The 127,028-nt window shown below is 63.6% G+C and overlaps 21 protein-coding genes across 49 annotated transcripts in view; 12 read left to right on the top strand and 9 right to left on the bottom strand.

Moving 5' to 3' along the window:
* Positions 1-4,290, bottom strand: part of DPP7 (dipeptidyl peptidase 7) — an 11,613-nt gene extending 7,323 nt beyond the window's left edge. For both annotated transcript variants that reach the window (XM_030838223.3, XM_060300110.2), the window contains exon 1: positions 3,645-4,290. The gene's annotated coding sequence lies outside the window, so the exon portion shown is untranslated. The remainder of the gene's footprint in view (positions 1-3,644) is intronic.
* A 10,747-nt stretch (positions 4,291-15,037) lies between these two features.
* On the top strand, positions 15,038-38,165 carry GRIN1 (glutamate ionotropic receptor NMDA type subunit 1). 11 transcript variants are annotated; one of them, XM_030838200.2, is made up of 21 exons: positions 15,038-15,430; positions 17,559-17,693; positions 20,199-20,375; positions 22,448-22,510; positions 23,275-23,375; positions 26,330-26,451; positions 26,522-26,696; positions 27,743-27,887; positions 27,985-28,068; positions 30,720-30,861; positions 30,950-31,077; positions 31,320-31,484; positions 31,560-31,678; positions 31,813-31,925; positions 32,009-32,157; positions 32,264-32,421; positions 32,881-33,042; positions 33,203-33,312; positions 33,417-33,562; positions 34,773-34,883; positions 36,918-38,165. In XM_030838200.2, exons 1-21 carry the CDS (start codon positions 15,173-15,175, stop codon positions 37,032-37,034), a joined length of 2,880 nt encoding a protein of 959 aa, XP_030694060.1. In that variant the 5' UTR covers positions 15,038-15,172; the 3' UTR covers positions 37,035-38,165. The 11 variants fall into 11 exon arrangements, 8 of the variants coding, with proteins under 8 accessions (XP_030694060.1, XP_030694061.1, XP_030694065.1 ...); XM_030838201.2 differs by having other exon boundaries at positions 37,285-38,164; XR_009564206.1 differs by having other exon boundaries at positions 33,417-34,883; positions 36,918-36,956.
* Positions 38,166-38,262: 97 nt separating this feature from the next.
* LRRC26 (leucine rich repeat containing 26) lies at positions 38,263-39,725 on the bottom strand. Its single transcript, XM_030838217.2, has 2 exons — positions 38,644-39,725; positions 38,263-38,564 (listed from the first exon to the last, which is right to left on the bottom strand). The coding sequence occupies exons 1-2, from the start codon at positions 39,716-39,718 to the stop codon at positions 38,263-38,265; spliced, it is 1,377 nt and encodes a 458-aa protein (XP_030694077.2). The 5' UTR covers positions 39,719-39,725.
* Positions 39,726-40,092: 367 nt separating this feature from the next.
* On the bottom strand, positions 40,093-44,015 carry TMEM210 (transmembrane protein 210). Its single transcript, XM_030838219.2, has 4 exons — positions 41,196-44,015; positions 40,897-41,032; positions 40,650-40,679; positions 40,093-40,478 (listed from the first exon to the last, which is right to left on the bottom strand). Exons 1-4 carry the CDS (start codon positions 41,281-41,283, stop codon positions 40,292-40,294), a joined length of 441 nt encoding a protein of 146 aa, XP_030694079.1. The 5' UTR covers positions 41,284-44,015; the 3' UTR covers positions 40,093-40,291.
* A 137-nt stretch (positions 44,016-44,152) lies between these two features.
* ANAPC2 (anaphase promoting complex subunit 2) lies at positions 44,153-57,482 on the bottom strand. 2 transcript variants are annotated; one of them, XM_060300109.1, is made up of 13 exons: positions 54,422-57,482; positions 53,509-54,146; positions 52,423-52,555; positions 51,254-51,428; positions 50,990-51,109; positions 50,540-50,657; positions 49,703-49,884; positions 49,209-49,350; positions 48,791-48,866; positions 48,504-48,707; positions 44,899-45,028; positions 44,516-44,751; positions 44,153-44,423 (listed from the first exon to the last, which is right to left on the bottom strand). In XM_060300109.1, the coding sequence occupies exons 1-13, from the start codon at positions 54,530-54,532 to the stop codon at positions 44,211-44,213; spliced, it is 2,478 nt and encodes an 825-aa protein (XP_060156092.1). In that variant the 5' UTR covers positions 54,533-57,482; the 3' UTR covers positions 44,153-44,210. The 2 variants fall into 2 exon arrangements, with proteins under 2 accessions (XP_060156092.1, XP_030694070.1); XM_030838210.2 differs by having other exon boundaries at positions 53,509-54,131.
* SSNA1 (SS nuclear autoantigen 1) lies at positions 54,622-56,313 on the top strand. The gene is made up of 3 exons (XM_030838222.2): positions 54,622-54,752; positions 55,229-55,428; positions 55,768-56,313. Exons 1-3 carry the CDS (start codon positions 54,701-54,703, stop codon positions 55,873-55,875), a joined length of 360 nt encoding a protein of 119 aa, XP_030694082.1. The 5' UTR covers positions 54,622-54,700; the 3' UTR covers positions 55,876-56,313.
* A 143-nt stretch (positions 57,483-57,625) lies between the features above and the next one.
* On the bottom strand, positions 57,626-65,962 carry TPRN (taperin). The gene is made up of 4 exons (XM_030838211.2): positions 64,110-65,962; positions 58,380-58,641; positions 58,177-58,283; positions 57,626-58,058 (listed from the first exon to the last, which is right to left on the bottom strand). Exons 1-4 carry the CDS (start codon positions 65,931-65,933, stop codon positions 57,996-57,998), a joined length of 2,256 nt encoding a protein of 751 aa, XP_030694071.1. The 5' UTR covers positions 65,934-65,962; the 3' UTR covers positions 57,626-57,995.
* Positions 65,963-66,687: 725 nt separating this feature from the next.
* NDOR1 (NADPH dependent diflavin oxidoreductase 1) lies at positions 66,688-78,002 on the top strand. 7 transcript variants are annotated; one of them, XM_030838213.3, is made up of 14 exons: positions 66,693-70,075; positions 70,462-70,490; positions 74,073-74,170; positions 75,211-75,309; positions 75,390-75,491; positions 75,583-75,792; positions 76,006-76,127; positions 76,245-76,465; positions 76,543-76,650; positions 76,819-76,933; positions 77,059-77,205; positions 77,291-77,409; positions 77,477-77,571; positions 77,656-78,002. In XM_030838213.3, the coding sequence occupies exons 1-14, from the start codon at positions 69,601-69,603 to the stop codon at positions 77,798-77,800; spliced, it is 2,085 nt and encodes a 694-aa protein (XP_030694073.2). In that variant the 5' UTR covers positions 66,693-69,600; the 3' UTR covers positions 77,801-78,002. The 7 variants fall into 7 exon arrangements, 5 of the variants coding, with proteins under 5 accessions (XP_069901754.1, XP_060156091.2, XP_030694073.2 ...); XM_030838215.2 differs by having other exon boundaries at positions 69,941-70,075; positions 70,413-70,490; XM_070045653.1 differs by having other exon boundaries at positions 66,692-70,075; positions 76,006-76,465.
* TMEM203 (transmembrane protein 203) lies at positions 68,164-69,798 on the bottom strand. Its single transcript, XM_030838220.3, has one exon. The coding sequence runs from the start codon at positions 69,565-69,567 to the stop codon at positions 69,157-69,159; it is 411 nt and encodes a 136-aa protein (XP_030694080.1). The 5' UTR covers positions 69,568-69,798; the 3' UTR covers positions 68,164-69,156.
* A 537-nt stretch (positions 78,003-78,539) lies between the features above and the next one.
* LOC138842719 (ring finger protein-like) lies at positions 78,540-80,291 on the top strand (the record flags this gene model as incomplete). Its single annotated transcript, XM_070045654.1, has 1 exon — positions 78,540-80,291. A coding segment is annotated over one exon (945 nt), but the record flags the coding sequence as incomplete, so codon positions are not given.
* A 913-nt stretch (positions 80,292-81,204) lies between these two features.
* RNF208 (ring finger protein 208) lies at positions 81,205-83,103 on the bottom strand. The gene is made up of 2 exons (XM_030838199.2): positions 82,947-83,103; positions 81,205-82,703 (listed from the first exon to the last, which is right to left on the bottom strand). The coding sequence occupies exon 2, from the start codon at positions 82,151-82,153 to the stop codon at positions 81,356-81,358; it is 798 nt and encodes a 265-aa protein (XP_030694059.1). The 5' UTR covers positions 82,154-82,703; positions 82,947-83,103; the 3' UTR covers positions 81,205-81,355.
* Positions 82,295-86,738, top strand: CYSRT1 (cysteine rich tail 1). 2 transcript variants are annotated; one of them, XM_060300105.1, is made up of 3 exons: positions 82,295-82,709; positions 84,004-84,068; positions 86,381-86,738. In XM_060300105.1, exon 3 carries the CDS (start codon positions 86,389-86,391, stop codon positions 86,728-86,730), a length of 342 nt encoding a protein of 113 aa, XP_060156088.1. In that variant the 5' UTR covers positions 82,295-82,709; positions 84,004-84,068; positions 86,381-86,388; the 3' UTR covers positions 86,731-86,738. The 2 variants fall into 2 exon arrangements, with proteins under 2 accessions (XP_060156088.1, XP_060156087.1); XM_060300104.1 differs by lacking the exon at positions 84,004-84,068 and having other exon boundaries at positions 82,591-82,709.
* Positions 82,598-85,451, bottom strand: LOC138842724 (proline-rich proteoglycan 2-like). The gene is made up of 3 exons (XM_070045682.1): positions 85,435-85,451; positions 82,828-83,463; positions 82,598-82,703 (listed from the first exon to the last, which is right to left on the bottom strand). The coding sequence occupies exons 1-3, from the start codon at positions 85,449-85,451 to the stop codon at positions 82,598-82,600; spliced, it is 759 nt and encodes a 252-aa protein (XP_069901783.1).
* Positions 86,739-88,196: 1,458 nt separating the features above from the next.
* Positions 88,197-89,646, top strand: RNF224 (ring finger protein 224). Its single transcript, XM_060300106.1, has 2 exons — positions 88,197-88,486; positions 89,172-89,646. Exons 1-2 carry the CDS (start codon positions 88,200-88,202, stop codon positions 89,641-89,643), a joined length of 759 nt encoding a protein of 252 aa, XP_060156089.1. The 5' UTR covers positions 88,197-88,199; the 3' UTR covers positions 89,644-89,646.
* Positions 89,645-90,769, top strand: LOC132597464 (uncharacterized; the record flags this gene model as incomplete). Its single annotated transcript, XM_060300486.1, has 1 exon — positions 89,645-90,769. A coding segment is annotated over one exon (1,125 nt), but the record flags the coding sequence as incomplete, so codon positions are not given.
* SLC34A3 (solute carrier family 34 member 3) lies at positions 90,565-96,718 on the top strand. 10 transcript variants are annotated; one of them, XM_030838192.2, is made up of 12 exons: positions 91,998-92,114; positions 92,391-92,480; positions 92,869-92,997; positions 93,078-93,221; positions 93,298-93,409; positions 93,481-93,676; positions 93,878-93,967; positions 94,064-94,151; positions 94,313-94,480; positions 94,553-94,669; positions 94,743-94,867; positions 96,145-96,718. In XM_030838192.2, the coding sequence occupies exons 1-12, from the start codon at positions 92,030-92,032 to the stop codon at positions 96,607-96,609; spliced, it is 1,809 nt and encodes a 602-aa protein (XP_030694052.2). In that variant the 5' UTR covers positions 91,998-92,029; the 3' UTR covers positions 96,610-96,718. The 10 variants fall into 10 exon arrangements, with proteins under 10 accessions (XP_060156079.1, XP_060156077.1, XP_060156078.1 ...); XM_060300101.1 differs by having other exon boundaries at positions 94,313-94,867; XM_060300100.1 differs by having other exon boundaries at positions 93,078-93,676.
* A 4,117-nt stretch (positions 96,719-100,835) lies between these two features.
* TUBB4B (tubulin beta 4B class IVb) lies at positions 100,836-103,301 on the top strand. The gene is made up of 4 exons (XM_030838187.2): positions 100,836-100,982; positions 101,262-101,370; positions 101,448-101,558; positions 102,088-103,301. Exons 1-4 carry the CDS (start codon positions 100,926-100,928, stop codon positions 103,146-103,148), a joined length of 1,338 nt encoding a protein of 445 aa, XP_030694047.1. The 5' UTR covers positions 100,836-100,925; the 3' UTR covers positions 103,149-103,301.
* CIMIP2A (ciliary microtubule inner protein 2A) lies at positions 102,095-106,797 on the bottom strand. The gene is made up of 7 exons (XM_030838188.3): positions 106,742-106,797; positions 105,132-105,346; positions 104,784-105,046; positions 104,561-104,687; positions 104,214-104,308; positions 103,804-103,921; positions 102,095-103,382 (listed from the first exon to the last, which is right to left on the bottom strand). The coding sequence occupies exons 1-7, from the start codon at positions 106,795-106,797 to the stop codon at positions 103,294-103,296; spliced, it is 963 nt and encodes a 320-aa protein (XP_030694048.1). The 3' UTR covers positions 102,095-103,293.
* A 2,043-nt stretch (positions 106,798-108,840) lies between these two features.
* STPG3 (sperm-tail PG-rich repeat containing 3) lies at positions 108,841-110,081 on the top strand. Its single transcript, XM_060300473.1, has 6 exons — positions 108,841-108,947; positions 109,168-109,363; positions 109,458-109,538; positions 109,616-109,858; positions 109,906-109,930; positions 109,987-110,081. The coding sequence occupies exons 1-6, from the start codon at positions 108,841-108,843 to the stop codon at positions 110,079-110,081; spliced, it is 747 nt and encodes a 248-aa protein (XP_060156456.1).
* A 2,620-nt stretch (positions 110,082-112,701) lies between these two features.
* NELFB (negative elongation factor complex member B) lies at positions 112,702-122,382 on the top strand. Its single transcript, XM_030838185.3, has 13 exons — positions 112,702-113,107; positions 113,454-113,617; positions 113,800-113,899; positions 114,250-114,480; positions 116,402-116,587; positions 117,316-117,428; positions 118,015-118,117; positions 118,284-118,379; positions 118,542-118,684; positions 118,758-118,864; positions 121,006-121,147; positions 121,256-121,364; positions 121,530-122,382. The coding sequence occupies exons 1-13, from the start codon at positions 113,006-113,008 to the stop codon at positions 121,674-121,676; spliced, it is 1,743 nt and encodes a 580-aa protein (XP_030694045.1). The 5' UTR covers positions 112,702-113,005; the 3' UTR covers positions 121,677-122,382.
* A 1,232-nt stretch (positions 122,383-123,614) lies between these two features.
* On the top strand, positions 123,615-126,557 carry TOR4A (torsin family 4 member A). Its single transcript, XM_030838186.2, has 2 exons — positions 123,615-124,292; positions 125,023-126,557. Exon 2 carries the CDS (start codon positions 125,060-125,062, stop codon positions 126,302-126,304), a length of 1,245 nt encoding a protein of 414 aa, XP_030694046.2. The 5' UTR covers positions 123,615-124,292; positions 125,023-125,059; the 3' UTR covers positions 126,305-126,557.
* Positions 126,558-127,028: the final 471 nt, after the last annotated feature.

Below are 127,028 nucleotides of genomic sequence, written 5' to 3'. Positions count from 1 at the left end.
ACTGAACCACCAGGGAAAGTCCCTAAATGCACTGGCTTTAACGCATCATCATTATTTCTAAAACGAGTTCATTTTTCCAAACAGAAACCATTCACTCATTAAACAACAACTCCCAATTCCCCCTCCCCCAGCCTGGGGTGACCTCTATTGTCCGGTCTCTATGAATTTGCCTATTCTAGATACCTCATGTAAGTGGAATCATACAGAATTTATCTTTTTGTGTCTGGCTTATTTCACTGAGCATAACGTCTTCAAGGCTTATCTATGTCACAGCTTGTGTCAGGATTTCCTTCCTTTTTTTTTTTTCCCTTCCTTTTTAAAGGTAAATAATATTTCATTGTATGGATGGACCACATTATGCACATCCATTCATCCATCAGTGGACACCTGGGTTGTTTCCAACTCTTGGCTATTGTTTAAAATGCTGCTGTGAACCTGGGTATACAAATATCTCTTCAAGACCTTGCTTTCAATTTTTGGGGGGGTATACCCAGAAGTGGGATTGCAGGATCATATGGTAACTTTATGTTTCATTTTTTGAGGAACCTCCATATGTTTTCCACAGCATCTGCATCATTTTACATTTCAACCAGCAGTGCACAAAGGTTCCAATTTCTCCACATCCTTGCCAACACTTGTTTTCTGTTTAATAGTAGCATCCCATGAGTGTAAGTGGTCTGTCATTCAGATTTTGATTTCCATTTTCATGATTAGTGACGTTGAGTATCTTTTCATGTACTTATTGCACATTTATAAATCTTCTTTGGAGAAATGTCTTGAATGGGCAAGGGGTGTCCCCAAGCAGGTCCCAGTGCTCTCAGCTCTGACCCACGCGGCACCTGCAGTTACGCCCACGTTCGTGTGTGTGTTTGTGTGTGTGTGTGTGTTAAATTATACATAACATATAAGGTACCCTTTTGACATTATAAAAGGTGTTTTCATTCTTCATTTTGTTGAGTTTTAGTTTTTTGTTAATTTGGGTTTTTGAGGTTTTGTTGTTTGTTGAGTTTCAAGAGTTTTTGTTTTTGTTGTTGAGTTTTAGAAGTTTTAAAAAGTATATTCTGGCTATTAAACCCTTATCAGATTTGTAGTTTGAAAATATTTTCTCCCATTCTGTGGGCTGCCTTTGTACTCTTGATAGTGTCCTTTGCTGCACAAACATTTTTACTTCGATGACGTCCAACATGTGTCTGTTGTTGCTTGTGCTTTTGGAGTTTTATCTAAGAATCCGTTGTCAAACCCAAGGTTATGAAGATTAACCTGTATGTTTTTTTCTAGGGGTTTTGTGGTTTTAGCTCTTATATTTAGGTCATTGATTCACTTTGAGTTAACTTTTTGCATATGGTGTGACGTAGGGGTCCAACTTCATGTGGAAATCTAATTTTCTCAGAATCATTTGCTGAAGACAAATTATTTCCCGCATTAAATAGACTTACTGCCCTTGCAGAAATCAATTGGCCATAGATATATGAGTTTATTTCTAGAGCCTTACTTGTGTTCCATTGGTCTATGTCTATGCTTATGACAACACCACACCGTTTTGAACACTGTGCGTTTGTAGGAAGTTTTGAAATTGGGGAATGTGCGTCATCTAACGTTGTTCTTTTCCAAGATTATTTTGGCTATTCAGGGCCCCCCTTGCAATTCCATATGAATTTGAGGATTGACATAAAATTTCTGCAAAAAAAAAAAAGAAAAAAAACTGCTGGAATTTTGATAGGGATTGCATTGAACCTGTACATCACTTTGGGTAGTACTGACATCTTAGAATTAAGTCTTCCTGGGACTTTTCTGGTGGTCCAGTGGTTAGGACTCGGTGCTTTCACTGCTGGGGCCGTAGTTCAATCCCTGGTCAGGGAACTAAGTATAAGCCGCGTGGTGCAGCCAGAAAAAAAAAAAAAAATCTTTCTACCCGTGAACAAAGGACATCTTTCCAATTATTTAGGTTTTCTTTAATTTATGTCAACAATGTTTTATGGTTTTCAGTGTACAATTAAATCACCCCCTTGGTTAAATTTATTTCTAATTATTTTATTCTTTTAGATGCTATTTTAAATGGAATTGCTTTCTTAATTTCCTTTTGAATTGTTCATTGCAGGTGCGTAGAAACATAACTGACTTTGTTTGTTGATCTAGTACCCTGCAACTTTCCTGCATTTATTATCTCTAGTAGCTTTCCTGTGGATTTTTTTGTGTATATCTTCTAGATATCTTCTTTGCTTACCAGGGAGACTGCACTTAACATCCTAAATTTATAACAGCGTACTTGAGGTGGACAACTTCACTCAATCACATAAACTATGCTTCTAAGCAGTTCCATCTGCTTTATGTTGTCACTGCAAACTACATGTTTGTACACGGTGTGCACAATTACATGAATTTGTAATTGTTTATGCATTTGTTTTCCAAATCATGTAGTAAATAAAAAGTGGAGTCATAACCCAAAATACAGTAATACTGGTTCTTATACTTGCCCATGGTTTTGCCTTTACCACAGATCTTTATTTCTCCCTATGGCTTTGAGGTACTAACGTCCTTTCATTTAAATCTGAAGGGCTACCTTGAGCATTTCCCGTAGGCCAGGTCTGGTGGTGATGAACTCCCTCAGCTATTGTTTATCTGTGAATGCCTTAAATTCTCCCACATTTTTGAAGGTCAGTTTTGCTGGATATAGAATTCTTGGTTGACAATTTTTCCATCACTTTATTTTTTAAATTATTTATTTATTTTTGGCCGTGTTGGGTCTTTGTTGCTGTGCGTGGGCTTTCTCTAGTTGCGGCGAGTGGGAGCTACTCTTCGTTGCGGTCTGCAGGCTTCTCTTGTTGTGGAGCACGGGCTCTAGGCGCACAGGTTTCAGTAGTTGTGGCTCGCAGGCTCTACAGCACAGACTCAGTAGTTGGGGTGCATGGGCTTAGTTGCTCTGCGGCATGTGGGATCTTCCTGGACCAGGGCTTGAACCCATGTCCCCTGCAGTGGCAGGCAGATTCTTAACCACTGAGCCACCAGGGAAACCCCCAGCAGGCACATTTATTGAAGTGAGGTCAAGTTCAATGTTCACAACTTAAGTTCGGGAGCAGAGATGTGAAAGAAACTTAAGAACCAGAAGGGACCTCTTGCAGGGTCTGTCTGGGGAAAACGCATAAGAGTTTTGTTTTTCCTTAATTTTTATGAGACCATGAGAGAAATTACAGAATGAAGGTAAGGAAGATCATATTAATTGTTTTGTTTTGTTTTTTCCTCCTTTGGTCTCCTATCAGTGGCTGGACAAAAACCTCCTGATTCTAGGCAGAAGTAAGACAAAAGCAGCATTTGGGACACAGACACCCGAATCAGAGGAAGAAGTCCTTATAAAGTTTTAAATGGTGACGGGGCAGTTTATCAAAGGAAATGGGTTTGAGAAGAAACCTTCTGAATGTCTTAGCTCAAGAGGGCAGCTTGAGGAAGGACAGACGATTGAAGACATGAGAAAGCAGACAAAGCACTAGGGAGCAGATGTCAGCGGCCAGGAAAAAAAATTCCACCTAATTAAAATACAAATCTAATCAGATAACCAAAACCCCACTGACGGAGTTATTCCCAGAAACACACACACACACTCAATGCTGAGGGTGTCAATGAAATACCAGAGTTCAGCGTGAACTTACTTCCCATTCAAGGACAGGTGGCTCCTCGGACAGACAGAGGCACAGGGGCCTCAGATGGGCCCACCGTTACCGAGCCCAGGGTCCCAGTCCAGGGTCCTTGTGCCAAAGCCCACCACAGACAACTGTGGTTAGCAAGGTGGGGTCATTACTCCAGGCACCGCGGGGACTTGGGGGCGGGGGGTCTCGGGAGGAGGATGCCGGGAAGAAACCGTTCGGGGAGCGGAGCTCTGGTCGGGGGTCGGGGAGGGCTTGCTCTAGACCAGACGCCGGCGGAGGGGGGCGGCGAGCCTGACTGGGGTCCTGCGCTCAGCGGGAGTGGGAGCGCCCCGCCTCGTCTCTCCTCACGGTCTCAGATGCCCGTGTCCGAGGCTGGGTCCCGGGCGTCCCGTCCCGGGGAGGCTGTCGCGGCCCGGCTGTCCCACGCCAAGACTCGGGCCCGGCGCCGCCGGACGCTCACCCGCCAGCACCAGCAGTGCCGCCAGCAGCCGCCGTCCGGGCTCCGGCCCGGGCTCAGAGTCAGCGCCCAGGCGCCCCCGGCGGGGCGGGCCGCGGACCCATGAAAGCGAGCGGGCGCTGGCGGCGTCAGGAAGCCGGGCTCCCGGAGATGCAGAGCGCTCGGCGGGCCTGACGCCCCCACGCGTCTTTCGCGCGGCAGTCAACGACCAGCCTTCGCGGCGCAGCGCGCGTGCGCAGAAACGGGACGGGCAGCGGTTGGCGGCGGCGCCATTCTGCGCATGCGCCGACCGCTTCCTAGCTGGGCGGTGGCCAAGGCAACAGGAGGAGCTGGCTTCCGGCCGAGCAGGTCTCGCCGGAATCCGCGGCTTTGCGTCCTGTTGCGCCCCGGTGCGGCTCCCCCAAGGCCTGTGAGCAAGCAGTGGGGATCGGCCAGGCCTTCTCAGTTGGCTCTAACCCTGAGCAGGTGTCCCACCGCTCCGCCACGTCGGCGGGGAGCTCCTGTGCCCCGAACCCCAGGTCTCGACCCAGGGGCCTGCCCGGGGGCCTGGAGGGGCTGGGGCCTGGGGGGCCCGCCGTAGGGTCAGCGGCAGGCGGGCTCTTGGGGTCTTCATCCATTGGACCTGTGAAAAGTAATAAAGGGAACCCTCACTAAACTGCAGCCAGGAGGCCAGAAGGGGGAGCTCTCACACCCTACCGCGCAGCCTCAATTGCAGACCCAACAGGAAGGTTACTACTTACTACCCAGCAGGAGGAAGGAGGATTTTGCTCCCAGCAACAGCCCAGCCAATGAGACACCATCACAGTGCAGCCAATGAAAAGCCACCACACTTCCAACTCCCAGTTTCTTCCAATGGATTCTTTGATTAGAACAGCCCCTCGCAACTCCCACTTCTCCTCTATAAAAGAGTCTCCTCTGCTTTGTTCTCTGCACTGCTTTGTTCTCTGCCCTTCATCTTAGATTGCTTGTTCTGTTTTCCAATTCTTTACTGTTCCTGAATAAACCCATGTCGCTGCTAAAATAATTGGCTGTTATCTTGCTTCAGGTCAACAGTCAATTATGAACTACAGCAGAAGAATCATAACAGGGGAGAATCGTCTATCACAGGCCCCAACAGGAAAAGATGTACATTGCATCTTGTACAAGAAATCAACTACCTCAGCAACTTAGCCAATGAGAAACCATCCTCACCCTGAACTCTCACTTTTTTCCAAAGGGCTTTCATAAAAAACAAACAAACCAAAAAACAACAACAGCAACAAAAAGCAAAACCCACACAAACCGCTCAACTTCCTCATTTTTCTCTGTAAAATAACCATTCCTCTCCTTTGTTTGTTGGACTTACCTATGGCTTTTGCTGTAGCTTGCTTGTCCCAAATCGCAATTCCTCTGATGTTCCCAAATAAATCCACTTTTGCTCATTCTTAAGGTCAACAGACTCGATAGTCTTCAGGATGTACTAGAGATCACTGCACTGGGACTTCCCTGGGGGTCCAGTGGTTAAGACTCCTCACTCCCAACGCAAGGGACTGGGTTCAATCTCTGGTCAGGGAACTAGATCCTCCATGCATGCTGCAACTAACAGCCTGCATGCCACAACTAAAAGATCCTGCAAGCTGCTAAGAGGATCCCACGTGCAGCAACTAAGAGCTGGCGCAGCCAAATAAATAAATAAGAAGAAAAGACTTAAAAAAAATAAAGATCACTGCACTTTGCTGCGAGCATGTTTCCCCTCAATAAGCAGGGCAAAGCAGTTCTGTGCTGCCCAGGATTGCTCAGCTCACGGCCCTACCCAGTGTTCTCTGCTGGTGAACCTCAAACTTGGCCCCTCTCTAGGGCTTTCCAGGCCCCAACTGCCCACTCCCTCCGTGGGGAGCCCACTGCTTCCTGCCTTCTCAGCTCTGACATTTTTGGGCCTCAGGAGGGCTCCCCAGCATGTGCACCTACTACTCAGCAGCTAGGCTTGTCTGAACCCGTTCCAGAAAGATCTTCCTCTCTCCTGCCCCTTCCCTTCTAGGGGTCGTCCCTGGGGTCTCCTCAGGTCTTCTCCCACACACAGCTTTGCTGGCAGTTCCAGCGATGTCCTCACGCACCCCTCCCTGCAGTGAGTTACCAGGGAAACGCTGGCATCTGGAGGATGCATGTGCAGGAGGGCGAGTCACAGGCTGTCAAACCTGAGGGTGCAGGAGCCCCCGCCCCCCCGACACCTGGTTCAAAGGGCATGTTCTGGGCCCGTCCCCAGGGTGCCAGCCCCACTAGGTCACCTCGGGCTCCCCTGAGACCCTGGGAAAGAGCTAGACGGAGCATGGGGCAGATCCCTGGGTGGTCCAGAGCGGGGTCAGCACAGCCTGTGGGCTTTTGTCCCCTCAGGGCCCAGCCGGCTGCAGCCCCTGGATGGACGCAGCCCTGGGAACAGTCGGTGTTGCTCCCACACGTGTTGGTCAGAAACTGCAGTCAGCAGGCCAGGCGGCATCATAGCACCTCGTGTTTATTGGGAATCCCCACATTCTGTGGAAAATCGAGGGTCTGCCGTCTTTCAACTCAATTGCTTCACTAGCGGCCGTCTGGGTTAGAGATGGTGGGGGCGTGTGGCCCTCAAGGGAGCAGGAGGGAGGCCCTTGTGGCGAAGGAACCCACCGACCGTGCTGCCCCCGAGTGCTAGGTGGGCACAGGGGAGCCTCACCTGTGAGAAAGGGCTCAGCACAAGCAGGGTCTCCTGGTCACGGTGTCCTAGCATCACGGAAGATGCAAACATTGCAGGAAACCCAATGCAGGGTACCCCGGACCCCTCTGTGCTACGTGTGAAACTTCACGTGGAAATAGAAAGCGTTTTCAAAAGCGAGCTGCTTCAACAGTTTACCCCACTAACTGTACTTGTGTAGGAAAAAGGTTGCCGGGTGCCCCGGTGCGGCAGTCAGGAGCCCTTGGGCCGCGGCGGGAGCCTCAACCTCGGCCTCCCCCTTGGCGACCCTCCGCTGCCCCAGGCCCTCTGCTCGCCTGTGGAGCAGCGGGGAGAAGGAAACTAAGGCACAAGGTTCGATTCTGAGGCTTGAAAAACGTGGCAGCGCCTGGGTGGATGCAAAGTCGTCCTGTGGGCCTTGGGCGTGGCCCTGACCCCGCCGGCACGCCCAGGTCGGGAGGCGTGGACGCAGCCACCGTCCACTCCAAGTCGCTAGAGGGATCACCGCCTCTGAACCCACCGCCGGACAGCATCCTTCCCGGGGGAAAGCACTGCTGCGCGTGGACTGTGGAGCGGCGAGGGGGCGGGCGGCGTCGGCTGGGCAGGCTGCGTTTTATGATGCGCTCCACGTCAGCAGGAAGAGGCCGGTGCCGCCTGCTGCTCTCCAGATGGGACATCGGGCACTGGCACCCAGAGCAGCCACGCCAGGGGCAAGAGACCAGAGCCAGCTGGTTTCTCCCTGCCTCGGCCAGGCTGCCGGGGTGCAGCAAGGGGGCCACGGCCCCAGAGAGCAGGGGCGGAGTGTGAGCCCCGGGATCCGTCAGCAGCTGCCGGCAGGCTGGGCGGGGACGGCGCTCCCCTCCTGGTGAAACTCCAGACTCATCAGCCACCACGGGAGCCCCCGGCACCGGCATCAGTCCCACTGGCTCCTGGGGGCCGAGGCCTCGGGCGGAACTCGAGAGAACTCAGTGCCAGGCGTGCAGGCCAAGTTTCCGGATAGCCATCCCGACCTGCTGTCGGTCTCAGCCGGGCGGGGAAGGGGGCTGGACCGCGGCCCCTAGGTTCAGCTGCCAGGGAGGGAGGGGCAGCCGCTTCCAACTTGTCGCCCTGTGAGGGGAGGACACTGTCCTCATCTCTGCAGAGAAGCGCGGGGCGGTTGCTGCTTCTCACCGGGCGGCTTCGCCTGGGGCCGGGGAGCCACCATGCCGTCCTGCCCCGTCCTGTCCCGTCAGGCCTCAGCTCAGGCCGGAGCGGCTATACTCCCTCGGGCCCCATCAGCCTCCTCTGAGCCCCACTGCGCAAGGTCCTGAGTCCCTCTGCCTGCGGCCTGGACCCCACAGCAGAAGCAAAGCCAGAGAGGCCGAGTGGGCCCACAGCGGGCCTGCAGTCACTTGGGCCCAGGGGAGCGGGTGGCGGGACAGTTCCCACCCTCTGTGGTCCATGTTCTCAGTCAGAAACTCAGAGCAGCCTGCTTTCCTCCTTGGAGCCCAGGCCGGGGCTGCTTCCTCAGCCTTGGGGACCCCGGGGCCGGCAGGTCTAGGAGGGAGTCAGGCCTGCAGTGTCCTGGCCGTGTCCACGTCCAGGATGAGCGGGGACCTGAACCCTTGCCGTCTGGTGGCAGCCACACCAGTGTCCATGGAGTAGTGTGACCTGGTGGACAGTCATTGTTACTATGCTGCTTGCCACAGTGACAGTCCTGGGACAGTGTGAGGGCGTCCGGAAGGCTTCCCAAATGGTTAGCCTTCCCCACTCCACCCTAGCCTGGCCTGGGACCTTGGGTTTCCGGTCTGCAGCCAGAGTCCAGGATGCTCGCCCAGCCTGGGCCATCCCAGCACCAGACAGGCCAGGCCTGGGCAGACACTGGGGGTCTTGCTCACAAGGGACAGTCTTTTTCTTTTTTTAAAGCCAGGACTAGGTTTTGTTTTTTTGTTGTTTTTTAAATAAATTTGTTTATTTATTTATTTTCTGTGTTGGGTCGTCGTTGCTGTGCGCAGGCTTTCTCTAGGTGCAGTGAGCGAGGGCTACTCTTCACTGCGGTGTGCAGGCTTCTCATTGCGGTGGCTTCTCTTGTTGTAGAGCACGGGCTCTAGGTGCGCGGGCTCATTAGCTGTGGCTCGCGGCCTCAGTAGTTGTGGCGCATGGGCTTAGTTGCTCTGCGGCATGTGGGATCTCCCCGGACCAGAGATCAAACCCGCGTCCCCTGTGTTGACAGGCGGATTCTTAGCCACTGCGCCACCAGGACAGTCCCAAGACTGCAGTTGTCTTAATAATTGATCTATGAATTCATTGCAATCTCTATCAAATCTTAGCAGAAATTGACAAGTTGATCCTAAAATGTATATGTAATTACAAAGGACCCAGAAGAGCCAAAACAATACTGAAAAAGGACGAAGTTGGAGGAGTCACCCTAGTTGATTTCAAAACTGAATGCAAAGCTACAGTAACCAGGACAGTGTGGTCCTGGCATAACAACAGACATACAGATCAATGGAACAGAATCCAGATTCTATAAACAAACCCTTACGCTTCTGGTCAACTGATGTTCTACAAAAGTAGCAAGAAAATTCAATGGGAAAGGAAAGCTCTTTTTCAACAAATGGTGCTGGGTCAATTGGATACCTAGATACAAACGAATGAATTTACACCTTGCCTCATACCATATAAAAAATTAACTCAAAATGGATCACAGACCTAAATGCAAGAACCAAAACTACAAAACTCTTGAAGAAAACATAAAATAAAATCTTTGCGGCTTTGGGTCAGGCAAAGATGTTTTAGATATACCAGAGCACGATCAACAACAAAAAATCTGATAATTGGACTTCATCAAAATTTAAAACTCTTGCACTTTAAAGACAACATTAAGAAAATGAAAAAACATGTCACAGACTTGGAGAAAATATTTACAAAACATATATCTGATAATATGGTTACAGATTTGAATAGACATTTCTCCAAAGAAAGTATACAAAAGGCCAATAAGCACATGAAAGGATGTTAAACCTAATCAGTCGTTCAGGGAAATGCTCATTAAAACCACAATGAGAGGGGCTTCTCTGGTGGCTCAGTGGTTAAGTATCCGCAGGGGACACAGTTTCCAGCCCTGGTCCGGGAAGATCCCACATACCGCGAAGCAACTAAGCCTGTGCGCCGCAACTACTGAGCCTGCGCTCTAGAGCCCACGAGTCACAACTACCGAAGCCTACACACCTAGAACCTGTGCTTGGCAACAAGAGAAGCCACAGCAATGAGAAGCCCGCGCACCACAACGAAGAGTAGCCCCCGCTCGCCACAACTAGAGAAAGCCCGCGCGCAGCAACGAAGACCCAACACAGCCAAACATATATAAAATAATTAATTAATTTAAAAAAACCACAATGAGAAACATTTACATTTATTAAAACACTACATCCAAAACAGAAAAATACACAATTTCCTCTAGTGCTCATAGAATATTCACCAAGAAAAACCATATTATGGACCATAAAATAAGTCTCAGTGTATTTAAGATCATACCACATATGTTCTCTGGCCATATTGAAGTTAAAGTAAAAATCGATAGCAGAAATACATGCAGAAAATCTCCAAATATTTGAAAATTAAACAACAGGCTTCTAAATAACCCATAAATCAGAGAAGAAATTACAGGAAAATTAGAAAAAATATGTAACTGAACAAAAACAAAAACAAAAACACAACGTATCAAAATTTGCAGGATTAAAAGCTTAGTGGGAACTTTATAAGAAAATAAAAGTTTTGATTCCTTGACTCCTCCTGGACCCCACCTTTCCATTCTCAGTGGTAGTACTGCCATTCTCTCAGTTGCTCTGGGGTTATTCGTGACCCCTCACTTTCTCGTCCCACGTCTTGTCACCTCTACACCTCCTGCCTGGCACACGAATTATCCCAGTAACCTCCTGGCTGGTCACACCGCTCCTCCCTTGTTACCCACATAGCAGTTGGGTGGTCCTTTCTAAAAGGTCAATTGAACAGTGTCACTCTCCTGGTCTCATCCCTCCAATCTGATTAGAATAAAGCTGGGGCCCTCTACACAGCCAGCCCCATCCCACAGGACCTGGCCCACGGCCCCTCTGGCCTCCTTCCTGTCTCCCCCTCCCTCTGCTCCATGCCCTTGCACCCCCCTCCCTGGAACACCCTTTCCTCAGATATGTGCAGGGCTTGCTCTCTCATTTCATTCAGAAAAAAAGCAACCTGAATTGATTACTTAGTCATCTATTGATTCCCACAGCCGTAGACATTCATTGTCTCTCACAGCTTGACGGGGTGGCTTAGGCTTGGGTCTCTCATGAGGTGACAGTCAGGACATCAGCCAGGACTGTCATCCCTTGAAGGCTCGAAGGGGGCCGGAGGGCCCCTGGAGTCTCCAAGGTGGTTCACTCCCATAGCTGGCAAGTTGATGCTGGCCACCGGCAGGGGGCCATTGACAGAGAGTTCCTGTCCACACTGGCCTCCCCCAGAGCAGGTGACCCAGGAAGGACAGTGCCAGAGGGAAGCCGTTCCTTCTAGACCTCACCTCAGAAGTCACACTGCCACTTCCGCCACGTTCCACCCAGTAGGAGAGTCATTCGGTCCATCCACATTCGAGGAGAGAGGAACTGGGCTCCCCTTTGAAGGGATGCGCGTCAAAGAGCGTGCAGACAGGTTGAAGTTACCACACGGCCCCATCGAGCTCTATCCCTGTATTCTGCTTTCCTTTCCCTTGGGGTACATAGCGCGGCATGAAACGGTCTAAGGTGCTTATCTGTCTTCCACATGTTCAGTCGGCGATCTACCTTTTCCACTGCTGTACCCCAATAATTTAGAGGAGTGCCTGCCACACAGTGGGAGCTCAGTAAATGTCTATGAGTGAATTAAATGTCAAAGTCCAGCCTTGCATATGGTGGGATCTGTGGGGAGTTTGTGATGTTGGGAAGATGGGCTTCCAGGAAAGGTGGGATTTGGAAAGTCAGAGACTGTGGGGACAGGGAGAGGAGGGATCGTGTGGAGAGGCAGGTGGTAGAACCATGTGGATGAAGGTGTGCGAGTGCAAATCAACCTGAGGGCAAGCAAGACGGCACCACAGCTGTCTGCAGCTGTGGTCTGTGAGGGTCCTTGGGCTCCCCCAGATCAAGGATAGAGTCCTGGTGGCCAGGCCTGCTGACAGCCAGCCCCATCTCCCCAGTCCTGGTCTGGAGGTGGGCCCTTGCAGTGGGTGGACACGAGGCCAAGGCCCATCCTCTGCCCACTTGGCCGGCCACAGGCAAGATGTCTGCACAGAGAGCTTGCATAATGGCTCCTCCCTGCCTGTCAGCTTCCTCCTGAGAGAAATGTGTCCACAGGTGGCTCAGTTCTCAGAGATTCACCTCCAGAGAAGATGCAGAGATGGGTTCTTGTCACAGTTTCTGATCTAGCCAAAATCTTAGGGAAAAACCCTGAGTGGTCTGCTTGGGTCACGTGACTACCTCTCGGCCAATAGACCAAGGCCAAGGAGGGACTGTATCTATGATTGACAGCCCTTGCTAGAGCCCGTGGGTTGGAGTCGGGGAGGAGGTGAAGCCGTTCACTCCACATGGGGCTGCAGTTCCCAGAGGAAGGAACGGGTTGGGAAGAACGAGTGAGCACTGAAGCAGCCCCCTCCCCATGGGGCAGACAGGGCCTCGCTCCCACCGAGGCCAGACGCAGCAGCCCAGGTCTCCTTGGTCCTCACCACAGAGTGTGATACACCAGGATTCAGAGGGGTCCAAGTCCCGGTGATATCTTTGTGTGTGTGTGTGTGTCTCACAGGTACGTTTATTCATGCATGCATTTATTCACTGCTGCAAGTCAACACGATGTCCCACGTTCCCACAACACAGCCAGACGGACGTCCCATCTGGTTAATGAAGACCATGAGAAGGTGCAGGACTGGAAGCTTTCAAGGCTTTACCTCTTTGATCGGCACGCCTGATTTTATAAACGATGAAGCCCGTCACCCCCGTTCCTACCCAAATCTCCTGGTATTCAAGGCTTAGGGCTCCACGGGGATCCAAACGTTCTTAATAAGGTTTCAAGAATCTCAGTGCAGGACCAGAGCCTCAGGCAGCCGCGACCCACAGCAAGACAAAGCAAGGTCGAGGCCTTCTGCAACCGCACCCCCCTTGCTGGAGGCGTGGAGGAAGCCTACAAGGTGAAAGGGAGTGCAGAGCCCAGGAGAGATTCAAGCACGGGAGGGGCTGAGGCCTGGGACACGCAAGGGCCTCAGGACAGAAGCTTGAGCACCTCCAGCCTGGGGGAGGCGGTGGTGTGCTGGTGAACTGGCTTCTAAAGGGAGAAACGAGGCCTGATTCGCAGGGCTTCGCAATTTCCGCGGCCTAAGTACCCCGACCGAGACCGAGTTCAAGCTCCCAGCTGTGGAACAGCCAGCCCTCAGGTTTCTGGCTATTTCGAAGTTCTTTTTCCAGGACCAGTAGGAGCTTCTCCAGCACCCCCGACTGGGGGATTGGGGTGGGTGGAAGGGGCCTGAACCTCTGGCGGCAGCCCCCTGCTGAATCCCTCCCTCCCCGCAATGTGCTGGAGCTGTCTGGGCCACACCAGAGCCAGCAGCTGGCGGCTGCCCGTTCCCAGGCACGCAGGCAGCCTCCAAGCTCTGAGCTACCAGAGGCCGCAGACCCTGTGGAGATAGGGCCCACTCTGGGCCCCTGAGCACACCCCACATGCTCTCCTGAGACTCCACAGGAGGAGTTGTGTCCCCAGGGCTGGTGTTGCTTCCACTACAGACCTCAATCCCACAACAGAGAGAATTGTGGGGCTGCAGCCGGAGGCAGGGAGACTCGCCTCCAAGCAATGATTTTCTTGCATCAGGAGAGAAGGGGACAAGAAAGGGAGCAGGCCAAGCACTGCAGTCCCTGCCTCAGAGCCAGGGAGTCCCGCGGGGTCTGCTTTGGGTTGGGTGTGGGGAGGTAAGCCTAGTGGTGAGAGCTGCAGGGGGTGTGACCCTGTTGGGAGGGACATGGCTCCTCCCCTCTCCACTGCTTCGGACATCACTTAGGTGTGGAGGCGACCCTGCTTTGTCCCCATTGGGGGCTTTTGCTGTTGGGTCTGCAGAATCCTCAGTTGCTATTGGAAACGGTGATGTCACTGGCAGCAGGCGGAGCTTCAGCCATCCTTTGAATTAGGGAGAAGGAAGCACACTGGGTGGGGGGAACGGTGAGGACAAAGAATTGGGATCACAAGCACCAGAGGACAGGGAGCTTCTGGAAAGGGGCAGGAGGGGGTGCTGGGAGTGAGTTAGGAGAGGGGCTGCCAAGGGGAGGAGCGTGGAAAGGGGGGATATGTATGGGATGTCTATCCCCGCATCAGCAAGTGCTTCCTGATGTCTAACCTTAGTCCCATCTGCTGCAGAGACGACTCCCTCTGGCCGTGGTCTCTCCACAGTTGGTTTGGTTCAGACCCTCAGACTCTCCTGGAAGATCCAGCTCAACAAGGGGCGGCCACTGTCACCCCTTCTATTCTTTTTAACCCTCTGGGGGGAGTCCAAGTCACATGGCCAGGCAGATGAGGTCTCTCCCCCATTTTTGAGCCTTCTGGAGAAGAGGTCGCCGCCGTCCCTCTCCCAGAGGCACGGTTTAGGGCCTCTCCACACGCCTTGGTTTCCAGCCAGCAGAGTCAGGCCCCAAAGTATCACTGACTGTGGGTGAGGACTCGTGCACGCGCGTGTGCGCACACACACAAACTGGCACGACACATTCAGTCATGTTAAAGGACACGCAAGGCTGCACGCAGTGACGCGAACCCCTCCAACCTCTCCAAACTCGGCTCCTTGCAGGTTCGAGACAGCCCAGGTCACTGTCTCAGCGAACCCTGCACACACGCACGCACACACGCCCGCACACACGCGCACACAGGCGTCCCCCGCTCGCGCGCGCTCTGAAAAATGCTGGCACGAACGCAGGCGCACACTCTGGCGCGGGAGGCGCCCCCGCTCCGGCTCCGTGTTGGGAAGCGGGGGCGGCGGGCGGGGTAGGAGACGTTGGTCCCGCTCGGCGCTCCGCAGTCGCCGCAGCCGCCGCAGCGTCGGGACCGGGACAAGCGAAGCCCGCAGAGGAGCTGCCGCCGCCGGGTCCTTTCGGCGCGGGGCACCCGGAGCGGCGCCGAGACCCGCTTCAGCACCGCGGACAGCGCCAGCCGCCTGGAACAGAGCGCCCGGAACCCACGCGCACCCGGGTCCGCCCGGCCGGCCGAAGGCTCGGTGCCACCTGCTCGGTGCAGACGTCCCAGGACTAAGGCTCCCGGGGAAGACGTGGCGCCCTCAGCCCGCGGGATCGGGCGCGCGCAGGACGGCCGGGGCGTCCCTCTGGGGATGCGCCGAGGGCCCCGCGTTCGCGCTGCCCAGAGCCAGGGCGCCGCCCGGAGCCCATGAGCACCATGCGCCTGCTGACACTCGCCCTGCTTTTCTCCTGCTCCTTCGCCCGTGCCGCCTGCGACCCCAAGATCGTCAACATCGGCGCGGTACTGAGCACGCGGAAGCACGAGCAGATGTTCCGCGAGGCTGTGAACCAGGCCAACAAGCGGCACGGCTCCTGGAAGATCCAGCTCAACGCCACCTCTGTCACCCACAAGCCCAACGCCATCCAGATGGCCTTGTCGGTGTGCGAAGACCTCATCTCCAGCCAGGTGCCAGCACCCCCGGGGCTCACGCTGTGCCAGCTCCTGCCCCTCCCCCACCGCCTCGCCACCATCCTCCCTCCTTCACCCGCCATCCCTCCCCCGTCCCAGTTTCATTCCATCCTTTCCTAGCCCCCTCCCTCCCCTTGAGAGAGGACCCAGGGGGCTGGTCTCACTAGCAGCTAAACACCAGTGTTGGCCGGTTCCCCATCTTAGCCCCAGATCAGTCACCGGCCAGCGGGGCTTGTCCTCACAGGGTTTCCAGGTGTCGAGGTCCAGACTGGTGTGTGCAGACATGTGGCCGTTTGCTTGGTCACTGTGTGTCAGGGTCGGGGCGGGCATTCCGGGCCTGCCTGAGAGGTGCCTGTCCCAGCCACAGGCAGGACTGCAGGGCTTTAAACTGGATGGGGTCTGGGGCCATCTTTGTTCCTGCTTGGAGATCTCCTTCCCTTCCTCCTCCCCTTCCCCCATCCACAGGTCTGCCTGAGATGGGAAATGGCCCAGGTGTTGAAGCCGGGTGTTCTCCAGGGTGGGAACGGGGAGAGGTATCAGGGCAGAGCGTGGCAGCCACTGGCAGCCAGCGCTGCGGGGGAGGACACGACTCAAGGATTTTGCCTGTCAGAGCTGTCCGCCCCCGGGCTGCGCTGCCTGCTGAATCCCAATGAGGCCTCGGGATCACTGCAATGCAGCCTTTTATGTAACAGGCGGGACCGACACCGGTCCAAGCGCTGCTTACACACTCCCCGGACAGGCACGCCACATCCATGGACACACACGCTCACATGCGCACACACATTCATCCACGTTTGTGCACAGAGCTGCACAGACTTAAACTAGCACCGCTTCGTGCACATCAGAATTGCACACGCTTATTCACACACAGACCGACCCCCCATGCATATCCATGAGCACACACATTCCTGCGCCACACATGCAAACACGCGTGCTCACACAAGCTCAATCATACATGCACATACACATATGTTGGGGCATGCGGTATCCACACACATACCCAGCACACACTTGTGAGCACCTGCGTGGTCACACGCATGCACACACGCTCAGGCCAACACTGGCCAGGCCCCTCTGGGTGCAGACTGTGCGGGGCAAAGGAGGGAGAACAAGTGTGGCCCTTTCTGGGAATCCCTCCTCCAACTTAGCTTTGCTGTCTGTGGGCACTGTTCTCCCAGGGAATAGCCAGTGCTAGGAGCAAAGGTGACAGCAGCAGCTGTCACTCACTGTCACACACTGTGAGCCAGGTGCCGGCTCGGCAGCCATCGCCCCCCACGTGGGCCAGCGCACCCCCCGCCCCGTTTGCAGAAGCAGGTGGTCCTGTAGCTCAGAGATGGGAAGGCAGAACTGGGACTGACAGGTCCTTCTAATGTGAGGGCAGCACGGAACTGCCAAGCCATCTGCCCCATCTCCCTGCCTCGGGGGCTGAGCCACTGGTCCAGGCAGGAAGGCCAGGTTTCCTTGAGGATGTGGTCAGTGCCCAAGTCAGCACTGGGTCTTGTTCAAACCGAGCGGGTCTCAGCCTGCCCCTGGAAGACATCAGCAGGGGGGCCCGGGCCTCTAGGCGGCTCCTTGCCCAGCTTCTCCCGCTAATAGTCTGCGATGTTCGACGCACCTTCCGGAGCTGCCCTCCATCTCTGGAGTGCTGGCCTCCGTCCACCTCTGACCCAGGATGAGGGTCAGCGTGGGGCTTGGTGTGGTTCTCCCAGCCCACGCTGGGGCGGCAGGTGCGGCCCCAGGACATGCCAAGGACTGGCCTTCGTCCTCCCTCTCAGGGTCTCACCACACAGCTCAGGGCAGCCCCCCAGGGTGAGGGGCGAGAGGGGAGGCCCTGGACAGGGGTGGGGGAGGGGCCTGTCAGCTCCCTGTGTGTCTTCTTGGTCCCAGGAGTCTTGTCTGCCTCTGCCTCACCCCCATGATTCACTTCCACGCAGAAGGTGGGACTGGGGTCTGGTCCCCCTGCTGGGTGGCCTGCACTCCTGGGGCTGTGTGAGCACAGGTGGTGTCCCCCCGCCACCACCCACCCCCCGCTTCTGTGTTCAGCCTCTGCTGTTGCTGGACAGCCAGCTCCAGGGCAGCGTCCCCCGCTCCCCACTAGAGCTGACCCTGTCCCCTGTGTCCACAGGTCTACGCCATCCTAGTTAGCCACCCACCTACCCCCAACGACCACTTCACTCCCACCCCCGTCTCCTACACAGCTGGCTTCTACCGCATCCCCGTCCTGGGGCTGACCACCCGCATGTCCATCTACTCAGACAAGGTGAGCCTGACCGCTGCACGGGGACCCAGCTCTGCTCCCGTGTTCAGACCCGGCGGCTCGCTCCTGCAGCCCGGAGCCGCCAGCAGCTGCTGGGGGGGGGGGGCAGGTGCTTTGCCAGGATGGGGGGCACAGGCAGAGGGGCTCAAACCATGGGCTCTGGGCTCCAGGTGCAACAGGGTGATACACTGAGGCACGCTCACAACTCACACCGGTCCACACTCACGGTCTCACAGAGACACGCAAACTCACCCACACACAGGCACGCCAGTACACACTCACAGCACACAAACTCACAGTCACACAGACTCACAGATACTAACAAATCCATACACTCACGCCTACACACACACAGCCACACACATTCACAGGGACACTCACGTGCTCTTACGCACACACTGACGTTCACACGCATACTCACACCATCACCCACTCAAACATTCATGCTCATGTGCACACTCCCATAACTAACGTGTTCACTCCCCCACACTCACGCTCCATCATACACTCAGACAGGCCCACACTCACACGCTGACACACATGCCCACGCACACTCGGGCACACGGCCCACTGACAGGTGACAGGCGCCAATAGCAAGCCCTGGGAAGCAGCAGAGGCCGTCGTGGGCCAGAAGAAGGGACAGACAGGGCAGCTTCCTGGACAGCGGGACGGGGCACTTTGGAGGAAGGGGCGCCAGGAGGAGGAAAAGCCTAGAAGTGGCTGGGACACCAGGTGGCAGTGAGGGTGTAGTTACCGGCACCTCCCGCTAGAGGGCACAGCTGGAAGAGGATTCCAGGTGAACAGAGGAGGCAGCTCGTGGCTGGGGGCGCTGGCCTGGGGGTTTCGGGCCTCGGGGCTGTATCGTGGCCCATGGGCTGGGGGTCTGGCTGGAGTCGCCCAGTCGTGGAGCAGCAGCTGGGAGAGTCTAGAGGTCACCAAGTCGGTTTGGCAGGAAACTCACCCCCATAGCAGCCGGCACCTTGCACTAGTTTGCCCAGCCCTCCCGCAGTGTCTGCCCACGGCTCTGGGAGGACTGGTCAGCTGGGGAGGCAAACTGGCCACTGAGAGGCGGGGGGGGCAGCCTCCTCTACAGCTCCCTCCAGGCCTGGTGTCACCTGCAGACAGGCCCGGAGGGGCTGCTCGGCAGGGACTCCAGCTTGGTGTCTTAGCTGAGGGGCCAGAGGGCTGGCCTGCTGGGGGCTTCCCCGCTCTCCCCATCTTCTCCAAACCCATCCTGCCGGGAGCCCAGGGTCCTGGATAACGCTGCCTAAGGCACGTAGGTCATCTCAGCCGGGCCCAGGGTGTCTGGGGAGGTCAGGGAGGGGTCCTCCTGGAGGTGATAGGAAAGCGAGGCCAGAGTGAGGGGTCCTCTGGGACGGCCCACAAGGGAGGAGGCCAGCGGAGGCCAGGACGACCACCCGTTCCTGAGGCTCTGGAAACCCCAGCACACAGCAGAGGCACCCAAGCTGCTCAGAGGCACTTAACCCTCAACTGTGAGAAGTGGAGGCTCCCCCTAGGCCTGCCAGCCTCCTTCAGCTCTCTGGGCACCAGGCCCCTCACATGCAAATGGGAGAACAACGGCTCTACAGAGGAGAGCAGGCGGTGGGGCACAGGAGAGGCTGGGGTGGGGGGCGCCCTCTCCCAGAACAGGACACAAGCCCACCACATGCCCCCGCCCCAGATCCAGACTGAGGCCCAGCATGAGGGCAAACCTGCGACCAAATCTTAGAGCTCCACCTTGACCCCACTCCTGGTACAACCCACAGACCATCTGTGCCCAACACGTGGACCAGAAGGGCCTGGGTCAGAGCCAGTCCAGGGCCCCAACCACAGCCCCCTAGCAGACATGTCACCTGCTGGATGACACACAGAGGCAAAAGGGCATTCTTGCACCCTGATTCCAAGGCACAAAGAGGGCGCAGGTGGAAGAAGGATCTGGAGGGCTCAGAGGGCCCCAGGATCAGTGTGGGTCCCCAGGAACACTGCTCCCTGGGCAGACTCAAAGGCCCTGTGCTGAGGCGGGAGGGTCCTGCTCCGTCCCCTCCCTGGCAGCCAGTGCACTCAGAGAAGCAAGGCGGGGTCAGCAGGCAGCAACCCCTGGGCTCGGTGAAGGGGTGAAGTATTTCGCCCCAAGAGTGAAGACTTGCTCTAAATACCAGTTACGTGACTTTGGGAAGGACGGGGGGATCTTTGAGATGCTGCACGCCAGCAAGAGGTTTCTGACCTGAAGTAGCTCAGCAGCGGGCGGCCGCAGGGGAGGAGGGGCGGCCCCAGGAGCGATTCCACAGACCGCCCCTCTACCCGTCTCAGTCAGGGTGCTGCTGGGCAAACTGAGCCTCCGGTTCTCGGATTAGAGGATGTGGGGTGGGGAGAGAAGCCAGCGGTGGGAAGGGAGGAGTGAGGGAAGCAGGGTCCCCGGGGTCTGGAAGCAGCGAGGGGGGGCGTCTGGCCCGCGCGCGCACGCGTGCGCGCCTGGCCCGCGTCCTCAGCCGCCCCCGTGTCCCGCAGAGCATCCACCTTAGCTTCCTGCGCACCGTGCCGCCCTACTCCCACCAGTCGAGCGTCTGGTTCGAGATGATGCGCGTCTACAGCTGGAACCACATCATCCTCCTGGTCAGCGACGACCACGAGGGCCGGGCGGCGCAGAAGCGCCTGGAGACCCTGCTGGAGGAGCGCGAGTCCAAGGTGAGGCCCGGGCGGGGTGTCCCGAGCAGGAGTCGGAGCCGGCGAGCCGCCGCTGTGTCTGTGGCCCGTGTGAACACCCTTCTCTTTCCATCGTGCATGGTCAGCACCACTGCGTCTGGCGAGCGCCCGCCCCAGCCTGTCCTCGGCTCATTTCACTCGCTTTTGCCATTAGTCGAAATCTCCTTCGTGTCAGTCCCTGCGGGGCGAGGGCAGGACCACCTGGAGCTCCGCAAACACCCCGCCCCGCCCCGCTCCCCTCCCCCGTCCCCTCCCCACCTCCCCGCAGCGCGCTTCCCAGCCCACACAGGCCCTAGGCTCAAAATTCCCTAGGGGCGCCGTCTCTGCCCCCCACACCGCTCCCTCCCAGCGGCCTCCCCTCGGGAGCCCCCTCAGTGTGGTGGCACCGCTCACCGTGCCCCCTCCACAAAGGACCCGGTTCCTTCTCTGCTGTGACCCGTGCCCTGTCCTCGCGCCGGCCTCACCCCCGCCGCAGCCCCTCACCTCACAGCTGCCCATCACCCTCCCCAAAGCCCCACCCACGGACATCTGCCACCCCCAAGCCCGGCCTGGGCCCTGCCCCACTTCGTCCCCCCCCCCCCCGCTCTCCCCACGGAACCCCGCGCCCTTCCTCTCCTCACCTCCCCACCGTGGGGACTGGGGCTCTGGACTCCTGGGAATCCGGTAGACACCTGGCTCCACCTGCCCGTTCTACCCCAGCCCGGCGCCCACGTGTGGGCTGTGGAGAGACCGGAGTGGCGTTTCTGGGGGTCCAGGCGACCCCCACCCCACCCATCCCCACTGCCAGACTGAGGAGAAGCTGGTGCTCACCAGAGGAGGCCCGGGGTCCCGCCTTCACCCAGCCTGGAGCCCTGGGCGCTCAGCACCTGGGCCAAGGCCCCCCGGGGTTGGGTGGAGGCCAAGCTGGGCAGAGAGGGAGGGACGCCCAGGCTGGGGAGGGCCCCGGGAGGCAAGACCAAGGGCGGCGGGGAGCATGTGCTGTCTGCGAAGTCAGAGTTGGCTTCAGTAAGCTGAGTGCCAACCCGGGTCCCCCAGGGTGCCGTAGGCCCCGAAGGGAAGAGAGGGCACCAGCTGGGGGTGAACCAGAGGGCAGACCCAGAGGGTCCTGGGGTCCTGCTGGGGGGGACTGGCTGAGTCTGGGAGGGAGGGCTGGTTACCAGGACTGCAGGCCCCACCCCCCTGAGACAGCACCCAGCACCAGGCAAGCAGGTCAGCTCCTGGCGTGCCCACCTGTGGCTGCACACAGGCCCAGTGCGCACTCACGCACCCCCCGCACGCCCAGCCACACGTGTTCCCTCTCACAGGCACACGCGGCCTTTCCCGAGACAATCCACTCACACTCTACTACGCCTGCCACAGGCTCGCAGGCGCCCTCCACACCTCCACGGCCCGGGGGCTCGCACACGCACATGCGCACACACGTATGCTCAGACGGCACTGGCCCTCACTCCCACCCACCACAGACTAACGTAGGCTGATGCTGCCACGCAGACGCCCACAGATGCACACGTGCTCACGAACTCCTGTCACAGCTGCTCTCCAGCGCACACGTGGGCTGACAGGCGCGCCCATCACACACCAGTCAGTGAGGGCAGAGCAGCTGGACCTCTAAGAGAGGCAGAAGGGGGTGCTGGGAGGGGTGGGGAATAGGGGCCGGGGCTGGGGGAGGGGACATCACCCATTCAGGACTGACGGGGCTGGGGTGGGCGCTGCTGGCATCACATAGCAGGTGCCTGGCGCGGGGCGGGCGGATGGGACCCCAAAGGGAGGCGTTTGGCTTGGGCGCAGACAGGGCCTCCCTTTCTCCTGAACGTGAGCGTTTCCAAGAGCGCAGCTCCGTGGCAGGGAGCCTCGGTGGCCCCCACGCCCCCTCATTCCCCAGCACCTCCCTGGCCCCCAGCCCCACCCCGGGCCTAGGTGTTTGCGAGCTCCAGGTACGTGCCCCTCTGCAGACGTGCCGAGGAGGTGGTGTGATTGCTTTAGCGCCGTCATTTTCAACCGTTTATAATCTTCTTCTGTGTCTGCATATTTTCTCTGTGCACATTATTCATCAGAGTAAAAAAAGGAACTATGAAAACCTCGACCAACTGTCCTATGACAACAAGCGCGGACCCAAGGTATATATGCATGGACGTGCACGCCACCCACCGACTAGGGAGCCCCGGCCTCCGGCGCCTCGGCCGCTAGGGCTACCGTGGGCCCAGCCGCGCCGCAGGCCCGAGCAATGAGGAGAGAGCGAGGTCGAGAGCAGGCAGCGTAGGCAGGAGAGGGCAGGTGCTGGCCGCCCAGGGCCCCGCAGCCCGCCGGCCGGGCCAAGGGGCAGGCACGGCTGCAGGAGGAGCTGCTCTCTGGGAAGTGCATGCGAATCTCCAGGCACCCCAGGGTTTCCTCGTGGAGCCCAGGAGGGAGCCCGCCTGTCCGCCTGACCTGCCTGCGGTCCGGGCTGCTCCTGCGGGGCCTGTGGACCAGGCCCCAGACGACCTCCCGTGGTTTTGGAAAAGGCGGCCTAGTCTCCGCTCCCGATTGCATTCCAAAACTCTTTTCTGTTTCCGTCCGCTGCACGCCTCTTTCTGAGTCTCGGTCCACTTCAGCTTGCATGCTCAGTGCAAAAGTGAGGCCAGGAGTGACAGGTGGAGAGAGACGCGCAGAGCAGAGAGCGAGGACAGGAGAGCCAGCAGGCTGAAGAAAGGACGAGCGAGGCCAGCCCGGCCGGCCGGCCGAGGAGCCTGGAAGGCAGGTGGCAGTGCAGGTGGCCGGCGCAGGCCGAGGCGGCCCTAGCGGAGCTGCCTCGGGGTTCCTAGCGGCTGCGGCTCGACTCTGGCCCCTGAGGCGCTGCATCCCCCGCCCCGGCCACCTGCTAATGCACCCGCTCACACCGCAGGCTGAGAAGGTGCTGCAGTTCGACCCGGGGACCAAGAACGTGACGGCCCTGCTGATGGAGGCGCGGGAGCTGGAGGCTCGGGTCATCGTCCTCTCCGCCAGGTGCGGCCAGGCTGGACTCAGGCTTTGGCGTCCTTGCCAAGGACGGTCCCCTTGCACGTGTACCCTGGGCCTCGGGGATGGGGGTGGGATAAGACTCTGCCCTTAGGAAGGCAAACGCGGCCCAGGTGATAGACGGGGGGACACGGGGCTCTGGGAGCTGGGTCAGGGAGGGGGCCTGGGGCAGTGACGTGGGGTCTGCATGTGAGCCTGCGGTGGGAGGCCCACAGCAGGGACAGGGCTGAAGGGGTGGGGCAGTCGGACTAGGCAGCGAGAGAGGGGAACCGCGTAGGGGGAACCCAAAGCCAGGCTCTGCCGGACGGGCCTGGTCCCCACCGTAACCTCGCGGCTGAGCCCCCAGTAAAAATCTCCCTTTTTGCAAATGGCTGTGTCCTCCTGGGGAGGGAAAGGCAAGGCCACCAGGAATAGGAAAAGGAAGAGCCCTGCCTCATGGGACATACGTGGGAGAGCCTGGGGAGACCCGGCCCACTGTCTGCCTGTCCCAGCTCTGCAGGCTCCAGCAGAGTGGGGAAAGACAGCAGGGGTCACCCTGCAGGCGGCTAGCGGGAGTCAGCAGTGCCCTGAGTAGCAGGGCAGGTGTCCGTTTGCACATTCAGGCCACAAACCTCTGGCACAGAGCCAGGTGCACCCCGTCCTCGGGCAGAGGGCAGGATGGGACCAGCAGGGGCTCCTTGAGCTGGAAGGCAGTTAGCGGGCACTAACGCCCACCGCCCTCCGCTCACACACACCAGCACAGGCACTCACACGCATACACACGAACACGCATCACCCGCATACCGTCTACACGTGCACGTGCCGTACACACACATGTGCACACAACATGCTTCCACGCCCTCCTGTACACATGCATGTGCCGTATACACGCCGCACACACGTGCACACAGGACATACCTATGCGCACACGGGCACGCTGCTACATGTAACACACGCAGGCATATTCTCACCTAGATACATGTGCAGACACACCACACACGTACACGCTCCGCACCGACACACACAGGGCACGGTGCTCTCGTGCATAGGTGCATACGCCACAGACACACCACGTGCTACGTACATGCGCGAACCCCACACATGTGGCGATACTTGCTGTTCACAAAGGCACAGCACTTGGCAACCACATGCCCACCTCTTGAATCCACGCAAGGCCTGTGTATTGTCAGGCGGGAAGAGACCCCACCCCTCACAGCCAGGGCTCCTCGGACAAGAGAGGCCAGAGTCCCACCACAGAGGGGGACCCGCCTGCCCAGCGCGCCCAGCTCCCAGAGCCTGGGGAAGCCGGTGGTCCCCTGGGCAGGGCAGACGCAGGTCTTCTTCGCCCTGGCGCCCCAGCCTGACACATTCTGGCTCCCCTCACGAGGGCTGTTGAGAGCGTTTTGCGGAGAGACCCCATTAAGCCAATCTTAACTTTTGACCAGTTTTCTACAGAGTGCTTCAGAGTTTCTAATTGATTTCCCAAACTTTTGTTTTTTAAATAATCCTCCTGAAGTTATCGTTACTGGGATCAGTTATCTCCATAAAACAGTTTGGCGGGTCGATCAGGCTTTTGTCTGCTTTACTGAAGATATCAGTTTACACGGACACAAGCACAGGGGTGTGCTCACCCCACCAAGTCCAACGCCACAGGCCTGGATGGTGTCCAGCAGACAGGCCTCTCCGCCAGGCTTTGTGGGCGCCGCTGACAGGGGCACACCGTGCCCTGACATGCACGAATGGGTGCTGCCAGCGACTTGGGCTGGATGTTGCCTGGAGCGCCCCTCTTTTGTGTTGCTTTCAGCCAACAGTAGCGTTCTCATTTAGAGCAAACACTGAAGATCTGCATTTCTTCCTTGAGAAAATTGGGGGCAGACCCCTTAGGGAACCTAGGGCCATCTTAGCTTCCAGGCTCAGCCATTGGGAAAATAACCCAACACTCGGACAATCTCCCCAGCCTCTTTGTACCCCGATGCCCATGCATTGGAGAAGCAAAGTGCCTGTTGTGGTCCAGGCCCATCTGGGACCAAATTCGGCCCAATAGGGGACAGAAGGTGGGAGCTCCACCAGGCCCAGGGTCCTTGCCCTGACCAGAGAGAGCCCAGCCTTAGGAGACCAGGTCCACAGAGGCTCACTTGTAAGGACACGCCAAAAACTCAGGACCACGTGTGCCTGCAAGGCGAGGCCTGTGCTGTGTCCTGCCAGTGGCCCCAGCCCTGGATGGCAGAGAGAACACAGCTGCCTGGGCAGACTCCAAAAGGGAGAGCAGGTACCCTCATCTCTCTCCGGTGGCTTCCGCTGTGATGCTCAGGGCAGCTCCCTGGCTCTCGGTCCCAGAAGCATCTGACCAACCAGAAAGCCCCCAGCCCCTCAGTTCACAAGTTGAGGCATGCAGCACCAGAGGGGTATGGCTTGTCCAGGAAGCTGCAGGAGCACGGGCTCAGGGGTGGACAGTCCAGGCACAGACCCGACTCTGTCACTTACCACTTGTGTGGCCTGGGTGCCACAGTTTCCCCTCCTGACACAGGGGTAGTACTTCTGCCCGTCTCACAGGGAGGTTGTGAGAATTAAATAAGATGGTCCATGAAAAGCATTCAGAATACTGCCTGATACCTGGTGAGCGAGTTATCAACCAGTAAGGAGCCATCGCCATCCCATGTCACCCAAACCCTGCCCACCGAGGGCAGCGGGCCAGCAAGAGATGTCTGGGAAGCTCAGGGGGTCTGGGCCCACCCGCTCGCTTCTGTGGGGGTCTCCTGGCCCAGGTGCGGTGTAGGCTTGGGGTGGCGGCCGCACCCCATCTCTGCAGTGTCTCCAGACCTCCCTTGTGGGGGGCAGGGTTGGGGAAGAGGCCACGTGGGTAGGCCACGCTGCGGAGGAGACCCTGGGAATGTGGAGCGGCCGCCCCCGGCCCCGGGTGGGAAGGGCTGGAATCCCGGCCCCTCACCCGCTCTGCCCCACAGCGAGGACGACGCTGCCACCGTGTACCGCGCAGCCGCGATGCTGAACATGACCGGCTCGGGGTACGTGTGGCTGGTGGGGGAGCGCGAGATCTCGGGGAACGCCCTGCGCTACGCCCCGGACGGTGAGTGCTGGGCTCCAGGGTCCCGGTGGGCAGGGGTCCCCCACGGGCTCTAAGCCAACGCTTGCCCCAGGCATCATCGGGCTGCAGCTCATCAACGGCAAGAACGAGTCGGCCCATATCAGCGATGCCGTGGGGGTGGTGGCCCAGGCCGTGCACGAGCTTCTCGAGAAGGAGAACATCACCGATCCGCCGCGGGGCTGCGTGGGCAACACCAACATCTGGAAGACCGGGCCGCTCTTCAAGAGGTGGGCGGGGCCGCTCGTCTGAGGTGGGCGGGGCCGCTCGTCTGAGGTGGGCGGGCTGATCTCCTAAAGTGGGCGGGCCACCGTTCCGGCGCTGGGAACAGTCGCTCCTCCCAGGGCGGTCCAGCCCAGCCTGCTGTATCCTATAGATACCGCCACCTTCCCCAGTTTTCTCCTCTATCCCCCCTCGCGCTCCACCCTCACCTCCATCTCCACCACGATAATCACCTGCCCCATTTCCAACACTCGGATGTCACTGAAATCACAGCTGCTTCCGTTTCTCCTGCCCCCACCTTTTCGCACTGCTGCCCACCCTGAGGCCCCACCCCACTCCCCAGGGCGGCTAACAGCCCTGGGGAGGAGGGTCTTGCTTCCGGCCGGGACTGGGAGAGCCCACGGGCCCAGGAGGTCAGACAAGGAATCCAGGTATGGCATCCAAGCCTGTACAGAGCCAGGGTTGGCCAGAGACCCAAGCGGATGGCCACAGCAGGGCAGGAGTTAACTCAGAGAACCCTGGACACCACGGCACTAGTGTGGGGAGGCCCAGCCCAACACCAACACCAAGTAGCACGTGCAGACCCATGGTCCATGGGGCCCACGACAGGAGCACACGCACAACTGCAGATACAGGCAGCATATGTGCACACGTGCACATGCGTGTGTGCACAGACAGGCTGAGAGGCACATCACACATTGCCACAAGTACATGCACAGGGCTGCACCCCACGCAAGGATCCTGTGTGCACACATATATGGCCCCCCCCACACACACACACACAGGCGTGCACACTCAGGACGACGAGACCCCAGCCCTTCCTCCCCACTGGCTGGTGAGCAGCCCGCTGCTCCTGCCTGGGCTTCCGCCTCCTCATCTGTGAAGCTAGGACAGCTGCCATGAGAATCGAATATCCCAACCCACAGAAAGCCCTCAAAACAGGGTCTAGAGGCCGGGAGTTGCCCGGCTGCCATAGCTGCGCTGTGCACCTGACTCACAGTGGGCGGGGCTCACTGCATCCCTGATCATTCTAACCCACACTGCCCCCCTCCAGAGTGCTCATGTCTTCCAAGTACGCAGACGGCGTGACCGGCCGCGTGGAATTCAACGAGGATGGGGACCGGAAGTTTGCCAACTACAGCATCATGAACCTGCAGAACCGCAAGCTGGTACAAGTGGGCATCTACAACGGCACCCATGTAGGTGGGGGTCATGAGGGGGTGGGGGCTGGGGCCTTAGGGTCCTGGGGCCAAGACCCCTGCGTGGCCACCCTCCATCTCATACTCCCACCCCCAGGTTATTCCCAACGACAGGAAAATCATCTGGCCAGGCGGAGAGACAGAGAAGCCCCGAGGTTACCAGATGTCCACCAGGCTGAAGGTGGGGGACCCGCCACCCTGCCCTAGCCTCCACACCCAGTATACTCCATCCCGCCCCTCGGGTGCAGAGGAGGGGACAGTGAGGTCAACGAAAGTGACTAAAGGAAGTGGGGGCGGGGCCAGCGCCCGCTGCCATTGCACACACCTGGCACTGCAGAGGCAGCAGGGAGAGCGGGTGGAGGGAGGAGAGGAAGCCGCCGGCCCCCCGTTTCATGGGCTCTGACCCAACTCCACTTAAATCTGGGGAAGTCACATGGGCCAGGACTCCCCTGGGGATGAGCCGATCGGGGACAGGGGAGCAGATGGGCGTACTTCAGCTTCAGTGCTCTCTGCCCTGAGTCCTGGAGATGATGCCCCCATGCTCTTCATCACACCTCCAAGTGGTCCTAGCCAACCCCCCACGTTTAGCCTTCCTGGCCTCCTGCCGTGACTCGGTCTCACTGCCCTCTGAGCCCGGTCTCCCTACAGCATTCCCTATGGCTGGCCATCCCCTCCATGATTCCCTGGGCCTCTGGGAGCTCCCTTCCCCGGTTGGCCTCATCCCTCACAGCTTCTCTTCCTCGGCCTGACTCTTCCATGCTCCTCTGGACTCATCCCAGGGTGCCCTCCCCAGCGTCCCTCCCACACTGACCCACACCAGCACCGGGCTGGTACCTGAACTCACAAAAGGCAAGGACCCTCAAGCACTGTGCTTCTCCCAGTGTCCCCGCCCCCAGATCCTCAAATGTCTCTCAGCCTTGTCTGCTTTCTGAGCTAGCTCCCCCTTGGCCTCTCACCTGGAGCCCTTTGCCAGCACCTGCCCACAGGTCACCACCCCTCTCAAGGGGCAGAGTGGACTTTCCCAAAGCCAACGCTCAGGAAAGACACCTGGTATTGAAAACTCCGAGTGTAAAACAGACGACAGTCAGCCCGATGGTCCCACGCAGGCTTCGAGAGCCAGATGGCTTTTTACAACTTTTTTTTGTCTCACTGATTTTTTTTTTTTTTTCGGTACGCGGGCCTCTCACTGCTGTGGCCTCTCCCGTTGCGGAGCACGGGCTCCGGACGCGCAGGCTCAGCGGCCATGGCTCACGGGCCCAGCCGCTCCGCGGCATGTGGGATCTTCCCGGACCGGGGCACGAACCTGCGTCCCCTGCATCGGCAGGCGGACTCCCAACCACTGCGCCACCAGGGAAGCCCTGTCTCACTGATTTTTTTGACACTAAATTGTTTACTTTTTAATTAATTTATATTGGAGGATAGTTGATTTACAATGTTGTGTTAGTTTCTTCTGTACGGCACAGTGAATCGGTTATACATACACATATATCCACTCTTTTTTAGATTCTATTCCCATATACAGGTCACTACAGGTTATTGAGTAGAGTTCCCTGTGCTGTACAGTAGGTTCTTATTAGTTATCTATTTTATATAGAGTAGTGTGTATCTGTCAATCCCAGTCTCCCGATTTATCCTCCCATCTCACTGAATTTTTAAAAAATATTTATTTATTTATTTGGCTGCACTGGGTCTTAGTTGCGGCACGAGGGATCTTCACTGCAGCATGTGGGATCTTCTAGTTGCAGCATGCGGAATCTTTAGTTGCAGCATGTGGGATTTTTTTTTTTTTAGTTGCAGCATGCAGGATCTTCGTTGTGGTGTGCGGGATCTTTAGTTGTGGCATGCGAACTCTTAGTTGCAGCATGTGGGATCTAGTTCCCTGACCAGGGATCGAACCCGGGCCCCCTGCATTGGGAGTGTGGACTCTTAGCCACTGGACCACCAGGGAAGTCCCCTCACTGATTTTTTAAAAGCACGAGCATGTTACTCGCACAATAGAAAATGATGAGGAAAGTTTTAAGGACAAATAAGCTCCTTCAGGGGCTCCCCATCTCCTGCCCTGCAGGCTGAGGCCGGGGGCTACCCGCCCTGGAGGAGAAGGGGCCTCTCACACCGACCCCACGTCCCCTGGGACCCCTCCTCACATGCGTGCTCGGTTCAGCCCCCTTTGCCTGTATCTGTCCTCCGCACCCCCAGGCTTCAGGCCCCTGAAGGACAGGGAGGAGAGAGCTCTCCAGCGTGAGCCCCAAGGAGCCCCTGGATTGAAGAGGCCTCGGCAGAGAGGGCGGCATCAGCGGGGAAGAGGAAGGGAGGAAGGATAGATGATCAGACAAAGACCCGCTGCAGGGGAGGCTGAGGTCAGGAGAGGCCGGAGCACCAGACCAGGGCAATCCCTGCGGGTCCCCGGACCTGTGCAGGCTCTGAGTGCACATGCCTCTGTCCTCATGGCAGGGGTGGGGGCAGGGGGCAGGCTCTGGGCTGGGACAGGTGGTTTCTCAGCCCTGAGACGTCAGAGAAGGGGCCCAGGGCCGACTTTAGTGATGTGCAAGCCAAGACCCAAAGGAAAGTGGCCAAGAGCAGGCGCAGTGTTTCAGGAGGCCGGGCGCCTTCTGAATGCTGAGGTGGCCTGGGCACGACGGGGGAGTCTGGGGCCCCTCCTGCAGGCAGCAGGCCGACCAACTTCCTGAAGCTCCAGAGGAGGCAGTGTGGGGCATTTGCAGGGGGCGGGGCGGGGGGGGGGCGGTCCAGGGGAGTCTGCATGCTGAGAAGAGGACAGCACCCCAGGGCAGCCCAGGGCTGGTGGTCCAGGCTGGGTGTCCCCCTCCCCTCCAGATCGTGACGATCCACCAGGAGCCCTTCGTGTATGTCAAGCCCACGCTGAGCGACGGCACGTGCAAGGAGGAGTTCACCGTGAACGGGGATCCGGTGAAGAAGGTGATCTGCACCGGGCCCAACGACACGTCGCCGGGCAGCCGTGAGTGCGGGGCTGGGGCGTGGGCCGCGGAGCGGGCGGGACGGCGCACCTGCGAGCCCCTCACTTAGCGCCCCTCCCCTCCGCCCAGCACGCCACACCGTGCCTCAGTGCTGCTACGGCTTCTGCATCGACCTACTCATCAAACTGGCGCGGACCATGAACTTCACTTATGAGGTGCACCTAGTGGCGGACGGCAAGTTCGGCACGCAGGAGCGGGTACGCGTGGGTCTCTGGAAGCCGGCGCGGGACCCAGTCCAGGTGGACCCTGTCTGGCTAGGGTCAGGGTCTCGGGTGGGCGGGGTCTGCAGGCTGGGTGGAGCCTGGGTGGGCGGGGCCTTCGAGCCAGGCGGGGTCTGGAGTGGGAGATCCCGAGATGGGTCAGGGAGGGAGACTGTCCGGTCCGGGGAGCAAGGCCCGCCCGCGATGGCCGTGTCACCACCGGCTGTGTCTCCCCACAGGTGAACAACAGCAATAAGAAGGAGTGGAACGGGATGATGGGCGAGCTGCTCAGCGGGCAGGCAGACATGATCGTGGCGCCGCTGACCATCAACAACGAGCGCGCACAGTACATCGAGTTCTCCAAGCCCTTCAAGTACCAGGGCCTGACCATTCTGGTCAAGAAGGTGGGCAGGGGCCCAGCAGGGCGGGGTGGGGTCCTGGGAGGGCCTTGGCGGCGCTGACGGCCCGGCCTCCCACAGGAGATCCCCCGGAGCACGCTGGACTCGTTCATGCAGCCCTTCCAGAGTACGCTCTGGCTGCTGGTGGGGCTGTCAGTGCATGTGGTGGCCGTGATGCTGTACCTGCTGGACCGCTTCAGGTGAGCGCGGCCCGGGGGCCGGACTCCTCCCCCTGCGGGGCGGGCGGGGCGGGCGCGGCAGGACGGGGCGGGCGAGGGGGCGGGGCAGGGCTGCCTCTCCCGCCCTCTCCCGCCCGCCCTCTGCGCCCCCGCAGCCCCTTTGGCCGGTTCAAAGTGAACAGCGAGGAGGAGGAGGAGGATGCACTGACCCTGTCCTCGGCCATGTGGTTCTCCTGGGGCGTCCTGCTCAACTCGGGCATCGGGGAAGGTGAGGCCACGCCCGGCCCGGGCTGCACGCTGCTCCGCAACCCTCACGCCCCACGCCGGGAGCTGACCGTCCTCTGCCCGCAGGCGCCCCCAGAAGCTTCTCGGCGCGCATCCTGGGCATGGTGTGGGCCGGCTTCGCCATGATCATCGTGGCCTCCTACACTGCCAACCTGGCGGCCTTCCTGGTGCTGGACCGGCCCGAGGAGCGCATCACCGGCATCAACGATCCCCGGGTGAGGCCTGGCCCGGCGGGGGGAGCGGGGCGTGAGGTCAGCGGCTGCCTGGGGTGGGGCCGGAGAGCAGCCGCGAGCCGGGCCCTCCGACCCTCTGACCCTGCAGCTGAGGAATCCTTCGGACAAGTTCATCTACGCGACGGTGAAGCAGAGCTCCGTGGACATCTACTTCCGGCGGCAGGTGGAGCTGAGCACCATGTACCGGCACATGGAGAAGCACAACTACGAGAGCGCGGCCGAGGCCATCCAGGCCGTGCGGGACAAGTGAGGGGGCGGGGCGGGGCGCTGGCCTGGGCGGGAGCAGTGGGGGCGTCCATCTTTCCAGTCAAAGTCAGAGTGTCCAGGCTGGATGCGAACCACGGGAAGGGGATAGACAGGGGGTTTCCAGGCTGGCGGGCGGGACTGCAAGGGCGCCAGGGCGGCCCGAACGTGTGGGCCCTGTGACCCTGCCCCAGTGACCCTGCCCCTGTGACCCCGCCCGTGACCCCGCCCCTGTGACCCTGCCCCGTGACCCTGCCCCTGTGCCCCTGCCCCTGTGCCCCTGCCCCTGTGACCCGCCCCTGTGCCCCTGCCCCTGTGCCCCCGCCCCTGTGCCCCTGCCCCCGTGACCCGCCCCTGTGCCCCTGCCCCTGTGCCCCCGCCCCTGTGCCCCCGCCCCTGTGCCCCCGCCCCTGTGCCCCTGCCCCTGTGACCCCGCCCCTGTGACCCTGCCCCTGCCCACAGCAAGCTGCATGCCTTCATCTGGGACTCGGCGGTGCTGGAGTTCGAGGCCTCGCAGAAGTGCGACCTGGTGACCACCGGCGAGCTGTTCTTCCGCTCAGGCTTTGGCATCGGCATGCGCAAAGACAGTCCTTGGAAGCAGAACGTCTCCCTGTCCATCCTCAAGTGAGTCGGCCCCACCCCGCCCCCCTCCAAGAGCCCCACCCAAGGCACACCGCCTCCCCCACCAACATAGCCCCCAGATGCACGCCATCTGCCCCGCCCCGCCCCGCCCCGCCAGTGCCGGCCCAGCCTCCTCCTCGGCTCACATGCCCCGCCCGCCCAGGTCCCACGAGAACGGCTTCATGGAAGACCTGGACAAGACGTGGGTGCGGTACCAGGAGTGTGATTCGCGTAGCAACGCCCCTGCTACCCTCACGTTCGAGAACATGGCAGGTGGGCCCCCCACGCCCCCGACACCAGTGCTGACGCCGGGTGGACTCCCCGGGGGCCGGCTGCCTGGCCCGCCCGCAGCTGAGGCGCTGGGTCTTGGCCCGCAGGGGTCTTCATGCTGGTGGCCGGGGGCATCGTGGCCGGGATCTTCCTGATCTTCATCGAGATCGCCTACAAGCGGCACAAGGATGCTCGCCGGAAGCAGATGCAGCTGGCCTTTGCAGCAGTGAACGTGTGGAGAAAGAACCTGCAGGTAGGGCAGGCCACCCTCCGAGGCCTGGTGCCCACGGCTCGGCCTGGCCCCGGCCCTCCTCCATCCCCGCAGGCCGAAGCGTGGCTCTGGCTCCCAGGAGCCCCTGTGGCGAGGACTGGAGCTGGGAGCCACGGCCAAGGCCGCGCTGCTGGGGGCCGCCCGCAGGTGGCCGCCTCCGCAAAGCCGGGCTTCAAGCGTCCGCCTGGCCCCTCTGTCTCCAGAGTCGCCCACCGGCGCCCATTCCATAGGAAGGCAAACTGAGGCAGGGTAAGACAGGGACCCACCTGGGTGTAGCATGTGAGTCCAAGACGCACTCTGCCCTCGCCGCCCCGCGCCCCTCCTTGGCACCCTCTGGGGACCCCCTTCCCCGCGGCCCTGGTGTGTCCTGTGCTCCATATAACTCCAGTCTTAACTGGCCGGCCGCTCCTGCCTGCAACCCCAGGCTGTGTCTGTGGGAAGTTGCCGCCAGCAGAGGACAGGCTGCACGTGGGGTGGCCACAGCCCACCTGGGACGGGCTCGTGCCCCATAGTCCAGCCCCAGTCTGCCCCATCTCTTCTCTTTCTCTGGGTACCTCCCCGGAGCCTGTGCCCTGGGAGGAAGCTGGTGCTGCAGGGAGGGAGGGCCGGGGCGACGGGGCTGCTGGAAGCCCACGCCTCTCATCTGCCCTCTCTTGCTCTTGGGACCTGGCCGCTGCTCTCACTGGCGGGCACAGGGCCCGTCCTGACCATCAGACCCGAGGCCAGGGTCCCAGGAGCTGCCTCCGTCTCTCTGTCACTCCAGCGCATCTCGCCACCTGCCTTCGGCCCCTCAGCCCCTTCCTGAATCTTGGTGCGCCTCCTCGGGGGTCAGAGTGGCCGGTGGGGCCGGTGGGGCAACTCCTCCCGTGCTCGGAGGGCTCCTCCTCCTCGGGACGCCCCTAAACCAGGGGCACCTCGGAGCCAGGGAGCCAGGCGGACCTCCCAGGAAGAGAGCCAGATGGGACCCCCCGAGCCCAGCCCCAGCATGAGCGAGGTCAGGCCCGAGAGCCGGGCAGGAGCAGAGGCCGCCTGCGAGTGTCCGACCATCGGTCGGTCCATCCAGCACAGGGAGGCAGGCCGGAGTGAGGGCCCGAGTGGCCAGCCAGGACGGGCAGCAGCCCCCAAGGAGCAGGCGAGGGCAGGTGTGGCCGCCACCCTTAGCCGTCTAATCACTTATACATATTCATTTTAGGATAGAAAGAGTGGTAGAGCAGAGCCTGACCCTAAAAAGAAAGCCACATTTAGGGCTATCACCTCCACCCTGGCTTCCAGCTTCAAGAGACGTAGGTCCTCCAAAGACACGGTAAGGGGAAGAGCGCCCAGTTCCACGTCTCCGACTCTGATCTCGCCCCTCCGTGTCTGTGTCCCGTGCATCAGGCCCCTCCCTCGCCATCCCACCCGCTCCCACCTCTGACTGCCGTGGCCTTTCTGCCCTCACCTCTACTCGCCCAGCACACTAGGTCTTCTCTCTCTGACTCTCTAGATCTTTCTCTCGTGGTCCTTTCTCCCGCTGGCCCTCACTGGGTCCTCTTCCCCGTGTGTCTCTGCGTTAGTCTGCCCCCCACCCATGCCATGACGCCATGCGCCATCTTGAAGCCGTGTCATGTTGTTGGTCAGCCAGCCGGCCTCACCGCGTCGGGGCTGTGCCCGGGGCCCCGGGAGCCTGGACCACCCTGTCCCAGGCTCCTCACCTGTCAGGAGGCCGCACCACCTCTCTGTTACGTCCGCTTCTCCAGCCTCTCCCAGAGAGGCCCACCGCCCTCCCTCCCTCCCTGCGACGTCCACGGAGGGATGGCTGTGATGTCCCATCCGCCCATCTGTCTGGCCGCCAGCCCTGCCACCCAGACACCTGTCTCACGTGTCTCACCAGAGCCATGCCTGTTGCATTCCCTCCATGTGGTCTCTGTGTGGGCCGGGGCTGGGGGCCGGGCCTGGCTCCATCTGGGTGGACGGCTGGGGCCTGGAGTTGGTACAGGCCCCTGGCCACAGGGGACGTCAGGTGGGGAATGGGTGGGACCAAAGGAGGCGGCTCCCACCCCAGGCCGAGCAGGGGCCCTGCAGGAGGCGTGCCGGCAGCACCCAGGGATCTGAGAACGGATGGAGGTGGGCCTGAAAGCCGTGGCCTCCAAGCCGTGGGCACTGAGGCTCCTAGACAGAGGCTCGGGAAGGGGAGGCCTCTACGGAGATCAGTGCCTCAGCGCCTGGCCCCCCGCCCCTCCAGAGCCAGGCCTTCCACCTGAGCCAAGAATTCCCTGCCTCTCTGCCTTGGGCAGCCTGTCACTGGCCCAGATGTGCGCGCTCGAACCAAAGGCCCCCCAGACTGACCCAGCCTTGCTAGGAGCATCCCCAGGTGGGGAGGGGGCCGCCCAGAGCCAGCACAGCCCTCAGTCCAGCGGCCTCCCTGCAGTCAGGGGTGGTCTGGCCTCCAGTCCGCAGGAAGCCCCAAATTCGTGGGCAGCATCACCCATCTGCCCCAAGGTGGAAGGAAGCAGGATTTGCAGCCACCACCCCCAGTGCGTGGGAAGAGGGGCAGACACAGGACACAGACAGGGCTCAGCACAGAGCCATCTGAGTCCCAGGGGAAGCCACCAGCGCGCCCCATGAGGGGCCTGTAAGGCCTGGGGGCTCCACTTCCCAGAGCTCAGCACAGACAGGGTGGGGGGACAGGGAGGATCTGTGGGGCTGGGAGCACAGGCCTGGGGCTGTCCAGGCCCGGGAAGTGGGTGGAGCCTGAGCCAGGGGACCCAGCAGGGGGTGCAGGAAGAGGAGGATCCGACAGGAGCAGGGGTGGGGCAGTCGGGGGGAGGGGCGAGAAGGTACCCAGCAGACAGCGCTTTGGGGGCCCGCAGAGTCTCGCAGGCAGTGGGCCATTTTCTGAGGGCATCACTGAGTCCTTACCCCGCATTCCGCCCTGGAGCAGAAATGCAGGCCCCTTAGCTGGGCCAGGTGCAGCTCAGAGACCCTCATGGTGCCTTTCCAGGGACACGCTCCCAGCAGACTCCTTGCCCGAGCCTCCCCAGGGGCCATCCTCCAGGCCAGCTTTGGTGCCACGTGGCATCTGGGGCTGGCCTGCCCTGCAGGGGTGACTGGGGACACTGCAAGCTGGGGGCTGGGCGGGGGAGGGCAGCCTAGCTCCCACCATTTCAGGCTGGGCGCCTGCTCGGAGGGAGGCCTGGGTGGGGGGCTCTGTCGGGAGGGGTGGGGTCAGTCCGGCTGCTGAGATCCTCTGCCCCTGTCCCGTGGCTGGTCTGGGCCAGGGCGGCACTGGGCGCTCAGGGCTGGGGTCCCTGGCGGCCGGCGGGGCCAGCGGGTATTGATTGTTGGTTCTTATTTATAGAGCACCGGGGGTGGACGCGGCGCTTTGCAAAACCAAAAAGACACAGTGCTGCCGCGACGCGCTATTGAGAGGGAGGAGGGCCAGCTGCAGATGTGTGCCCGTCATAGGGAGAGCTGAGACGCCCTGCCCGCCCTCCTCTGCCCCCCTCCCCCGCAGACAGACAGACAGACGGACGGGACAGCGGCCCGGCCCACGCAGAGTCCCGGAGCACGACGGGGTCAGGGGGAGGAGCACCCCCCAGCCTCCCCCAGGCCGCGCCCGCCTGCCTGCCGGTCGGCCGGCTGGCCGGTCCACCCGTCCCGGCCCCGCGCATGCCCCCTGAGCGTCGGGCTAACGGGCGCCTTGTCTGTGTATTTCTATTTTGCAGCAGTACCATCCCACTGATATCACGGGCCCGCTCAACCTCTCAGATCCCTCGGTCAGCACCGTGGTGTGAGGCCCCCGGAGGCGCCCACCTGCCCAGTTAGCCCTGCTGCTCGGGAAGGCCTGAGGGAAGCCCACCTGCCAGAGACTGCCCACCCTGGGCCTCCCGTCCGTCCGTCTGCCCTGCTGCCTGGCGGGCAGCCCCTGCTGGACTGAGGCTCGGGCCAGAGCTGCTGAGGACGGGTCAGAGCTGAGCTGGCTGGGCAGGGCCGCAGGGCGCTCCGGCAGAGGCAGGGCCCTGGGGTCTCTGAGCAGTGGGGAGAGGGGCTGACTTGGCCCCGGGCAGAGGGCCTTGGAGCAGAGACTGAAGCCCCATCCTTCCCCAGCCACCACCAGAGCCACCATGGGGGCCCTTGGCCCCGGCTGGCTGGGTCCCCCGCTCCCGCAGCGCCGGCACCCCACAGCCTTGTCCCCACCTCTCCCTTCTTGCCCACACCCCTTCTCCGCTTGACCCCATCCTCTGAGCTGGCCCTGCCCTTCCCGGACTGCAGACCCTGACCCCCCAGCTGGCAGCCGCCTCCCAGGGGCGCGCTCGGGCTCCCCACTGCCTCCCCCTTCTCCGGACTCCGTGAGGGCTGAGCCTTCTCTTCGCCTCCTCTGGCCCGCAGCCCAGGATGCGCTTCCCCGGACGCCGGCTCGGGACTGTCTTCAGCCCCGCGCGCCACCTTGTACAGGCCCAGCCCTTCCCGCGTCCAGGCGTGTGCCTTCCCCCGTTGCGGTCCGAGCGCCGCCGCGCACTGCCCCTCCGCCCCAGGGGCCCGGCGTGCACCGCCTTCCACCCCCCCCCCCCACCCGGTGTGTGTAGTGGTGATGCCGAAAGGAATGTCAAGAAAACTTCTATCTGTGTCGCTTGTTGACGCCTGCAGGGAGTGCGAAGGAGGGCAGGGGATAGGGCGAAGGTTCGAGGGCGGCCGCGGCCCGCTCAGGCTTCGGCGGCGGCGACTGCCGCAGGCGAGGCCATGCCGGCACCGGGATCCGGCAGACTCCTCGGCGGGCGGCGGGCGGCGGCGCGGCGGCGGCGCGCGCGGCAGGCGGTAAGCATGGAGCCCAGCGCCAGGCAGGCGGCCAGGCTAGCGAGGAAGGAGACGGGCCCGAGCGCGTAGACCACGGCCAGTTCCCGCGCGGCAAGGGGCCGCACGCAGTGGTTGAAGGCGGCGTCGGGGAAGGCGGTCAAGGGGCTGAGCGTCAGGCGTCCCGGCGACACGCAGATCAGCGTCTCGGCCTCTGCGGGACACGGGAGCGGCGTCAGGCGACGGCGGCGGCAGTGGCCCGCCCCGCCCCGCCCGCGCCCCCGAGGGCTCACCTGGCGCGGGCAGCGGGTGCCTGCGCAGCCAGGTGCAGAGTGGGCGCAGCGCGCAGCCGCAGGCCCAGGGGTTGCCGCGCAGTCGCAGCGTGCTGAGAGCGGGCAGGCCCGCCAGGAGCGCGGGCGCGAGGGCAGGCAGTTCGTTGTCCTGCAGGCTGAGCGTGCTCAGCAGCGGGAGCGTGCCCAGCGCCGCGGGCTCTAGACGCGCCAGCCGGTTCCCGGCCAGAGAGAGGACGCAAAGCGCGCGCAGCGGAGCGAAGGTGCCGCGCACCAGCGCCTCCAGCTGGTTGGCGCTGAGGTCGAGCTGCTTCAGCGCGCCCAAGCCCCAGAAGGCTCGCGCGTGCACCCAGCGCAGTCCGTTCTCGCGCAGATCCAGGTGTAGCAGCGCGCCAGCGCCCACGAAGGCGCCGGGCGGCAGCGCACGCACGCGGTTGTGGTCCAGCAGCAGCGCGCGCACGCGCTGGCTCAGGCCCCCTGGCACGGCGGGCAGCGCGCGCCCGGAGCAGTTGGCCTGGCCCTCTGGCGCGCACGCGCACGCCTCGGGGCAGTCCGGGGCGCCCGGGGTTGCCGCGGGGGCGGCTGCGGGGGGCGCCTGGATCCAGACTGGCCACGGCGACAGCAGCAGTAGGAACAGCGGCGGCGGCCGTCGCGAGAGAAAGGAGGAGCTCCGCATGGGGGCAACGGTAGGAGGCCAGCTGCCCAGGCGTCCCGGGAGCCCGTCCGTCCCACGGCTGGTCCCGTGCCTAGGGCGGAGGCTGGGCACATAGCCAGCGCCCGGCACTGCCAGCCACCTGTCCTGAAGCTCTGAGCTCCTCTTGGCTCCGCGCCAGCAGCAGCACTGACAAGGCGCCACCCCCTCCTCACCTGCGTGGTCCACCGCCCCGCACCCGGCTGAGGCCTGGGCAACTGGACCACACCGCCGCCCCCGCAGCCTCACCGCCACTGAACTCATGGCTGCGACACGCGGAGCAGGACCCAGTGCTACCCGCTCCTCCCCCGAGTCTCCGCCGCCTCCTCTCAGCCGGGATTCTAGTGCGCATATCCAGTAGCCCCCCAGGGATGCTCCCATCCTCATGGGGCACAAGCACAGGATGGGGGCCTGAACCCAGGGGACAGGCAGTGAGGTAGAGGGAGGGCTGCACGCCTGAGGAAGGCGAGGCCATCACATCTGCCCCACCCTGCCCACCAGGGACTCTGCCGGAACTTCGAGGAGGCAGTGTGGTGGAGCAGGGCCACCAGCCCAAGTCCTCCTGCCACATGCTGCTCCCTCTGGACTCACCAGAGTTGCAGGTCCTGTCCCGGCATTTTCCTGGGGTGGGGGTGGGGGTGGGGGTGGGATGGGCAGGGGCTCACGGGGGGGGGGGCTGTCTGCTTCATGGGACAAAGCGGCAGGAAGATGCAGGGAGGAGCTGGGCTGACGCCACGATGGCAGGAAGTGGAAACCCCAGGGGTGTGCTCCCTGCCCTGCAGGGTGGACAGCGGGAGCCCAGCATGGGCACTGGGCACCCCACTGAAGAGACAGGAGGCGACGCAGACCCCTCCCCCACCCCAATAGCATCTGCAGAAGGGCTCGAGGGGGGCCAGCAGGGAGGACAACGCAGACCTGCTAACTACTGTTTAATTCCCCTTCCCCCAGCTGCCCAAAGCCCTACTGAGGCGGCAGGGGTTGTGGGGGCAGCTCCTCTAGGGTCGAGTCCACGGTGATGGTCGTGAGGCCGTGATCTTCCAGGGGCGGCATCATGGAGACCTCCATTTCAGGGGCCATGAGGTGGGACCCCATGTGCACCGCGTGCAGGTCCATGTGATCTTCCTGAGCCCCGCAGTGCCCCACCAACCTGCACAGCGTGGTCCAGGTCAGGCTAGCTGCAGGCGGCCATCAGCATGGGCTCATGAGGCCTCAACCACCCGGGGCTCCTGCCGTGTCTGTGAACCACACCTCCCGGGGGTGGGGGGTCAGGGAGCAGGGGCACAGCTCGCCCTGGGGGTCCTCCCCCGGGGTCACTCACCTGCTCTCCATGTGTCCGGGGCATCTTTCACTGAGGGGCGGGGGGGAACAAAGGTAAGGCGTGAGTCTGGGAACAGTGGGGTTGGCCTCCAGGAGCCCAGCGGTGCTCCCCACACCTCTCCCCATCCCATTCTGGGAGACTCCATTCCCAAGCCCCTGGTGACCTCGCCCATTGAGACCAAGGGCCCAGGGGGACGGCCCGGCCCCACAGCCCTCACACGCCCGCCCTGGCCCTGGGGCTCACGCACCCCTTGGCTCGAATGACACCAACCGCCACGATGATGAGAGCGCAGAAGCAGCTGGCGCTGATACCCACCAGCACCACCAGCAGGGCAATGAGGGCCTTGCGGCTGAGGCCAAGGCTACACTCACAGTAGGTCCCAGCTGCAGAGACAGGGCCAAGGGGCTCTTATCACCTCCCAGTGGGTCACCCCCAAGCCTGCCCTCCCACCCCCGGCAGCCACCAGAAGGACACGGGTGCGCCTGGCCTGCCTGAACCAGGGAGGGGCCCTGGCTGGGGACAGGGTTGGGGAACAGGAGGAGACACCTGCAGCAGGGATGAGCAAAAGGGACAAACATATCAGGCCGAGGGGGCGGCCAACCAGGCAGGAGTCAGGCTGGAGACAGGGGGCCATCTCCACGCCTCTGGACAGAACTCATCGGAAGGCGCTGACCTCACAATGGAGCTGTGAGGCAGGGAAGGTGGGGGCAGGGCCTCGCCTTGGGCACCGCCCTCGGGTGCTGGGCTCCGAGAAGCCCTGGGCAGGCAGCCCCAGGGTAGGGCAGGTAGGGCGGCCGGGGCCTGGGAGTCACTCCAGAGTGCCCTGGCCAGATCTGAGGCAGGGGCAGTGGTGGGGCTGCCGTGGTCTTGGAAGGAGAGCACTTCACGGCAAAGGGGCAGCGGCTGCACTTGGGACCCTGGGGTCGCAGAGGCAGCGGCCTGGAAACCCAGAGAGGTCCACAGTGGGCAAGCCTGGGCCTCAGTTCCCCTGTCAGGATAAGGGCTGCGGCAGCTTAGGTGGGGCCTGGGATCCAGCTGACTGATGTCACCACCCTCCCCCCAAGACTGGAACAAGCAGGGACCAAGTGAGGCCCGGGGGGTGGACACGCACCCACCGCCCCATACGGGCCCCAGCAGTGTTTCGCAGAACACCCTCAAGGAGCAGGTGGCTGGGGCTCTGGCTTAAGTGTGTCATTACAGTTAGAGCTCACGACCACCGCCGAAGTCTGTCCCCTGTGCAGCCTCTCGCAGACCAGGCAAGCGCTGTCCACAGGAGGCTGGCACGGCTGGGGTTAACCTCAGCCTCCTCCCCTAAGGACCTGCCGAGCAAACCCAGGCAGCAGAAGCAAATACCTGCCCCCCCCCACGGCTAACCCCACAGGGCACTGGGGGGTGGGGGGTGCCCTGCTGGGCCGCAGCCAACCCCTGGTCACTGGGGGCCTCCCTGACCCTCACACAGGTGCCCCTCCTGGTGGCAGCTCCTGGCACACCTCCACACCTGTTGAGTGATCCTATGACCTGAGACGCTGGGTTTCACCACCCTCATCCACAAACTGAGTCCAAAGGGACTCAGGGCAGGTGTGTCCCGGCCCAGCGGCTGGCACTGCCACCCTGCCAGGCCAGTCCAGCAGGTCTGCATCCTGGTTAGGATGACGAAGGCATGCCCAGCCCAGTGCCAGGCAGGAAGTCCCTCTTCTTTTTTTTCTTTAAGTGTCTTTATTACTTTTTTATTTTATTTTATTTATTTTCGGCTGCGTCGGGTCTTCGCCGCTGCGCGCAGGCTTTCTCTAGTTCCAGTGAGCCGAGGCCACTCTTCGTCGCGGTGCGGGGCCTTCTCATTGCAGCGGCTTCTCCTGTTGAGGAACACAGGCTCCAGGCGCGAGGGCCTCAGCAGTTGTGGCTCGCAGGCTCTAGAGCGCAGGCTCAGTAGTTGTGGTGCACAGGCTTCAGTAGTTGTGGCACTCAGGCTCAGTAATTGTGGCTCGCGGGCTCTAGAGCGCAGACTCAGTAGTTGCGGCGCGCAGGCCCAGATGCTTCACGGCATGTGGGATCTTCCCGGACCAGGGCTCAAACCCATGTCCCCTGCATTGGTAGGCGGATTCCTAACCACTGCGCTACCAGGGAAGTCCCAAGCCCCTCTTGTGACCACAGTGCAGCCCGCCTTGGAGGGGCCAAGCAGGTAGAGCCCAAGGCAGGGACCCACTGGCCTGTCAGAGTCCTCAAACTGCTAAGGCTATGCAGCTAATCTCTCCAAATCCCACAGCAAACACCACCCTGTGGAGCAAGAAGGAAAAGCCCTAGAGGGAGCTCCCTGGCAGTTTAGGGGTTCGGATTGCGGGCTTCCACTACTGTGGCCTGGCTTCAATCCCTGGGTGGGGAACCGAGGTCCCAGAAACTGCACGGCACAGCCAAGAAGCAGAAGAAAGAAAAGCCCCAGAGCAGGACTGACACTAGGGCCCTGGAGCAGAACAGGCCAAAGAGCGGAGTGGGGGCACCGGGGCACAGACTGGTGGGGAGCCGCAGCGTGTCTGGGGGGCAGCGGGCATGGCTCCAGGCCTGGGAATGCACCGCAGGGAGGAGCAGGGCAGTGGAGACATTCGTTCCAAAGGGCCTTTGTTGCCATGGGGACAGCGCCACCGGGCTCGAGCAGTTCCCGCTGGACAAGTGAAGGTCTGGGCCGCGGAGGCTGTGGCACCGAGCACGGCTTTGAAGGCCTTGGGCTGGCAGAGCTCACAGCCTCCCCGCCTCCTGGGACCTGGGAGCAAGGGCAGTGCGGGGCCCCCAGTGCCGGCCTTGGACAGGACCCTGTGCTCCGGACACAACAGCCCTGTGCTGCAGCTCTGGGGATGGCTGGACTCACTGGGCCCGGCATCTTGTGCTAGGAACATCGAGGCCCCCAGGCGCTCCTGACCACACGCCTCCGGGCACAGAAAGAACTGGCCTTTCTGAAAGCACTCTTCCTTGGAAGCCCCCAGCACTGCAGCTGCCTGAGCCTAGGCGTATCCCAGGCAGCACGTCATGCTGGAGACGCAAGAAGTTCTTGGCTTCACACGGGCTGCCTGGCCACTTGCCCACCTCATGCATTCTGATGGGGCCCCCCACCCCGGGCTGCAGCAGCAGCCCTGGGGCTCTCAGCCCAGCACTTGGGCGCCAGACTCTCGTGCCAGGCAGAGAGAGGGGGACCCGAGGGCTTCTTTCAAAGGCCAGAGGGGTGAGGCTGGAGCTGGATGTCCCTCAGGAGGGCGGCCCAGGAGGGCCCATCTACCAGACAGCCCACCCCCCGTGAGCTCCTGCCCAAGCCATGAGAGTGACGGGGGCCCCGTCAGCCACGGTGGCCCAGAGATACCACGTGCCAGGACTCCCGGCCTGGAGCCCAAACACAGGTGTGCAGCTCCCCACCGACTCCTGGGGCCCGGGCTCTGCCAGGCTCTGCCAGAGGCTGGTCTGGAGGGAGAACCTGACCGCATGCCCACGAAGCCCACAGAGCCAGCAGGACAGGGAGGGAGAAAGAACCGTCTGCTTTACTCTCATCCTGGGGGCCGGGCGGGGACTGGCGACGGCTCAGCCGCAGCTCTTGGGCAGGCGGTAGACGCCGGCGGAGTAGACGAGCTGCTGGTCGCGCACCTTCCTCTGCAGGAAGCCCTGGAGCTCCTGCAGGTCGATCTCGGCCAGCGCGGGGCCGGTGACCACGAACATGCGCAGCATGCTGTAGATGCGCTCCAGCGACAGGCTCTCCAGGTTGGTCAGCATGGCCTGGATGTATGTCCAGAAGAGCTGCGGGCACGGCGGCCGGGGCCGGCGGTCAGGCCGCGCTGGGCGGCGCCCCCCCCCCCCCCGCCCCCGCCCGGCCCGGGCCCCGCGCGCACCAGCAGCTCCTCCTCCCTCTGGTCGGCCTGCGAGGCCATGCCCGAGTCGCTCTCGTCGTCGCTGTCGACGAGCACCATGCTGTCCCGGTCCTGGGGCCGCTCCTCCTCCACCACCGAGAAGGTGCCGGCCGGCTCCTCTCGCAGCACGCCCTGCTGCAGCCACACCGACACGCGCCGCCGCAGCAGCGCCACGGGCATCTTCACCACCTTGCTCAGCTCCTCCAGCGTCCAGCTGGCTGTGGGCAGGGTGGGACCGACAGGACCCTCAGGGCACAGCCAGGCCCCGCATGGCTCGGGCCGCCTGGGTCCCACCCACCCTCCACCGGACACGGAACGGTGCCCTCCCGGGAGGCGCGGCCAGAGCAGGGCGGCTGGGGGCTCACCTTGGTCCTGGAAGTACAGCAGGACCACCGCCTGCACAGGGGTCACCGCCACGGACAGGGTACGGTCAGCCAGCTCCACATCCATGGTCACTAGGCCCAAGGTGTGCTTCCAGCTGAGCGTCCGCATGGCCTGGGGAGGGCTGGGGTCAGCACGGGCCACCCAGCGGGTCCAGCTGGACAAGGCTTTGCTACCTGGGACCGGGTGAGGAAGGGCTCCCTGACCTGCCCCCACCCTGGCGGGCAGCGACGGGACCAGCACACGGCGGGACTCCAGTCCCCTCCCCCTCCCCCGGCACCCCCTAACAGCGAGGGCCCCTGCACCTCTGAGAGAAACGTCCACGTCCTGGCCCCAGGACCCCAGAAAGTGGCCTGACTTGGACACTAGGCCTTTGCAGATGTCGTTAGGGAAGAAGAGGTCGTGCCGGAGTACCGCGAACCCTAATCTAACTCGGTAAGTGTCCTCGCGGGAGGGCAGACGGCGTGCGAGGCTGGAGCGACACAGGCGCCCCTGGAGGCCGGAGGAGGCAGGGAGGACTCGCCCGCAGCCTGCAGAAGGCCCTCACCTCCATCTCACACCCCGGCCTCCAGAGCCGAGAGAAGTTCCTGTTTTAGCACCTGGTGTGCGGTACTTTGTTACGGCCACCACAGGACAGCGGTACAGACTTCCGCCGGAGAGGAAGGCGCTGCTGTAGCAAACACCTTTTTAGAACACGTGGACGTGGCTGCGGTGTTGGGGGATGGGGAGGGCTGGGAAAGTTCTGAGCTGCAGGCTCATAACATCCTGGGTTGCCCTGGAGAGGCTACTGGTAGAAACACAGACAGGAAAGGCCGTTCCAGTGAGGCCTGCTGAAGCAAGGAGCGCGTCACCGGAGAGGGGAGGAAAGGCGACCCGTCACGCGGCGGCAGGAACGTGCTCTGCTGGGTGGAAAGCAGAGCCCGCGAGGGAGGAACCTGGACGTTAGGCTGCGATTTCCAAGCAAAGCATGGAAGGTGCAGCCTGCCTGCTCCTCACCGCTTGTAGTGAACTGAGAGAGAAAACCGAGGGAGGACGTGGTGAGCAAAAAGGAGCCAGGAGCACTGGGTGGTTGGCACATCTTGCCGTGTGCTCTGCAGACAGGGCCTCTATGGCCCTAGAGGTGACCTGTGTCAAGGTGGCACCAACCAGCAGTGCCCAGGAGCCAGGACAGAGGGGCCAGTAGAGGTGTGAGAGCCCCCAGGCCCACGGACTGGACGCCGAGAACTGCACGGAGGCCAGCAAGGCTCCTGAGAATTTAATAGCAGTGGAAACGATGCCAGCCTGGGTGGAAAGGGAGGGACGGCCAGAGGGAAAGCATGACTCCGAGGGCAGGGCCGTGCTGCAGAGGCCTGGCCTGGCAGGGTGGGGCTGCCCCCGAGGGCAGAGAAGACTGGCACCCAGCCAGATGGAGTGGAATTTCCTCCAGTGGAATTCAGACTTGCTTAGGGCCTGGAAACCCTCCCTTCCTTCCAGTATCTCCCTTTTGGAGGACAGGTGTCTGCCCAACACCTGTCCCACCACTGGACTTCGGAAGCAGAGAAAGATTTATTCATAGGTTTACAGCTGAAGGAGAATCGTGCCCCAGCTCTCACCCTGACCTGACTTAGAGATCTGGGACTTTGAGCTGGTGCCAGAATGGTTAAAATCTGGGGACGCTGGACGTGGCTAAATGTAACTTGCACGTGAGAAGAACGTGAATTTGGGGCGCCAGAGAGTAGACTCTCACAGGCTGAACTGTGAGCTCCACAAATGATGTTAAAGTCCTCACCCCCAGTGCCTCAGAACGTAACCCTATTTACCAGTCGGGTCACTACAGATGCAGCTAGTTAAGGTGAGGTCACACTGGCGTGGGGGGCCCTTAATCCAGTACGACTGGTGTCCCCATAAGAAGAGGAGAACGTGGACAGAGAGACACCAGGAGAGGCCGTGGGGCACGATGCAGGGGTGAGTGACGCCTCTACAAGCCGACAACACCTGGAGCCCCAGCAGCTGAAAGCGGCAAGAGGACCCTCCCCTGGAGCCTTTGGAGGGGGCGCGGCCCTGCCCACACCTTGGCTGTGAACTGCTGGCTGCCAGAACCGAAACAATAAATTCCCGGGGCACCGACGGCGCCTGTCTGGGGCACTTCGTCAGGGCTGGCCTGGGGGACACTGGCTGCTCTGAGCCCTTCTTCACGCCCCCAGCTCTGAAGGGGGGCGACAGCTAACCTCTCTACAGCTGGCAGCTGGCCAAGCTCGTAACCACGCCCTCTGGCTCCAAGGCCATGACCTTTACAACCACTCCGGCCTGCAGCGGGCACACGCGAGGTCCAGCGGCAGACGGCACAGGCACGGCCACCCGCACGTGTCCAGCGCAGTCCTCGGACCCGGAGCCCGGCTGGCGGGAAGCAGAGGCACCGTGGCCACAGGCTTGGCCTCTGGCACAGAGCGGGGGCCTGCCTGCCGGCCGCTCCAGCGCTGGCATGTCGGGTCCACGGCCTGAGATGGAGGGCACGCCTGAGCCACCCCCAGGCCCCAGGGGGAACTGCGGAGGAAGCCGGCGGGGCCTCTCCAGGCAGGCGAGCTCCCAGCAGGGCAGCCAGAGCAGCGGGGGAGGGTGCCGAGCACACGGGCGGGCCACGTGGACGTCCTCGACTGGGGTGTGGGGGCGGGGGCGGGGCAGCGCCGAGGCCCCACAGAGCAAGCACCACCCCCCACGCAGGGGCAGGAAGGGTCCCGGCCCAGCCCCACCTGCCGCCCTCCTGGGGCTCTGTCCTGAGGGCTCCCACCTCCAGGGGTGTCCCAGGTCCCCCGAGGGCTCAGGGTCTGCACCCTGGACACCTGCGGCCCTGTCCTCTGCTTGGGTGCCTGGAGTCTCCTCCGGCCGGTGGCCTCTCAGGGCCCCACACCCCACTCATCAGACTGAACGCCCCAGAACCCACTTCTCCACCTGTCCCCTGAAACCTGGGACAGGTGTCCCAAACTCCCTCCTCTCTCCCAACACGGCTCCTCTGAACCATCACCTGGAAGAAGGGTCCTCCGTGCCACGGACCCTTGCCCACACCAGGATCCACCCGTCCACACCTCTCACCTGGACTCCCAACGCCAGGACTGAAGGGGACGAGCGATAAACTCTGCCCATCGGCCACTCCTGGCCCCCGGCCTCCTGACCAGCCCACACACCCCCTTCTCCTTGCCGAGCCCTGTGGCCCCAGGGACCTAACAGCAGACAGCACGGTCTGGGTGCCCAAGCGCCCTGGCACTCCAGGAAGCAGCTGCCAGGGAAGGGCAGGAGGGGCAGGAGGGCGGAGGGGCAGAGGTCAAACACCTCAAAAGCAACCTGGAGACTCCCTGCAGACGCCCATGGGACAGACAGAGCCCCCGACTCCCCCTGGGGCGATCCCTGCAGGCCAAGAGGGTGGACGGTAGAAGAGGCGGCCCAGGGACACACCCACTCCCAGCGCCTTGGGGGCACAGGAGGGCGTGCAGAGAGTGTGCACACCTGCACAGACAGGCTCCCAGGAGGGGAGGGGAGGGGAGGGTGCCGAGCGCAGGGCGCAGACGCGGAGGGACTCGTCCGAGGTGCCGGCGCCCCAGCGGCGCGGCCATACCTTCAGCTTCTCGTACTTCCTGCAATAGACCTCCAGGGCCTCCCTGATGTCCTCGGGAACCTCCAGCTTCTCATCCTTGAAGGGCGGCCAGAACTCGCTGGAGAGGATGACGGCATAGACCCCGAACGGCGGCTGCTCCTCTGCGGGCCGCTTCTCATCCTCCTCACGGATGTTGGCATTGATGCGGCGCGAGTCTGCCATGTCCTGTGGGGGAGACGGGGCCTCCTGAAGGTCTGGGACCGACAGGGGTAGGGGCCAGGCGGTGGCGGGGAGCCCCAGGCACCTACCTTGAGCATGACCTCGCAGAAATGCATTGGGGCCTCGCCAAAGCGCAGCTTCAGCAGCTCCACGTTGCGGATCTCCCTGGAAGGACGCAACTCTGAGGGCTGCGGTGTGCCCCCACCCCAACTGGCACCTACAGAGCGACACTGCCCCCCCATCCCCCCAGCCCAGGAGGAGAGGCGGGAGCCCTGTGCCCACTCCACCCCAGGAGGACCGGAAGCCCTGGGACCTACCGCCCCAGGCTCCTTGGCTGCCCCCAGGCCCCCCCTCCCCCGGGGGGCAGAGGCCAAGCACAGGTCAGTCCCCGCCCAGCCTCGGGGACCCAGCGCATCCCCGATGCGCACCAGGGCTCACAGAGAGCAGCCACTGCGAGTGAAGGCCGCCCCTCCCTGGGGACCTGGAGTGGCACCTCACAGGCCTCACCGCTCGGGGCTGAAACTGAACTGGTGCAGCAGGCGGTCGGCCAGCAGCGAGCGGTACTCATTGATGAAAAGGTCCTTGCTGCCGTAGATGCTGACCAGCAGGCTGATGATGTCCGAGGAGCGCCGCTTAGAGCTGGACTTCCCTGCACGGCACGGGCACCACCGGCGCCTCTCAGACACGGAGGCGGCACAGATGGCGCCAGGCAGCTCGTGCCCGGCCAAGCCCATGAGGTGGGGATGCCGAAAACCCACTCCTTCTCCGGCTGAAGCAGCAGAAGCAGGTGAGGCAGGCAGGGCACCCCCCCAACGGGTCTGGGCGGGGACACCACCCAAGCCAGGTGAAGAACCCTGGGGAACCAGGCGGGGTTACACTCTGACCATGGATCCCCTGGAGCTCCAGAGCCCACGTGGCAACAAACTGGAGACCAGAGCGCCTGCCCGACTGGACCACCCCCCGAAATCCAGAGCCTGGCAGCGGGGCCGGCAGGCGCTGACCTGGATCCGCGTCCACAGGGTCGGGAACCCAGTCCTCTGGCTCGCCGGAGTCATCCTCGCTGTCCTGGCCGGTCTCCAGGCTGGCCGGGTCCGTCTTGGACAGCTCAACAGCCAAGTCCCCCGTCCCATCCGAGTCCCCGGTCAGCCCTGCCACGATCTGCCGCACCGTGTCCTCCCGCGTCCTGTCAGGCACGAGCCCCTCACCGCCTGTCCCACCTGAACACGGGACCCCGCCTGACCCCTGCAGCCAGGGCCGTCAGTCACGTGCTAAAGGTAAGCCCGTGAGACTCCCTCCCCCGCCCCGCCACCCCTAAAGCTAAATCAATTTCTAGGAGAAGAAGCTGAGACGACAAGACAGACACAAGACCAGGCCATGCCCGGCCAGGAGGCAGCAGGCCTGAGTCAGAGCAGCTCCAGACGCTGCCCGGCCCCGTCCCCGAGACTCCACTGTGCGCTTAGGGGTTTCTGGGTGGCTGTGCGTGGCCCCTGCTCCAACACATCCCCCGGCAGACAGCCCGAGAGGCTCTGCTCCTCTTGGTAGAAGACCAGCAACGCAAGACCCCACCCTTCCCGTCAGCCCTGGGGCCAAGCTGGCGCGAGGCAAAGCAAGCAGGGCCACCTGTCTGTGCTGGTGTGGGCCCCGCGACCTGCACACGGGCCTGGTGACCCTGGGCCACAGGCGTGGGAACCAGCACTGGCAGGAGGAAGGAGCCCAGCCTGAGCTGCCCGGCCCAGGAGGGGACATGGAGCGTCCCTGGCTCCCCAAGGACCACACCCCGCTGGCTGCAGCAAGACCCACGGGGAGTGCAGCCGCACGAGTGGGGCCCTGGCGCTCACCTCAGGTAGCGGCGAATGGGCTCACAGGCCACCTCCAGGACAACCATGGAGGGATCCAGCACGCGCAACGCCTTGATGGCGGAGATGTACAGGGTGATGATGTCACACGTATTCACGCCTGCGGCCGGGACGGGAGAGCTCCGTCACAGAAGGGCCCAGGCAACACAGGGACACAGAGGCAGCCACCCTGGCCAGGTGACCTGCAAGTCCCACCTCACCCCCAGGAGACCCGCGTGATCTGCAGGGAGCTGTCCCCGCCGCTCCCCCTGCACTCACTTGCTTTCTCCCCTTACAAAGTGGGGTCTGTTCTGAAGGGACCGGGCACTGCCCCTGCCCCCGAAGGACCACACAAAACTGCCTCTAAACCCACTCCCTCCACAGGCCCCAGGCCTGGGCTTCCAGATCCGGGCCCTGAGGGTGAATGGCGGGTGGGCCTCGCCCCGGCGGCACCTGGGTGGAGGAGTCGCGTCTCCAGGGCAGCCTTGAGGGACACAAGAAGCTGCGGCCTCTGGTCGGTCCTCTCCAGGCAGTACTTGAGGTCTTCCACGGCCGGCCGGGAGTCCGGGAAGTCTGCGGGGAGAGGCTGGTCCTGGCACGTGCACATGTGGCGAGCACGCACTGCGCGCGAAGGGCCCAGATGTGCCCGCCGCCCCACCCTCAACGAGCTGAAGGGCAGAGGCACGGGAAGGCGGCTCCCTGGCAGGCGGGGCCGACCTCGGATGATGCTGAAGAGCTCCTCGATGCGCAGGCTGGCGTAGATGCGATAGAAGAACCTCTGCACGTGGCAGCGCCAGCGGCGCAGGGAGCTCCCAGCCTCCGGGGACGCAGGCCTGCTGGGGCCGTCCTGCAGGAACACCTTGCCCAGCCAGCCGACCACCCTCTCAATCCACTGTCGGGAGAACACAAGTGTGGGACTCTGGGGGCCAAGCCCAGAACAGAGACGAGGAGAAGCCACACAGGTACCCGCGCCTCTGGCTGGGCCCTGGGAGCCCCCAAGGCCACCTACTCTGAAGACCAGGAGCACGTTAAAATCAGCAGGACAAGGGGCCCAAAGGAGGCCTCCCAGGGCCTCCACCAACACACACCCAGGCCCCTTCCACACACACCAGCACCCGTGCTCATCCCCAGCAACAGCGGCTCTGACACAGGGCGCTACATCTGAGCGGACGGACACACCCTGGGGGTCCCATGCACAACGAGACCCCCCCACGCACAACCCACAGCACCTAGCGGGAACGCTTCTGAGCCCGTGCACATGAAATCTACAGGACACCCTACCACACGGACCCGAGCGTGTCCATGTCTTCCCACGGCCACCCAGCCACCGGAAAGAGCACCCGGACGATGTGCCGCCTCGGGACGGCACAGCTACCCGCCAGACCTCCAGCTTCACACACCGCCCCCCACCCCGTGGCAGGGACACTTGCTTTGAACACCACCCCGCATCCCCACAGCTTACCTGCATCCTCAGGAAACAGATAGCAAGAGCAGGGGAGGGGAGCAGCTGGGAAGTGGGAGCGGGCTGAGCCCCCCCCGCCGTGGTTGGGTGCAGCTCTTCCTCAACTCTGTGCAGCCCAGAGCAGATCCCAGACCATGTCCCAACAGCGTGGATGCCCCCGAGGCCCCCCACTGGGATACCCCAGACCTTGGCACGGCCTCCAGCCACGTGGCCCCGCGAAGACCTCACTAAGCACGTCACAGGCTCTTCCTTCCACCAGGACGGGCCCAGAATGACTGGCCTCCACCCAGCACCAAGACGACTTCCAGCACCAGCAACGTCCTGACGCACCCGGCTCTCCACGCTCTGGCCGTTTCTAAAGCTGAGGTGTCAGTTTTGCCAGAAACCTCTAATCCACAAGGACACAGCCCGTGGGGGTCCTCACCTTGTGGAACTCACGCAGGAAGGAGCGCTCATACTCGCCCCGGCAGCGGTCCTCCATCCTCTCTCGGGTCACTTGGTGCAGGGTGGTAGTCACGGCCTCGGCACTGACCCGCTCCAGCAGACTAAGCCTGTGTCTGGAGAAGAGCCCTGCCCGTGAAGAACGCAGAGCACACGCACACGCGCCCAACCCCACCCCAGCACGTACCGCCCACAGCTCTCCCGTCGGGGGCACAGCTGCACCAGAGGCTTCGAGGAAAAGCTGCTGTGAAGACAAGCACTGGCAGCGACCGCCCGCCCCCCCCAAGCCGGCCTCCCTGCTCAGGCCGGGACACTAGCCTTCCCCACGTGGTCAGCACGTCTGGCTACTGGGGCCAAGGCTCACCTCCCAGAAACAGCCCTGAGACAACAGCTAAATACGTCACTACCCTAGCCCCACAGACACAGATGCAGCTGTCTGTGCCCTCTGGTACAAATGCCGATCTGTGAGGACAAAGGCTCCTGAGAGAACAAAGCTTCTGTGGATCCGATCACACCCTCGGTCCAGCCAAGAGACTCTCTAACAGCTGCACTGCTGCCACTTCACTCAAAGTGACAAAATCATCATAAGTGACCACAGAGAGTGGAAGAACCACATGACAGGACCTGGCTCTGACAACAAAATCTTTCCCTCCTCCAGAGGCCAGAAGAGCAATCAGTTTGCCCAGCACGTTGGTTTAATCTCTGACTTGTTCTAGAGAGAAAAAACAACAGTCACACCTTTTGCAACCATAGGATAAACATCATTCCTCCTCTGAGAGACTACAAACAGCACAGCAAAACTCTGCACAGCCCAGGAAATTCGGAATCACGTGAAATCTTAGCATAAACAAAGTGTGAAACCCTGAGCTAGGGCGAGTGACAGGTGCACCTGTGTCCAGGGTGAAAGGTAAAAACTCACAACACACGGATCCTGGGGACCCTCTCTTTGGCTACCAGGACAGGTGGCAGAGACCTCTGCCAGCAGCTCTCTGCAGGGGCCAGCTGGACCCAGAGGGGCAAGCAGGAGCCAGGAGGAACGGGGCACGGCCACGCAGGCACAAGTACTCACAGGACTTGGCTGAGCTGGTGGAACTGCTCCAGCGCCTGGCGGCACCAGCACTGCTGCTTGTCACTGCCACATCCCGCACAGAGTGGGCTCTGCAGAAGGCGGTAGTACCGGCGGCGGGCGTATCTGCTGTCCAATTCCCCCTCCAGTTCGGGGTCGGTTCCTCCTTCTCCTCTTCTCTTACTCTGCATGTAAACTCTCAAGAAGCGCCCATAGAGGCGCTGGATCATCTCCTGAAAAGTTCTGGGAGTGGAAAAGAACAAGACGCCCCGCAACGTGGTATGAACCTTTTCCCGAAGCCCCTGAGCACCGGTGCCCATAAGCAAGCCCAGGCGAGTCCATTTCTCCAGGAGCTCTAGACTACGCAGGTAGGGATCCAAGCGGCTCTCCAGGAGCCCAAAAGCATCGAGGAGCAGCAGAAGACACTGGGGCTCGTCTGCACAGTTCTCACGTTGGGAGATGGCATTCCAGAACTCGAGAGATATGTTAGCCTGCAGGTCGTTCTGCAGCACCTCTGCGAACCACTCCTCCAGGACCGAGTGCAGACCGTGGCCCCTGAGAACCTCCACCGCCGCCCGGAGCTCCTCCTCCTTTGGAGGGACCGCACCGCTGGTCCGGGAGGATGCCTGGAGTACAGAAAACTGTAAGAAGAGAACACAGCGCAGAGCTGGAGAAAGCAGTGACAGATAAAGATAGATAGGAAAGGGATAAAGCACAGGGGAGTCTACGGAAACCCCGCTGCCCTTCGTCGCACGGATGCAGGGCCCACGCTTAGGGACAGGCTGTGGAACAATAAAGGACTCTGGGGGAAACAAGCTGGACAGAAGCGGGCGGAGGGATCCGAAAGAACCCGAGAGTGGACGCACAGGGTCCCGGGAACCCCGCACGGGCCCGCCGCCCTCTTCTCGGGCCTCACCAGTCCCAGAGCGGCCGGCGGCACCAGTCCGGTGCTCACGGTATTCCAGGCCACCAGCAGCTCTTGGGCAGGTCCGGGGTCATTGTGCGCCGCCGCTTCCGCCGCCGCCATCTGCTCCCACCAGCTCCTAGAGCCGCCGGCGCGGCGCGCGGCGATGACGCAAACGAGAGGCGCGCGGCAGTGACGTGTACCGTGGACGCGCCGTCCGTAGGCAGTGCGCAGGCGCGGACCCGGATGCGGTAACGGCGGTTGGAGCGGCCGGGACCCCGGGTGGCGACCATGACCCAGCAGGGCGCGGCGCTGCAGAACTACAACAACGAGCTGGTCAAGTGTGAGCGGCCGAGCGGTGGGGCCCGCCGGGCAGGCTGGGAGGGCGTGGGGCTCGCCGGCCTGCGGTCCCGGGCAGTAGCTGGCCCGCAGCGCGCGGCCGAGCGTGTTGTACGGTCCGTGCGCGGCTTTGCGGGCCGGGGCGGCGCGGACGCCGTGCGGACCTGCCCAGCGCACAGCCGCGTTGTGGCCCGCCCCGAGGGCTAGGTATCTGTGGAGTGAGCAGAGGACGATGGGCTTGAGTACGCACGGCCTCCCGGCCTCGCGCCTCGAGCCTCGCGCGGTGCTTTCCTTAATTCTGAGACTCTTCGGACGCAGGACATTGGCCTGGCTCGGGCGAAAGGTGGCCCATCCGGCACCCGGGTCCTCCACTATCCACTAGCCTTCTCTTCTCCAGAGCAGGGGGCTCCAGAGCTGGAGGGGCGGTGCTCTCCATTCTGCTCTGGGCCCACCGCGCCTGTCTCTCTCGGCCCACCCTAGGCATCGAAGAGCTGTGTCAGAAGCGGGAGGAGTTGTGCCGGCAGATCCAGCAGGAAGAGGAGGAGAAGCAGCGGCTGCAGAATGAAGTGAGGCAGCTGACAGAGAAGCTGGCCCGAGTCAACGAGAACCTGGCTCGCAAAATAGCCTCTCGGAATGAGTTCGATCGGACCATCGCGGAGACGGAGGCTGCCTACCTCAAGGTGGGGCTCGGGGGCCCGAGTGCTGGACCGAGCCCGTCAAGGGTTTCTGGCCCAGGGGTGCCTAGACAGGCTGTAGGCCCCCCGTGGTGACAATACCGCGCTCAGAGTGACCTGGGTCTTGTTGTCGGCACCATACTCATCACCGCGTAGCGGGTTCCGGACTGTGAGCCGCAGAGCAGCAGCAGGAGCCATGACCTCAGCCTGGCTTCCCAGGGTGTGAGGAAGGGGCTTTGGGCCAGACTCAGAGGGGAGACAGGCCCTGGCCCGGGAGGGGGGCCGGGCCACGGGAGCTTTCCAACAGGAGGAGCAGTGCTAACCGGCTGGTGTCTCTGTTCGCAGATCCTGGAGAGCTCACAGACTCTGCTTAGTGTCCTGAAGAGGGAAGCGGGGAACCTGACCAAGGCCGCAGCCCCCGAGCAGAGGAGCAGCGGAGGCAAGGACAGCTGATGAGGCCAGAGGCGGAGGGCCTGCCTCCACTGCGCCCCCTCTACGGCTCAGCCCCCGGCAAGTCTGTCTTCAAAGCATCTTTGTCCTTCACGGCAGCAGCGTTTTCCTCTTGGTGTCTGGGGTGCCAAGAGGCAACTGCCAACCTTCACCAGCTCTGGGTGACAGGAAAGACCTGAGCACAGCCCACCAGGTGGGGATCCTGGCTCTGAGCTCACACAGGCGCTGGGGAGGGCAGCTCTACTCAGGGTCCCACTGAGGCCTCCACACCAGCCTGGGGCCGCGGGGAAGGCCCGGTTCTGGTCTCAGCACCTTGGGAGTCCTGTCACCCCTCCCTCGGCCCGCAGGTGCCCAGGCAAGTGTGGGAGGGGCTGGGGCCCTCCTTCACCTCAGAGCTTGCCTGGGGCCTGTGACTGTCAGTAAAGATTGTCTTTGTAGAGATCCACGTCAGCCTGCTTCCTGTGTCAGGAGTGTGGGGCTGCCGGGCCCCCCTAGAGCCAAAATACGAATCCTTGTCCAGTTGTAATACGGCTCCTCTGTGAAGCGATGGCTTTCTCTGTGACCGGCCTTGCGTTCAGAGCTAAGGGTGCCCCTAAGCGTTTCATGTGACCCCCGTCACCCACCTCTCCCATCAGGGCCACTGGTCCTGGTTTCTAGCATAAGGCCTGGCCCAAGGAGACGCTCTTCCTGCGCTCAGGTCCCCTGGGAGTGGCTGCACCCCAGCTCAGTAATTCCAGATTCTGCCGGACAGCAGCACCCCTGCTCCCACTCTCTGGTCACAGGCCAGTCTCCCATGCAGCCCAGGGCCCTGCCTTCCATCCCGAGTCCTCCATGGGTCCACCTGCCTTGGCCTGTCAGCCCCCATGGGGTCCCTGCAGTTGCTGTCCGTGGGGGATAGGGGGGTTGGGAAGCATGTGTTGGTTGAGAAGGTCTGCAGAAACTTGGGCCCACCATTCCCAAGAAAACGCCTTCCTCCCTCCCAAGCCTGGCCAGGTGGCATTTCCCGTGGGCTTGACGCTCCAAGAGGAAAAGACTTGCGTCTGATGCCAGGACTGTGAACGGCCAGTCTCAGCACAGCCAGTCAGCCCAGCCGGGAGCCGCTCCCTAGTGGGCAGCTGTTTTCTGTCACTTTTCCAGATCTATCAGACCTCCCTGCTGACGTTACCCCAGGGGAGTGGTCTGCCTGCCACAGCATTCCTGCAGGCCCTTGTGGGTCAGGGAACCTTCCAATCCAAACAGGAGGCAAGATCCCTGAGGCTCTGCCCACCACCTGCCCTGCACTTCGTCCACCCCCAGGCTCTGGTCCTTCAGGGAAACCACTTCGGACCCGACAGCTGCAGCAACCACCCGGGCCCACAGAGAGTTCCAGACCCCAGAGAGCTTACCTGGCGTCCCACCTCCCACCACAGCTCCCACTGAGCCGCTTCTGGGAGGCAAGGGGAGCCCCAGAGACTGGGGGTGCTCACAGGGTAGGCACAGGGAAGTCCCTCTCCCAGCCAAGGGGATGGCTGGGAGGAGAAGCAGGGCAACTAGGGCCACAGGGGTGGGGAAAGAGCCTGGGGCACCAGGGCTGTGCAGTGTGGGGTGTCACCCGGGACTGCCTCCCCCGGGCACAGAAACCCAAGCTGGGCCTGCATCACACCCTGCGTGGGTGGCTGCCTCCCAGCTGCCAGTGCCTCAGCATAGCCCTGCAGACCTGAGCCCCGCTACCCCTTTTTCCAGCCGAGGACCACGCAAGGAAGGTAGAGGCGGCCTCATCCAGGGCTGTTTATTGGGTCTGTCATCAGAGGCGAGAAAAGACTTGCCGTTCATCAGAAACGGAGTGGCTGACATGGGGTGTGGGCTGGGGGTGGTGTCAGGGTCCCGTCAGCCCCCACCCCAGACGCACCCGACAGCCGCTGGGCATGGCGTACAGCAGGACACCATCCCTCCCCCACAGGCAGTGCCCCCGAGCCGGGGTCGAGTGAGTCCCGGGTGCCCCAGGCTCAGGCCTCGAGTACCGGCCTACTTGGGAGGCCCCGGGGAGGGAGAGCGGGATGTAGGAGGGCAGGCCTGGTGGGGCAGAAGGGGTGCAGCTCCCGGGCACCTGGGGCTCAGCCTTCGTCATCCTGGTAGGGCGGGGCTCAGAAGTAGAGGGCTGGCTCGCTTCGGAAGTCCGCGAGGTCATTCTGACCGGCAGGGGTGAGCTGAGAGAGGGACACAGAGGCGGTCGATGGGGCTTGTCCAGGCGTTGGAGCACCACGCCCACACCCCCGCCACGCCCCGCTTCCCTGGGCGTCCGCCCTCCTGCCCCACCCTGCTCACCATGACCTCCTTGGACGGGGGCTCCTCCGTGCTCGGCACACGCTCCAGCGCCCGCTCCTGCCACTTGCTGAAGGCCACGGAGTGCTTCGGAGTGTAGCTGGACAGGCCTGCGGGCCGACAGGCACACCGGTGGATGTGCGGCTGCATGATCGTGTGGCCCGGGCCACCCCCTGGGCTGCCCATCCCCACAGGCAGGCACTCACCGGAGCTGCCGTCCGGCAGCCGAGGGCTCTCGGGGCCCACGCTGTTCACAAACGTGGCTCGGGGCAGGAAGAGCGCGAAGGGCTTCTCCGCCGCAGCCGCTGCCGGGTCTGAGCCGGACGGCTCCCCCTCCCCCTCCCCCTCCTCGCTCTCCTCCTCTTCGTCTCTCCCCTTCTCGGCCTCTGCCTCTTCCTCCTGCAGGGAGCTCTCGGGGGGGTACTCAAACGTAGTCTGCAGACTCTTGTCATTGAAGGAGATCTTCATCTAGGGCAGGAGGCACGCCAGTGAAAGTGCTGTGCCCAGCCACAGGGCTCCTCCAGCGGGACCGAGCGGGTACAGCGCGGGTGTCAGACCAGCGCAAGAGCCGAACACTCCGTTGGCCCTTCAAAGGTTCTGAGAAGTGGGGGGCTGCCCCTCATCAGAGAAGTCCCCTCCACCTGGACCCTGCAGGCTCAGGATGTCCAAACACCTGCAGCCCAGGCCTCACCCATCCCCTCCCCACCCCAGGATCACCGCATCCCAAGTGACCCACCCCTCCCAAGGGTCAGACCCCAGCCAGCCCCAGGAGCCCAAAGCCTCAGGGTCTCCAGAAGCCTCTAAGGCGTTCCCAGGGTTGCAGGTCTGCCTTCTCAGGGGGGCAGGGCACCACCAGCCGCATCTCCCAGCCAGAGGCTCCCCGGCAGGAGCAAGGTCCAGGTGAGGCTGCACTTGGGGAGCTCACATCTACACCTCCAGCAGCCCCTCCTGTTGGCCGGTGCCTCTCTCCAGGGCTGAGTTCACGTCCCAGCTTGCCAGGCACCCGGATGCTCCTGCCCACCCAGCTCGGCACGGACCACCACTGTTGGGCAAGGGCCCGGCACACCCAAGCCAGGCCCCCAAGGTCCCGCATGGAAGCCGGGCGGCTGCCACGTGCCAGCCCCGGGAAAGTGGCCCCAAGTGCTATCACCCACTTTGCAGACTGAGTCAGAGGTAGGTAGCCCGAGGCTGCACCGCGTGGGGGTCAGCGACTGCCCACATGGCCCACGCCCACCCTGCCCCCTCTGCAGGCTCCAGAATTCCATGCGCCGCAAATCTTTCCCAAAGGCCTCAGAGGCCAGACTAGGCTGCCGGTTCTGAGGGGCTATGGGGACAGGCACTGGTAGAAGGACTTGGGCACGGGGGTCAGGATCCTCACCCTCCGAGACCCGGGACTAGGCTCCCCACAAGAGTCGCACGTCCCCCAAGGCCTGCTCGGCAGGGCTCGGCCGGGCCTGGCAGGGCGGTAATGAATACGAGAGCTGCCCGCCTGCAGCAGATGGGAGCAGCCCTGCTGGAGCTCGAAATATTAAACTCCAGGGCACAGGACACCGCAGCCAGCTCAAGTTCCTCCTCTTCCCCTGGAAAGAGCCAGGGGCGGGAGTCGGGCCCCCAGGCAGAGAACCTTGGGGCCTGGGGACAGCAGGACGGGGAGGGGCCTCGCAGAAGGGCCGGGCTTGCAGCCCTGGGCAGCAGAGGGACCCCAGCCTCAGGGTAACGTGCAGGGCCGGCCAGGAGTAGAAGGCATTGCCCTGCCGAGCCAGTGTCCACGGGCACACACAGCCCCGCACAGCCGTGGGCATCCCCGCCCGCCCCCCGAGCTTCTGGACTTGCGCGTCTCAGCACGGCCCACACAGGCACTTGCTGGGCAGGTCGCGAGCCCTGTCGCTGCTGCCCTCGCCCCGGTCGTCCACACAGACAAGCAGTCAGGGACGCAAGCAGACGGGCAGACGGCCACCAAAGATGGATCAAACCAGGATGGAGATGTTCGTGACTGTCCCCGCATGGGCCCCACCTGGACCTCCAGCTGCCCCCGCCTCCCCCCCCCCCCCCCCCGCCGAGGCCAAACAGAGCAGAGGCCTGGCACGGGGTAATCACCAGAGCCCACAGATGCCCGCCCACTGCCCAGGGACCACTGGAGCAGGCCTGGACCCTCCTCCACTCAGCTTCCCCACTGACAGGGGGCCTGCCCTGGGCTGGGGGCTGCCCTTGACTCAGCGCGTCCCACCTGGGCAGCTGTGTGGGGTGATCCTGTGGCCCCTATGGGGATGGAGTCACCTGGGCCCCCCAAGACTGGCTCCCTGAGACCTGTGGACAGAGACCCCAGGAGGAGCCCAAGGCAGAATGCGGCTGCCAGCACCGGGGCCCAATGCTGGGCCCCGCAGCGAACAGTGCTCCTGGGTACGTGGCATTGTCCCTGATGACCCTGAGCCCTCTGGGCCCATCCCCCACCACTGAAGACAGGGAAGGGCGAGTTGCCAGGGCCCAGCCGATCAGCACGCCCTCATTAGTCCGCATGACCAGCTCTGAGCAGGGAGACCGAGGGGGCTGGGTGCAAGCAGGCCCGGAGCCTGGCACAGCCGGGCCAGGCAGGGGCGGGGCTCACAGGCCTGTCGGCGCCCAGCTGGGGCCCGAGGCTCCGGTCACGTCCCACCTCGCCTTCAGTCTCCAGGCTCCTCGTGAGTGCGGGTCTGTGGGTCACAGGACCCCACGTGACTCCTAATGCCCGGGCGGCGGGGGCAGCCTCCAGACCCCGGGCAGACGGAACCGGCGGGGGGCACAGCCAAGGGCTGGCACTAGCACACACCTGCTCACCGGGCTCAGGGACTTTGCCCGCTGCACTGTGCAGCCAGCAGGTGGGTCCTGGCTCGGCCCACTTGCCGCTGCTCACGGGGAGAGAGCCCTTTGTTCCCCTCACCCCACCCTGCCCGGCACGCCCAGCTCGGATTACTGAAGGGTGTCCACCCTGCAGTCTGGGCTGGGAGCTGGGCTCCAGCCGCCCCGGTCTGGGGTGAGCACCCGCCCCACGCCACACTCCCCAGCACGTGCCATCCCCCACTCAGCCCGAGCTCTGGGGGCCACACACGGCCCCCCAGAAGTTCCCACAGCAGCCCAGGTGGGACGCCTGCTAGGCATCAAGGGCAGCCTTCCCCCGCCCCCACCAGTGGGGAAGCTGAGTGGAGGAGGGTCCAGGCCTGTTCCAGTGGTCCCCGGGGTCCAAAAAGACCACTGGGGGCGGCGCCTGCGGGGAGAGTGGATGAAAGGAGAGGCCGCGCCCGCCAGCGGAGGAGCGGGTGGAGAAGCCCCCAGGGCAGCGGCGCCTCGGATCTGAGGACCCGAGCGGTCGGGGTGAGGGTGACTGCTACACCGCAGGCGAGGGTGAGGGCGTGGGGACGTGGCACGCTCAGGCTGGGCAGAGGATCAGCGGGTTAGAAAGTGAGGAGGGCAAAGGGGAGGGGAAGGAGCTGCCAGACAGGCAGGAGCCCAGCCAGCTGGCACCTCACAAAGGGGAGAGGCCCACAGCGCCGACCCCCTGGGAGGCAGGTGTGCGGAGCTGCAGGCCGGCCCCACCCACCGGGACAGCCTGGGGGCGGGGGCGAGAGGGGGTGTGGCCGCGACGGCCTGCAGCGGTCGGCTGGGCCAGCAAGGGACGGAGAGAGAGGGCATCTGTGATTCCACCAAGAGGTAACTAAGTGGGGACGCGTGCCCGGCCGGCTGCGCGCCCACTACCCAGGGCAGGGCTGCCGCCCTCCAAGGCCAGGTGACAGCACAACACCCTGCACCGGAGAGGTGGCAACCCGGGGGGCAGGCTCCACGCCATCAAGAGCTGCACCTCACCTGCCCCCTGGAAAAGGGACCAGGACCCCTGCCCTGGGAGGTCACCAAGGTCCTGCTGGCCTCCAGGCCACCACGTCCCTGGAAGGCGGGGGGGGGGGGGGCGGAGCAGGACAGTGATAGAAACCACAGGCCGGCTGGAGTGGGCTGGGCAAGGACAAGGCCCAGGGGCAGCAGGCAAGTGGGACGAGGGATGGATAAAGCCAGGGGTAGCCCAAGGTCATTCTGAAGGGCTGGGCAGCCCCATGCCTCCGACCCACCCGTAGGCGTCCTGGCTCTTCCTGGACAGGGTAGCTACTGCATGCTCAGGCAGAAGATCCCCCCAGCAGGTCGTGCTGCTCCGGCACGGCCCCAGCCAGGCCACGCGGCTATGCCAGGAACCATCCATCTGGACCCCCAACCCCTGAGGCTGGCACAGAGACGGGGGCCACGCTGGCCCGAGCGCCAGGCTGGACCGGGGCCTGCTTCCCTCCCATCACTTGTTCCTGCCTCGAGAGGCCCTCAGGCCCCCACCGTGCCCTTCTCACTCCAACCAAGCCCCAAGTGACCCCCACGGCTCTGCCCCCAGCTGGGGACAGAATGACCAGGCTCCGGGCTGCGGCCAGGCTCCCAGTATAAGGGCAGCCGGGTTAGGACAGGGGCTCACACTTGGGTCCCACCCCACGAGCTCCCCAATCTCCACCGGCCTCAGTATCCTCGGTCTACAAAGCAGGAGGCTTCTGTCACCTCCACCGCCCCAGGCTAGCATGGGAAAGGACGCCTCCCAGAGCAGCTGGGATCAAGGGTCAGGAAGCAGGAGGAGGAGCAGACAAGGTGGGGAGGGCAAGCATGGGGGTTGGGCTGGTGACCACGGCTACCGGATGACCGCAGCACCGAGCAGAGGGTGAAGCAAGGTCAGACGAGCAGGACAGGCGGGGGTTCGGGGCGCACCAGAAGCGCTGCGGGGGACGGGTGTGGATGCCTGGCCCGGCAGATGGAGCTGGCAGGAGGGCCGATGCCCTCACTGGAGAAAGAGAGGATGATACAGGGAGGAAGGGCAGTGCCAAGGCCAACCCCGAGGCAGGAAATCAAAGGAAGCCAACAGAGAGGAGACGCCGCACCTAGTTAGACAGCGCCAGCGGGACAGTGGGTAAGGGGGCTCCAGTGACGCACGGCACATCACCGTCCCCCAGGGCCCCCAGGAAACTGAGGCTGGGGCAGAGGTGGCCTCAGGGAGGAGCCGAGACACCAGCAGCCAGAAGAAAAGCAGTTTCGGGGGAGGGTGCATCCGCCCAGCGAGCCTGCTGATTGGAGTCATGTGGGGATGGCCTTGGAATTTGCCCCAGGGCCTGACACAGGTGCTAGGTGCTAGAATGACCAGGAAGAATCTGAGGAACGTCTCCTTGGGCCCAGAGTGTTCCAGGCCACCAAGCAGCCCTGCCAGGAGAGTGAGGCTCCAAGAGGCTCCTGGCCCTGCATCTGGGTCTCTCTCCATCCTCAGTCTCTCCTCCCCAGTGAGGGGAGCGTCTTCATCGCTCCCCAGCGTCACACCCCAGGCTCAGACCAGGCCTGCCACACACTAGGAGCTCAACAGACACTCGCACGAAGCCAAGTCCTGCTAAGCTCCAGGCCAGAATGCCTTCTGGAGAGCTGACAGTAGGTGTCCGACTCCACCCAAATCAAAGGTCTCCTGTCCCTTTCCACTTCCATCCTGGCACCTCCTACGTGCATAGACTCCAGAAAAACATGCCAGGCCACCCTTCAAAGCCAGGCCGGGGTGGAGCCAACAGCGGGACCTACAAAGGGACAGTCCTGCCCAGCCAATTCCAGACAGGGCCCCGAGAACCAACAAGCAGACGAAGCCCTGGCTGAACTGACCCTCCCCACCAGCCTTTCAAGGTACAGAGCAGGCAAGCCGTCCCCGCAGCCCCAGGGTCACTAGGGTTCCGCTGGAACCCAGGCCAGGGATTCCCCCACAGCTTGACCTCTCCTGGAGCTTACACGGCCACCCAGCTCCAGCTCTCCTCTGGTCCACGCAGAAGCCATCCCACACCCAGGCCAGGCGGTGTCCTGGGAACAAGGCGCATGCTATACCCACAGCTCTGTGACTCGCCCCCACTGACCTTCTTTCTTGACGAGCCGGCCTTGAGGAGACAGGACTTCTGCAGCGCCAGGTAGCCGCCAATCACCTCAATCTCATGCACAGTGGGGTAGCGCTGCTTCACTGAGGCCCCCAAGGCAGCGGGGGGCTCCGCAAGGCCGCCCGGCCCCTCTTCCTCGGCCTCCCTCGGCCTAGCCTCCCCGTTGGCCTGCAGGGCCCCTGGCTTCCTCTTGGGCACCACCGTGAACGTGTTGCCACCTCGGTGCTGAAGCTCTGACAGGTGCCCAGGCCCGGTGGGATGCGCGTGGTACTGGGGAGGCACACCAGCCCCGGGGCAGGGCAGTTTGGCTTCTTGGGGAACCTCGTCCTCAGAGTCCACCTCATCAATGAAGGTGACGGGCAGCCCTGGCCTCCCAGGCTCCCTGCCGTTCTTGGTCAAGCCAGGAACCCCAAAGCCCTGGGCAGGCTCAGCTTCAGTGGCGACCAGTGGGGACGGGGGTGGTGAAGACACCCTCTGCCACCTAACGGTCCAGTCCACGAGAGTAGTGCCTGGCACGGGACAGCCTCCCTCCTCGACCCCCGAGGGGCTCCTCCCACCGGCAAACACACCATCTGCTCCAGGCACCTGCTGGGCTTCACGCTCCTGGTGCTGGGAGGCCCAGCCAACTTCTCCCTCTGGAGGCCCCACGGACTGCCTCCCTTCCGCAGGAGGGGCCCCGGAGGTCTTGCGCTTGGGGATGAACACGAAAGAGTTTCGAGAGTTCATGCGAAGGCTGGCCAGAGCCCGGGCCTGGAGGTCCCCGGCAGGGATCGTGTCCATGTCTGGCTTGGAGGCCGGCAGTATCTCGAAGGAGTCGTTGGCGCTGGTGGCCGCGGAGACCCACTGGCGCTGGTTGGGAGTGGCACTAGCAGGGCTGAGCGTGGGCAATGCCGGGGGCGCGGCTAGAGTGGCACTGGGGGTTCCGGGGCTGGGGAGAGGGTGGGCGGGGGCCTCCCCCAACTCCACCTTTGGCTTCCACTCGCCCGGCCCAGGCGCGGAGCCCGTGAGGCCGTTGGCAGCGCCGTCCCGGCGCTCGGGGGCCGCGGGCCCGTTGGGGAGTGGGCGAGTGCCCGCGCTGCGGCGCAGGCCCCGTGGATGTACAGTGAAGGAGTTGCTGCCGGTCTTGTGCAGGAAGTCGCTGCGCCGGGGCCCGGGGCCGGGGCCTGCGCCGCAGCGCTCGGGCTCGGGCTGGAAGCAGGCGGCGCGCTCGCCCACGCGCGGGACCAGGGCCGGACCCGGGGAGGGCGGCGGCACGGGGCGGCCGCGTTCCGGGCTCCCACGGCGGCGCGGCGCGGCCGGCGGGTCGAACTTCTGGAGCAGGCGGCTAACGCGGCCGGGAGGCGGCGGCGCCTCGTACACGAGCACCTCGGCGGCGCGGATGCGGGCAGCCGGGCCCGGCCCAGGGCCGGGGACGGGAGAGGGAGGGAAGCCGGGCGCCGACTCGATAATGAGGATGTTGTCGGCGCGGATGGTGCGCACGCCGGGCACGCAGCGGTACAGCTCCAGCAGATGTTGCGCGGGCCGCGTCCCCGGTCCCGCCGCGCCGGAGGCCCCGCCGCGCCGCGCCCCGTGCCGCCGCTCCGACTCGAGCCGCATGAACGGGTTCTCGCGCAGCGGGCCCAGGCTCTCGGCCAGCACCAGCGGCTCGGCCGCCGGCCCCGCGGGTTCCTCCGCGCCCGCCCCAGCGCCCGGCGCCGCGCCCCCGCCCAAGGCCGCCAGCTTGGCCCGCTTCCGCTCCAGGATCTCTCGCTTCCAGGCGGGCATCGTGGCGCGGGGCGCCGGGCTCGGCCGCCCCAGGCCTGCCATGCTGCGGAGCGGCCGCCGGAGCCAGCGCGCGCCGGGAACTGCGGCCGCCGCCCGCCGCCGGCCTTCGCGCCGCGGCCACGCCCCCCTGACCGCCGCCCATTGGGGGAGGCCTGTTCAGACCCGCCCCGCGCCCGGCAGCCTCACCTATGGGAGGGAGGATGGCCAGCCGTGCTGATTGGAGAACGCTCTCCCCGACCCCGCCTTCCCGCGGGCCTCAGTGGAGCAGCGCCCATCGCTGGAGCCGGCCCCATTGGGGAGGCCCCCTTGGACACGCCCGCGACGCCTCACGCCGCTCCGTGGAGGCCCCCACTTCCGCCTCTGCTCCCTTGGCCCGCCGCGCCCGCGGGGCGGAGCCCGGAGGGAGTGGATCCTGGCCGGTGGGCGGGTCGGACCCCTGGGCCCCAGGTCGCGTATGACCTTGGCCGGGTTTGGTCCTTCCTCGTCGTGCCAGCACCCTGCCCGCCTGTTACCCCCGCGGAAAGCACGGTGGAGGAAGGGCCAACCCGGGACCGGAAGACTGTCCCGCTCCCGTGGGCGGTGTGCCGGCTGCACGCCAGCCTCTTGCCTCCCGGTCCAGGACCCTCCGGGTCCAGGGACTGCCCACCTGCGGTCCTCGGTCCCCTACAGGCCTTAACGGAGATGCCAATGCTGGAGCCCCAACCAGTGCTGAGGAACCGGTTTCTCAGAAATCCCTAGCTTTTGCCGGCCCCCAGAATCCACTCTGTGGCTCAGACAGGTGGTGGAAACTCTCTACCCGCACTTTGTCATCCAGGGCCCAGCAAACACGGATGGGAGTGCGTAAGCTGTGAGCAGGCACAGAGGCAGGGGACTCTCCTCGCACACAAGCAGGCCCACAACTCTCCAACGCTGAGCCACAAAAGCCAGGGCGTGTATTCCATTCAGCCGCTGAACCGGCCCCATCCCAAGGCTAACCCTGCGGGCACAGCTTCTCTGCCTACTTGCCGTGAGGAAGTTCACTCTCCGTGGAGGGCTGCACAGTGCCCACCACAATCTTTCAGGCCTGTGGGAGCCAAGGAGAGAAGGGGAAATTGGTGGGCACAGGCAAGGACAAATGTTACCTGCCTTTCCATCACCTGCCCTACAGTCAGCAGATGTTCAAAAATGACACTACTGAGTCCCACACCACTAACCTGCCAGGGACCAGGCTCCAAGAGCGCCCGGGGCTCTGCAGAGACCAGGGGCAGGTTTCAACCCAGGGCCCTTCGCAGCTTCTGGATCCCATGGCAGTCTGCAGCTACCACTACGTTAACGGTACTTTAACAGCCCTGTTTATTCAGCTGGAGAAAAGAAACTGGATTACGGCCTTCCAGAGGTCAAGTGTTCCTTCAGGACTCTGCTCAAATCACCTTTCCGAAGGAAGCTAAGCCTTCTTATGCCCATCACATCTATGCCGACAGGATTACCTAATCCTGAACTACCAGAACACAACAGGGGAGCAACAAAACACACAAACTAAGAATAACATGAAAAGGAAACCCGCTCCCAACGGTCAGCTTGTACCTGGCTTTGACACAAGTTATGCCAATCCTGGGTAGGAGACAGTTTTGTAGCTGTGGCACAAACTACACCAGCCTCCAACTCAAGCATATCAATGGTTCAGGCCATGCAGCATCCATCCCAGGACAGGAGTCATGAAGCTGCTTCACTAGAACAAGGCTCCAAAGACATGTTCTGCAAAGGGCCATACAGTGAATATTTTAGCCCAGTGGTTCTTACCAGGGACAGTTTTGTCCTCCAGGAGACACTTGTGGTTGTCACAAGTGAGGGGTGCTATTGGCATCTAGTGAGTGGAGGCCAGGGATGCCGCTAAACACTCTACAATGCTCAGAACGGCTTCTCCCTCTGCACACACAGCAGTGATCCGACCCAAAAGGCCAACTGTGCCAAGATTGAGAGACCCTGTACACTGCAGGCCACATTCGCTTTCTGTCACATTCTTCTTTGTTTTTACAACCCTTTGAAAATGGAAAAGTTATTCTTAGCTGATGGGCAGCACAGGAACAGACCCCAGGCCACAGACTGCTGACCCCTGCTCTGCAGATCAGCAAGGCCCACAAGGACTCTGATGTCACACAAACTGCTTGGTAGGTCCTCAACACTGGTCCACCTGGGTTGTCTTCACCCTGGCTCCCTAGGCAGGAAGCAGGGATTCTCCAAGGGAACTGGCCCCCATCCACCCAGTATGCTCTAGCCAAGTTCCAGCACCCCCCCTCACAACCTCAGCTCTGTAACCAGCTACACCACACAGCAGGGAGCGTCTCAGCATTCATCTCATTTCACCCTCAAAAGGTCAGGCAACCACTGTGCATTTCAGCAAAACATTCTCTTATTTTATTTTTATCTCAGCAAATGTTCTCATTTGGCACCTGACTGGCATCAAACCAAAGCCCTTAGGCCAACAGGCGTGGCCTGAGACCATCTGCAAACTTCCCACGTGTAGGTCTCAATGGCTATGCGCGTCAGAGCACCTGTTCCTCTCTCTGGTCCCTTAGGGCGGCCTAAAGGTCTCAGGTGCACTAACAGTGCCGGCCGTGAGGTGGTGGAAAAGTCGTGACACTGCAATCTGCTGGGATAGGTAGACAAGCAGCGCGTTGAAAGCAGGTTCTTTTCTCAGGCGACAGATATCCAGATAGGGTCCCGATCATGCTTATTCAACATACTCCTGTCTGCCTGGGCTGGAATGAAGAAAGAGCCATCCTCCCCAGCGCAACTGGGGAGGAGACACAAGCTGGTTTACACTTTTTAGAGCTCAAGCATCTAAGGAAATCTTGTCTGGGCAGATGGGGCAGTAAGCTCTCAGGTCAGCACTGCTGGCCAGGGGAGATCCGAGTCCGGCTTTGCAGCCTTTGCACAGTGGGTACTTTCCCAGGAGCCATGAAAATACTCAGAGCCCATCAGGACATTTTACTTATATGCCGTTTCCAACTGTCAGAGGAGTTCAGGACTGTCTGGCCTTCTCAGGATCCTTCTCAGGATCTCAATTCAAGATTAGCTATTCAAAGGATGAAATAAGAGGGAATACGTTTTAAGAATCAAGGCTGCTCTTTTTAGCCCTGCTGAGGGAACCATTTCAGAGATGACTGATAGAAAGCTGGGCACCCAGCAGGGCACAAGCTGGCTTTCAGACCCAGACTTCTCCTCCGGTGCGGCGGAAGTGGGACCTCAGCCTGGGGTCCCGCATTCTAGCTTATCTTCTGCGAGGCTAGTTGACCCGGCAGGCACGGATCATGAGCAGCTGCAGGAGAATGAAGACCGGAGACGTGATCAGGCCAAACCAGAGCTCCCGAGTCTGCTCCACCAGCTTCTGGCACAACAACATCTCGAAGACGAACTTCAGGCCAAGAACCGTGAGGACCCAGAAAAGGCGGAGCACAGCCAGCCGCTTCTCTCCATCCTGGAAGAGGCGCACGGAGACGATAGTGGTGAAGTAGGTGCTGAGCCCGTCAGCGGCGAAGAAGGGCACGAACACGTTCCACCAGGAGAGGCCGGGAGCCAGGCCGTCCACACGCAGGGCCAGCAGCACGGAGAACACCAGCAGGGCCAACAGGTGCACGAAGATCTCGAAAGTAGCGAAGCCCAGCCACTGCACCAGCTCCCGGAGCGAGAAAAGCATCGCGCCGGTTGAGCGCGGGCCAGGGCCCGGCCGATGGTGCCACCCGCCAGGCTGCGCCGCCACTCCCCACGGGCCTCGCTGGCGCCTGCCGCCGTCGCCGCCGCGGCCAGCGAGAGGCAGAAAGCGACCCCGCCTGCCCCGGCCCTCGGCCCCGGTATGCAGCCAATCCCCCGGCCCCCGCCCCGGACCCAGCACTGGCCGCCAGCCGACGACCGCCTTGTTCGGACGCCATGCCCCGCCGGGCGCGGCCCAAGGGCGTCACTTCCGGCCGACGCCGGAAGTCGGAAGTCCGAGCCGATCCCGGCCGCCCGGGCCAGCGGGAGCTGCCTGCCGGTCCAGTTTCTGAATGCAGGGGACCCCGGGGCGCACCCCGATGCCGAACACGCGGCTTCTGGTGCTCTTCGGCAGCCAGACAGGCACAGCCGAAGATGTGTCGGAGAGGCTGAGGCGCGAGGCCCGGCGCAGGGAGCTTGGCTGCCGGGTGCAGGCCCTGGACTCCTACCCCGTGGTGAGGGCTCCCTGGGCCTCGGCGGGGAGACCCAGCAGGCTTGGGGTTCCGGCCCCCAGAGCCCTTGACCCTAGGGCGCCGCGTTTTGTCTGAGAGCGGGCCCTTCCGTTACGGCAGATTTAGGGGCCGAGAAAGCTTGGGAACAGCGGCCAGCTTAGCACATGGAGGAGGGGGTGAGGTAGGAGGGTGGACCCTGAACGAGAGAAGGCAGGCCAGCCGTTCGCGGGTGTTAAGTACATTTACCCCATCTCTCTGAGTGAAGGAGACGGAGCCAGGCTGCTGGGAGGATGCCTGGTCGTTACAGCCCGAGGCCTTACATATGTGTCTTTTTGTTGAGGTGAATCTGATAAATGAGCCCCTGGTGATATTTGTTTGTGCAACTACAGGCCAAGGAGAGCCCCCGGACAACATGAAGGTAAGGCTGACCTGAAGTGGCTTACTGTGCCTAGGAGCTCAGATCCCTGCCTTCGGCCCTCACCCCATTTTCATTGCCTGGAAAGTCTTGAGAAGCACAATAAATAGTTTCCCTACTATATCTGCTGCGCGTCAGCCATGGATTTGGGAGGAGAGCTTTCGGTGGAGCTGGGGGCTCTGGTTGTCCATCTGAATAAACTCTTCACAGGCTACCACTTCAGCTCTTCATGTTTCTCCAGGACTATATATAAACCTGTTATGGGTCTTGTGTGTATTTCAAAACTGACCTTCAGGGAACATTCTTCGATTCCTCGACCGTCTTTTGAGCACACACTGTATTCCGAGCACAATCTAGTGCTGGGAATCTGGCTATGAACCCAGTAGTCACGTTTCTACCCTTTCGGAGCTCAAAATACAGCAAAAGTGAAAGAGTTGAATGGGTAGTTACTATGCCAGGAAGTGCATGCTTCCAGGGAAAATGCCAGATGTTATGGGAGCATTAATAAGGGCTATCTAGCTCATTCTGGGAGTTCAGGGAGAGCTTTCTAGAAGAAAGGTGTATAGGCTAAGTCCTGAAGGATAAGTGGGGGCTAGCCAGGCACCAGGAAAGAGGGAGCAGCCTCTGCAGAGGAGAAAAACAGCCCAGCCTCTGGGATGAGCAGAAAGCAGTTCAGGATGGTCGGGGTTGGAGAGGAGAAGGGGCCAGGCAGCCAGGTCAGATCCCAAGAAGCCCAGCACTCACAGGGAGGCAGACGGACTTGAAACAAAGGGCCAGGGAACCCATGGGATGACGTGGTCACGTTCGTATTCTAGCAAAACTAGCACTTGTCTGCAGGGGGAACAGGCTGCAGGAGAGCAGGGACAATGCCGGGGGGGGGGGGGTGCACAGCGCAGCCAAGAGCCTGGTGGCTTGAGCCAGGATGGTGGCAGAGTAGAGGAACGTGGACCCACTCCAGAGATGTTAAGGTAGAGTGGATCGAATGTGTAATCATATCTCAAAGATGAGAAAGAAGGTGGAATCAAGACAGGAAATTGGGCTCAGGTAGTAGGATGGATGGTGGTTCCAGGCACAGAAGCAAGAGAATAGGGAGGGTGAGGTGCTGGACATCACCCGGGTGGAGACGCGCAGCTGGTCTGGAGCCCCGGTGAGGATCCGGGGTGGAGGTGGATGTCACAGTGACCAGAATGTGGAGGCGAGAGAAAGGGGGCGCCTCCCTCCCCCAGGGCAGCTGCCCTAAGCACGAAGGGCGTGGAAGGTGGAGAAAAGCCTGTGAGGGGCGGGAAAGCGGCCCCATGGGCAAGAAGAGGGAGCACACCATCTCCAAGGTCAAGGGCAGAGAGCTGGCTGTTTCCAGAGGATGGTCTCCGGCACTCAGAGCTGCAGGGAGAGGCCCGAGAGGCATTGCTGGGCTTTATCAGCAAAGGAACTGCTGGTGATCTCGGGGAGAGAAGCCTTGAGGAACGTCTGTACACGAAACAATTCGAAAAGGCTTATTGCTCTGAGTGGGGCTAAGGGGTTAAAAAGAGGATACTCGTGAGACGGAGAAACGCAGGCCTGTTTAAATGTTGGTGGGGGAAAGGAGGCAGAAGGTTGAAGAACTGGGTTGGAGTGGGGATGCTGTGGGAGAGCCCACACAGGAGCACGCACAGCAGAGGAGGCAAGTCTGGAAGACCAAAGGCAGGAGGATGGTGGATGCCAGAGATGCAGGGTGGGGCGAGGGAGGCGATGAAGACCTCCGTCAGGTCAGCTGGCAGAGGTACAGACTTCACGTCGGAATCCAACAGCATGAAGGTGGTGACAGTGACACTGGGACGAGGGTGGATAAAGGAGGGCAGAGTGCCGGGATGGACACCCTACGGAAGTGGTCAGGATGGGGCCCTCCCAACATAGCACGGACTGGAGGCTCCTTTGAGAGGCTCAGACCAGGGGCCCCGGACCGGCTGCACACTGAACAGGGAGAGCCCAGCCTCCTCGTCACGGTCCTCTGAGGACGCTGGCCAGGTGTGCCCTCCCAGGCAGCCAGGGCCTTGCCCCACTGGTGACAGGCGCGAACGTGGGGTTTTCTATCAGTGCTTTTTTTTTTTTTAATAAATTTATTTATTTATTTTTTGGCCGCATTGGGTCTCCGTTGCTGCGTGCGGGCTTTCTCCAGTTGTGTCGAGCGGGGGCTACTCGTCGCGGTGGCTTCTCTTGTTGCGGAGCATGGGCTCTAGGCACACGGGCTTCAGTAGTTGTGGCACGTGGGCTCTAGAGCACAGGTTCAGTAGTTGTGGCGCACGGGCTTCATCGCTCCGCGGCATGTGGGATCTTCCCGGACCAGGGCTTGACCCGTGTCCCCTGCATTGGCAGGCGGATTCTCAACCACTGCGCCACCAGGGAAGCCCTGGCAGGTGGATTCTTAGCCATTGCGCCACCAGAGAATCCCCCTCTATCAGATTCTTAAGTACACATAGAGCAGAAAGAATGACCACGCTCTCAAGGAAAGACCCCCGTGAAGGACAGTGACCAGGAGAAGCACAAGCGGAACCCGGCGGAGCGGGGGCAGAGCAGCCAGGGTTCCATCTGCGAGAAGGGAGAGCTTGGCACCCTTGGGACAGAAACGCAAAACCTGGGCAGAGCTACGGATGAGGAAACACTGCTTAAAATGATCCCAGATCAGAAGATAACATTGAGAAATCCTCCGAGAGAATATAACGAGATAGGAAACGAAAGATAATATCAGAATTCCGAGATTGTTCCAGTAGCCTCGAAACGGGAAGAGTGGTGAGGGAATTACCAAGGGAAGCAACAAGACTGAAGGACGAGTCTCCAGCCCGCGAGCCCACCATGTGCCCAGGAAGGGCCCGTGGGGTGTGAACAGGGCTCCCGCTGACACACGTCTCATGTGGGTTTCAGCTGCTGGGCGCAGAGAGTGCCCAGGTGTCTAGCGAGGGACAGAGCAGGGCACAGAGCGACGCTGGCTTCTCGGCAGCGATCACGCGGTTGGACCAGCTCAGAGCAAAGCTTCAGGCTCTCGGGGAAGACGATTTCATGTAAAGTGTGCCCTGCTGTCTACCAGGCAGTGTGAGGGGAGGCCAGGCGTTTTCAGACATAAGCCGTGGGAATTGCATCTTCTCTGGACCCTTTCTCAGGAAGCACCCTGGGGGGCTCCACAGCCTGCCTGAGACAAGGTCTAAGCAGGAATGAGCAGGGGGTCTCAGGAGGCAGAGCAGGCGTGGTCCCCAGCGGTGCCCCATGCAGGAAAGTCTTGAGAACTCCAGGGAGCAGTCCAGGGCCAGTAGGCAGAATTGTGCCCCGACAGGCCCAGGACCCCTCCACCCCAGGGGGCCTCTGTCTGGCCAGGTACAAAGCAGAAGGGAGGTGGGCTGTGAGGCGAAACCTGGACCGTACCCAGAGGGCAGTGTCTCAGGGCTCAGGTCACCAGTGGCCAAAGGTGAAGGGGAGCTTTGTTTAAAGCACCTCTGTCGGCCTGCAGGGAGGCCAGGGCGGGGAGTGGAACGGGTGTGCTGCTGCACGGGCTGCCCAGCGGGTGGCCCTGCAGTCGGAAGGAGAGGGACTCGGGCTCGGTCTCTCCTGCTGTAGAGCTTCTGGAGGTTCATCTTCCGGAGGAACCTGCCATCGACCTCCCTCTGTCAGATGGACTTTGCCGTCCTGGGCCTTGGGGACTCATCTTACGCCAAGTGAGTAAGGGTGGGCAGGCTGCTGGCCTGCAGAGACTGTCTTTGGGGTCAAGCACAAGGTGTCCCGGCAGAGGGCTGGGTGGCCCAGCCCCCAGGGCTCCCACTTCGGGATGTGGCCCTGGCCATGCGTTCTCGTCCCACAGATACTCTCTGGCGGGCACCTCCTCCATGGCCAGAGGCCCCAGGGCTCGGAGGGCAGGCCAGATCCACGCAGGAAGTGGGCAGGGCGGCAAGGTGGGTGCCAGGCTGGGGCCACGCCCAAGGCACCTTCCAGGGCAGGAGGTGATGTTTGGAGCCGGACGTCCGAGGTCTGAGCCAGCGTCACCTGTCACCGTGTGACGTAGGGCAGCAAAGGCCTACCTGCTCTTCCCCCACTTTTATAAAAGCCTTTCATGAGACATTTGGGCTTGCGAAGAGCACATAGAACAGTGAGCTGCGAACAGGCGGCAGGCACAGAAGACCCCAGCCCCTGGGAGCCGCCCTGAAGCCAGCACTTCCCTGGACGTGGCCATGGGACTGCCTGCCCCGGCTTTTTCTCTTTCAACATTTTCACAACGTAGCCATGTCCTAAGCAGAGAATGCTATCGCTCTGCGTTATTTCTTGGGGAAGTACAGAGGGCTTTGTGTTCAAGGGTATGCATGGCGTTAGGTTCCCAAGATATTAAAACCGTAACTGTGCAGCACAGGAGCTGAGGGAGGGGTCGCTGGGTACAGACACTTCCAGAGCCGGACGCAGCACGAGGCCTGCAGTCGTCCAGGTGAAAAGGACAGAAAATGGGTGGCATAGTTATCCTTGCCTACGGGGGCTTAGGGGTTCTGTTCAGTGCGTAACGTAGACATCCATTCCTGCTGGTGGGCGCGCCCACAGGAGGGGTGAGAGACCCTTCCGTTGACAGTGGCTCTGCGAGGAGCTGCCCTTCAGGGAGCAGCGAAGTGACCCCAGGAAGACTTGGGACCCTCCACCCTGCGCAGCCAGCTGGGTGCTTCCCTCCTGCCCCCGCCTGGGGCCCGGGTCAGCGCCAGCCTCCGTCTCTCCGTAGGTTCAACTTTGTGGCCAAGAAGCTGCACCGACGGCTGCTGCAGCTCGGGGGCAGCGCCCTCCTGCCCGTGTGCCTGGGCGATGACCAGCACGAGCTGGGGTGAGTGGGGGGCGGAGCACCCTCCTGCAGGCCCAGCCGGGAGCGGGGTCCCCAGACCAGGGTGCACGTGCTCTCTGCAGGCCCGACGCCACCATCGACCCCTGGCTGCACGACCTGTGGGAGAAGGTGCTGGGGCCGCACCCTTTGCCCCTTGACCTCGGCCTGAGCCCGCCCGGAATCCCGTAAGTGTGGCCTTGGGGCGGCGCCTGCAGGCGCAGCAGGCCGCTCATCCAGGCTGGCCAGTGGTCCGACAAGTGTCTTCCCCCTTCACAGCTGGCCCTCCAAGTTCACCCTGAAGTTCCTCCAGGAGGTCCCCAGCACGTGCTCTGAGGAGCTGTGTGTGGCCGGGACAGACCCTCAGGGACCCCCTTCAGAGTTACAGCCCTTCCTGGCACCCATGGTCACCAATCAGAGGGTCACCGGCCCCTCACACTTCCAGGATGTTCGGCTGATTGAGTTCGACATCACGGGCTCTGGGGTCAGGTGAGGGCTGGTCCTGGGGACCCGTGGGGGGCATGGCCGCAGCAGGGGGGACCGTGGTCTGGGGTTCAGCAGGTCCTCTTCCAAAGCGGGCACTCAGCGGGGAAGAGAAGAGAGACGGCGGCCAGGGAGGGGGGACCAAGGACCGCCCCCGGCCTCCCTGGCCGCTTGTTTCCTTCCTCTGAAGTCCCCCAGAGCCCTGGGTGTCCCCCACAGCTTTGTGGCCGGCGACGTGGTGCTGATACAGCCCGAGAACACGGCCAGGCACGTCCAGCAGTTCTGTCAGGCACTGGGCCTGGACCCTGACCAGCACTTCACGCTGCAGCCCCGGGAGCCGGGTGAGCCCCAGCCGCCGCTGCTGCCACCGTGCACTGCGCCCTCTTCTGTGTCCCCAGCCCCCGGGCTGCCCCCACCCGCGTCCCCAGCCCCCCACAGCCTCCCATTCCCCACTGCAGGTGTCCCCTGCCCCGCGCGGCTGCCCCAGCCCTGCTCCATTCAGCGCCTCGTGTCCCAGTACCTGGACATCGCCAGCGTCCCCCGCCGCTCCTTCTTTGAGCTCTTGGCCTGCCTCTCCTGCCATGAGCTCGAGCGGGAGAAGCTGCTGGAGTTCAGCTCGGCCCAGGGCCAGGAGGAGCTGTGCGAGTACTGCACCCGGCCCCGCAGGACGGTCCTGGAGGTGCGGGCAGGGGCAGGCGGGCGGGCGGGCGTGTGTGGCCGTTCCAGCTGCAGCCCTCCTGAGGCTGTCTCCGCCAGGTGCTGTGCGACTTCCCACACACGGCTGGCGCCATCCCCCCGGACTACCTGTTGGACCTTATCCCCCTGATCCGGCCGCGGGCCTTCTCCATCGCCTCTTCTCTGCTGGTGAGGGGCCGGCATCGGGGCAGCCAGGGCCGGGGCCACCAGGGTGGGCAGCGGGGCCCTGCGTGAGGGCTTCGGGCCTTCCCCAACCCTCAGCGGCCACTGGGACCCAGCCGGGTGAAGGGGCTGGAGCCTGAAGCAGGGCAGGGTACCCACTGTCCCCTCCCCCAGGCCCATCCCTCGAGGCTGCAGATTCTCGTGGCAGTGGTGCAGTACCAGACGCGCCTCAAGGAGCCCCGCCGGGGCCTCTGTTCCAACTGGCTGGCGTCTCTGGACCCTGGGCAAGGTGACCCTGGCTCTCTGGGGCGGGGGGCCGTGCGCAGGCCCCGTTCCCCCGCGTGCACCACAGCCAGTCCCGGGCTAGGGCCCTGGGCCTCCGAGCTTCTTCACGCCGCCTCCCTCCCGCGATAGGACCTGTTCGGGTGCCCCTGTGGGTGCGGTCCGGGGGCCTGACGTTCCCAAAGACACCAGACACGCCTGTGATCATGGTGGGGCCAGGCACTGGCGTGGCCCCCTTCCGAGCGGCCATCCAGGAGCGAGTGGCCCAGGGTGAGACCGGTGAGCACAGAGTCTCAGGTGGGGTGGTGGCCGGGCTGAACCTCGAGGGCCCAAGTCCTGGCTCAAGGCCCCCGCGCTTCCCCAGGAAACGTCTTGTTCTTCGGCTGCCGCCAGCGGGACCAGGACTTCTACTGGGAGGCCGAGTGGAAGGAGCTGCAGACGCGGGGCTGCCTGACTCTCGTCACGGCCTTCTCCCGGGAACAGGTGGGTGTGTGGGGGGCGGGGAGGGACGCTGGGGGGCGCAGACTCACCCCGTCCCCCCGCCCTGCAGGAGCAGAAGGTGTACGTGCAGCACCGGCTCCGGGAGCTCGGGCCGCTGGTGTGGGGGCTGCTGGATCTCCGGGGCGCTCACTTCTACCTGGCGGGGTGAGCCCGGACGCAGGTCGTGGCGGGGGACCAGTCCCCTGGGGACTCCGACCGTGCTGAGCCCTAGCCTGCCTTTCCCTCCAGCAACGCCAAGTACATGCCAGCTGATGTGTCGGACGCCCTGACGTCCATCTTCCAGGAGGAGGGCGGGCTCTCCGGCCCCGCCGCGGCCGCCTACCTCGCCAGGCTCCAGCGGACCCTGCGTTTCCAGACCGAGACGTGGGCCTGAGGAGCCGTCCTGCTGTTGGCCACGGCCACTCTGACTTCTGCTCTCTGGAGACCATTGTTACCTCTCTCCCTGTCCAGTCCCAGCTGGGAGGACAGTCAGCTCTCCTTCCTGCACAGACCCCGAGCAGCGGGAGGAGACCCCCAGGCAGCCCACACCGTACAGCCTGAGCAATAAAGGATGGGCTCTGGGCGGCCGCTTCTTACCTGCTCTTCCTTGTGCCATAGTGCTTCTCAGGTGGTGGGTGGGCCCGCAGCTCACCCGCCCTGCTGGGCGCGAGGGCACCGTTGCTCAGCCCCACACCTCGGGGCCCGATTCTCACGCGGTGGGTGCCAGCTGTTTGCCCTCCTTGTACAAGCTCTGCCCTGGCCCTGATGGCCCAGTAGGGGGAGGCCTGGAGAGGCGCCAGGCAAGGCTGGCGCCGACCGTCCCCTCCCAGCCCAGGGCAGAGCAGCCCAGGGCCCTGGGAGGGAGGGGGCGGGGCCTCGGGTGGGAGGGGGGGGCGGGGCCCAGGCTGGTGGGGGAGAGACGTGTGCGCGGTGTCCCCACCCCGGGAGTGGAATTCCTGCTGGAGGAGTTAGGCTGGCCTGCCCACAGCGCCGCCGCCTAGAATACAGCTGGCTGACACAGGGATCGCTGCGGCTGGGCCTGGCAGAGCCTCTTGGGGACGGGACGGCACGCTGGGCCCAGGAGCCGCCCGCAGCTGGCACGGCTGTTGGGGCCCGAGTGAAGTTTATTCTGAGTGGGGCCTGGAGCCAGGAGGAGGAGGCAGTCGCTGCAAGGTCAGTGCCAGGCCGTGCCCCAGCCCCGGAGGGCCACACTGACCTTCACAGCCCCGGCCTGCCCCGTCGCCGCCCTGGGGTCCCCACCCACCCATCCCGACCCCTGCCCTGGAGGCACCGCCCCTGAACTGTGCCCTGGGGCCCCCACTCATGGCCCTGCTGACCTCAGCTCTGGGCTCACCAGTCTGCCTTTGGCCTCCCTGGGCCCTGAGCACCTGGACCCTCTGCGCCAAGTGCTGGTAGATAATGGGTCGGACAGCGGGGCCCTTGGGAGCCCCCAGGGTGCCAGGACTCCAGACAGTGAGCCCCTGCTGGGGGCTGCAGCCTCGGCCCGCCCCTGGGCCCGGCCCACAGAGGACGAGGACGAGGACGAGGAGTGCCCCATCTGCACTGAGGCCTACGGGCCCGGGGAGCACCGCCTCACCCTGCTGAACTGCGGCCACGGCCTATGTGTGGGCTGCCTGCACCGGCTGCTGGGTGCAGCCCCCAGTGCTGACCTGGGCCGGGTGTGCTGCCCGCTGTGTCGCCAGAAAACACCCACGCTCGAGTGGGCGATCTGCCGGCTGCAGGAGGAGCTGCTCCAAGCCGATGGGCCCCAGCGCCCTGCGCCCAACGCCCTCCCCGTGCCGCCCCGCCGGGGCCCCGGGCCCTGGGCCTCCCTAGAGCACCGCTACCAGCTGCGCTTCCTGCCGGGGCCTGTGGGCAGCCGAGGCTGCCTGCCCTTTCTGCCCTGCCCGCCCTGCCTGGGCTCCCGGCTCTGGGCCCTGCGGGAACGGGGGCCCTGCGCCCGCCGCCTGGCGCTGCTGGGGCTGCTGGCCCTCGAGCTGCTGGGGCTGCTGCTCATCTTCGCCCCACTCGCGCTGCTGGGGCTGCTCTTCGTGCTGCTGGACAGCTCCCGCCGCTAAGCAGAGCCCGTCACGGCCGCCACCAGCACGGCCTGGGTCTGGGACAGCCATGGCCGCCAGCGGACAGGAGGCCCAGGCTGGCCCGAGCCTTGGTGCCCTGAGGCCCGATGACCAGGCTGAAGGACCCAAGGGTGACCGGGGCACTAGCCTTCAACCAAGGCCCAGCACCCGGGCAGGGCCACCCAGGAGCCTGTGTTCAGCATCTGACCCAGCCAGGGACTCCAGACTGCCCTGCTGCCCGGACATGAGCCACTGACGCCCAGGACAGCACTGGAGGAGCTCTGTGACACGGGCCCCAAGTGCCCCTCGATGGACAGGCCCCACACTGCTGCCGGGCTGTCGCCGCCCTCCCACCTGGCCTGCCTGCAGGAGCAGGACGGGACGGGTGCAATGGCAGGGAGTCGAGTCCTTGGAGTGGGCGGAGCCCTGGGCCGGGGCTGCAGGCCCCCCACCTGCCCACGTTCCAGATAAGGGCCAGCGTGTGTTCCCTGAAGGTCAGGGTAGCCGAGGGGAGGGCTCTTGCCGCACAGGCCCAGCCCACAGAGGGCCTGCTCACCTGGCCAGTCAGGATCCAAGTGGCGACGCTGAACAGCCGGAGGGTCAGCACACGCCCCTCAGCTTCAAGGGACGTGGGCCCAGCCAGGCCCTGGAGACGCAGAGCACCAAGCTGGGCCCCAGTTCTGCCCCTGCCTCCTCTGTGACCTCCCTTCGGGGAGCCGGGGCCTTTATCTGAAGGACAGGCGCCGTCACAGCACCACCTCCTGGGCTCGTTGGTGACATGCTGAGCCCTGTGCCCAGCGTGCGAGATGGCCCTCAGTAATAAACGGTAGCTGCTACTGACACTGTTGTGGCTACGTCGCCGTCATCTTCACCCTGCCTTCACCAACCAGGCGACAAAGTTTCTTCTCCAAATCCAGGTCGTTCTAGTGCCAGACAGGAGACCCTCCTCCGGTCCTCATACCTGATCGTGACTGCGGCCAGCCTTTGTCCCAACCCCAGTCCAGGCTGGCCCCCAGGCCATTCTCACATAACCTCAGAGGATCAGGTAGGCACCAGGGGCCAGCTGGACTGACTTGTTCCCCCGTTGGCTGCACTCACATCCAGCGGCCAGTGCAGAGGAAGCGTCCTCCCTTTGCCCAGCTGGGCCTGCTTTGCACACCTGCCCCCACAGTCCCGCCTGGCACATACAGGAGGCTGGCTCCGCATAGAGGTGTGGGGCGTTCACATACACACACACACACACACACACACACACACACACACATACACACACACACACACAGAGGCTGGCTCTGCATAGAGGTGTGGGGCATTCTCTCTCTCTCACACACACACACACACACACACACACACACACACACACACAGAGGCTGGCTCTGCATAGAGGTGTGGGGCGTTCTCTCACACACACACACACACACACAGAGGCTGGCTCCGCATAGAGGTGTGGAGCATTCTCTCTCACACACATACACACATACACACACACACACACACACACGAGTGTCAGGCCCAGCCCTCCTGGGCAGCGTGCCTGGACCGCGTGCCTGGACCAGACTGGCCCCCAGCGAGCAGACCAGGTTGACCCCAAACAGCACTGGGCCTTCCTCTGGCTGCTCCAGCCTGGACCCTGTCAGGGCTGCAGCCCTGCGTGCCCACCCTGGCCCAGGCCTGTGCGCAGGCCTAGGCTTCAGTCCAGGGAACGAGGTGCAAACTTTGGCAGAGTTTTAATGGCAAGGTTGGCTGCAGCGACAGTGCCACGCGGGTGGGGACCAGAAGCTGTGGTGGGCAAGGGGTCAGTGGGCAACAGGGCAGGGCCAGATCCCTGAAGAAGCAGCGAGCGAGGACCGGTGGGCGGTGGCGGGCGGGCGCTACATGATGGAGCAGGCAGACAGCGGGTTCCGCACGTGGCAGGTGCACGCAGCCCCGCAGTACTGCCGGAAGGTCTGGTAGCAGCTGCCCTCAGGCTCGCCCCCCCACTGGCCACCGGACGGAGCGGTCAGTGCCTCGGGTGGCAGGCGGCTCAAGATGGACGTGTTGACGGCCAGCGCAGCCAGGCCGTAGTCAGTGAAGAGCACAGTCTCGCGGCGGCAGGTGGGACAGGAGATGAACTTGTACTTGGGGCAGGACTCGTAGAGAATCTGCAAGCACTGCTCACACACAGAGTGCAGGCAGGACAGCACGCGGGGCCGCCGCTGCGTGACGTTGTACGTGTGCCCGCAGGTGGGGCACTCCAGAGGCTCTCCTGCAGCCGCTGCCGCTGCCGCGGAGGCCCCTGAGGCCGCAGGGCCAGGCCGAATCACGTACTGATTCACGATGACCTCGTCCGCCGGCGCCACTCGGGGGAAGCCCAGCTCCGCGCTGCCCTTGCGGGGCCGACGTGGCAGTGGCGGGGTGCAGGGCGCCCCTTCCAAGGCAGGCATGTCCCCCCCACAGGCCTGGTTGACGATGATCTCTGTGTCTGAGGGCCAGGCTCTCTTGGGTGCCAGAGCAGGGGTGGGCCGGGGTGCAGGTGGGAAGCAGGGGGCGGCCGCCTGCAGCTCGGGGAACTTCTCAGGGTGGACCATCTTCATGGCCTCCATCTTGAGGATGACATGGGGGCCCTTCAGGCAGGACATGAGGAAGCTCGGCCAGCCACTGCCCGCCTCGGGCCCAGGGTCAGCCGGCATCCGGCTGTCTCCAGTCAGACTGGGTGTTCGGGTGGGTGGGGGAGTTGGGTGCGGCCGGGGGGGAGGAGAGGGGGCAGCATCCTGGTCCCGCCAGGCCTGGTGGGGACCCTGGACGCCCTGTGGACTCCTGGGGGAGGCTGGCAAGAGCTTGGGGGGAAGGGCCCCCCCCAGTGGCCACAGTGGCTTCTCAGGTCCAGTCCGAGGAGGAGGAGGAAGAAGCGGGGGAGGAGGAGAGGAACAGGGGCAGGGGGGTGTGGGAGACTGCCCTGGGCTGGAGGTCGGGCCCAGGGGCTCACCCAGGGTCTCTGGCTGCTGAGGCTGGCGAGGGGGCGTTGGGGGGTGTCCCCCTGCAGCCGAGATCAGCCGTCCCGGGGCCGGGACATCCGGGCAGGCAGGGGCTAGGTGGGCCCCATGGCTCCAGGACAGGGCGCCCAGGGAAGGCAGCTAGCCTGAGCCCTGGCTGCGGAAGGACCCGGGCTGCAAGCTCGGCGGCGGCGGCGGCCGCGGCGGCCGCGGCGGGAGCAGAGGAGAGGCCTTCACCGGGCCCGAGCTGCAGGTGAGAGACAGCGTGAGGGCAGCGCCCGGGCCCACCCTCACCCTCACCCTCACCCTCACCCTCACCCTCACCCTCAACCTCACCCTGCACAAAAGGGTGCCCGACCTCTGACCCTTACCCTCGCCAGACTCGGAACCCAGCCCCCTCCCCTGTCCCCGTTCCCGAGGCCCGACCTCTGCCTAGGAGTGGAGGCCGGCCAGCGGCGACCCCGCGCTGTCCCGCCCCGCCCGCGCTCACCTGCCCCAGCCTGGCGTCCCCGGCCGGGCCGCGCGCCGCCGCCGCAGAGGTTGTCTCAAAGGCAGGCCTGGATGCGGCGCCCGCGCCTTGGCCCGGTGGCTCCGGCGGCTCTGGCGGCGACCTCGGGCGATGGCCGGGCCGCGGCGGCTCCCGGGGGCGTGGGGCGCGGGGCTCGGCTCGGCGCGGCGGCGGCGGCGGCGGCGGCGGCAGGTGCGTGCCGAGCGTGGCGCGCTCTGCGGCGGAGGCGCGGGGACCGCAGTGCGCGCGGCGCCCGCCCGCGCCCGCAGCGCCACCCCCCCCCCGTCTGGGGACCCGCGCGGGGTCCGCGGGGCGGGGCCAGTCTCTCTGCCGCCCCTCGATCCGCCGCGGGCCTGGCGCCCGCTCTCGGGGTCGCCCTCCTCCTCCCAGCGCGGGCCGCGTGGGGGTCAGGATCTCCGCGGCGTCCCCCCTCCTGCCTCCCCTTCCCCCGTCCCCGCCTGGCTGAGCCTGGGTCCTAGTCAAGCCCCCCGCCTCAATTCTGGAAGGGAAAGCCTGCTTTGAGTTCTCACAATGCCAGAGGGAGGAAGGGGAGGAGAGAGCCCAGGGGTGGTCCCATGAAAGCTGGTTCCCAGGACCCCACCATGGGACTGCCTTGTGTCCCCGCCAGAGTCAGGGTCTCTGCTTGCCCTTCCACTCGGCCCCCAGTGGGGATGCCTCCAGGGTTTTCTGGCTCACAGGTGCAGCAGACTGTTTCAAAGACCGCGATGTGACAGAAGAGGGTGATCAGGGGCGGGCAAGCCACATCAGAGGAGTGAATGGAGGGAGGAACGGCAGTTGGGAGAATGCTCCAGGGACAGGACAGTTGGACAGATGGGTGGTGTGAGGGGTAGGTGCAAGGTCAAACAGACAGCTGGACAGGCTGCCATGGGGCAGCTCAGGGAGGACACGCACCTACACAGGGTGGGGTGGCCCTTTCCAGCATCCCAGCAGGTCAGCACGTGTCCCGTTGTCACAGAGTTGTGTGCTAACCTGACCGCACCCAGCACAGAGGCTCCATTCCTTTCTGCTTCTTCCTCAGGCCAGGCTTCCTTGCCCACCCCCTCACCCCCCGGGATACGCCCTCTGCCTGTGAGGAGCTCTCAGGTGAGAGGGAAGACAGAGGACACGCTGACAAATACAGGGCAAGGGACCAGGGCTGCATGGGCCTCCAGAGAGCCTTTCCCTAACCTGCCAGGGCCATCACATGGCATGCTGGCACTCCTTTGATCAGCACTGGGCCATGCACCTAACCCTGGACAGTCCCAGCCCCTTCTGGCCACAGCTCCTCTGCTCTGTACAGGCCAGACTGCACCTGGCTATACACCTAGCCCCAAGTCCTGCAGGCAAAAGAGCCCGGAAAGGTCGGCGCTCCTAATAAAGGGCCCCACGCGGGCAAAACAGGCTGCAGAGGCACCCCTGGCCCATAGGCCTTGACTTTGCCGCTCTTTGCCATCTCAGGCTAGTGCCTGCGCCTCTGTGCCCTCCCCCATTCAGCGAGAGCATGTGTGCTAGTGTGCAGGTGCCCCGTGGGAGGGGCAGCGGGGTGCTTATGGGGCCCTGGCGCGAAGGCAGAGAACCTGCGGCAGCCCCGACCAGGGGAGGACTGGGGGTCCAGTCTAGGCAAGGGCTTTGCTCATCTCCCCACCAACTCCCTAGGCGCGCACCCAAGGTGGTACCGGCCACTAGGCCCCACCCCTTACCCGAGGCCCCGCCCCTGGAGATAAAGTCCACCCAGTGCAAGGCTCCCGCCCAGAGCCCGCCCAAACCCACGCCTCCCGAGCCGGGCGGCTCAGAGATGGTGCAGCCCAAGCCGGGTCCTGGACAGATGAGGCCAGCTGACCCCGAACCTGGTGTTTAGGAAAACCCTTGAGCGCAGAGGCTTCTGGGGAATATAGTTCCCACCGGTCGCACCTCCACCCCAACCCTGTCAGTCCTGTTTTGCGCATGCGCCAGCCTCCTCTCAGCAAGGGGCAGAATCTGTAGGGGCTGTGGGCGGGGCTTCTGGCGCCTGCGCACTGGACCTCTGTTGTCCGCCTCCGAACTTCCCGGTCTTTGGGCCTAATTGCCCCTACGTCTGGTGCCGCATCGGTACTACTCATGTCCGGACCGGTCTGACCGGCCCCATGCAGGCCACTCTGGTCAGCTGGCCTCTGGGCCGTGTCTGATTTGATCCCGCCCTTCCTGGGGGTGCCCCCCGAGCGCCAAGGACTAGGGGTGCGTGTCCAGGCCGCACCCTACTGTCCCGGTTGCCCCAAGCGGAGCTCACCGTGCCAGGCCCAAACCCAAGACCCCAGTGCTCACATCCACCCCCCCACATACATCGACCCTGTATGGCAGGTGCTATGTGCCCCCTCACAGATGGAGGGGATGCAAGGGCCAAGGATGGGGACGCTGAGGGATCGGGGCCTTGTGGCCCACGAGGCCACCAACCAGAGGGAAACTAGTTTCAGAAATGAGCTAGAAACGTCACTTGTGTAGGAAGCCCATGTCGCCAATTGTAAGATAAGTAAGTTTTATCGGCAAAGGTGTGCAAACCGACCCTTTCTCATCGGTTAAAAAAACAGCAAACCTCCAAGCCGTGTGTTCGCAAACATCTTGGTCTCTGCCTGCGGGGTAGAGGCTGGGTCACAGTGAGGACCTCTGCTCTCTGCTTCGGGGCAGAGGCTCTGAGACGTGTGAGTAATGGCTGGGCCCCCAGACCACCTGCAGGCCTGACCCCAGACTCGCCTCCTGTCCTGCCTTCTGGTGAGCTGCAGGTCCCTGGAGGGCCAGGACATGCCCCAGATGCGTTGAGGCTGAATCACCCAGGCTGGCAATGTCCCAGGGAGGCCAGGCTGCAGTCAACGCCCATCCAAAAAAGGAACGGTGGGTGGCCGCTGTGCTCCAGGAGCCGGGGCCTCCTGGGATCCTGGGAACCCCATCTTTGAGCCCCGCCCACAGCCCCACCCCTCCCCAGGAGGGAAAGGGCAGCTGCCAGTCGCTCAGCTCACAGGCACCGGGCCCCGGCCCAGAGAGCTCACGGGCGCCGGGCCCGGCCCAGAGAGCTCACGGGCACTGGGGCCCGGCCCAGAGAGCTCACGGGCACCGGCCCAGAGAACAAGACAGCTTGCTGCCGCCACCACTTCAGGTGGGTCCTGGGCTGAGGGGCTTCCGCACCCCCTGTAGGACCAGCTTAGCTGCATATCCCAGCCCCCACCCCACTCCCAGCTCCGTCACAGGGCCCTGTCTCTCAGGGAGGGCAGGGGACCCCTGGGGGCAGCTAGGAGACGCTGGCCCTCACTCTCCTTACTCTCCGCTGCCTTGCACACGCACTGACACACAGGCCTCGCACACACACTCAGGCGCTTCCACAGCCTGGCTTTTCTTGGGTTCCCCTGCACTGAGCTGATTTTGTCTCCTCTGCCCACCCCTGCCAGGGCAAGCCATGGACCCCCCTGAGATGCTCGTCAAGGACCCGTATGCCCATGTCAGCATCCCGAGGGCTCACCTGCGGCCCGAGCTGGGGCAGCAGCTGGACGCGGCTCCATCCTCCTTGGAGTCTCAGCCTCTGCCCGTGGGGTCCTGCACCCTGGAGCCTACCGAGGAGGCCCCAGGGCCCCAGGGTGCCAAGGGGCCTGCCTCCATCCAAGGCCAGCAGACCTGGCAGCAGCCCTGCACCCCCCATGGCAGTGGGCAGGGCCAGGCAGGACTGACCTATGCTGGCCTGCCGCCGATGGGGTGTGGCGGCAACACTGCCCACCACTGCTGGTGCTGTGTCATTTCCTAGCCTGGCCCCTGGGCCGCAGGGCCTGCTGCGCGGCGCCCCCACACGGCAAGCCGGGCCTCTGCTCAGGTGGCCACAGCAGTGCCTGGACAGTTGGAACAGCCACTGGCCTGTTGTCATGGGTGTCGGCTGCTCCCCACCCTGGACAGCGGCACCTACCCACCGAGAAGGCTGACAGCTCAGCCCCTGCCCCTGAAACAGAGCCTGGGCGTTAGCCATAATGGCAGCCCCGGGGACACCCTTGACCACCTCTTCAAGGCCCAGGGCCAGGCAGTAAAGCAGGGCGAGCTTCGTCCCGGCCCCTCTTCCTTGCTGCTACCCGCTTTGGGAGGGTCCCAGGCTGGAGGCCACCACAGGCTGCCAGCCGCTATGGGACATTCCGGGGTGGGGCAGCCTCATGACAACCTAACCTGCTCTGCACTCTCAGGTTGGCCCAGAGGCTGGACAGGAAGGCTGGTCGGGCCTGGGTTTGAGCTGCCCTGCATTCCCTGGGGCCGAGGGTGAGCATGGGAGACAAGAGAGTCTGCGGGTCACACAGCAGGAGCATGCTGGGCCTGGAACCAGGAGTAGAGCCCGAGAGAAGCCTCCAGGAGGAGGACTGTGCTGGCAGCACAGTGGTGGGCGGCACCAGCGCGGGCAGGTTTCCAGGAGTGGAAGCCCAGGTGGCCAGCACCAAGCCTGCCCACCCGTGACTCACTGCCCTGCCTCGGCCGGGGTGTTTTCCTGGTTTCCCACAGAACATCCAATTCCTGAACATCTGCCGTGTGCTTCTCCCCGCTGTCCTGCCTCTGGGGCCTGGGCTTTGTGGAGGTGGGCAGAGAAGGCGCTGGGCCAGACCCATCCCCCACCTGTCCAAGCAGCACAGCGCACCTGCGTCAGGGGCATGTGGGGAGCTGAGCCGTTTGGCACGGGGGTGAGGCCGGGATGCCGGTGTGAAGACTGAGCAGCGAGGCCGGTACCGGGCACACTGATGTTTCCGGGACCAGGCAGAGAGAGCCGGAGGAGGCCAAGCTGGCCCCGCAGGATGGACGTGTCCTGGTGCCAGCCTTCCCCCGACCCCTGGTGACTGGCCACACGGCAGGACTGGTCCCTGGGTGTGGGCAGGCGTGTCACTGGCCTGACTCCACGGGGCTCAGGCTCCCGGCCCTGCCCCATGACTGGCCCGCACAGGAAGATGACCCCACCTGGGCCAGTCACCAAAAACCCATCTGACCAGCCCAGGAGGCGGGGGCCTGCCGGGATGGCAGGAGTAAGGAGGGGACCCTCTGGGCCTGGCTTCCTCTAGCGGGACAGAGAGGGTTCTGGGGTCCTGACCTCAACCCACCCTTCCCAACACACCCCATTCTGCTATGTCACTGGGCTGGCCCCAGAGCTTTGACCAGGCAGAGGCCAGGGGGAGGTGACCTCTGAGGAGGGCATCCGGAGCTGCCCGCGGTGCCCTGCACCTCAGAGAGTTTCTGGGTGGTCTCTGTATGAGTGGGGATCTCCACTCCTGTGCTGGAGGGCCTCCTTGCAGCCTTACGGGGCTGGCTTGTGATGGGAACATGACAGGCCTAGCCCAGACAGGGACAAAGGCAATGGGACAAATCAATATGGACACACACACTGTGACTGTGCTTGAGCCACAGAGCAGAAGGACCCCTCAGAGCTCTGAGCTGGTGGGGGTCCTGGCAGGCTTCCTGGAGGAGGTGACGCTTGAACTAAGAGCTGAAGAACAGGCATCACCCAGGTCAAAGCCAAAAAGCTTTCCCATCGTGAGGTGGGGGTGGAGTATGAGTGCGGGTGGGGTGGGCACAGGTCTGGGTGGACGAAGCGGGAAGATGGGCAAAGTTGAGTGGCAAAGCCAGGCCTGGGTGAGGGGTTAGTGGAGCTGGGTCTGCGCATGAAGGGGGCGGGGCAGGCAGAGTGGGGGGGGCCCTTATCTCCTGATGAGTTGGTGGTGCCGGTGGATCCAGTTGCAAGCTCTTTGTGGCTGAAAGGGGAGCCCACGCCTGCCCACAGCCACCACCTGCCTCCCTGCTGACTGGTCCGTGGTAGGCCAGTAACGCGAGCCCCAAGGAGGGAGCCGCAGGGCGCCCTGGGTCCCCCCTACGCCCAGCCACCCTCTGGCTGGACATAGCCACCCAGCAGAGCGGATGCAGGTAAGAGAGGCCTGCGGCTCAGGCAGGCTGGGGTGGGTTCGGGCCTGGGATGGCACACGAGAGCCCCAGAGGGAGACCAGACAGCAGGGCAGGGTGCTGCCCAGCAGCTGTCACAGGGACCCAGGCTGTGCCCAGAGCCTGGTGTCCACCAGGCCCACTGGCCACCACCCACCCTCCCGTGTCCGCAGAGGCCTGGGCTCCTGTCCTCCGGGGGGGCTTCTGGTGCTGAGGCCCCAACCACGCAGGACAAGCATGGGCAGCCTGGGACGGGTAGGCTGCAACCCCCCTGCATGCCTCCCCCAGGATGCTGCCGCCAGAGGGTCCCCGGGCCTCCGAAGAGGGCACAGCCGCTGGGCCCCAGCGAGGTGACTGCGTCATCTGCTACTCAGCCTATGACCTCACTGGGCACCTACCCCGCCGCCTCTACTGCGGTCACACCTTCTGCCAGGCGTGCGTGCGGCGGCTGGACACGCCAGCCCACGAGCAGCGCTGGATCCCCTGCCCGCAGTGCCGCCAGAGCACACCCACGCCCCGTGGAGGGGTGGCCATGCTGGACCTCGACCTGGCTGCCTTCCTGGCCGTCAGGGCCGAGCGGGAGCCGCCTCGCACAGAACCCCAGCCCCCCACGCCCCTCAAAGGCAGCACCGCCATCACTCAGCAGCCGGCCAGGCTTTGGCCTGCCTTGGGCCCCCAGCCCCACTTCCCCCAGCCCAGATGCTGCTTCTGGGGCTGCAGCGGCCTCTGCTGGGACCCCCCAGGCAGCCCCGAGGCCTGAGCTCCAGCCGGTCTGCAGCACGCCTGCCCAGAACCTCTGGCACGTCTGCCCAGAACAGCCTGGCGGCAGAGTGTCCCGGGTGCCACTCTGCGTGTTCACCCCGGGGCCACAACCTAAGGTCGGGAGCTGTGCCCACAGTACCGTAAGCCCCTGCAGGAGCTGGAATCCCAGCCAGGATTCCCAGGCCCCACGCTGGTCTGTGTGCAGGGGAGCGGTGCTGCTGTCAGAGGCGCCTGCAAGGCCAGCCCGGGTCCAGACCCAGCTCACAGGGTGGCTCCTGAAAGGGTCTGGGCTGCAGGCCGGAGCGGCAGGGCCTGGCAGAGGCTGTTCCCGGTCCTGCTGGAGCAGGTCTCCCCTCCTCTACAGAACGGCCCAGAGGCGTGAGCCCGGAGGGAGGGAGGGCCTCTCCCTTCACCCCTGGCCCGTGAGGCAGCCCTGCGATGTTGGTCTGCTCACTGAGCTCCCGCTGTGTCGGGAGCTGTTTGGGGAGGGTCCCCCGCAGGCACAGTCACTGCTGCCACAGGTGTCCAAGGAGGTCCAGGCCCAGGGTGGGGGGACCTGCCTGAAGGGCTGCTCAGGACAGCCGCTCCCATGCCAGGCCCTCAGCTTCCTTCTGCCTCCCCGTGGCCACCAGACAGGCCCTTCAGAGGGACCAGAGCATGTGCTGGAGACAGTGGACGCAGACCCCACCAATTGGGCTGCAGCATCCCCCCCCCCCCCCCGCACAGGAAGGAGGCCCTGGGAGGGCCCACGGGGCCCGCGCCAGGCAGCGGGTGGCAGGGACGGACAAGAGAATGTGCTGAGAGGACACTCAGAAACCTCCGCCCTCCTGGGGACAAAGTCCCCCTGCACCAGTGACCGGTGGCCAGCAGGCAGGGGGCCAGGAAGACCAGGCCTGACAGGGAGGGGCCGGCCCCAGCCGGACAGCTCTTCCGCCCCACATCGCAGGAGCAGGAAGGGGACCGACCCCAATGAGAGGCACTCCACGAGCAAGGGGGCCGGTCAGGGCTCAGCTGGAGAGAGAACAGGATGGGCCGAGTCTCCTGGTCCAGGTGAGCTTGGGCAGTGGGCTGGGCAGCAACGTGGCCTGGGGGAGGGGCCTGGCCCGCCCTCCCCCTGCAGGTGACGGCATGACACCCGTGACCGTGACCACTGCTGCCCAGCACTGGGGCTGAGCCCGCAGGGAGCTCTGCCGGGCCCAGCCCTGCCCCAAGCCCAGACCTGAACTTGACGACCTCAGGGGCTGTTGTCCTCCCCGCCTACCTGGTGCAAAGGGCTTCCCTCTGGCTATCGGACCTGGGCAGGAAAACCACAGTGAGGTCCGTAGAGCTTCCCGAGGGGTCCCCAGGCTGGCCAGTCAGAGCCCCAGCACCCTGCCCTGCCTTGGGCAGGCAGCAGGCAGCACCCGGCGTGTCACCAAGGCATCCACTCGTGGAAGTCCAGCACTCAGGACCCCCTGCCCAGCCCCGCAACAGCCCTGAGTGACAGTGGGGCCTGGACGAGGCGGGTACCGGGGCTGCAGTGGTACCCCTCAGGGGCCTCGGCTCCTGGGTAAACATTAATGGGGCTCAGCGCACGGCAGGTCATGTGCGCGCCCAGCAGATCTTTGACCTGCAGCTGCTCCTGGCCTGTGTCTCCTCCCCGAAGGTGCCCCTCACTACCCACACAGGTAGGAGCTTCTAGGACCAGGTGGGGACCCAGGACACTGGGGTCAGGGCTGGGTGACCTCCAGGGCTTAGGCGCCCCCCGACTCTCTAGGACCTGAGGGAGAGAGAGCAGCTTGGGGGCAGCAGGCTCCCCAGCTCCCGGGCCTTGGGCACTGGGAGCTGAGGTAGGCGGCTCGATGGGAGCTCCAGACCCAGCAGGCTGAGGAGGGAGCCTTGAGGTGGGGTGGGGGCGACCAAGCCCCCTGTCCTGCCCCCCATCACTGGAGGTGGGGCCCTTATCAAGCGGAGATGTTGCTGTTTGGTACCAAATACCAGAGTCTAAGCCGCGACCGGCTGCAGTGGTCTCTGTGACACCTGATAGGAGAGGCCCCCGAGTCCCCGGCTCCCCACCACTTCCGGCCACACCCCAGCACCCTAGGCCACCCACCAGGCCTTCTTCCAGCCAGGACCAGCAATGGAGCCAGGGTTCCCTCAACTCGGTCCCCCCAAACTGGACTGGGCTCACCTGACAGCCACTTGAGGTCACTATAGCCATCTCCCTGCAGACAGAGGAAGGGGACAGTCACCAAGGCCAACGGCGGGTGGGAAGGGAGGACAGCGGTGAGGTCTCAGGCCAGGGGACCCCAAGACCTGGCGGGCAGGGGGAGGAGCTGTGTCTGACCTGCCCTTCCCCCCAGCAGATCTAGATTTGGGCCTGGGCCTGTCCCTGCCCAAAATCCATGCCGAGTTCCCTCACCTGCGCCCAGGACCCTCCTGCCACTCTGGACACAGTTGGCCTGGTGGACCAGAGGCTGGGAAATGCAGGTACCAGCAGCCCCAGGGTCCCGGAGCCTCGGCCTGCCTCCCTGCCCACCCACCTGGCCCCTGACCCATTGCTCTGGGGAAGCTGGGAAAGGGGCTCCAGCCCATCCGTCCCCAGGAGAGCCCAGGGGCCGGAACAGTTAGGGGCCCCCCTCCTTCCCACTCTTGTCCCTCACCCCAAGCCCCTGTGCCACAGTCCCCCCAACCCCTTTGGGCGCCACCTAAAGGTGTCCAGGAAACAGCTAGGTTCCTGGCCCTACCTGACCCTGATCCCTGCAGGGACCTCCGGTTCTGCCCCCATCTTGGAAGACGGGGATGTGGACCCCTGGGCCCTCCCTCAGCTAAAGGACACTGGCCAGTCCTGGAAAGGTAGGTCTGGAGATGCTGGGTAACCGGACAAACGAGGCTCGGACTTGCCAGGGTGTGAGCGTGAGAGGGTTCTTGGGGAGAGAGAGCAAGGAGGGGGTTTGCCTCAATGGGCCCCATGGAAACCCGCCACGCAGACCACCACCAGGGCACCCTGGTCCCTCAGCTCAACGGCCTGCCTGCCCACCTGCCCTCCCTCCTCCCTCCTGTGGGCAGTGAGGCTCCCCGGAGGCCCTAAGGGGCTGTCTGCTTGGCCACTCTGCAAAGGAACAGAGGAGAGGGACCCTGGCCCTGTGCTGGGAGGGGGGAGAAGAGGAAGGGGCCTGGAAGGGGAGCCGGGGCGGGGGCAGGGTGGGGACTGGCTGAGGACAGCCCTGCCCTCTGTCCTCAGAGCTCAGCATGGCCGGCAGGGTGCTCCAGGGGGCTGCTGACTTCCTCAAGGCCTGTGGGCTCCTGGGCAGCCTCTACCTCTTCATCTGCTCCCTGGACATCCTCAGCTCTGCTTTCCAGCTGCTAGGCAGTGAGTGACTGGCTAGGTGGCTGGGGGTGGGGCAGCCAGCCAACCGTCCCCAGCCTCAGGGCACCATCTCCCGGGCGTAGGCAAGGTAGCTGGAGACATCTTCAAGGACAACGTGGTGCTGTCCAACCCTGTGGCTGGACTGGTCATCGGTGTGCTGGGCACGGTCCTCGTGCAGAGTTCCAGCACGTCCTCCTCCATCGTGGTCAGCATGGTGGCCTCCAAGCGTGAGTGCCCCCCTCCCCTCCCCCAGGATGGTGGTGGCGGGGTGAGGGCCGAGAGGCTGATGCAGTGCCCCTACAGTGCTGACCGTGCGGGCATCTGTGCCCGTCATCATGGGCGTCAACGTGGGTACATCCGTCACCAGCACCCTGGTCTCGATGGCACAGTCGGGGGACCGGGACGCGTTTCGGAGGTGAGTGAGGTGCGGGGGAGGGCAGGGGCTGCGGCTGGGGCTTCCGACCACCCAACTCCGTGTGGCCTCAGGGCCTTTGGCGGCTCAGCCGTGCACGGCGTCTTCAACTGGCTCACGGCGCTGACCCTGCTGCCGCTGGAGAGCGCTGCGGCCCCCCTGGAGAGGCTCAGCGCACTGGCCCTGGGCGCTGCCAGCCTGCAGCCCGGGGGGCGCGCGCCTGACATCCTCAAGGTGCTGACACGGCCGCTCACACGCCTCATCGTGCAGGTGAGGCCAGCCGCTGCTTCCGGCAGGACCCACACGCCAGGCGTGGCGGGGAGGGGTTTCTTGGGGAGGTGGCGACAGGCAGTCGAGGCAGATGTGGGCAGGGCGTCGTCGGCTGGGGAAGAGAGAGCACACTGGGCCGGGCTGTGGTCCTCTGAGCCCCCGGGGAGTCCAACACCAGACCCAGACTCCTCTGTCCCCCAGCTGGACGCTGATGTCATTACGGGCCGCGGCACAGGCAACGCTACCAACAGTAGCCTCATTAAGCGATGGTGTGGCACCGAGGTGCAGACGGTGAGGTGCCTTGGACCCCTGAACTCCGACCCACTGAATTAGCCGGTGCTGGCTACTCTGAGCCTGTCCCGAGCCCAACCCGCCTTGCCTCCCCAGACTGCAGGGAACAGCAGCACCTGTGCGGCGGCCACTGGGGGCCCCTGCCCTGCGAGGAACAGCTCTGCCGCCGAGGAGCAGCTTCCCTGTGAGGCCCGGCGCCCGCCCCAGCCCCGCCCACCCCGCGCGCTGGCCGCAGCTCACCCGCCCCAGCCCCGCCCACCCCGCGCGCGGGCCGCAGCTCACCCGCCCCAGCCCCGCCCACCCCGCGCGCTGGCCGCAGCTCACCCACCTCTGCCCCGCCACCAGGCCGCCACCTGTTCGAGGGCACAGCGCTCGCGGACCTGGCCGTGGGCTTCATCCTGCTGGCTGCCTCCCTGCTCGTGCTCTGTGCCTGCCTCGCCCTCATCGTCAAGCTGCTCAGCTCCACTCTGCGGGGCCGCGTGGGCCAGGCCGTGAGCACCGTCGTCAACGCTGGTGGGCCTTGGGGAGGCGGTGAGGGTGGCGGCGAGGAGGCCCGACTGCGGGTGACCGGCTCCCCCTCCGCAGACTTCCCCTCCCCATTCGGCTGGCTCAGCGGCTATCTGGCCATCCTCGTGGGGGCCGGCCTGACCTTCGCGCTCCAGAGCAGCAGCGTCTTCACTGCAGCCGTCGTGCCGCTCATGGGTGAGCACAACAGGTGGCACCTGACCGAGGGGGCAGGGGGTGAGGGGCCCGTGATGACCCCTGGCTCCCCCAGGGGTCCGGGTGATCAGCCTGGAGCGGGCGTACCCCCTCTTCCTGGGCTCCAACATCGGCACCACCACCACGGCCCTGCTGGCTGCCCTGGCCAGCCCTTCGGATATGCTGATCAGCGCCGTCCAGGTACCACCCTCCCGCACCCCTCCCCTGCCCCCAAGCCCCTCCCACTCCCAACACAGGCCTGGGGCTTGCGCTCAGGCTCAGCCCCCTCCTGTCCAGCCCTCTGGGCTGGAGGCGGCAGGCCTGCCCTGGGGCCTCAGGCTCGAGCTCTCCTGGGCCCCACCTCTGGCTGCCTGCTCAAACCTGCAGCCTCCTCATCTTCCGGGACCCCAGGGGCCCTGTGGGCATTTCTCAGGGTCCCAGGCCTTCTTCTCTTCCCCTGCAACCTTATCATTTCTAGGATCCTGTAGTCCCAGGGTGCCTTCTCCTCCTTTCCAGCTGGCAGCTCCCCCCAACCTCTCCTGAGGGACCACTGCATACTGCTGGCTGTGTCCCTTTGAGGCCTCCCGGCCCTCGGGGGCCTCAAGCCCCTCTATGCCAACACCTCTAGGATGTCCCCCACCCCCAGGCACCTAAACCCCACAGGCCCCTACGTGGACGACTCACCGTCCTCCTCCGTGCACCCTTGGCCGGTCACAATTCTGCCTCCGGGATGCCTCCCCCAGCTGCGCACCCCACGCCCAGTCCCACTCAATCCTGCAGATTCTCTCCAGATCATCCCGTGCTCCACTGCTTCTGTCCCAGCACCCTAACAGGTGCAGCTCCTGAAAGCCTGGATCTTGCTGGGCTGCTGCCCACAAGAAGAGATGAACCCCAGCCCTCCCCGACTCCCACCTGCTCTCTTGCCTTGGCTCTTTGTCCATTTGGAACCTCCCAGTGCAGGGCCCTGATCCACCCCCTCCAGGAAGCCCTCCGGACTGCACCCACCACACCGACTCCTCGACTTCTTCAGCAACCCCTGGAGGGAGTTGTGTTCTCTCCACGTGTGGCCCTGCAACTCCTCCTCACAGGAGCCAGGCCAGAGTCCAGGGCTGGGTGGCCAAACCCGCTCAGGGATGGCATGAGCGGGGTCACCATGAACGACGCGTTGGCAAGCTAAGCCAGCTCAGGGGAAGGTCGAATCCACGGGGTCATCACAGATGCAGTTACCACACGGGGATGCCGTACTAGGGCCCCGACCCTCAAAGTGTTGGGGGGTGCAGGAAGAGCGGGCCCAACACAGCTGGCCAGAATTTGCCCTCCCAGGCTGCCGTCTCGGCTAACGAGCAGGACCGCAAACTGCCTTTGGGCTTAGTGCCCTTTCTGCCAAGAAAGGGAAGGGCAGGCGTCCCGGGGAGCCCAGGGGACCCCGTACCACAGAGCCCAGGCTCCTGAACCCTGCCTGCCCTCCCTCCCTCCAGGTCGCCCTCATCCACTTCTTCTTCAACCTGGCTGGCATCCTGTTGTGGTACGTGGTGCCCGTCCTCCGGCTGCCCATCCCACTGGCCAAGCGCTTTGGGGACCTGACTGCCCGCTACCGCTGGGTGGCCGTCGCCTACCTGCTGCTCAGCTTCTTGCTGCTGCCGCTGGCCGCCTGCGGGCTCTCCCTGGCGGGGAGTACAGTGCTGGCTGCAGTTGGGGGGCCCCTGCTTGTGCTGGTACTCCTCATCATCCTGGTCGCCATCCTGCAGCGGCACCGGCCAGCCTGGCTGCCCCGCCGCCTGCGCTCCTGGACCTGGCTGCCCCTGTGGCTCCGTTCTCTGGAGCCCTGGGACCGCCTGGTGAGCCGCTGCTGCCCCTGCAAGGCCTGCAGCCCCCCTCAGGCTGCGGCCAAGGAGGCCCACTGCTATGAGAACCCCGAGGTCCTGGCCTCCCAGCAGTTGTGAAGAGCGGGCGCCCCCACCCCCGTTGACCTCTGGGTGCCCTGAGGGATCCTAGTGGCTGCGGACATCTGCATCACCTGCATCACCTTCTTTGCAAATAAACAAGCCTGTACCCAGGTGTGGGTGGTCTTCTCTCCCCAACCCCAGGCTGCGTGGTCAGGGCCCCACCTGCCTCCATAGGGAGCTGGGAGTGGGGCAGCGCCGTTGCTGCCCCCAGCGGACACCCGGGGCCCGCACTGAGCCCTCGTGGGAGCTGGCCTTCCCCGGAGGTGCGGCTACACAGCTGATCCCCGAGGCCCAAGCTGTGACTCTGTTTCTCTCCGCGGCCACTGGGGACAGAAGGCCCTAAGTAGTGGCCAATCCAGAGCGTAGAGACTTCCCGCAGCAAGAAGCTCAGGGTCCAGGGAGGCTGGAAGCGGCCGGGGCCTTCCCTGTGGGTACAGGAGGGAAAGGGCGACCGGCTCCCACGCACCGCCGCCGCGGAGGACGCGCGCGGGCAGCTCCTGCGCCATCCAGCCCCCTGTCGGCGGTCGGGCTGGAGGACGTCACGTGGCCGCGGCAGGGCCCCGAGTTCCGCAGGTGCGTCGGGGAGTGGGGCGGGGACAAGCAGAACCGGGTGGCCCCAAGGCGCCCTGCTCCTCTCCGTCCCCGTTCTGCCTCTATCTCTTTTTCCGCAGAGCGTGGCGCAGGCGCTGCAGAGCACGGCGCTGCGGGGTGGCGCGTGGCCGGAGCGGGGAGGGGCGGGGGGGAGGCCCTGCGGGGAGGGGAGCGGGCGGGCGCGGGGCTGCGGGCTGCGGCTGGGGGGGGGCGGAGCGCGGGGCAGGCGAGCCAGTGCGCGGTTTCCCGGGTCCGCCAGCCTACAGTTGGCCGGCCGCCAGGGGCGCCACCCTGCCGGCCTGGGCAAAGGGGGTGCTCAGTGCCCCCCACCCCAGGAAGTGGGTCCTGCCCGCGACGCCCGGCGCCGCTCGCATCTGGAGGCCCCCACCTACGCGAAACACCTCGGCCGCGAGGCGGTCGAAGGCCTCCGGGCCAGGTGCCCACCTGGGGGTGGAGCGTGCGGGAGGGGGCCGCCCCCGCCCGCCCCCTGCTCCTCCCCGCAGCGCAGCGGGTTTCCACACAGGACAGCTTTTGTCTGGCGGCCGGGCGGTAACCGGACACCCCTCCAGCCCGGGGCTGCCCACAACCCCAGCCCGACCTCACGCCTCCGCCCTGAGAGGAGGGCATTGGCGGATCACGTGTCCCGGCACAAGTCGCGCACGGAGAGGGGCGCGCACGCGCAGACCTGCGGGCCGCTCGGGGTCTGGTTTGCCCCGTTAGCTGCTGCGGCCAGTCACCGCCTCCCGGTCCGTGGATGCTACCCTGATGGGAGCACCTTCCTTCCCTGGCCCCCACGTTTGCCTAACCAGACCCGGGGGGACAGGTGTGAATCGTCAGGAAGATGAGACCAGGGGACCCCAGAACCAATTATTGTCCAGGATCATGTCCTTTCACTTCCCAGGTCTCTCCGCCCCACTCCGTGTCCCCTAGTCCCTCTCAGCCCCTCCAGGTCTCCTGTCCCCCCAACACGCTCCTGGGTCTCCTGAGCCTGGGGCTCACCCTGGCCTCGGAAGGAGCTAGTCACACGTTCTGAGAGCCACAGGGGCCTCATGGGAACAAGACCCCTGGGGCAGGCTCATTACCCCCTTTTGGCTTCCCCCCACTTTTGTAACCTCAGGACACACTTGTGGTTCTGACATCAACCTCACTCCCATGGAAGTCCCCTGAGGAGGGACTGGGCCTGGCTGCTTCCCTGGGGACATGGAGGGGGCAGGTCCCCTCCCATGGTGGGAAGGCAGTGAGAGGGGAAGAAAGTGCCCCACGCACCTCTCCTTCCGGGGGCGGGTGAGGCCGCCCACAAAGGCTGACTGCTGGGTCCTTTGAGGCCGTGAACGACTGTCTGCCTGCTGCTCCTGCCTGGCGGTAACGCACCCTCCCGCTGGGACCATGGCCACCGGTAAACAGAGCCGTCGTTGTGGATGCCTCCGACAGCTGCAGGCTGGGGCAGGAGGGCCAGGCGCCTAGCACTCCCACAGCCCCTGCCCACTCTGCCCTGCGTCCCGCTGGGCCACAGAGCAGCACTGGGCCCAGACCGGCCCCCCAGCCCAACCTCTCCACCCTGCAGCAGGAACACCCTTGGCTAAGGGTGGGGACCTGCAGGGCTTACCCCCGCCAGCCCTGGGCAGCAGTGGCAACTGTGGTCCTTGGCCGAGGGACACGGGGAGCTTCCTGCTGTCTTGTTCCCAGTGTTCACTTTGGGAGGGCAAGGTGGACAACCTGGTGCCACGGGGGGCTCTGGGGCTCACACCTGGGTGGGAGACACAACCTCTATTTTGTTACCTGTAAAGTAGGGGGGCCATGCCGAACTCCCAGCCCTGTGTGCACTGGTCACAGGAAACAGGGACCTTTGCCAGTGGGGATCTCAGGCAAGTGTGGGGGGCAAGGAGAGAAGGCTTTGACAAACATCTCAAAGAGCACTGCTCACTGGCTCGCTTGGAGGAAAATCTGAGCTGCTCCCTTGCTCACCAGTTTGTGGGTTTGGGACAACTCAATGCTACCAGGCCCCAGAGCCTCCCTGCTGCAGGGCCAGGGCCGTGCAGACTGCTGCTTGGGCAGCTAAACCACTTTGCAGGGCACCGTGAGAACCCCGGATGCCAGGCAGTGACCCTGCACACCCCACATGCCACTGCCTGTGGCCAGCAGAAGCCGGGCCCACCTTCCTGGACTGGCATGGAGGGGGGACTGACCAGCACTTTGACATGCTGACTCACCCTCCAGGTCAGGACTGCAGCTGCAGACCACTCTCAGGGGATGCAAAGGCTAATCTCTATGCCGGCATGCTGCTTGCCCCAACAATTCCACCCACAGATTAAGTATAGAATAACGCGTCCTAACGCTGCGGTGTACCATGATACCGTAGTGTCATATATTACACGGTGAAGAGAAAAGCGCATTCTCTTTGGGTAGAAATAAACAGGTATTGCCCCCAACACCCTTGGGTTGGTGAGCAAAGGAGGGTAAGAACCGCACTGAGAAAACCAGAATCTACAGAGGACCCAGTGGCCACGGCAATGGAGGCTGTCCAGGGCAGACCCAAGGTCGTAATTCCTGGTTTCTTAAATGTTATGCAAATATACTGCAAGTGTACTGTTTGTAAAAGGAGTGATTAAAGGTGTGACCACGTGTAATTTAACTGTTTTTCCTTCATAAATTTTTTTCCCCCCAAACAAAAATCAAGGACGAGTAAAAACATTTGTCCACCCAGGTGTACTGGTCCGTGGTTGCCCAGAGGCCTGGGCGCTGCCCTCGCCTCCACGCAGTTCTGTTCTCTCCTGGGGCCAAAGTCTCAAGGCAACGGGCGCAGGGCCAGCGCGGTCTCCACAACAAGCCGCTGCTAGGCAGGGCCCCTTCCCGCCCTGCCCTGCCCTCCTCTCCCCTCCCCGCCCCACCGGGCCCACTTCTCCCCTCCTCTGCCCCCTCTCCACGGGCCCGGCGCAGCGGGCCCACGTGCTCCCCCACCTGCCCGCGACGGGTGCGGACCAAGGAGAGGAGCAGGGAGCCACAAGGTCTCCGCCGCTCTGGGGGGAGGGCCCGACTCCACCGACACACCCGCCCCGCCGCCCCTTGGCTCCTGAGCCCCGTATGTCTCTGCTATGAACGGCTCCGCGCCCCTCCTCGGCTCGGAGACCCAGCAACCCGCGCTCGGCCGCCCTCCACAGGGCGCAAGGCGGGCCCGGGCTTAAGCGCTCGCCCACGGGGCGCGCCCCGCCTACCTTCCCCGGGCCTCGGGCCGGCCCTCCCCTGCCCTCCCCGCTTGGCCCCTCCCGAGCCCGCGCCCCCGCCCGCGTGGGTCCCCGCGGCACTGCGGCGGTTACCAGGACGCTGGCCCAGCGTAGCCAATAGCGCCGGCCTGTCGGCGTGCTCTCCGGAGCCAACCAATGAAAGAACAAATCAATCATTTGAAACACCCAATGGACAGAGCACCGCAGAGCGAAGGGGGGTATTTTGATAGGGAGAGCAGAGGCCGCGGCGGACCAATAAAGGGCCAAAGGCGTTGGGAAGGCGGGCGTTAGGCGGAAAGATTGACGGAGCTGCAGCCAATCAAATGAGGACGCTTGCTAGCCTCGCTCTGGAAACTCAATACGAGGCTGGCGGGGGCGGGCGCGGCGGCTATATAAGCACCGGCGGCGAGTCAGTTGTAGCACTCTGCGCGCCAGCTCTTCGGCTCTCGCTCCTTATCTACCACTGCCGCCGCCGCCGCCGCCGCCGCCGCCGCCGCCGCCATGAGGGAGATAGTGCACCTGCAGGCCGGCCAGTGCGGCAACCAAATCGGCGCAAAGGTGAGCGGGGGCGTCGGGGCCGGCGCAGGTCTTCCGGGCGGGGCGAGCGGGCGGCGGGAAAAATGGCGGCAGCGGGCGGGCGGCGGCGGCCCCGCATTGCGGCCCCGCTCGGCGCCCGAACCGGAGTCGGGGCGGGGGCGGCAGCGAGGGCCCTTGGGGACGGCCCGGCGGCGGCGGCGGCGGCGGGGGAGGGGAGGGCCGCGCCGTCCGGGGCGGGGCCGGCTCCGGGCACCTCAGGCGTGACTCAGCCCCAGCCCGGCCCGCTCGCGTCTCCCGCAGTTTTGGGAGGTGATCAGCGATGAGCATGGCATCGACCCTACCGGCACCTACCACGGGGACAGCGACCTGCAGCTGGAGCGGATCAACGTGTACTACAACGAGGCCACGGGTGAGACCCCCGCGCCCTTTCCCCACCCCCCTGCCGCCCCGCGGCCCTCCCGTCGCTGACGCCCTCCCGCCCCCCAGGTGGCAAGTACGTGCCCCGCGCCGTGCTCGTGGATCTGGAGCCGGGCACCATGGACTCCGTGCGCTCGGGGCCCTTCGGGCAGATATTCAGGCCGGACAACTTCGTCTTCGGTGAGCTGCAGGTCGGGCTGGGGGGTGGCTTGATAGCCAGGGCGCCTTATAGGTCAAGGGGTGCCCAAGGTCGTCAGTTTTAGGAGCGCAGAGCCGAGGTCCTGATTCACTTTGCACTCCCCGTAGAAGCGGGGTTCAAGGACACTCTCCTTCCTTCTCGAGTCACTCAATCCCCGCTCCTAAAGCGGCTTTGGGGGGAAGGCCCAGCTGTCCGCACGCACGGAAGGAGCAGGCAGATGTAATCTGCCAGCCGTGCAGGCTGAGTCAGAGGCGGTGGCGGTTCCTCTGCCCTTGGGAATTGGCGGAGGCTGCCCGTGGGAGCAGCTGGCTTGTCGTTCAACTACTTTAGCTTGAACTCTTTATTTCTAATCGGGTACGTCGTTACGTTATCCGTGTGGGGGTCCACCTGCTGTACCTGCGGTGGGGGGGTTGTGTGTGGCCTCACGCCGTGTCATCTGGCCTTTTGGCACGGGTGACCAGTGGTGACCACGTGCCTGGCCGAAGAGCGACTGGCTGCTCTCCTTTGCAGGTCAGAGTGGTGCTGGGAACAACTGGGCTAAGGGGCACTACACAGAAGGTGCAGAGCTGGTGGACTCGGTGCTGGATGTTGTGAGGAAGGAGGCGGAGAGCTGCGACTGCCTGCAGGGCTTCCAGCTGACCCACTCGCTGGGGGGCGGCACCGGGTCCGGGATGGGCACCCTTCTCATCAGCAAGATCCGCGAGGAGTACCCCGACCGCATCATGAACACCTTCAGCGTGGTGCCCTCGCCCAAGGTGTCGGACACGGTGGTGGAGCCCTACAACGCCACGCTGTCCGTGCACCAGCTGGTGGAGAACACGGATGAGACCTACTGCATCGACAACGAGGCGCTGTACGACATCTGCTTCCGCACCCTGAAGCTGACCACGCCCACCTACGGTGACCTCAACCACCTGGTGTCGGCCACCATGAGTGGGGTCACCACCTGCCTGCGCTTCCCGGGCCAGCTCAATGCTGACCTGCGAAAGCTGGCTGTCAATATGGTCCCCTTCCCCCGTCTGCACTTCTTCATGCCCGGCTTCGCCCCACTGACCAGCCGGGGCAGCCAGCAGTACCGCGCGCTGACGGTGCCCGAGCTCACCCAGCAGATGTTTGATGCCAAGAACATGATGGCGGCCTGTGACCCCCGCCATGGCCGCTACCTGACCGTGGCCGCCGTGTTCCGGGGCCGCATGTCCATGAAGGAGGTGGACGAGCAGATGCTTAACGTCCAAAACAAGAACAGCAGCTACTTCGTCGAGTGGATCCCCAACAACGTGAAAACAGCTGTTTGTGACATCCCGCCCCGCGGGCTGAAAATGTCTGCCACCTTCATCGGCAACAGCACGGCCATCCAGGAGCTGTTCAAGCGCATCTCAGAGCAGTTCACGGCCATGTTCCGCCGCAAGGCCTTCCTGCACTGGTACACGGGCGAGGGCATGGACGAGATGGAGTTCACCGAGGCCGAGAGCAACATGAACGACCTGGTGTCCGAGTACCAGCAGTACCAGGATGCCACGGCCGAGGAGGAGGGGGAGTTTGAGGAAGAGGCCGAGGAGGAGGTGGCCTAGGGCTGCGGTACCGGGTGAGGCATGGGAGCCGTGGGAACTCTTTATTCACTCAGCCTGTTCTCTGATAGCCCTGTCTTTCTGTGTGTGTATTTGTTCTTCTTGTCTCGACATCACATGCTGTACAGGTACCACCATTAAAGCGTTTTCATAGTGTCTGGCTGCGCCTCTCCAGTTCCTTCTGACAGGCCTTGCGGGTGCTGTTGCCAAACGTCAGTGCGTAGTTGTCCTGCATGGCTGCGAGGGGCACCACTGCAGCTGAGCGGGCTCGCCACGTGCGCAGGGTGAGCACGCGAGTGGCTGCTGGAGGGGTCGGCTCGGCCTGCGAACACGCCGACTCCTGGGAGCTTGGGGCTGCCCTGGGCCCCTGCCCCCTGAAGGCAGGTCTGGCCTGTGCACAGGAAACCTCTAGAAGGCCAGCATGGTCTGCAGGCAGCTGGCCTCTGTCTGACTTTTAGTGTCAGGGCTGTGAAACCCTTCTACACTGGGGAAGAGGGGACGTTGGGTAGTCCTGCCCCAAGGGAATCGTGTGGTCACACGGCTGGCCTTCTGCCTGAGGTTCAGCACGGGTAAGGGAGCCCAGCCCCGGACGCCTCCCCACAGTGACCTGTCACCGTGACCTTGTCTGGGATGGGGGCGGGGAGCCTACTGCACTCACCTGGTATGAACCCCATGTAGAAAGGTATCAGACCTTGGCTTCTGTAGATGGTGGTGTTAGGCCACTGCGTTCTGGGCAGCCTCTCGCCCGGGGCACGGAAGGGATTTCTGAGCAGGAACTGCGGAAACAGGCAGGCGTTGGCATGTGCTGCCGCCCCCAACTGGTAACCGGTGAGCAGAATGTCCCGGTGGGTGCAAGGCTGACATTCTCCTGGGAATGAGTGGCTCAGGGTCTTTTCCCATCTGTCTGCAACACTCCGAGGCAGAGAGCCAAGACCTAGTCAGAAAGACGTTTGGGGGGCAGGGGCGGGCGGAGGGGAGCAGCCTCTTTGGGCCAGGCAGAGCCCCCTCCCTCCAGGGAAGCCAGAGCGTGGAGACCTCTGTGCTCGCCCAGGGATGGTGTCCACATACCTGGCTCTTGTCAAACTCATCTGTGGCCTGTGCGACCCCATCGCGAAAATTCATCCCTATCACCCAGGCAAAGCGAGGGACAAAGCCAGCATAACCTGGGGAAGGAGGAGCCAGGGCCCCGTTCCCAATCATGCCCATCTTCCCCCGCCCGGGCATTCGCACCTGCTCCCGGGGGGTTAGGGAAGTCTGTCTGGGCTCCTCTCTCCCCCTAAACAGACAGGAATGGGTCAGCAGGAGCTCCCAGTCTCGGGGAGGGCCCTTGGGCAGCCTCACTTGCTCTCCCCAGGTCCTGCCTGGGCCCTTGGAGCCTTGCGGGTGCGTGTCGTGCCCAGGCCCCAGGCACCCACCTGAGATGGCCTTGCGCTGGATCAGGTCGGGGTGGTCCATCTGGGGCGGCCTGTGGAAGCAGCCCACACGTAGTGTCTCCCGCTGGTGGGCTGGGGCCAGGCAGTCTTCCCTCATGCGGGGGCACAGCTGGAATGGGGAGGGGCAAGTCAGCGCCGCAGCCCCCACCGGGCTCTGGCTGTGGCGAGGCTTGATCCCAGTGCTCCCAGCGTGTCTCTCAGTTACCTGGTACTGCGTGGGGGCCTCACGGGCAGAGGTGGCGCTCATCCAGGCCTCTTCCCCTAATGCCAACCGCAGGCCCGGGTGTCCAAGGTCCCTGGAGTCCCCCTTCCTGCCCGGTGGGCAGGGAGGGTAGAGGGGGTAGGGCACGAAGCCTGCAGGCAGTGGGACTTGCCTGGATACATTCTCTCCTCCCGGCGGCCCCTGGGCATCCACCTCCTGGGGTGGGAACCGGCCCAGGATCTCACAGTTCTTGTAGGGCTTCAGACCTGTATGGACAGGGCAGCCTTGAGCCACAGCGGGCATGGGGGCGTCCCCGGGGCTGCAGGGCCGGTGGGCGGGCAGCGGCTTAACTGGTGTACTGGCAGACGTAGGGTTCTGTCAGTTCACGGCAGGGCGTAAAAGGTGGCTGGGACTTGCTGAAGTCCTCGATGGACTTGGGCTTGGCTATGGGGGACAGCACGGAGCACGGGCTCTTCGGCACGCTGGCGTCCGCGAGCAGCTGCGCCGTGGTGCGCCCATAGGTGTTCCCCACCTGGTAGCGCAGCTGCGGGTAGAAGCCGGCATAGCTGTGGAGGAGAGAGGAGCCGGTGTGGACCCAGCCGACTGGCCACAGGCAAGATCCGCGACCCGCCTACAGAATGGGGTCACGGCAGCACCTGCTGTCCGGGGCTCTTGGGGCTTGAATGGGCAGCACAGGCCAAGCACTGAGAACAGGGCTGGCCCACGGGAGGGGAGCTCTGTCATCACCACCATCGGGGTCCCATCCACCCAGCCATCTTCCAACAACAAGGGTCTTAAAGATGAGGCAACGGGGAGCTCTGCCCCCCCGAAAGCATTGCAGGGGTGGTCTGAGACACAGGGCAGCCCATTGTACACGAGTCGGTCCCGCCAGGAAGGTATGGTGGGCATTGGGCCCAGATGGCGGCCACCCGGGAGGCTGGCGGGAGGTGGCACTTGAGCTGAGCGTCATTGAGGCCCGTGGGGAAGTGGTGTGGGCGCCATGGCTAAGCCCTGAGGGCGTCCACTGCTGCCCGGGGCCTCTGTAACGTCCAAGGGGGGTGCGTTGCTTTCCTCTTAAGATCTGCTCAAGAGAATGCAAGTTTGTCAGTCAGCTGCGCGCGGCTGGGGCTGAAGGTGAGAGCCTCTGCAGTGTCACCAGAGTTGGGTCGGGTTCTTCCCAGCCTTTTCCTTGTATGTGGTCTGAGTGTGTGTTGGTGTGCACACACACTCTGGAGGCCTGTTTCTATTCTTATTTATTAGGTTGTGCCGCACAGCACGCTGGATCTTAGTTCCCTGACCAGGATCCCACCCGTGGCCCTTGCAGTGGAAGCTCAGAGTCTTAAACGCTGGACGGCCAGGGAAGTCCCTCGTTTCTGTTGTTGGCATGCGGGACACCCAGCAAGGTGGCCTGGCATCGGTGTCCATCACTTTACTCCACATGCTCCTCTTCTCTTTATGTTTTTATTTATTTTTTTTGGCCGCGCGGCATGCAGGAACTTAGTTCCCCAACCAGGAATCGAACCCGTGCCCCCTGCGGTGGAAGTGCAGAGTCCTAACCACTGGACCGCCAGGGAATCCCCAGTTCATCTCCTCTTTAAAGCGCGGAGTGCACTATGGAAGGAGAAGCCAGCCTCCCCAGCTGTCGCGCTGTCCCCAGTTTCTGCTCTCGACAGACGTGCTGGCCACCTGAGACGGCTGCTCCAGCAGGGCAGGTCGGCCGGGCCCTCTCGAGCCCACCCCAGCCCTCCCTCCTGGCCCCTCCAGCCCTCGGCCTCACCCCCATTTCCCTGGCCTTCCGGGTCCCCAGGTTCCTGCTCAAGGGCCTCACCCTCTGGCCTCAGCTTCCTGGAGACCCAGCTCTGGGGCCCCCCTCACAGCTGAGCAACCTTCAGCCCTTAGGCCCCGGCCTTGCTCCCCCATCCTCGGGGACCCCAGCCTCCCCGCAGGGCTCCGGCGCTTACCCAGGGATGTAGTGAGGTTCCGGCGGGAAGAGGTTGTGCTTCTGAGTAGCTGTCATCGCGCCTCAGCTCTGCCTGGGCTGCCTTCAGCCCCTCTCGTGCCTGCACCTGGCTCCTTCCAGAGAGGAGTCCTTGTTGCCTGGCAACCATTGTGAAGAGGCCCAGCATTGTTGGGCAGCACCTGGGCCGGGCCCCTTCCCATACCCTGTGAGCACTCCCGTTTTACGGGAGGCCCGGGGAGGCGTCTCACTGAGGACAGACCTAGAGCTTGGGAAACGGGGACTGTAATTGCAGCCCAGTCGGTCCTGCTAGGTAGTGAGAGGCAGGGTTGGATTTGAACGCTCGCTACCCGCAGGGGGCCAGTACCCAACTGAAGGGCAGCCTCCCAGGGTGAGGCTAAGGGAGCCCCACCCCAAGCCCCCTCCTCAGATGCAAGGCCCTGGACGCTTTGGAGGCATTGCCACAAAGTTCCCGAGCCGGGGAGCTGCTGGGACTCTGTCCTGGAGGGTCTTTCCCCTGGAGCTGGGCACTATTTTCCATTTTAGAGAAATCCTGATCTGTGTGTGTGTGTGTGTGTGTGTGTGTGTGTGTGTGTGTGTGTGTGTAGGGAGGACTTTCTAACCATAGAAACGAAGAAAAATATCATAAAGGCAACGATTAGCGGGTTCAAATACGTGTCAAAAAACAGTATAAACAATACTAAAAGGCAGATGAGCAACTGGGGAAAAAGTTTGCAGCGAGTGTTATGTGCAGACGTGATATCAGTGGAAACAACCTTACAAAACAAACCTGTGAAAAATTAACACCCCACAAGAAAAATACATGTGAAACGTGCCTACAGTCAACGAGGGCAGAGCCTCTGTCAAACGAATGCTGATGATACGCTGATGCTGCACTTTCTGACGCTCCTTTGCCAGCATGAGGACCGCCTCTAATTTGGGAGCACAAAGGCTGCACAGGCTTTGACCCACCGCTTCCACTCGGTGCGTCTATCCTGAGGAAATGATCCATGTTTAGCTGAAGACAGGCGTGCACGTCATCCACCATGGCGGATGGCAGTATTTGTTATAGGGAGAACTCCCAGCGGCTCACGCCCAGTGACAAGGGCTCTGACAAGCTATACCTGCATCTGTGGGTGATTATGCCCTCAGAGAACACCATGCACCACGGGAAGGGCCCTGGAGCACAGACTGGGAGCCCCCCGCCCTGATCAAAGGTATGTTTCCTCAAGGAAGTCTTTATCTGTCTGCCTGTCCATCTGGAGCACCTCCTGAGGCCAGGCAGGGTCAGCGTCAGATGGGAGGGCTCTGGAGAGGAAGAGACGGGGGTGCGGAGGAGGAGACATTCTTGGCCGGGCCCCGCCTGGATGAGGCCAAGGCCAGGGCTGAGCTGGTTGGCTGGTTAGCTCTGGAGCGCGCCGCAGGGCCCGGTGTGCAGATGGACTCTCGCTCAGTCGGCCTCGTCATTGTCATTCCTTTGCGTTTCAGCCTCAGCAGCCCCAGCTGTCTGTGACACCCTCCAGCCTCTGTGCCCCCAAGAAGACAGGCCTCCCCACCTCAGCCCCACCTGGGCCGCCGGGCCCGCCTCTGGGGCGGGCGCGGTCCACTCAGAGCCAACCACTGTGTTCCACTTTTCCGAGGGCCGCGTTTTCCGCAGGGGCTCCTCCTGCGCTAGGGAGTCTCCCTGGACCGTACACCCTACCCCAACGCCTCCTTCAGCTGGCCCTGCACAGCTAGGTGCCCCCTGGCCCCTGCCCCCTTCTCCACCCTCTGCCAGGGCCTCAGTCCTCCCCAAAGCCCTACTAGAGTGGACCCCAGCCCCCCAAGAGACCCCAAAGTCCAGGAGAGCGGAAGGGTTGGGGCAAGAAAGTGGGGGAGGGAGGAAAGGTGGCCGAGCCAGGAGTCACGGGCGTGGGGCGGCTGAGGGCCTCCTGGCCATGGCTGATCCCAGGGCAACCCACCTGGCAGGTCAGGGGAAGGGCACCTCCAGGGCTGCTTCCCCAGGGAGTTCCCGGCAACGGGGTGGGGGTGGGGGGCATGACCAGCCAGCGAGGTCACAGAGCCCCGAGATGTCCCTGGGGGAGGGAGCCAGAGACCCTGACAATGAATTTTGACCAAAAGGCGGTGAAATTCCTGGCAAATTTTCACATTAGTGGAGGCGAACACTGGACCCATGGCCCCCTAAAACAGAAGCCACTTGTGACTTCCCAGTAACTTCCCAGGGCGCTGGGCGGGCTGGGGGGCGGGCAGCTGGCGTAGGGTGGCTATTGGCTGGGGGCGTGGTGGCCCCCAGGGGTGCAAGAGCTCCAGGCGGGCCTCAGGATGCTAACGGGCCCCTCCAGGAAGCCCGCCCACCTGCGCCCACAACCTGAGGGAACTGTGTGAGTGAGGGCTCTGGACCCCCAGCCCTGGGCCGGTCTGGGGAGGCAGGCCGGTTGGTGGAGGCCCGCCGGGAGGACCCAGGCCCAGAGCTTGCTTCCCGCCAGGGCTGGAGCGACGCCCTCCCGTCGTGACCAACCTGGGCGTCCCGGGCCCCACCAGGTACCGGGTGCCAGATGCTTCGGCGCGAGAGTGCTCCTCACTGCCCCACTCTTCACCATCGGCTCGCATGCACCCCACCCGTGACGTGCGCCCTCCCCGAAAGCCCCCACTGTCCGCCCTCACCCCCGGAGTGGGACCCCGGCCACCAGCGCCCCCATGACGCTGCCCCCACCGCAGAGGGTGGCGGCTGCAGGGCGTGGCAGACCGTGTGGTTCCCGAGGGAAAGCCCTGTCACCCAGAACGACTTCAACTGGGAGCAGGTTTGCCCGGCGGGTCCTGGGGTGGGGGCGGGGGCGGGTCCCCCGAGGGAGGAGCCTGCGGCGACTTTGACCTGCAGTGGCCCTCGCCCGCCGACTACCAGCCGCCCAGCCCGCCCGCCTGCCCGGCCTTCAGCTTCGGGGGTCGCCTTACTCCAGCTCCCCCCCCGAGGCCCGAGCCCACTTGGGGATGCTGCAGGCCTGGGGTGCAGGGCTGCGGGCCCAGCCCCTCCTTGCAGGTCCCTCTGCCGACGGGGTTAGCTCCATCGCCTACAACATCCTTCCCGGGTGCCGCCTGCCGGGCCCCTGCCCGCCCGCTTTCTGCATGAGCTGCTCGCCCCTGCTAGTCTCCTGGGTGGGCTCCTGTAAGGAGGTGGGCGGGGGCGGGGGGGGAGGTGGGCACCGGTCAGAGGGGCCGGGCACGGTAACTGCACCCACCTTCCCTCTGCAGCCTGCACCCTGGGCCCGGCTGCCTATGGCGTGGAGGACTGCTACAACTCGCACTTCCCCTCCGCACATGGGGGTGGTCATCCAAGGCTTGCATAGACCCAAGTGCCACGACACTGGCCCCTTCTGCGCGCTCTCGAGCCCAGTGGGTGCAGCTGGCCCACCCAGTTAGCACATGAAACCCTGGCCTTCCGGGCCTGGGGGCCTTCCCGGGCCTCCCTCTGGAACTCAGTGCCCCCAGCCTGGCCTTCTGACCCTCTGGGCACCCGTGATCCACCCTCCGGGCCGGCCGACCCCTCTGACCTGTGGACCCAGCCTGGAGCCCAGCCTGGAGCCCTAGCCCGGAGCCCCACCTGCCCACCCCCCTTGTTATATAGAGATGCTGTTGCTTCTTCCGAATTCTGTGCTGTGCTTGGTGGTCTTGCCTGGTGAGCTGTGCTGCAGATGTGGCCTGCAGCTAACCTGTCATGTCCGGCTTTCTCTGGCCAGGGATCCCCCTTCCCTTCCCCTTCAGAGTGTCTCCTCTAGGGTGGGGTGGCCTGGGACAGGGTGGGAGGGAGCCCTGTGGGCAGTGTGGGACACCCCCATCTAGCCGTGCCATCCCGGAGAGGGTCCGGCTGCCAGTCTACCCAAGGATCAGGCTGCTTGCCGAGCCGAGGAACTGACCGTTGCAGTGGAGGCGGGGGGCAGTCTTGAGGTAAGGTCAGACTGCCCGGCCACCAGGTAGGGCCCAGAGGACCAGGTCGTTAGGGCCCGGCCCCCCTTCTTCCCGCACCTGCCCAAAGACCCTGTGAACTCACACGGGGCCGTGCAGGCCAAGCTGTAGCCGATAGACTCCCCAGGCTTCACTGTGCGGCCCGGCCCCTGCCCACAGCAGCAGCCTGGCCACTGGACTCCTCGTCACCATGGACCCGCCCTCCTACCCAGGGGTCGGCCCCAAGGCTGCCTCCCTGCAGGGGCCTCACCTGCCGCTTGTGGTGGCTCCTGTCTCTGCACCAATTTCCCCAGGGGTCCTCCCTGTGTCACCCAAGCCCTGGGCCAGGCCCCCTTCTCTGTCTCCTCTAAGCTCAACCCCTTCGAACAGTCACTGCACAAGAGCTGCTCCCATGGTGTTGGCATCATCCCTTTCCGCAGGGAAGCCAAGGACAAGTGAGTCTGAGCGTCGCGCACCTGTGACCTCCTCCAGGGCTGAACCAGCTGGGGGTCAAGCCCCAGCACCCTCGGGAATCAGAGCAGTGGGACTGCAGACCGTTGGCACTGAGCCCTGGGCTGACCAGCTCAGGCAGCGGGCAGCAGAGATAGACCTGGGGCACTCTGGCCTTGGGAGTCTGGCCCCGCGTGGGAGGACCAGGAGCCCTCCTCTCAGCTGCACCACAAGCAATCCCTAGGTCTCAAAGCCAGGAGTGGGACCAGCAGGAAGGTTGCAGCAATCCCTCGAGCTGGGCTGAGGAGGGAGGGTTTTCCGGAGGGGGCTTTCAAGGATGAGTTTGCTGGGCAGCAGGAAGGGAATTTATGGCACAGCAAACCTCAGAAGCCAAGGCACATGAAAAGGGAGAGGGTGTGATGTTTGGTATGGCCAAGCTTGGGAAGACCCCGAGCTGGTGGGACAGAAGGAGGTGAGCTGGAGGGATGGAAAAGCTGCAGAGGGCTGCATGCTGGGTCCGGGGGCTTGCATGCTTGGCAATGGGGAGCCCACGGAGGGTGCAGGGCAGGCAGTGACTGCTGCAGGCACTGTATGGGCATCTTGCACTGCAAGAGATGAGGGACCCCATGGAATCCAGGGCTCACATGTGCAGCGAGTTGGGCTGGACCTCAGCCTGAGGGCCTAACACTTTTGGTTAGCAAGGGGGATAGATGCTCAAGGTGACAAGAGGACAGCCATCCTTTGTCACCCTGTCACTGCGTGTCCAGGTCTCTGCTAGGCACTCCCTATTTGAGGCAAACTGTTGTGTTTTTTTTTTAAATAAATTTATTTATTTACTTTTGGTTGCATTGGGTCTTCGTTGCTGCGCACGGGCTTTCTCTAGTTGCGGTGAGCGGGGTGGAGGGGGGCGGCTACTCTTTGTTGCGGTGCGCGGGCTTCTCATTGCCGTGGCTTCTCTTGTTGCAGAGCACGGGCTCTAGGCGTGCGGGCTTCAGTAGTTGTGGCACCGAGGGCTCAGTAGTTATGGCGCATGGGCTTCGTTGCTCCGCAGCATGTGGGATCTACCCGGACCAGGGCTTGAACCCGTGTCCCCTGCATTGGTAGGCGGATTCTTAACCGCAGCGCCACCAAGGAAGTTCCCACACTTAGGTTTTGGTCTTTGTGACAACACTACGGTGTGAGCTTCGCCGTGTGAGCTTCGCCGGGTTGGACAAGGAAGAAACCAAGTTCCAGGATGAGAGAGGGTCGTGCACCTGGTGGGCGCTGTGAGGTCAGCAACAATATTTTTCATGATTACTAAAACGCTCTTGGCTAAAATAGCAGCTATGAATCTCCTGAAGCAGGCCGCGGCACCCCGATCCCTGTGCGCCATCCCCCTCCTCCGGTGCCCCCTCCCCCAGGCACCCCGCAGCACTCCGCCCTCCCTCCGCGCCAACCCTGTTCTCCTTTGCCGGTAAACGGCTGCAAGCGCCGCGAGGCTGGGCGGGGTCGCGCAGGAGGGCGGGGCCCGGGTGGGCGGGGCGGGGTTTTCTCGACGCCCTGTGCGTCGTCCTGGCACCGCCTTCGCGCTCCGTCTCCGCCAGGCGAGGGCCGCGGCGCAGTTGCCGGGAACCTCTCCGGGGCGGCGGCGGCGTTTCCGGGGAGCCGGTTGGCGGGCGGACCCGGCTCCTGTGCGGGGCGGAAGTGGGCGGCTGCGGTCCGAGGGGATCCGAGCTGCGGGCGGAATCTGGCCGAGCTGGAGGGCGCCGGGGAGCGGAGCTCGGGCGGCCCCCGAGGCCCGGGCGAGCGGACAGCTGCGGGGCCTGCGGCGAGCGCGGCGGTGCCCGGGGAGCGCGGAGGAGATGGGGCGCCGAGCCGGATTGGGGCCGGGGCGTCGGCCATGTTCGCGGGGCTGCAGGACCTGGGCGTGGCCAACGGCGAGGACCTGAAGGAGACGCTGACCAACTGCACCGAGCCGCTCAAAGCCATCGAGCAGTTCCAGGTGGAGCCGGGTGGAGGAGCCGGGTGGAGGGGCCGGGTGGAGAGGCCGAGCGTCTGGGTGTGAGTCCGGCGTGGAGCGAGGTCGCGTGGGAAAGCGGGCAGATTTCTCTCCCTCCCGATCGCTGCGTCTTTTCCCCGGGCTGGAGGAACCAAGTGTCCTGAGTTGAGACTACGTCGACGGACATCTGAGTGGTTTCCAATTTTTGCAGTTACAGCCAGCGCGGCTGGGAACATCCTTGTCCCTGCCTCCGTGTGTACTCAGGGCATCCGGAGTGCCTGGCCAGACGGGGCTGTGGCTGAGGTTTCTCTTGTCGCCCGAAGAGTCAAATCGAGCTCCGCTTCTTTAGACAGAAAATGGCGTGCTGCTGCCCTCCCTGCAGTCGGCCTTGCCCTTCTTGGACCTGCATGGGACGCCCCGACTGGAATTCCACCAGTCAGTGTTTGATGAGCTTCGGGACAAGCTGCTGGAGCGCGTGTCAGCCATTGCCACAGAGGGGAAGGCCGAGGAGAGGTAAGTGGGCGGTGAGATGGGCAGCCCCCTCCCCAGCTCGGGCACTGAATGTGCCCCGGTGGCTACACATCCCTACTGAAAAAGGGGCCGCCTGTGCACATCACCCACCGGTCTGGGGACAGGCAGGGAGCTGCTTCCGACTTGGTCCTGGGCTGCTCCCTCAGTGCTGAGAGTCCTTCCAGGTACAAGAAACTCGAGGACCTTCTGGAGAAGAGCTTTTCTCTGGTGAAGATGCCATCTCTGCAGCCAGTGGTGATGTGCGTCATGAAACACTTGCCCAAGGTAACAGCCGCAGGACCAGCTTGCCCTGGGGAGGTTTCCTGAGCTGCCTGCCTCAGGAATAGCAGCTCCGGAGCACGTTCCCCACGCTGGCTTCTCCCTGAGCCGAGCCGCGCATCGACTGAACCTTGGCACAAGCTCTGGAGCGTGGCGCCCTTTCTGGGAAAAAGCTGTTTGTGGGCAGCACAGCTCCTGCCCCGTCAGAGCCTGGGGGGCCAGTCACGGGTGCCGCTGTCAGTTGGGGCTGGGCTGGCTGTGGCCTCTGCTGTGGGGGGCTGAGGCCTGCCGGCTTGTCTTGAGGGAGACCCCTGGGGCACAGGTGCTGCTCACAGGTGGGCTCCGGGGTCACGTAGGTTCCTGAGAAGAAACTGAAGCTGGTGATGGCCGACAAGGAGCTGTACCGGGCCTGCGCCGTGGAGGTGAAGCGGCAGATCTGGCAGGACAACCAGGCACTCTTTGGCGACGAGGTCTCCCCGCTGCTGAAACAGTACATCGTGGAAAAGGAGAGCGCGCTCTTCAGCACGGAGCTCTCTGTCCTGCACAACTTCTTCAGCCCTTCCCCCAAGACCAGACGCCAGGGCGAGGTGAGGCGGGGCGGGGATGTGTGCAGGGCCTCCCCCGTGAAGCCCGGCTTGTCTGCTTCCAGAAGGCTGGGCTCGGATGTGGGGCTGGCAAGGGGCGTTGCAGCACTGCACCTGGGTGTGGGTCTCTGGTCTTTCCTGCGTACTTGGAGCTCGGCAGCTTAGCCGGCCTCTTCAGCTAAACTCTCTGTGTCTTCTTTCAGCTCTGGGAGCTTTTCTCTGTTTTTGTGTTTGATTCATTCCTTGTTTCAACAAATGGTTTTTTTTTTTCTTTAAATAAATGTATTTATTTATTTATGGCTTCGTTAGGTTTTCGTTGCTGTGCACAGGCTTTCTCTAGTTGTGATGAGCGGAGGCTACTTTTCGTCGCTGTGCGCAGGCTTCTCATTGTCGTGGCTTCTATTGTTGCGGAGCACGGGCTATAGGCGCACAGGCTTCAGTATTTGTGGTACACGGGCTCCGTAGTTGTGGCTCGTGGGCTCTAGGAGCGTAAGCTCAGTAGTTGTGGCGCACGGGCTTAGTTGCTCTGCGGCATGTGGGATCTTCCTGGACCAGGGCTCGAACCCGGGTCTCCTGCGTTGGCAGGCGGATTATTAACTGCTGCGCCACCAGGGAAGCCCAACAAATGCTTTTAGGGTGCTGACTCACTGCCCTGGCCCCTGGGCCCTTCAGTGACCCCTGGGGTACTGGGGCACCTGCCTGGGGGTACTGCAGGCTCGTGTGGGGCGGACCCTATGCAGTAGGTGTCACATTTCGGTCCCTGAGAGCTCCAGGGGTAGAGGAAGGCTGTGGAGACGCGGGGGGGGGGGGTCTGGAGGCCACCGTGGACACTTTGACCTTTCCTGGTGAGGCTGGGGTCCCTGGCCCGGTTCCAGGAGGACCCCTCAACCTGGGAGGGAGGTGATGGTACGAGGCCAAACGTTGGCCAAGGAGCATTCGATGTTTCGCCGTGTTCTTTCACCGCCAGCCTTCTCACCTGGGGTTTTGTGTGTGTGGCCTGAGGTAGGGCCTCACCTAATGTTTTCTCTCGGATGTTGGGCCGGTGCTCGCAGCACCACTTCCTGGACAGGCCGCTGAGTGTGTCAGAGCCCTGCCTGCATTGCGTCCCCCTTCGTTTGGGGGAGCCTGGCCTTGGGCCGTGGTCCTGCCCCTTCTTCACTCTCCCCTCCAGGCCAAGGGTCCGCCTTGGAGTCCTGCCAGGGTAAAGGGAGAGCGCGGTGGCAGGTGACACGTTGCCCCACCGTCCTCGGGTGGGTTAGGCCTTGGGGCTGTGGTTCTGTGCCCAGCAGGCCAGGCTGTGGTCAGGTTGGAGTGCGCGCCTGTCTCCGTGTTAGAGGTGCCGGTACGTCGGTGCTGAGACTCGGGTGATGCTCTATGCCTGCCCCGCTTGTCTGGGTACCAAGGCCTGCTGGTGGGTCCTCGGCAGGGGCCCTAAGGTGGGCTGCCGTCCCTGCTGACCTCCCCACTCGCTGCATGCAGCCTGTTGGGCTGCCTTGGTGTCTGTCACACCAGGTGGCCCTGTGCATCCTTACGGCCCCAAGTGGGGCCCCCTCCTGTTGGCTGCCGCCTTGGCAGGAGCCTCCCAAATAGGGGCAGGGGGCGGAGGGGGGTGGCGGCGGCCGCCGGGAGAAGGCGGGAGTGGGGTGGCTGCGGCAGGGCCTTGAGCAGATGCTGAGCGTGGCGGTGCCGCCCATCCTCATCTGGGCCCGAGTCCCCCACGCCACCACCGGCTGCCCCGCCCACCGACTCTGGTGGAGTCTGGGACCCGGGCTGACGGCCTCTCAGAGGAGCCGCAGGGCGTGATGGGTTCGCTTCCTTAAAGACAAGAAACGTCGCCACCCAGCACGAGTTGATGTTTTGTGAGAGAGGAAGCTTAGCGCCACAGGGCCGTGGCGTGTGCGAGGCCTGCCCGGTGTCCCGGCAGGTGGTGCAGAGGCTGACCCGGATGGTGGGCCGCAACGTGAAGCTGTACGACATGGTCCTGCAGTTCCTGCGCACGCTCTTCCTGCGCACCCGCAACGTGCACTACTGCACGCTGCGCGCCGAGCTGCTCATGTCCCTGCATGACCTGGACGTCGGCGACATCTGCTCCGTGGACCCCTGCCACAAGGTGGGCACCCGCCCCGCCGTTGCTGCTCTCCCCCTCGGCTTCCCTTTCCCCTCCCCTTGGATGTGGCGGTCCAGGCACGTGGGGCTCCGCCCTAGCCCCTGTGCCACCTCTGCCCACCCGGCTGGGGGACCGTGATGTCCCCTGGACGTCTGAGCCAGAGCCAGCTGCGCCCCGCCCCCTCTGGTCTTTCCGGGGCCTCTGGCCCTCCCCTGCCCCAGAGCCCTTGGGGGCTGCTCACTGGCGAGCTCTGTGTTTAAGAACAGGGCTTCCTGCACTGCCCTTGTCCTGGCATAGGTGCCGTGCGGCCCCAGACGGCGTCCCTTCCCGGGGGCTTCGCAGCGTCACGCTCTGAGCCGGCACTGCCCCCTGCACAGTGGGGGCCCTGGAGGGGCCTGTGCGGCCCCAGACGGCATCCCTTCCCAGGGGCTTCTCAGCGTCACGCTCTGAGCCGGCACTGCACCCACCCCCGCACAGTGGGGGCCCTGGAGGGGCCCATTTCAGAACAAAACGCCCATTTTGCTGTTTCTTGCAGCACCTGGCCTGTGGGGGTGTGGGCACTTGGGCCTGCTTCCTTCGTGCTGTCCCATTCCTGGGGGCAAGCCATGCCTCGGCGACTCGAGGTGGGGGTCCCGATGTTCGCCCAAGGCTCAAGAAAGCTCAGGCAGCGGTGAGTGCTGCCTGGAGGCTGCGGTCTCTGGCTGAGTCCTGACCACGCCTCCTCCCCGCAGTTCACATGGTGCCTGGACGCTTGCATCCGAGAGCGCTTCGTGGACAGCAAGAGGGCCCGGGAGCTGCAGGGCTTCCTTGACGGAGTGAAGAAGGGGCAGGAGCAGGTCCTGGGGTGAGGGTCGGCCTTGTGCCGGGTCCTGTCCACGGGCGTCCGGACGAGCGTGCTGTGGCCGCAGTCGGGAGCGGCTGTTTTTTCCAGTACATTTTAGGAGGACTGGTTGGCGCCCGTGCCCACGGCTGAGAGGCTCGGCTGCTGGGGTGAGGCCGTTGCTGTCCCAGGCGAGCTGGGCGCCCGGGCTGGGGCTCTGGTGTCTGCAGCCACGTGGGGCCTGCCTGTGAGCTGAGAGGCCCGCCGCACCCGGAGGTGGGGGGGTCTGGCTCCCGGCAGGGCCCTCTCTGGGTGGGCTCCGCCTGGTCTCCTGTCTCAGCTCCTCGCTCCTGGAATTGTCTCTGTGGGAACCTGATTGAATTTATGGAGTCCGGGTCGGGTTCTCGACCAGGACTGGACCTTAATTCTTTAAAAACCACTTGATGCTTCAGGTTGTTAAGTAAGTTAAGGGCAAGTCACGAACCACAAGCTTGTGGAAGGCGGTCCTGGGCGGCGTGGCCGTTGTCCATGCCGAAGGGCTGTCTCCTCGGGTCAGTGGCTTGGTGGGCCGGGAACGCCCCTCACTGATGCCGCGGGCACGTCCTCACAGGGACCTGTCCATGATCCTGTGTGATCCCTTCGCCATCAACACCTTGTCGCTGAGCACGGTCAGGCACCTGCAGGAGCTGGTGGGCCAGGAGCTGCTGCCCAGGGTGAGCGCACCCGGCTGGCCACATGCTGCTTTCTGGGGGACATGTGGGTGTGGGGAGAGCACACACACCAGCCAGGTGGAGGGCATGTGCAGCCAGAGCCCCTGGCTGAGTGCGGTCCGGGCGGGGAGCTCAGGTGAGCACGGCCAAGGCCTGCGTCTCCCTGCAGGACAGCCCGGATCTCCTCCTGCTGCTCCGGCTGCTGGCGCTGGGCCAGGGGGCATGGGACATGATCGACAGCCAGGTCTTCAAGGAACCCAAGATGGTAACAGGGTCAGGCGGGCTCCTTCCCACTGCCTTCTCAAGGGGCTGTGGGGTGGGGTTTGGGGAGGAGGACGGGCCCCAGGCCCACGTCCGGGAGGATGAACGGAGGAAGGGGGCCGAGGGGCAGGGACAATGCAGGACAGCTCTCGGGCCTCTGCCCCAGGAGGTGGAGCTGGTCACCAGGTTCCTGCCCACGCTCATGTCCTTTGTGGTGGACGACCACGCCTTCAACGTGGATCAGAAGCTCCCGGCCGAGGAGAAGGCCCCGGTCTCGTACCCGAGCGCGCTGCCAGAGACTTTCACCAAGTACGGGCTGCGGGCACTGGGCGGGAGGGCCTTCCCCTCGGGCTCCCTCGGGGCTGACGGTGCTCGGGCGCAGGTTCCTGCAGGAGCAGCGCGTGGCCTGCGAGGTGGGACTGTACTATGTGCTGCACATCACCAAGCAGAGGAACAAGAACGCGCTCCTGCGCCTGCTCCCGGGTCTCGGTGAGTCACGTGGGCGGCGGGGCCCAGCCGTGTCCTCTCACAGACGCCCTCGGCTCTCGCCGCAGCCCGCGTTTGCGAAGAGCCACCTTAATCTTTTCCTGAGGGGCGAGAGGCGTGGAGCCCCTCAAGTCCTCAGACCATTGAGAGAGCCCCCGCTCCGCGGTGGTGAAGAGGCCGCTTCCCCCGGGAGCCTTGCTCTGCCTGGGGTGCGGGGTGCAAGGCAGGAAGACGAGGGAGGGATCTGAGTGGACCCCTTCAAGGGTAAGGGAGCGCCCGGCCGGCCCGCCGCGCACGACAGGCCCGGGGCCTCTGCTGGCCCGGTCCTGGTCCCGTCTGAGGCGTTGCGGCTTCCCGGGGAGGATCTCACGCTTCACTGTCTGACAGTGGTGCGTGCTGTTTCCCGACTTTTCCATGTGGGGGAAGCGGCCCATTGTGGGTATTAGTTTCTACCCAGCCACCACCCAACTGATCAACAGGAACTTATTCTTACGGTTCTGGGGGTCAGAAGTCTGCAGTGAGTCTCCCAGGGCTGGAGTCAGGTGTGGGCAGGGCTGGCTTCTCCTGGGGCTCCAGGGAGAAGCCCCTTCTTGTCTCCTCCAGCTTCCGGGAGCCGCGTGCTTGGCTCCTGGCCCCTTCAGTTCATCTGTCCAGCTTCTCCCGTCCTCCTGTCTCTGGCTTTGACTCCCGCCTTCCTCTTCCAAGGACCTGCGATCACCGTGGGCCCACCCGGGGCGTGCAGGACCATCTTCCGTCTCGGGGCCCGGTGCCCCTCAGGTGGCGCGTTCACAGGCTTCTGGGTCAGCATGTGGCGATCTCAGGGGCGACAACTTGTCTGTTTCGGGGGCTTCCAGGAGCACAGTCATAAGGAACTTGGATTTGCCTCATTCTTTCTACTCACTTTTGAACTTCTGTGTCTTTCTTGTTTAATCGTGTCTGTAGACACAGGATGTCCTGTGAGGTGGGAGCATCAGTGTCTCCCAGCCACGAGCTGCCGCCTGGGGGGCTGGGGTGCAGGTCTTCAATCACGTTCAGGGAGAGCGATCTCGTTCTTTGGTGTAACTGATAGGTTCTAGTAAGAAAGAATGTTGGTTTTTAAAATTCTTTATTTTTAAACTTTTTTTTGGTGGGAGTTTTTGATGAAACCCAAGTAAAGAGCACAGGATTGTGAAGGCCAGTGCCCATCGCCCACCTGCACTGGGGTCCGCGTGTGGCTGCCGTCCCGTCCGCTCAGCGGTCTGTACGTAAACCCGGCAGACTGGCTTGGCACGGTGCAGCAGGTGTCTCTACGGAAGACAGACTCTTAAAAACCACGACCTTGGCACGTGGTTGGTTGGGGTCCAGGTCCCGACGGTGGCCGCGTTGCCCCAGTTGTCATATAACACTTTTGTGCGGATGGTCTATGCAAGTCAGGAGTCAAACAAGGGCTTCCCTTCAGCTGGCTTCTCCGGCTAACTCTCAGGTCTTGTGGTCTGTAGGGCTACGCGGGGTTTGCTGGGGGAACCAGGGCGTTTGTTCCCCGGTCGGGACTCTGCTGGCAGCGTCCCTTGGTGCAGTGACCGTGTGCTCGCTCGAGTGTCCTGTAACCGGCCACGAGGCCAGCCGAGTCCCCGGTCAGCTGTGCAGCAGGAGTGCACCCCGGGCGCGTCTGGTGGGGTCGTGTCTCCCGCCGCGTTAGGGGCTCGGTGGCTGGGGTCGCGTCGGCGTTTCTGTCTCAGCTGCTGTGCCTGCCCGCGTGCACTCGGTGGTGTTGCCGGTGATCGCTGCGATCGGTTGATAGTTACTCTTGCCATCTCTCTCTTCTGAGGTTTGATGGCCGTGGCTTCAAAAAAAGAAGGCTCGTTTGCTCCGTTCTCTCTCCTCTAGAGCCCGTGGTCCGGCAGGCCTGCCGGGCCAGCCCTCGGCACTTCTGTGTGTCCTCTCGCTACCGGCCCGTTCAGCTTTCCCTCTGCTGGAGTCCCCTTCATCCTAAGCCCCTTGGCCGCTGGGCAGAGCCACCCGTGACGGGCTCTCCCTCCCCACCCCTGCTCTGGAGCCCCACCCCCACCGTCTGCTTCCCCCGTCCAGGCCCGGGTTCTGGCCCTCAGGCCCGGGTCGGGGAGGTGGGTGTTGGGCGAGCTGTGCGACGCCTGCTGTGCTTGCAGTGGAGACCTTCAGCGATCTGGCGTTCGGGGACATCTTCCTGCACCTGCTCACGGGCAACCTGGCGCTGTTGGCGGACGAGTTTGCCCTGGAGGACTTCTGCAGCAGCCTCTTCGACGGCTTTCTCCTCACCGCCTCCCCGAGGTGCCCGTCCTCTCGGTCCACATCTCGGTCGGGGGCGCCGGGCGCAGCTGGGGAGGGGGTGGGAGGGCGGCTCTGCAGCCGCCTGCAGCCCAGCGCGGCCTCTTCCAGGAAGGAGAATGTGCAGCGGCACGTGCTGCGGCTCCTCCTCCACCTGCACCACCGGGTGGCCCCATCCAAGCTGGAGGCCCTGCAGAAGGCGCTGGAGCCCACGGGCCAGGTGGGTGCCCTCCCCTGCCCCGCCCCGCCCCAGGCTGGCTGGCGTGCGTGTGCGTGCGTGTGTGAGAGAGAGAGAGACAGAAAGGGAGAGGGAGAGGGAGAGAGGAGAGAGATCTGTGTGCACACGCTCTGGGCCTGCCCCGAAGCCACACGCTTCCCCCCACAGAGTGGAGAGGCGGTGAAGGAGCTGTATTCCCAGCTTGGTGAGAAGCTGGAGCAGCTGGACCGGAGGAAGCCCAGCCCGGCCCAGGCCACAGAGACCCCAGCCCTGGAGCTGCCCCTCCCCAGCGTGCCCGCCCCAGCTGTACTCTGAGGCTCCGCCTGGGGCTGCTCAGGGGTGGGCTGGGCCCCCGGTGGGGTCGTGGCCCTGGTCAGCCAGGGGAAGAGGTGTCTCTCCTGGAGGTGGACTGACTGTTCTGGGACTGGGGGTGGGCTGAGCGGAGACCCCGGGGACCGTCCTGTGGGCAGGGCACCGGTGCTCTGCACCTCAGCCTCCCCTGGAACTTGGTCCTGGGAGGTGTGTGCCTCCTGCGTGAACGGGACCCGGCCGGCTCCCTGGAGCACAGGCCTGCTGCAGGCCTGCTGCCCCCCGCCTGGCCCCTCGCACTCCCACGCCGTGGAAAGCTGCTTGCTTGTTCCTCCTCGCGTGTGGGTTTCCACTGCTGTCAGGCGGACAGGCAGTAGTTGGCATTAGGAAAAGGACACCCGTTTTCCAAGGGGTGGGGGGTGGGGGGTGGGGCAGGGTCCGAGGCCTGAGGGGAAGAGGGCGCCCGATTGGCAGAACCCGGAGTTTGCTGGGGGCGGGGGTCTGCAGGTGGAGCCCAGCTCTCCAAGGAGCTCCTCCCCTGTTGACAGTCCCGAGTAGCACACGGGGGAGGAAAGCCCAGGGTCCCCCGCTGCCTCGATTTACCCTCCGAGCAGCGCCCTCGGCCAGGGGAGGGTCTGCTGCTGCTCAGAGTGAGCCTCCACCTCTGTAAATAAAAGGCGTCTGGTAAACCCAGAGGAGCTGCTCTGCGCCAGGGCTGGTCGCGGGTGCGGGCTGGAGGGAGGGGTGGGAGGGCATCCTACGGGCGTGGTGGGCTCGGTCCTGAAGGGTAGGGACAGGTGGGGCCCCCTTCACCCCTGGAGATGGGGGAGAAAGTACAGAGGAGGCGGGCCTCAGTGCAGGGCTCAGGCTCACCCGTGACCCCGCTGGGGGCAGGCCCTCTGAGGCATGACTTTCTTGACTCCTGCCACACCCCACGTCCAGGCCCCCACCTCACCCAGTGCTGGGGCTCTGGACCCCAGCAGGTTTGGGACCAGCATCTGGCGGAAGCAGCCGCCAGCCAGCGCCCCGCCCCCACCCCTGGGCACCTTTTCCTGCGTCTGCCTGTCAGGGCCCCCTGGGGTTCTCTGTGTCAGAAGCAGCTGGGAGACTGTAGAAAGCCTGAAGACGCCGAAGGACCGCACTCTCATTCCGGGGCCGTGGGGCACCAGCAGAGGCCTGGACAGATACCCTTCCGTCCTGGTTCCAGGAAGGCCTGGGCAGGGGCCACATGGTGCGTGAGGCCCGAGGGGTCCCTAAGCACCTGGCCCAGCACAGAGAGGGGCAGCGGGTCTCGGGGAGCCAGGCCCGCAGCTGGAGAGGAGGAAGCGGAGAAGCAGTGGTTTCTCAGTGATCCTGCCAGAGGGCATCGGACACACGTAGACAGGCAGGAGCCCCATATTCTGGGGAGGACGGGAACCCCCAAGCCCATGAGTGGCTTCTCCCTGATGCAGGTTGGACAGGGAGGTGGAGGGAAGCTAGGAAGTGGGGAGGGATGGCACGCTCGGCAGAGGGACCCGTGTGGGCAGAAGTGTGGAGGATGAGGGACGGAGGCTGGAGGATGGGGGGCTCAGGACTGCCAGCGCCCGCGGGACACAGTTGAGCTCGGGGCCAGGACTGGTCTGGGGGCATTACTGGTTAGTAGACCCGCTCCAGAGGGGAGGGTCATCCAGATAGGCCAGTCTCCACAGAGATGGGAACGGGGGTGGGGGCAGGGCCACTTGAAGCTGGTGGCGGGGAGGGGCCCAGAGCCTCCATCTGCCAACTCCGGGCCCAAGTTCTTTCTAAATTTGCCCTCCGACCAGGGCCCTGAGTCATGTGTGGGTTTTTTCCCCCCATTCTAGAACTTCCTGCCCTGTCCTGGGGGGGTGCTCTAGGCCGAGGTACAGGGGAAGACAAAGGGGGAGGCCGGGGGGGGGAGCGCCGTGGAGCCCGGGACCTGGTAGAAGAGGGGGAGGAAAAGGAAACGAGCCCTACTCTGTGAGCACCCAGATTGGGCTTGGGCGGGGTGAAGAGGGGAGAGGGTTGGAGGACCCCAGCTGGGGGAGGACCCTGCCCGCCCGCTCCGCCTCTGCTAACCGGCAGCCTGGACACGCCTATCCCCCTCGCTGTGGGTCCTGCGGGGGGGCGGGGGGTGGTCAGGCGCAGATGTCCCTGGGGAGGTGGGGGTCCTGTGGAGGGCAGGCTGAGGAGCAAAGGCACGTGGGACCCCAGGGGAGGCATTGCCCTCGGCCTCACCGGGTGTCCTGGGCCTGGGCTGAGTCAGGAGGGCTGGGAGGGCTTTAAGGTAGGTGACCAACCGGCCGGGGTACCTGGGCGAGTCAGCCAGGCCTCCCCCTCTGGTGCCTCCGTCCAGCCTGAGTCCCGCCCGCGCCACACCCCTGACTCACTTCCTTTGCAAAGAAGCGGAAACCTCCCCAGAGCTTCCTCCGCTCCGGAGGAGGTGTCGCTGCCCCTCTGAGCCTGAGCTGACCCAGTGAGGCCCCTGACCCCACCCCGACCCCCGCCAGGAAGCCAGCACATTCACCTTCCTGCGTCGCAGGCCCCAGCCTCTGGCGTGGGCTGGGGGCCCGCCCTGGGGGGCTGAGGGCGGGCCAGCGAGAGCCTGAGCTGACGCAGCTGCAGGTACTGGGGAGGGCCGGGGGCATCCACCCCACCTTTCTCCAGCTGTCTCAGTGGCTTCATCTCTCCTTCTCCGGGTCTTGTCTTTCTGTTCTTCTTTTCACCCCACCCCCACCCGCCTCTAGGGGGCTCCCTGCCCCCAACTCCATTAGTGTGCCCACTAGAGCAATGCTGGGAGGCCTGGGCTCAGCTTGGGGACAGGGGCCCATTCTGGAAAGCAGAAGTAACGGCCAGACCGCCCCACCACCACCACCAAGTGTTCGTGGGGGAGGGGCATCTCTGAACTCTGGGGATGCTTGGGCGTCTGCTTCCCACGCCCCCCTCTAGGGACCGGAGGGCCCCCGGCGCCCGGCAGTCGAGCTGCGTCAGGGGCGGGGTCCGGCCTTGACCCTGCTCCACCCCTAATTGGCGGCAGGTTGGCACCGACTCCGACTCCTCCTCCAGGAAGCCCGGGCGGCGGCCGCCTGATAAAATGCGCCCCCGCCCCCCACCCCCCCGCAGCCACTTCCTCAAGGCCGGAGGCTGTTTATGCGAGGATCCGAGAGATTTGCATTGGGGCCCGGCGGGGAGCCGCTTCCTGGTCAGAGGGGCGAGGCCCGTGCCAGGCCCTGCCCTCGGGGCAGCGGGCCGCACTCCGGGGGGCCTCGCGGGGGTGGGTGGGGCTGAGATCGCGGGGGAGGGTCCCAGTCGGCCGGGCGGAAGTCTGGAGACCCTCCCCGTCTTCCTGTTGCAGGGAGGGTGACCTGCATGCCAAGCGCCGCCCCTGCGCCATGGACCGCGGCCAGCCCAGTCCGGAGCCCGCGGCAGCGGACCACGTCGCCGCCGGCCCGAGCGTGATCGCGCCCGTGCGCGCCGTGGTCCGCCTGCGCCGCCGCGTGCGCCTCCTGCGCAAGCGGTGCTTCTCGCCTACGGCCGTGAGGCCGGACTCCGAGCCCCGGGCGCCGCGCGCGGACCCGGACCAGCCTCAGTTCTTCACCTTCGACGGCCCGGCGGAGCTGTCCTCGAGGCCGCCGCGAAAGAAGCGCCGGCGCAGCCGCTTGGTGCTCTACCCCGAGACGTCGCGCAAGTACCGGCCGCGCGTGGAGCGCCGGAGCCGCGCGCAGCGTTGCCTGTTGTTGCTCGTGGCCATCGTGGGCTTCCAGGTGCTCAACGCCATCGAGAACCTGGACGATAACGCGCAGCGCTATGACCTTGACGGGCTGGAGAAGGCGCTGCAGCGTGCCGTGTTCGGCCAGCCGGCGGCCGTGGAGCGCATCGTGGCGCTGCTGCGGGACTACCTGGCCACGCACGTGCACAGCCGCCCGCTGCTCCTGGCGCTGCACGGGCCCAGCGGCGTGGGCAAGAGCCATGTGGGCCGCCTGCTGGCGCGCCACTTCCGCGCGGTGCTCCAGGACGGCGCGCTCGTGCTGCAGTACCACGCGCGGCACCACTGCCCCGAGCCGCGCGCCGCGGAGGACTGCCGCCTGGAGCTGGCGCGGCGCGTGGCCGACGTCGTGGCGCGGGCCGAGGCGGAGGAGAAGACCCCGCTCCTGCTTCTGGACGACGTGGAGCTCCTGCCGCCGGCGCTGCTGGACGAGCTGCACGGCTTCCTGCAGCCGCAGCGCTCGCACCACTTCCACAATGCCATCTACGTGCTCCTCAGCGGCAATGGCGGCGCGGAGGTCACGCGCTTCGTGCTGCAGAACGCGTCCCGCGCGCTGGCCCTGCGCGCAGACGGCGCCCACGGGGCCGCGGCGGTGGCGGCACAGGCTGAGGAGGAGCTGCGCGCCAGCCTGAGGGCGCTCCTGGTCCGCGAGCACCCGCTGTGGGAGGTCGCGACTATCGTGCCCTTCCTGCTGCTGGACAAGGGGGACGTGGTCAACTGCTTCCGGGACGAGATGGCCGGGGAGGGCTTCTTCCCAGAGCAGGCCCGCGCCGAGCTCCTGGCCGCGCAGCTCAGTTACTACCGCGTGGCTGGCCGGGAGTTCGCTGTCACTGGCTGCAAGCAGGTGGTGGCCACGGTGAACCTCTTGTAGCGCAGGTGCCACCGGACGCAGTGGACGCCCACTGGCACGACGGGACGTTGGTTTGACAGGGGCATTTGGAGGGAGGGGACCCTGTGGATTTGCCCCAGGCCTCTACGCCTCGAATAAATCTGTCCATGGCCCTCCGCCGGTTCACACTGGGACCTGGGGGGACCGGTGGGGCTGGGTCAGCTCTGAGCTCCTCTGCCAATTCCAACCTCCCTCAGAGCCCCAGCCTGCCACCTGCTGGGTCCTTAATCCAGCCTGCATTCTTCAGCGCCAGTATGTCCCACAGGGCTGGCTCCCCGGGAGTGGGTAGGTCTGTCTCTGTGGGACAGGATAGATGACGGCAGACAGCGTGAGCAGACCCCAGAGACACACAGCTGGTCCCCTGCAGAGTCGCATGTGACCACGAGTCTTTCGGGTGCCCGCAGCAGCCGAACACACACTCCCCCACACACACCTGCTCACCCCGGGGGCCTAAAATTCCGGATGCTTCACCACTGCAAGAATCCCGTGGGTCTGCCTGGACTTCTCATGGCCTCTTGGGCCCAGGAGCTCCCCGGCAGGCAAAGGGATGGGTGGGGGGCTCCACCCAATGAACTGGTCCAGTGGAATATTCCCTAAGTGGTCCAGAAGGGGGGCTCTCTCAGGGTGACAGCAGCAGGAGGTGGGTCCAAGTCGGGGGCCCTGACTTCCTGGATCCCCCTGCGCTGCCCACCAACCTGCTCCAGGG

Source organism: Globicephala melas, chromosome 6 (assembly GCF_963455315.2).
Source record: "Globicephala melas chromosome 6, mGloMel1.2, whole genome shotgun sequence".
Classification (NCBI taxonomy): Eukaryota; Metazoa; Chordata; class Mammalia; order Artiodactyla; family Delphinidae; genus Globicephala; species Globicephala melas.
Note: the sequence above shows the minus strand (reverse complement) of the source record. Positions and strands in the feature narration are given on the sequence as shown.

Excerpts from the sequence above, each read along its gene's own strand:
- GRIN1 (XM_030838200.2), top strand. The coding sequence starts at position 15,173 with ATGAGCACCATGCGCCTGCTGACACTCGCCCTGCTTTTCTCCTGCTCC. Across the intron at positions 31,078-31,319 it reads AGTTCGGCACGCAGGAGCGG|GTGAACAACAGCAATAAGAA; the intron begins GTACGCGTGGGT and ends GTCTCCCCACAG. Across the intron at positions 32,158-32,263 it reads CCGGCATCAACGATCCCCGG|CTGAGGAATCCTTCGGACAA; the intron begins GTGAGGCCTGGC and ends CTGACCCTGCAG.
- LRRC26 (XM_030838217.2), bottom strand. The coding sequence starts at position 39,718 with ATGAGGATGGGAGCATCCCTGGGGGGCTACTGGATATGCGCACTAGAA. Across the intron at positions 38,565-38,643 it reads GCACCCGCTGCCCGCGCCAG|AGGCCGAGACGCTGATCTGC; the intron begins GTGAGCCCTCGG and ends CGTGTCCCGCAG.
- TMEM210 (XM_030838219.2), bottom strand. The coding sequence starts at position 41,283 with ATGGCCCCCTGTCTCCAGCCTGACTCCTGCCTGGTTGGCCGCCCCCTC. Across the intron at positions 41,033-41,195 it reads TTTGCTCATCCCTGCTGCAG|CTGGGACCTACTGTGAGTGT; the intron begins GTGTCTCCTCCT and ends CTGTCTCTGCAG. Across the intron at positions 40,479-40,649 it reads CCCGGACACATGGAGAGCAG|GTTGGTGGGGCACTGCGGGG; the intron begins GTGAGTGACCCC and ends CACGCTGTGCAG.
- ANAPC2 (XM_060300109.1), bottom strand. The coding sequence starts at position 54,532 with ATGGCGGCGGCGGAAGCGGCGGCGCACAATGACCCCGGACCTGCCCAA. Across the intron at positions 49,885-50,539 it reads CCCATTCGCCGCTACCTGAG|GACGCGGGAGGACACGGTGC; the intron begins GTGAGCGCCAGG and ends CGTGCCTGACAG. Across the intron at positions 48,867-49,208 it reads TTCAGTTTCAGCCCCGAGCG|GGAGATCCGCAACGTGGAGC; the intron begins GTGAGGCCTGTG and ends GCGTCCTTCCAG.
- SSNA1 (XM_030838222.2), top strand. The coding sequence starts at position 54,701 with ATGACCCAGCAGGGCGCGGCGCTGCAGAACTACAACAACGAGCTGGTC. Across the intron at positions 54,753-55,228 it reads CAACAACGAGCTGGTCAAGT|GCATCGAAGAGCTGTGTCAG; the intron begins GTGAGCGGCCGA and ends GGCCCACCCTAG. Across the intron at positions 55,429-55,767 it reads CGGAGGCTGCCTACCTCAAG|ATCCTGGAGAGCTCACAGAC; the intron begins GTGGGGCTCGGG and ends CTCTGTTCGCAG.
- TPRN (XM_030838211.2), bottom strand. The coding sequence starts at position 65,933 with ATGGCAGGCCTGGGGCGGCCGAGCCCGGCGCCCCGCGCCACGATGCCC. Across the intron at positions 58,642-64,109 it reads CCGGCTCGTCAAGAAAGAAG|ATGAAGATCTCCTTCAATGA; the intron begins GTCAGTGGGGGC and ends CTCCTGCCCTAG. Across the intron at positions 58,059-58,176 it reads CCCCGTCCAAGGAGGTCATG|CTCACCCCTGCCGGTCAGAA; the intron begins GTGAGCAGGGTG and ends TCCCTCTCTCAG.
- TMEM203 (XM_030838220.3), bottom strand. The coding sequence starts at position 69,567 with ATGCTTTTCTCGCTCCGGGAGCTGGTGCAGTGGCTGGGCTTCGCTACT.
- NDOR1 (XM_070045653.1), top strand. The coding sequence starts at position 69,601 with ATGGTGCCACCCGCCAGGCTGCGCCGCCACTCCCCACGGGCCTCGCTG. Across the intron at positions 70,076-70,461 it reads CCCTGGACTCCTACCCCGTG|GCCAAGGAGAGCCCCCGGAC; the intron begins GTGAGGGCTCCC and ends GTGCAACTACAG. Across the intron at positions 70,491-74,072 it reads AGCCCCCGGACAACATGAAG|AGCTTCTGGAGGTTCATCTT; the intron begins GTAAGGCTGACC and ends CTCCTGCTGTAG.
- RNF208 (XM_030838199.2), bottom strand. The coding sequence starts at position 82,153 with ATGCCGGCTGACCCTGGGCCCGAGGCGGGCAGTGGCTGGCCGAGCTTC.
- LOC138842724 (XM_070045682.1), bottom strand. Across the intron at positions 82,704-82,827 it reads GGGTTCCGAGTCTGGCGAGG|CTCGGGCCCGGTGAAGGCCT; the intron begins GTAAGGGTCAGA and ends TCTCACCTGCAG.
- CYSRT1 (XM_060300105.1), top strand. The coding sequence starts at position 86,389 with ATGGACCCCCCTGAGATGCTCGTCAAGGACCCGTATGCCCATGTCAGC.
- RNF224 (XM_060300106.1), top strand. The coding sequence starts at position 88,200 with ATGAGTGGGGATCTCCACTCCTGTGCTGGAGGGCCTCCTTGCAGCCTT. Across the intron at positions 88,487-89,171 it reads AAAAGCTTTCCCATCGTGAG|GATGCTGCCGCCAGAGGGTC; the intron begins GTGGGGGTGGAG and ends TGCCTCCCCCAG.
- SLC34A3 (XM_060300096.1), top strand. The coding sequence starts at position 92,030 with ATGCCGAGTTCCCTCACCTGCGCCCAGGACCCTCCTGCCACTCTGGAC. Across the intron at positions 92,481-92,868 it reads CACTGGCCAGTCCTGGAAAG|AGCTCAGCATGGCCGGCAGG; the intron begins GTAGGTCTGGAG and ends CTCTGTCCTCAG. Across the intron at positions 93,968-94,063 it reads GTGGCACCGAGGTGCAGACG|ACTGCAGGGAACAGCAGCAC; the intron begins GTGAGGTGCCTT and ends TTGCCTCCCCAG.
- TUBB4B (XM_030838187.2), top strand. The coding sequence starts at position 100,926 with ATGAGGGAGATAGTGCACCTGCAGGCCGGCCAGTGCGGCAACCAAATC. Across the intron at positions 100,983-101,261 it reads GCAACCAAATCGGCGCAAAG|TTTTGGGAGGTGATCAGCGA; the intron begins GTGAGCGGGGGC and ends CGTCTCCCGCAG. Across the intron at positions 101,371-101,447 it reads GTACTACAACGAGGCCACGG|GTGGCAAGTACGTGCCCCGC; the intron begins GTGAGACCCCCG and ends CCCGCCCCCCAG.
- CIMIP2A (XM_030838188.3), bottom strand. The coding sequence starts at position 106,797 with ATGACAGCTACTCAGAAGCACAACCTCTTCCCGCCGGAACCTCACTAC. Across the intron at positions 103,922-104,213 it reads ATGAGTTTGACAAGAGCCAG|TTCCTGCTCAGAAATCCCTT; the intron begins GTATGTGGACAC and ends CTGTTTCCGCAG. Across the intron at positions 103,383-103,803 it reads CTACATGGGGTTCATACCAG|CCATGCAGGACAACTACGCA; the intron begins GTGAGTGCAGTA and ends TGCCCCTCGCAG.
- STPG3 (XM_060300473.1), top strand. The coding sequence starts at position 108,841 with ATGAATTTTGACCAAAAGGCGGTGAAATTCCTGGCAAATTTTCACATT. Across the intron at positions 109,364-109,457 it reads GCATGCACCCCACCCGTGAC|GGTGGCGGCTGCAGGGCGTG; the intron begins GTGCGCCCTCCC and ends CCCACCGCAGAG. Across the intron at positions 109,859-109,905 it reads CCCCTGCCCGCCCGCTTTCT|GAGGTGGGCGGGGGCGGGGG; the intron begins GCATGAGCTGCT and ends GGCTCCTGTAAG.
- NELFB (XM_030838185.3), top strand. The coding sequence starts at position 113,006 with ATGTTCGCGGGGCTGCAGGACCTGGGCGTGGCCAACGGCGAGGACCTG. Across the intron at positions 113,108-113,453 it reads AAGCCATCGAGCAGTTCCAG|ACAGAAAATGGCGTGCTGCT; the intron begins GTGGAGCCGGGT and ends CCGCTTCTTTAG. Across the intron at positions 121,148-121,255 it reads CTCCTCACCGCCTCCCCGAG|GAAGGAGAATGTGCAGCGGC; the intron begins GTGCCCGTCCTC and ends GGCCTCTTCCAG.
- TOR4A (XM_030838186.2), top strand. The coding sequence starts at position 125,060 with ATGGACCGCGGCCAGCCCAGTCCGGAGCCCGCGGCAGCGGACCACGTC.